Source organism: Muntiacus reevesi, chromosome 14 (assembly GCF_963930625.1).
Source record: "Muntiacus reevesi chromosome 14, mMunRee1.1, whole genome shotgun sequence".
Classification (NCBI taxonomy): Eukaryota; Metazoa; Chordata; class Mammalia; order Artiodactyla; family Cervidae; genus Muntiacus; species Muntiacus reevesi.
This window is the reverse complement of record NC_089262.1, coordinates 67266966-67411144: the sequence shown is the minus strand read 5'-3', so window position 1 is coordinate 67411144 and position 144179 is coordinate 67266966. Positions and strand designations below refer to the sequence as shown.

The window sequence follows — 144179 nt, the reverse complement described above, 5'->3', positions numbered from 1 at the left end:
CTAGAAGTTTCCTTTCTGTCTTCATTTCTATGTTCAAGATTTTCTCTTTGTGGTTTGCTGTTATTTCTATAAAAATGCCTTTCACTTGTCAACACCTTAGCCAAGAAAAGCAAAATATCTACCATGAAAAAACACAGCATGTTGAACCTGGTGTTCCTTTAGACTTGAGACGGTATTCTCAGGGAAACTCTGGAGTTGCCTAAAGAAAGTAAGACCCTTGTCGTGTATTATGGGTAATGCGGGATGGCTCTGGAGACATTGCAGGGGAATCGGGCCTCATCTCGAGTTGATTTGGAGTACACGGAGTGCTTTCGTATTGCATCTCATGTTGAATCTCTAGACTTGTGACAGTCCTCTTGAGGACTATGTGGAATTTCATCTAGGAAGTCAAGGCTCCTTTCATGTTTGATGGGGAACACGGATGTGGTCTGCATGCAATGCAGTGGAATCGGGCCTCATCTTGAGTTGATTTAGGGTACACGGAGCTCTTTTGTGTTGCTGCGGTGACCTCAGGGTCTCTCTAGACTTTTGACCGTGTTCTTGGGGACTCTATGGTGTTCCATTAAGGAAGTCAAGGCTCCTTTCATGTTTTATGTGGAACCCGGAATTGCTCTGCACAAAATGCAGTGGAATCGGGCATTATCTGGTGGAGAGGGGGAAGTCTCATGGTGTTTCTAGAGTTGCGGCGGGAACCTAGGGTATATTCTCGAGTTACGACGGAGATGGCCCTTCAAAACTCATGTTTGTTCAGCGACGTCAGGACTCCTGTCTAGTTGCGAGGGACACCTCGGGATTCTCTTCGAGGCGTGGCAGGGCAATAGGGACCCCTCTCAAAGAGAGGCGGGAGACCCAGGGTCCCTTTCCTGGTGCCACAGGGATACTGGGATTAATATCAATTTTCAAGAGGAGTCAGGCATCATCTCCTTTTAAAGAATTGAACTCCGCGTGCCTCTCGAGGTTTCAAAAGGATGTGAGGCGTCCTGCCATGATGAAGCGGGGAACCAGAGCTTTCTCCATGGTCTCCACAGGGTTTTCAGACATTCCTTCATTTTGGGAGATGAAAGAGGAGCCTACATTTAAGTCACTGCAGGGAAATCCGGCCTTATTTCGAGTCAGGGCATCTCAGTGTCCATTCCACTAGAGGCAGCAAACTCAGGGTCCCTCTCACATACCTAAAGCTGAGTGAAGCCTCCTCTTGAGGTGCTTGTGGAAAGTTGGCATTCCTCTTGAGTCGAAGACAGGGAATCCATTCTGATCTCGAGATGATTTGGGGTATATGGAGCTTTTCTCATGTTGCTGTACTGTCCTTGTTGTTCCTCTGGACTTCGGATGGTCTTTTTGGGAATTCCTTGGAGTTGCCTAAAGGAAGTCAAGCCATTTGTGTTTGATGTGGAATGCGAGATGGCTCTGGAGCCAATGTAGGGGAATCGGGCCTAATCGCAAGTTGATTTAGGGTACACGCAGCTCTTTCGTGTTGCTGCGGTGATCTCAGGGTCCCTCTAGACTTGTGACAGTGTTCTTGGGGACTCTCTGGAGTTCCATCAAGGAAGTCAAGGCTCCTTTAATGTTTGATGGGGAACACGGAATTGCTCTGCAGGCAAAGCAGGGGAATTGGGTCTCATTCCACAGCGAGGAGGAAGTCTCATGGTTTTTCTCAAGTTGCGGTGGGAGCCTATGGTATATTCTCGAGTTACGACGGGGAGAGCCCTTCAAAACTTGTGTTTGTTCAGCGATGTCAAGACTCCTGTCTAGTTGCGAGGGACACCTCGGGATTTCCTTGAGGTTTGGCAGGGCAAAAGGGACGCCTCTCGATGTGAAGCTGGAGGCCGAGTGTCCCGTTTCAGTTGCCACAGGGATATTGGGATTAATATTAATTTTCAAGATGAGACAGGCATCATCTCCTTTAGAAGCATTGAACTCCGTCTTTCTCTCGAGTTGTCAAAGGGATGTGAGGCCTCCTGTCGAGGTGATGCGAGGATCTAGGGCTCTCCTTAGGGTCTCCACAGGGGATTCAAACATCCCTTCATCGTGTGAGATGAAAGACGAGCCTGCATTCAAGTCACTGCAGGAAAATCTGGCCTTATTTCGAGTCAGGGCATCTAGGTGTCCGTTCCACTTGAGGCAGCAAACTCAGGGTCCCTCTCACATACTTATAGCTGAGAGAAGCCTCCTCTTGAGGTGCTTGTGGAAAGTTGGCATTCCTCTTGAGTCGAAGCCAGGGAATCAGCTCTCATCTCAAGTTGATTTGGGGTACACGGAGCTTTTTCATGTTGCTGTGATGACCTCAGGGTCCCTCTAGACTTGTGAGAGTGTTCTTGGGGACTCTATGGAGTTCCATCAAGGAAGTCAACCCTCCTTTCGTGTTTGATGGGGAACACGGAATTGCTCTGCACACAGTGTAGGGGAATCTGGCCTCATCTAGTGGCGAGTGGGATGTCTCATGTTTTTTCTCAATTTTCAGTGGAAACCTGAGGTATATTCATGAGTTATGATGGGGATGGCCCTTCAAAACTCGTGTTTGTTCAGCGACATCAAGAATCCTGTCTAGTAGCAAGAGACAACTCAGGATTCTCCTTGAGGCGTGGCAGAGCAATAGGGACGCCTCTCAAGGGGAGGCAAGAGACCCAGGGTCCCTTTCCAGTTGCCACAGTGATTTGGGGATTCCTATCAATATTCAAGACGAGACAAGCATCATCTCCTTTTGAAGCATTGAAGTCTGCGTTCCTCTCGAGTTGTCAAAGGGATGTGAGGCTTCCTGTAATGATGAGGAGGGGAACTAGGGCTTTCTGGAGGGTCTCCACAGGGCATTCAGACATACCTTCATCTTGTGAGATGAAAGACGAGTCTGCATATAAGTCACTGCAGGGAAATCTGGCCTTATTTCGTGTCAGATCGTCTCGGTGTCCATTCCACTTGAGGCAGCAAACTCAGGGTCCCTCTCACATACCTATAGCTGAGAGAAACCTCCTCTTGAGGTGCATGTGGAAAGTTGGCATTCCTCTTGAATCGACGCCAGGGAAATCTGCTCTCATCTCGAGGTGATTTGGGGTACATGGAGCTTGTCTCAAGTTGCTGTGCTGAACTTGGTGTTCCTCTAGACTGGGGACGGTGTTGTCATGGCATCTCTGGAGTTGCCTAAAGGAAGTCAAATCACTTGTCGTTTTTGATGGGGAATGCGGGATGGCTCTGGTGTCAATGCAGGAGATTCGGGACTCATCTCGAGTTGATTTGGGGTACACAGAGCTATTTCGTGTTGCTGCTGTGACGTCAGGGTCCCTCTAGACTATCGACAGTATTCTTGGGGACTGTCTGGAGTTCCATCAAGGAAATCAAGGCTCCTTTCAAGTTTGATGGGGAGCACGGAATGGCTCTGCATGCAATGCAGGGGAATCGGTCCTCATCTCGTGGCGAGGGGGAAGTCTCATGGTTTTTCTCGAGTTGCATTGGGAACCTGGGGTATATTCTCGAGTTACAATGGAGATGGCCCTTCATAACGCGTGTTTGTTCTGTGACGTCAGTACTCCTGTCTAGTTGCCAGTGACACCTCGGATTCTCCTTGAGGCTTGGCTGGGAAATTGCTAAGCCTCTCGACTTAAGGCAGGAGAACCAGGGTCCCTTTCCAGTTGCCACAGGGATATTGGGGTTCCTATCAATTTTCAAGAGGAGTCAGGCATCGTCTCCTTTTAAAGCATTGAAGTCCACGTTCCTTTCGAGTTGTAAATGGGATGTGAGGACGCCTGTCGAGATGAGGCAGGAAATGAAGGCTTTCTCTAGGATATTCACAGGGCATTCAGACATCCCTTCATCTTGTGAGATGAAAGACGAGCCTGCATTCGATTGACTGCAGGAAATCCGGCCTTATTTCGAGTCAGGTCATCTCAATGTCCATTCTACTTGAGGCAGCATACTCAGGGTCCCTCTCACATACCTATAGCTAAGAGATGCCGACTCTTCAGGTGCTTGTGGAAAGTTGGCATTCCTCTTGAGTGGAAGCCAGGGAATCTGCTCTGATCTTGAGAAGATTTGGTGTACATGGTGCTATTCTCGAGTTGCTGTGCTGAACTTGTGTTCCTCTAGACTTGGGACCGTGTTCTCGGGGAATCTCTGGAGTTGTCTAACAGAAGTCAAGTCACTTGTCATGTTTGACAGGGAACACGGGATGGCTCTGGAGCCAATGTAGGGGAATCGGGCCTCATCTCAAGTTGATTTGTGTTACACGGAGCTCTTTTGTTCCGCTGTGGTGACCTTAGGTTCCCTCTAGGCTTATGACAGTGTTCTTGGGGACTCTCTGGAGTTCCGTCAAGGAAGTCAAGGCTCCTGTCGTGTTTGATGTGGAAAACGGAATTTCTCTGCACGCAATTCAGGGGAATTGGACCTCATCTCGTGGCTAGGGGGAAGTCTCATGGTTTTTCTCGAGTTGCGTCGGGAACCTGGGGTATATTCTCGAGTTACGACGGAGAAGGCCCTTCAAAGCGCATGTTTGTTCTGTGACATCAGAACTCCTGTCTAGTTGTGAGTCACACCTCGGATTCTCCTCCCGGCTTGGCAGGGCAACAGCAATGCCTCTTGAGGTGAGGCAGGAGACCCTGCGTCCCTTTCTAGTTACCACAGAGATATTGGGATTCTTATCAATTTTCAAGAGGACTTAGGCATCCTCTCTTTTTGAAGCATCGAGCTCCCCGTTCCTTTCAAGTTGTCAAAGGGATGTGAGGACTCCTGTATAGATGAGGCAGGAAACTAGGGCTTTCTCTAGGGTATCCACAGGGCACTCAGAGATCCCTTCATCTTGTGAGATGAATGACGAGCCTGCATTCAATTGACTGCAGGAAAATCCGGCCTTATTTCGAGTCAGGGCATCTCGGTGTCCATTCTACTTGAGGCAGCAAACTCAGGGTCCCTCTCACATACCTATAGCTGAGAAAAGCCTCCTTTTGAGGTGCTTGTGGAAAGTTGGCAATCCCCTTGAGTGGAAGCTAGGGAATCTTCTCTCATCTCGAGAAGATATGGCGTACATGCAGCTTATCTCGAGTTGCTGTGCTGAACTTGTGTTCCTCTAGACTTGGGACCGTGTTCTCGGGGAATCTCTGGAGTTGTCTAAAGGAAGTCAAGCCACTTGTGTTTGATGGTGAACACCAGAAGGCTCTGGAGCCAATACAGGGGAATCGGGCCTCATCTCGAGTAGATATGGGGCACACGGAGCTATTTCATGCTACTGCGGTGACCTCAGGGTCCCTCTAGACTTGTGACAGTGTTCTTGGGGGCTCTTTGGAATTCCATCAAGGAAGTCAAGACTCCTATCATGTTTGATGTGGAACACGGAATTGCTCTGCATGCAATGCAGAGGAATTGGGCCTCATCTCGCAGTGAGGGGGAAGTCTAATGGGTTTTCTCGAGTTGCGGCGGGAACCTGGGGTATATTCTCGAGTTTTGACAGGGAAGGACCTTCAAAACCCCTGTTTGTTCAGCAACGTCAGGACTCCTGTCTAGTTGCGAGGGACACCTCAGGATTCTCCTCGAGGCTTGGCAGGGCAATAGGGACTCCTCTCGAGGTGAGGCAGGAGACCCAGTGTCCCTGTCCAGTTTCCACAGGGATATTGAGATTCCTATCAATTATCAAGACGAGTCAGGCATCATCTCCTTTTGAAGCATTGAACTCCGTCTTCCTCTTGAGTTGTCAAAGGGATCTGAGGCCTCCTGTCGAGATGAGGCAGGGAACGACGCCTTTCTCCAGCGTATCAACAGGGGATTCATACTTTCCGTCATCTTGTGAGATGAAAGACAAGCCTGCATTCAAGTCAGTGCAGGGAAATTTGGCCTTATTTCGAGTCAGGGCATCTCGGTGTCCATTCCACTTGAGGCAGCATCCTCTGGGTCCCGTTCACATACCTATAGCTGAGAGACCCCTTGAGGTGCTTGTGGAAAGTTGGCATTCCTCTTGAGTCGAAGCCAGGGAATCACCTCTCATCTCGAGATGATTCGTGGTACACGGAGGTTTTCTTGAGTTGCTGTGCTGAAATTGGTGTTCCTCTAGACTTGGGACGGTGTTCTTGGGGAATCTCTGGAGCTGCCTAAAGGAAGTGAAGCCACTTGTCGTGTTGATGGGGAGCATGGGATGGCTCTGGAGCCAATGCAGGGGAATGGGGCCTCGTCTCAAGTTGCTTTGGGATACACGGAGTTCTTTCGTGCTGCAGCGGTGAAATAAGGGTCCCTCTAGATTTGTGACAGTGTTCTTGGGGACTCTCTGAAGTTCCACCAAGGAAGTCAAGGCTCCTATCATGTTCGATGTGGAACACGCAATTGCTCTGCACACAATGCAGGGGAATCAGGCCTCATCTCGCAGCAAGGGGGAATTCTCATGGTTTTTCTCGAGTTTCGGTGGAAACCTGTATATTCTCGAGTTACAATGGGGATGGCCCTTCATAACTCGTGTTTGTTCAGCAACGTCAGGACTCCTCTCTAGTTGCGAAGGACACCTCACACTCTCCATGAGGCTTTGCAGAGCAATAGGGACACCTCTCGAGGTGAGATGGTAGACCCAGGGTCACTTTCCAGTTGCCACAGGGATATTGGAAGTCCTATCAATTTTCAAGATGAGTCAGAAATCATCTCCTTTTGAAGCAATGAACTCTGCGTTCCTCTCGAGTTTTCCAATGGATGTGAGGCCTCCTGTCCAGATGAGTCAGGGAACTAGGGCTGTCTCTCGGGTCTCCACAGGGGATTCAGACATCCCTTCAACTTGTGAGATGAAATACAAATGTGCATTCAAGTCACTGCAGGGAAATCCAGCCTTTTTCTGAGTCAGGGCATCTCGGTGTCCATTCCAATTGAGGCAGTAAAGTCATGGTCCCTCTCACATACTTGTAGCTGAGAGACATCTCCTCTTGTGGTGCTTGTGGAAAGTTGGCATTTCTCTTGAATCGAAGCCGGGTAATCAGCTCTCATCTCGAGATGATTTTTGTTACCTGGAGATTTTCTCGAGTTGCTGTGCTGAACTTGGTGTTCCTCTAGACTTGGGACGGTGTTCTCAGGGAATCTCTGGAGTTTCCTAAAGGAAATCAAGCCTCTTATCATATTTGATGGTTAATGCGGGATGGCTCTGGACACAACGCAGGGGGAATGGGCCTCATCTCGAGTTGATTCGGGGTACACAGAGCTCTTTCGAGCTGTAACGATGTCCTCTGGGTCCCTCTAGACTTGTGACAGTGTTCTTGGGGACTCTCTGGAGTTCCATCAAGGAAAACAAGGCTCCTTTCTTGCTTGATGTGGAACACCGAGTTGCCCTGCACGCAATGCCAGGGAATTGGGCGTCATCTCATGGCCATGGGTAAGTCTCATGGTTTTCCTCATGTTGCGTCAGGAACCTGGGGTATATTCTCGAGTTATGGTGGGGAAGGACCTTCAGTACTCGTGTTTGTTCAAGGAAGTCAGGACTCCTGTCTGTCTAGTTGCGAGGGACACCTAGGGATTCTCCTCGAGGCTTGTCAGGGCCAAAGGAACGCCTCTAGGTGTGAGGGGGACACCCAGGTTCCCTTTCCAGTTGTCACAGCGATATTGGGATCCTTATCAATTTTCAAGAGGAATCAGGCATCGTCTCCTTTTGAAGCATTGAACTCCTCGTGCCTCTCGAGTTATCAAAGGGATGTGAGGCATCCTGTCCAGATTAGGCGGGAAATTAAGGTTTTCTCTTTGGTCTTCAAAGGGGATTCAGACATCCCTTCATCTTGTGAGATGAACGATGAGCCTGGATTCAAGTCACTGCAGGACAATCCAGCATTATTTTGAGTCAGGGCATCTCGGCGTCCATTCCAATTGAGGCAGCAAATTCAGGATCCCACTCACATACCTATACCTGACAGAAGCCTCCTCTTGAAGTGTTTGTGGAAAGTTGGCATTCCTCTTGATTCGAAGCCAGGGAATCAGCTCTCATCTCGAGATGATTTGGGGTACATGGAGCTTTTTTCTAATTTAAAAAAACAAAACTCAAAAGAGCCACAGACCACAGTCTATCATTCAGAAACTGAAAATATGCCAATTGTCAAATCAAGGTAGGGAGTAACAGGGAACCACTTGGCTCTTGTGAGAGGAAGTGAAGCCACATTTTCACAGCTGAGACACAGGTGTTGATGCTGATGTTGCAAGTGTTTTCAGTCGGCAGGGCACTCCACTCTTATTTTCTGTCACTTTACCCTAGAGTCACTACCCCCATCTCTTTCTCAGTCAAGCTAACACATGGAGCTTCTAGAGCTGTCTATCATAACCATGATCACAAAATTGCTAACTGACTGCTGAATCCCCTTCACCCAGAAAATATAAGCCTGTCCCCAACTAGTTCTAATCAGAATATAACAAACAAACAAAAACAGAAAAATACATGTTTTTCAAATGAAATTCAACCTTGAGTCTTTTGGAAAAGGAAAGAACCCACTTCTATGAGTCACGTCTCTTCGAGGGGTCAGAAATAAAAAGGCTGTGGCCTTAGCTCTGCAAAGGTCTAGACTTCCAGCCTCCTGCCCTGTTCACTTCAACCTTACTCATCATCTCCGTGGTTGGCTCCTGCAGGTGTGAAAGCTGTGGAGCTGTTTTCCACGCTGAATGCAAAGGGAAGTCTGTCCCCTGCCTGTGATGTGTCCGCCGAGAACTGCAGATGAAGCAGAAGTCTTTCTGGCGGAGGCTGAACATGGACGAGAGCCTGGAGGAGGCTTGCAACATGTTTGACCTGTCCTACCAGAACACCTAACTCAGCAGGAGTCCGAGGCCAGGTGGTGACCTCTCAACAATCCATCAGCCCCAGTGGCTTCCAATCTAGACAGTTAGACCCCTCCAGGAGAAGTTAACGTCTCATCCTTAGCTAGATATATATATATTCATAAATGTACATGCACACATACCTATACGTCCTGTTCAGTGTAAGTCGTTGTCTTAAAGGTTCATGGAGTTTTGTGGCTCACGAAGTTACCAATAGCGGGATTACACTTAGTCATGAATTTCAGCTGCTTTGCCCCCAAGCCAAACGTGGTTTACACACAAGGCTTTATAGTTCAGGCATTGTGGGGCTCTCAGGAGCCATTTATTACCCAGGACATAGGAGAAAGCATCTTCTCCAGGAGAGTGCTTTGAGTTATTTTTGTGCTGTTTATTTTTAGCCTTCACAGAGGATGAGATAACTGAGGCAAGAACCCATCATCAAGTTTCATAAGAAAAGCTTCAAAACACAGCAGTGACTCCTGGATCCTTCCAGGAGTCCATGTCCCGGCTCTCACCTCCGTGTCTTCACAAAGGCTGGGATCCCTAAGCTGAATTAAACAGCTCGGAAATCAGGAGCATGAGCTCCCTCTGACAGAAAGCGTGTGTCCCTAATTTATCAGGGGAGCTAGATAAATTGTTCTGAAGTTAATCTCAGAAAGCATTTTTCCTGACAAGAGACCTCAGTAACCTACATGTTGTCCGTCTGTTTCCTGGTACGAATCCCAACACCCGCCCAGAGACGTGACCGTATTTGCCAGGCTGAAACATGGCTCTGAAGAGTAGTCTTTTAGGAGTTCCATGGGTGACAGGATGATTTTTTTTTTTTAATGGCGCTGACTGGAGGAAATTGCTTAGGATTGTTAAATACATCAGTTTGTAGACCAGGAGGTCGGGTGTAGAGTACACACATTCCAAGAGAGGATCTGCAGTTTTCTTTTCACAGAATCCTGTGTGGGTAGTTTCCACCTATTCATTACACTTTGTTTATTTTTATTGTTCTTCATTGCCCTTTCACTCTGATCTTTCATTTGTCAATGTCACCACGCCTGCTTTCATACTTTCTTAATTGTTTTGAAAAATCAGAGCACCTTGGAATTTCACAGTGCCAACTTTAGACTATGAACAAAATACCAAACTGACAAATATAATTAAGGCATTAAATCTAATATTATTTAAATATATATATATACACACATGCATCATTGCCACCATGAAGTGAGGTGCAAAGTGCTAAGCTAATAGGGAATAAAAGTGAGAATGAGTTGCTTAGGCACTTGGCCGGGTGATATTCTTCCTCTGCATCATCCTTTTGGTGCAGTGGCCATGGTGACTAAGATGGCAGATAGCTTGGCACCGGAAAGCATGGCTCCCACTCCTTCCACCTTAACTCTTTCCAGAACCAAAAACTAAGCTTATATTTAAGCAATTCTCAGTAGGTTATATGAGAAGATTCTTACCTTTCCTCTGAGCAGATGCCTTCAAAGCCTCCATGGTTTAGTAGCTACACTCCTAGCAGGACCTAGAGAACCAGTGTTTGCACAGCCCATGGGCACAGTTAACCCCACTGCTCCTTTCCCCACACCTGGCTCCCTCTGATCCTAGCTCACGATGCTTCTGTCCATTTGGAGATGTGTCATTTCAGACTCACTTCTGTGCAGACTGTTGGGTACGAGCACTTCACCTCTCAACCCACACCCATTCCTTTGGCCCCAGACCACACATTTCAACGTTAATAGCTCAGCACCACTCATGCATTTATCCTCTGATTATACAGTAGCTGTAGCCAAAGCATGAAAACTTATTAAAAGGCCAGGGCCCCATTCATGAGATGCCTTACGGTGCCTTTTACTCTTAGAAAAACAAGTTGACTCCCTCTCCCCACCCCACCCCACTCTATAGAAACTGTTACACGCAAAAGAAAAGGGTGGAAGGTCTCAAACAAGTGCTTGGCCAACAGGCAAACAAATTTGGTCATCTCCCCTTTACTCTTCCCCTTCGTGAAACACAGTATTTGTATATTCCAGCCTCAGAAAAGATAACAAAACGTGATCTTTCACAAGAGAATTACAGACCTGCTTATTATAAAACAGATGTGCTCCAATGGCAAAGTGCCTTCTCCCTCCGCCCCCAGCTCCCTGTCCCTGTAGCTTACCTCTGCCTTTGCTGTAATTAATGCATCTGTGACTCTGACTGTCAGCAGGGCCATCCCCAGCACACTGCAGTTGGAGACCCTGAGGACAGGGCCACTTCCCCCCTTCCAGCATGTTGGCTGCATATACAGAATTTCCTGTCCTGTCTCACAGGCCCCAGGGTCAGACCCACTGAGAGTCAGCGTGACACTCTGGGTCTGTGCTCCCGAGGTCTTGGCTTTTACCAAGGTTGTTTCGAGGCCCAGCAGAATCGTAGCAGTCCCTGTGAACTTCTAAGGAGACCTTTCCACCCACATTGTTTGTTACTTGTTTTCAAAAGGGGGAAAAAAAATAGTAAATGTGCTCTCACCATCAGCTACCAGAGCTGGAAGCATACCCCAGCAGCCGGTTTCCCTCCTCTTTGTGAAGCCCTGACAGCCTGGCTGGTGCCAGCCGCAGGCCTGCATGACACACTCAGCCACCAACCCCCAAACCTGAATGGACAGGGTAGAGCCGGCTTAGCAGTTGGGTCTGCCACGAAAATTCAAAATTGCTGTTTTCAACCCAGGATTCCTTAGCACACACCTGAACGCCCTTAGTTTTCGACCCTAACAAATTACTTGGTGCACTGTAGGTAATTGTTCCACTGCTTAGGAACTGTCAAAACGAAAGCAGATCTGTGGATTACCACCTCCTTAAGACCTAAGCTAATACCTGCTCTCCCTCGTGGTCCATTTTTCATCCCATATTAAATATCTCGTACATAAAGCCCAGGAGAAAATGGCCCATTAATCTCCTAGAGCTGGCAGCCAACTCTGGGGAACTTCTTTTCTCTTGAAAGGCCCCTTTCCTGGTGTATCACTAGAGGAAACCCCTCCTCACCGTGCCAGAAACTCAACTGTGGGACAGTACAAGCCTGGTGAAATGCTGGCATCTCACCCTGCAGTATAAAAGTCAGTTCCCAAAATAGACCTCAGTTTGCACCACGGCAGGAAGACCGCAAAGTGCTTAAAAAGTAGACAACTGGGATGGGAGTCGTGTTCTTTCCAGGGTGGCTCTTTCTCCAAGTTGAAAGCTCTGTATGTGAAAACCACGTAAAAAACTCCCGTCTTGCCCTTTTCCTCATTGCCTTTTCAGGGGCCTGTATTATGGTTGTCTTCACGATCATTGTGCTTAAGAGTAGTCTCTCCAGGAGCTTTAATATTTGATGAGCTGAGAAGGCAATCACTTTCGGATTCTTCCAGCCTAGGCCTCCACCAAGAAGGGAATATCGCGAGGACTTGGGATTTGTGGTTTCCAGCCAACCCAGCGGTGTCCTTTGGACCCCTGCTGAGGGACTGTGCCTGGCTTCCTTCCGGCTGCTGTTCACAGCGGTGTGGCTGCTGCCGGCCACCTCTGCTAGGCTGGAGTGAGCCCCCTTGCACAGGGTCCGGCCTGTTTTAGTCTCTGCATCTGTACACCCTGCACACCGACACTGGATGGTTTCTTCCCATGCCTTCTCGAAAAGGCATGACTTCCAGACCTGTGGCTTTGTCTCTACCCATGAGCCAGAAAGGGCCACACATAAATCACTGTGTCAGGGTAGGACTTGGGTGAAGCTGCACTGAGCACTTTCTGCAAAGAGAGGTGTGATCTGAGGAAGCCAGGATCCACTCGACTCCTAATTTAGGGTTACACCAATGCTGCTGTTGCTCTTTGGGAGCAGTGTTCCTCACCTCCACTGACCGGCTGTTCTTGACTGAAGTAACTAGACTGTGAAGGAAATCTTCAGGTCCTAATTCTAATACTGCCTGGAGTCAACACAAAGTGATTTTCCTTTTTATTTTTGTACTTCTCCCGGTAAAGAGAGGTAAGTGCAGTTCCCTCCGCCTCCTTATTGCTTGAATTTCCTGCCTCACTACTTTTCTTCCTCTAAGATAACGTGAGAAAAGTAGAGAGTTGGGGCAAAACTGAAAGAAGTGAATGTGCCCTCATTGGCCTGAACTGAGTCGTTGGAACCACTCTCTGTTTTCTTTTCCCTGGTCCTTGCCAACACCTGGGCATTAAGGACAGCTCCAAGTGTTGTGTCCTCTGCACCGTTCTTCCAATCCTCAATCTAGTAGAACTCACTGCCCTACTTCACTACTTGAACCCCGTGACAGGTGAACAAGCCCTGCTCAGCTCATCTAAACAGACAAATGTGATTTCTATCATGAGGGACAGTGTTTCAACAGTGAAGTACCAGTACCCCAAGCCAGTGTCAGAAGTCCTTGACAGAAGTCAGAAGAAAATGTGGAACACCGTCTCAAGCACACCAACAGCCGTCAGGGCTTTTATTTTAAATGGGCTCCAAGGGATCATGCGATAGAGCCCTTTCCTCCTGCAGGGGCCTCCAAGGTGATGGAAGGCACTGTTTACCCTGAGTGAAAAGACAGCTGCTGATTTGTTTGGATTTTCCCTGTAGAGAGAGATGCCATCTTGTTAGGAAGGCTTGCAATGAAGCCACTTGTTACCCAGGTAGAAGATTCAGGCGCTTATGGCAACTCTTTGCACAGTAAGATACCCTCCAGGCCGCTGAGCTGCAGACCAGCCTCTCTTCCCTTCCCTTGACCTTCCTTGCCGCAGTCCTAAGCCCAGATTCAGGCCTGGTAAACTGACTGATGGACCTCTGGGGCTTGTGGCTCCTCACATTGACCATCGTATTCATGTCTTTTTCCCCGTAGGAGTGCCTTACAGTACTGCCTCGTGCTTCTAGTCTAGCCTAGCAGACCCACTTGAAGCCTGCAGGGTCCTTTGCCTCAATATGGATCACCTTTGCTTCTTCCCTGCTGGCTGCTCTCAACACAGGCACATTTGGAGCCCACATATTCCATGCACATGTCAGACCTTTCACCTTCATTTAACCTGGTGCCTTAACCTCATGAGTACAAGGGTTCCTGCTGGAAACACACTGTCAGAGCAGACTAGTGGAAACACTCCTTGGTGCCATTGACACTTAACCAGGAATCACAAAAGAGACGATCACATAATATTTTGAATCTGTTTTATGCTGTTTCTCAAATTACTCCTTTTGTTTTCTTGCTTGCTTTTCATGAACCAAACTCAGGGGAATGTCATGATGTCACCAAGGCCAATGGGTAGAGAAATTAGACTGGTTATTCAGATTCGAATCTGTAAAGTCAGTGAACTTAGCCTTTTTCAGGTGAAAAAAATTACACACACACAAGGGTTTTCTTTTCCTTTAGTGTATAAAAGGTTTCTTTTATTTTGCCACCTGTCTTCCAAGTGGGAAGTGAGAGGCCTCTTGGATGGATTGTGGTGAAGGCAATTCTACATGGCGTGGGCAGTCCACCAAACATTAGGCTTTCACCACCAGAGGCTTAGGTTCTGATTTTGGTCACCTCTCAGGATCCTATTGTGAATAGCCTATCCTAGAACATTCAAGGAGGAAAAAAAAAATCTATCTTTAGAGGACAGTAAAAGGAGAGGAAATGTGTAGGTTGCAAATGAAGAGTATCGAACGTGGGGTGTGGAAGTCTTTGCGCAACTTGTTCTTAACACTCCTGGGACAGATAAATGTCATCTTCCCTTATTTTTGTTCATGCTGTACAGAACTGTCTAAAACTTGGGACTTGGGCTATTACTCTGTCACTCTGTGTTGAGCTATTTGTAATATCTACTGTAACTTATATATGCATTGTTTCTGTTTTCTGGATTTTATCACCTTTTGTTTGTGCATAAGTTATCCATAGTTTTGTTTACATCATTTTTTAAAATATCAATAACTGTAATAATAAAAAAAAAGAAACTGTGTTGTGGACAAGACCCCTAGATTTTATGGTCATCTGTCATATAATTTAAGTACACCAGTTCCTGATGTATAAAGTTATCTCTCTCTCAATAAACAATGCAGAAAGTACTTTCTCTTCTCATAACAACTCCATTCAAATGCTGTTTTTGTGGGGGTGGTGAAAGCCCAAGATGAGCGCTGGATGTTAATTCAAAGTCAAGATTTAAACTTTATTGAAAGTGAGCTACTGGGATCTTAAAATAGTTCTTAAGATTTTTACTTTTTTTTTTTTAACTGTAGTTGATTTACAATGTCAGTTTCAGGTGTACATCAAAATGATTCAGATATATAGATATGTAAAATAGCTCTTAATGTTAATCTTATAGACTTCATTTTTTTCCTAATTTCTTCAACCTCAATATTCTCATCAGCCCTCCCTATGCTTATGAAAAATATAGTGAAACTTTGAAAAAATTGCAAATGTGGTGGTCTAGGCCTCATTTGCCAAAACAGACCATGATTTCTTTCTGATTTGAGACAGACCTGCTCCAACTCCCACACAGAGCATCTATCCCAGCTCTTCCCCAAGTTTTCATCACCACTGCACTCTCCAAATTAGAGGAGCAAGTGCCAGATGGTAGGCCATTAGACAAGGCCACTGGTCATTCCTGAAGACCATGAAGACCGTGCTTTGAAAGCAAAGAGCGAAAGTAGAGGGGACTTGTCTCTGTGAGGACAGCAGCCCTCTGGGAGCCGAGAGGTGATGGAAAATACCTACACGACCTTCCCCAAGGCTGGCCCTCATGGTCCCAAAAAAGACCATGGGCACGACTATCCACTCGGAACCTTTCAAAAGCACCATTGAAATTCACCTACTCAAAAACATTGAAGAGAGCAGAAAAGGTGCTTCTGGTTAAACATTTACCACAGGTGGACTCTGAGCCTCACTCTCTAGGACACACCTAAACAAGTTCATGCTCAGCTGCCCCTCCTCCACCCCCAGGAAAGCGATGAGCTCATGCCCATTCCGTCCAAGGAACAACTGGACCTCATCTTCACAAGCAACCTGCCACAATCCACAATAAAAAGAAACAAGTTAATGTTTCACTGAACCAAACTAGACACAGCACAGTCAGAGCCCCGATTTCTGTGATTTACAGGACGGGTTAGCCTTCCCCCAATGGCAGCAAACCTGAGTGACTGGATAACTGCAGGGAGTTTTCACATTATCACGAGTCATTTCCAAAGGGTGGAAAGAGACACCATTCTGTTCCTCTCTCCCCACCCTCAGGAGATGTGATCAGAATCTCCCTGAATCATTTCCAGTCCTGTCCTTTGATGAAGCTACTAGATGATGACTTTATTCGGTGGTTCCCACAGAAGTCACACAAAAATGCAAGCAAAACTCAGGATCCCAGCACAGACAACTGAATCTGAATCTTTCTGGATGGGGCCTGAGTATTTGTATTTTTTTGAAAGTTCCCTGGGTGATCCCTGTGTGTCCTGAAAGTTAAAACCCACTAGACTGAATGAAACAAGTTTCCCTGAAATAGCCAAATGCTTGGGATATTGGTAGTCCACAGTGGGAAGGATGTCAAAGGTATGTAGAGGGACTGAGCAGTCTTAGTTGCCCTCCAGCTCACAGCTGTTGTCTCCCTTCCTCCCAGCAGACACAGAACAGATACAGTACTTTGGAACCTGCTGCTCATAGATTGCCATTGTTTTCATAAAACCTGAACTTTATACCCCCTTCATTTTCTTCCGGGGTGTGGTTAGTGTCTATTTATCCAGTCTATACCATTGCCAGGCAGCCAGGCGAATAGAAGTCATGGCCACAGGTGACTAAGCTGGCCTACAAAGACAGTCCTGTACCCTTCCTTTCGTTTTTTCATTCCTCCTCATTATGCTGCAATTGTCCTCGAATGTATGCATGTGACAGTCTGCTCCCAGGTCAGGCCCACCCGACAAACATGAAACTTATCACTCCAGACAGTGGCGTTTAAATGGAAAATCACTAGGTTCTTCTTGCCCAGAAAGGCCTGAGAGATTCGGAACAACCTGAGCCATGTCTAGATTTGCCTTGGCTTCGTGGGAAAACTATAGACCTTAAATAAACCACAATCATTCTGAATCCAGGCATCTATTGAACTGACAATCTTCAAGCTCTCCTGCCAGCTGCAGGTGAATGGAAACTTAGTTCTTCTCCTCGCCTCCTTTTATGAAGTCAGTAACTTTGATGATGACAAATATTCCTCATTGATGGAGCACGTGTACAATGCTCCATTCCCACAGTGCTTACCAGAGAGGGAACCTCCACAGCAAAGACTTTACTGAGAATCGTTGTAGAAAGACAGTGTTTCCAAAGGGCAGGTATGCAAGTAGAAATGAACCTGGGACTCATTCTAAAGTAGCATCCCTAAAAATTACATTATTGAGTTGAATGGGGCCAGTTTGGGGGGGGGGGGTGTTTATAGTTGATTTTTGTTACTGTATTGGATTCTGATTGGAGTAGAGGATTCCTTCCCCAAGAGAAAAATGGCCCCTGGTATATAATACTCAGGAAGCCCAAGGCAAAACCCACACAGCAGATTAATTTATCCTCCCTTGTTTGCATCTATTCCTTCGTAGCTTGGACAGAAAGGTCCAGCAGGAAGAACAAACTATTCCCACAGCTGAGCATACAGAAATTCTGATTTATGTGCAATGATTTACAATTTACCTGGACAATCAGGAGATTCATAATAACCACCTCGCCCCTCACTCTATCTCATATTCCTCCATTAAGAGTTATTGATTTTAAGCCAATCAGTTCAAGTTCATGGGTTCATACAGTATTTCAGATCCTGCCATACAATCTCAGGCAGCTGTTGGTCTGGGGGAAATTCCTCCAACTTTTATCCAATCCCTTCCAGACAGCCTGATATGAGAATCACTTTCCATGGCTTCTGTGCTCTCCTAGGATGGTCTGTTGTTCTGAAGCTGAAGAGCTGCTATTAGCACCATCATTTTTTCAAATGAACATTGAGCTAAATTATCTCAAATGTATAAAAGGAACATCTCTCACTGTGTTATGATGGAAAATTACCTTCCAGAATACAAGACTATACAAAGCACATATTAATTTGGGGCCCAAGGACATCCAAATTGCCTTAGCTTCTGCACTGTATTGTGATGGCACACTCTTAATAACGCCAGGTTCTAAGGAGACCGCAAGGTGCATGCTGCTAGGAAAATAAACCAGAATCTTTCTCCATTAGGATCACTGCACGCATACTCAAGCCAAGCTGGAGGTATTTTGCTCTGAGATTCAAGACTTTTGCAGAGGAAATAAATTCCAATTGCACAGGCAGGGAAGTGAATGTGAATTCTAAACTGGGTCAAGCTCCCCAGATGGCTTTCTCACTGCTGCCCAGGAGTGAGGCCACCAAGGAAGCAGCCACTGCAGCCCCAGTGCCCAGAGGAGATGTCTAATGACAGACATCTCAGGAAATACTTCCTGCTCATGCAAGTTCAATTCCACACCAAGGGGAAGGGGGACAGGGGAGGCCCGGCACTGGCTGATGGAGTTTGCCAAGCGCCAATACTTGTGGCAAATGTATATCAAAATCAACATGTGGTCCAACAACCAGCAAGTCCTGGGAACTGGCTCTGCCCAAATCAGCCCCAAACCTGTGCCCCCGGAACCCCAACAGTCAGCTCATATGCAGCCCACCATGGGGATATCTGGAGATAAAAATAAGCTCTTTTAAAAATAAAAATTATTCGATGTTTGCCTTGTTTGTTCCACCTACTCTTGTTTTTCTTCTTCTTTTTTTGAGATAGTATCACAGAGCCAATCTCAGACATAATATTTCATGCTGATGTGCTTTAGCACACATCTACAAAAGATTTTTATTTTTCTTCTACCCAGTCACAAAGCCATTACACACTGAACAAAAATAGTAATAATTTCTTGTTATCATCTGCTGCTCAATCCCAAATCAAATTTATCTCATGGTCCCCCAAATACCCTGTTTTGTTTTGTTTGTTCTGACAGTAAAGATTTTACAACTTAAGGTGCTCCTCCTGAAGGCTTGCCACACTGTAACGGGCTATGGCTCCATTCCAGCTTCCCTTTCTCCTTCTTTTGGGAGCAGGGGTCCCAGTCTCTTTGGAGGACAGTAGCCCCTGGCCCATTCATGCCAGCCCATGCAGCCAGCAGACAAGAACACACAAGAGTGAGCACTGCCAAGGTTTATCATCCTTGACCTCCCCATTCAGAAAGCTGCACCAAAGCTGGAGGAAAAGTTGTCTTTGATTGAGAAAAGGGGGCACTTCAGGAGTCTGCTGTACCCGCGACATGGCGATAGTGACTTACCAATGGATGCTGAATACCTGACTAATTGAAAGGACTAGCTCAAGAAACAGGGTTGGTTCCTAGAGAACTGAGTGGAGACAGAAACCTTTATTTGCAGGGAGGCATTTTCCCCCAGTGCAGAGGGTCCTATCTGTTCCCTGGCACCATGTTGGGACCCAAGGCACTAGCTCCTGAGCCAACACGCTGAGGGTCCCCAGGGGTGAGTTCCTCAACTTCTTACCCATCCGCTGAGATGCCCTCACCGAAAGGACTTTAAAATTAAAATCCACTTTATTCAATTCTTCCACTGGAGGGGCATTTCACTTTAAAGTATACAATATTCATGACATAAAATTAAGAGGCACAAAAATTGCTGAGAAAAGTACTCTCCAAGACAGTCTTCCCAAATAAAAGACTCTATTAGATATTTGCTAAAGCACATCGTTGTTTGCAGTGTTGTTAGTTGGGCATATCACTGATCATCTTATTTTTTAAATCAGATATAAATCACTGTTTGATTAAGAATGTTTTTTAAACTAGGAAAGAATCTAAGATTATTTCTCATTATGGTCAAAGCTATGACAAACCTAGACAGCATATTAAAAAGCAGAGAAATCACTTTGCCAGCAAAGGTCCATATAGTCAAAGCTATGGTTTTTCCAGTGGTCATGTATGGGTGTGAGAATAGGACCATAAAGAAGGGGGAGCACCAAAGAATTGATGTTTTTGAACTGTGGGACTGGAGAAGGCTCTTGAGAGTCCCTTGGACAGCAAGGAGATCAAACCAGTCAATCCTAAAGGAAATCAAATCTAAATATTCATTGGAAAAACTGAAGCTGAGGCTGCAATACTTTGACCATCTGATGCAAAGAGCTGACTCTTTGGAAAAGACCCTGATGCTGGTAAAGATTGAAGGCAGGAGGAGAAGGGGACAACAGAGGATGAGATGGTTGGATGGCATCATTGATTCACTGAGCATGAGTTTGAGCAAACTTCAGGAGATGGTGAAGGATAGGGAAGCCAGGTGTGCTGCAAGCCATGGGGTCACAAAGGGCCAGACACAACTTAATGACTGAACAACAATGGTCAAAACTTTTCACCCTTAATTTCTCCTTAATAAAACTTCTGATCTCAGGCCACAAAAACAACCAACAACAATTACAAAACCAGAGATAATGGTAGGGATGGAATCCCTGATGCAATGTGAACATTATGCAGGAACTAGAGCAGCCCTTCTCAAACTGTGGTCCCCAGACCAGCTTCACAACATCCGCTGGGGAATGTATTAGAAGTGCACGTTCTCAGTTCATTCGTGACTGAGGTACATGGGGACAGAAGGGGAGGTCTGTATTTTAACAATGTCCCCCACAGGGGATTCTGATGTAGCCTGAAGTCTGAGACCCTCAAGGACACAAAGAATGTCTGCTAGTCCTAGAGCCCTCCCTGCTGCCCTCTTTAGTCAACAAACCTTTTGCAGGCCTCCCATATGTCAAGTGTTCTGTTAGATCCTGGAGCTACTGGAGCACAGCCTCCCTGCCTCCTCACCCCCAAGCCGAAATGTACACAGTGTGAATGGAGAGAGATGCTCACTGAGGCCAAGAGGGCAGTGTCCACCAGTGCTGTTACTGCAACTGTTAGATTCCTGGCTCCTCAGCTATGATGTTCCGTGACCTCCGGCAAGTCGTTATCTCCTTCTCTCTGGGGATAATAATAGGCATCAGGTTATGGGGCTGTGGTGAGAGTTCAGTGAATAATGCAGACAGGGCATTCAGCATTGGACCTCACACACAGAGAGGAGAGGCATCCAAGGTATAGGGGAAGAGCGTGGAAAGCATATGGGTCCATATCACCAGGCCAGGAAAGTTTCTGGGAGTGGGTCCTTTAGAAGCTGGTCTGGGGAGGTGGCTCATTCTGTGTAAAGCTGGGCTGTGAGCTGGAACCCAGTGGCTCTGAGGCTCTTGCTGGCTCCAGGGGCTGGGGTTCTGTGATTTGGGGGGCATCTCCAGCAGGCCCTGTGGACTCAACAGTACTATCTGGTTTTCATTCTGTTCTTGTCTACCATTTTGCCCAGCTCCCCCTTCCTGGCCAGTTTAAAAGTCAGAATCACCTTCTGCAGTTCCTGGAGTTTCTGAACATCTTACCCAGGTGGCTCAGTGGTAAAGAATCAGCCTGCAATGCAGGAGACTCAGGTTCGATCCTGGGTCAGGAAGATTCCGCTGGAGAAGGAAACGGCAACCCACTCCAATATTCTTGCCTTGGAAATCCCATGGACAGAGGACCCTGGCGGGCTATAGTCCATGGGGTCACAACAGAGTCAGAAACGACTAACTGACTAAACAACAACAGCAAATCTACCACTATCCAATAAATGAAGCCTTCTCCCTTGCTGGCTTCCCCTTCTTGAGAAATGTGGGTGAATCGAGGACTTCATCACTCACCAACCTCAGCACTTGCCTCTCAACTATCCTGTGCTGGTGATCCTCCTAAAACCTTTTCTCACCAACCTCCCCCACTTTTGCATCAGTTTGCAGAAACACAGAAATGTTGGATGTGCAGGTAGACTGATTCCAATTTCCCTTCCCAAGGGGTGCTTCTGCATGATGCTCACCATGCCTCACCTTGGCTCCCTTCCATCCCTTATCCCCCTGAAGTGGGTCAAGGACCCTGAAGTTGTTTGCAGCATAGTCTGTACTTTTTTTTTTTTCAAAATAATTCTTTTCTCCTTTGTTTTTATTTTTAATTGAGAAGGTCAGCACAAACGCCAGCACTGCGCCACCTCTGTGGGTCTATTCCCCCTCTCCATCAGGAAACTGGGCCTCTCGTCCCTTTATTTCAGTGACCAGCTGATTGGAACAGAGCGGCCCCCCTCTTCCTCCCCAACCCCACAATTGTCACCGCCAATTAGTGCATTGTTGGGGCACACAATGGTGTTACTGTAGCCAGTGGAATGGGCGGCCTTTGTGCTTCTCCAGCCGGCCGTGGGGGCAGTCAAGTTTCATTTAGAGACTTAAAACACAACACCAGAAGAAAAATGCTATCAGAAAAGCAAAAAGGAAAAACAGAGAAAAAAAAAAACAGGAGGAAAGAGAAAGAAGGAAACGGGGGGGAAGATGATGATAAAGATGAAGATGAAGGGGAAGAAGGCAGGCCATAATCAAATGTTGAAAAGGAGAAGAAAAAAAATCTGCTAATCAGGGGTTAGCCCCATCTCATGAAAAGACCCAAGTGGTCTCTACACACAGAAGCCCCCCTCAGAACACAAAAAAGGGCTCAGGCTTAACAGTAATTAGTGGTCTGATTGTGCTTGGAACACTGTGTGTCTTTAGAGGATTTTCCCAACTTTTCTATTTTATTTTTTTCCAGTCTTCTCAAATCTAGAAGGGGGGGGTGGGACGGGGAAGGTGGGGCCTGGGGAAGGAAGGGGCCACACTTGCTCCCAGCAATCTGGGTTTGGGGGGAATTCAGTTTTTCTCTTTGACAGGTAAATTGGATTTCATTCTCTACAGCTTGTAGCTAATTACAGAGGTTATTTCTCTGGAAGAACGTGACATATGGGTGAGTTTGGGAGTCACTGTTTTGTTTGTTTCAAGTGCCCTTCCAGCAGCCTGGCCCTTTTTGCAGCCTGGAAGATGCCCCCAGAGGCCCAGCCCTTTAATCCAGAGCCACAGGTTGTGGACTTTGTCTCTCAGCTAAACTTTTGTGTCCAAGAGATCTCCGTCCTGCTTGTAAAGATGAATATCCCAGTTGAGACACGAGACTAGCCTGAAAAACCAGCCTTCGCTCCTGAGCCGGTAGGCACCTGGAACGTTCGTCAGAGGCTCTCAGGCTGGAAACACAGCTCACCCGGTCTTCACTCCTCTGGTCCTCATGGATCCCTCCCCAAACCGATGTGTTCCCTGCTTGTTAGAGCTCTGGGTACAAATGATGCTCTCTGAACCCCAGAAGCCTTCAGCCACCCTGCCCTTAGACTGGTCTCTCTCCTCCCACCTGCCCCACCACACCCTTCAGTATCCGGCATGTGCCAAGATGCACCACGTCAGACTGGCCACCAAACAAGAATATTCCTATGTTGTTTGTAAGATTTTTCTTGGAACCACCCAACGCTGTGCAGCCCAATTCATGCACTTGTGCCAACTTCACTCTGCGACGGGGGGGGGGGGTGGGGGGGGTGGGGGGGTGGTTTATTTCCCTTCAGATGGACTAAACATGCCTCCCCTTTCCCTCTGTCTGAGTCAGACCAGACTCCCAATGTTTGATTGTTTGGGTGGCTTTTTGTTTATTTGTTGTTTTAAATAAACTAATTAATGGAGACATCCATTCCATGCAAGGTTTACGTAAAGTCACACTCACTTGAGAAACAGTTTCCCCACACTTTACCCAGGACTGGCTCACCGTTGGTGCCTCCTCTGTTTGGTTTTCCTGTCTGTCAAGTAGAAGCCAGAGAGGGGTTGGGGGTGGGCCCCCAGCCACATGAAGACCACAGTTCTAATCCACAGCCTGCCCATGACCGCTGGATGTTCATGTGCAAAAGGAGGGCCCCTGCTCTCACCTTCAGGCATTGTCATGAGGATGAGAAGAGACAGTCTATGAAAGGAGAGGAGCCCAGGCACACACCGCCTGGCAGTGAATACACACCAGCTTCCTTCCGTGTTGTCTGCAGTCCGGAGGCCACTGGAGGGGCTCATTTTTCATTCCCTCCACGCTGGGCCATGTGGCTGCACCGCTTGCTCTTTGCTGGGGATGGACGCCCTGTCCACACTGGCTCCCTCACCCCCACCTCCAACCCCACGGAAAAAGAACAAGACCTGATTCCCTCAGGAAAGAAAGAGTGAAACCCTCTGATAATGGCCCCTGGAATATCACAAACACCCCAAGTCATAAAATGCAAATCCCAAGGAGGCCGTAAGGAAACAATGCTGACTGAGCTTCTACTAAAGGCGGGGTGTCTGGGACTGGAGTGGAGAGGGGGGCGGGTGCATTGGTTCTCCCCAGAGCTGGGGCAAGGGAATGTCCACTTCATGTGGCAAACAGGGGAGTGGGGCCCAAAAGGGGGCTTGGTGAGCGACTTGGTGTATGACACCAGCACTTCCCACTTTCCTCCATCCTCAGCCTTTGGCTCCGGGAGCACCCACGGAAACCCAAAGCCTGGGAGCCTGCAAAGAAAGAGGGACACAGGGTCACAGCGGAAGACGGCCTGGCCGGGACCACAGCGAACGAGGCTTCAAGCCTGAGGTCCTGTTAGCAAGTTCACTGAATCTCATCTCCTGTCTGTCCACTGTTACTTCTCCCATCCTCGCCCTCTCTCTCCCCAGTCCATTTCAGTGGCTTCTTAACCAGCCTTCCTGCCAAGCCCTTCAGTACTCAAGCCTGATCTTGCCCCAGCCCCACTTAAAAGTCTCTTAAGGCTCTCAGCTGCCTTGAGGACACAGTCCAAACACCACAGGCTGACCCAGCAGTCCTTGACGGTATAGTCCTGTCTTTCCCTTTAACTTCCTTTCCTGCCATCAGCATGGCCTCCTGGGCTCCTGAGCTGTGCTTCTGCATGGGGCCCCATTATGGATTTAATGCTCAGCTGTTGCTGTCTTGAAATTCTGAAGAATTTTTGAACGAGAGCCCTGCATTTGCCTTTTGCACCTTGCATGTCCTATGCTATGCTCAGTCATGTCCGACTCTTTGCAGCTTCATGGACTGTAGCCCGCCAAGCTCTTCTGTCCATCAGATTTTCTAGACAAGGATACTGGAATGGGTTGCCACTTCCTTCTCCAGGGAATCTTCCTGACCCAGGTTTCAAACCCACATCTTGTGTGTCCTGCATTGGCAGGCGGATTCTTTACCAATGAGCCACCTGGGAAGCCTTCATTTTACACAGGAGCCACAAAATGTGGTGACCGGGCCTGCTTCTCTCCTTTCTCCCCCTTCACATTGCTCTGCCAGCTAACTTCTTACAGTTCTCTAGGTTTGTGCGGTTCCTTCTGTTTGAAACATTCTCCTTACCTATTTGCCAAGCTTTCTATCACCCATCAAATTTTGCTTGTGTGTCCCCTACTCTGCAAGTCGTCCTGCATTCCCCTGTCTGAAGATTGTAGTGACTCTTTGTGATTGTTCACTTTTCAGCTTATCACAGCTTAGTCTGATTTATTTCCTGCTTCAACTAACAGGTTAGGCGTGTGAATATGACAGATCTGGTGTCTTGCACAAGTACCAAGATTTATAATGCTCGTTTGAGTGACATTGAATCAAGTACTATATTTAAGAAATAAATGTTTATTGAAAGTATCATTTTCACTCCAATGACCACACCTATGCTCTGCATACACCTTGATTTTGACCCTTATATCCTCACTCTAGCCTCACTTGGGTCCCTCAGAAACTGTGCACTTAAACCACTGCTTGGGACCAGTAAAGTGGCCTCTGTAAGTGGTATGCCTTTGAGTGATGCCGTCCAATAGAACATTCTAAAGTGACAGAAATGTTTGGTCAGAAGCCACCAGTCACACAGGCTACTGAGCATGTAAAACATCATAGCTAATGCAACTAAAATAAGTTTTAAAACTTATTTTGTGTATTTAGCTGCACTGGGTCTTAGTTGTGGCATGTGTGGTCTTCTACTTACAGATGTGGGATCTAGTTGCCCAACTGGGGATCACACCCAGGCCCCTTGCATTGGGAGTGCAGAGTCTTAGCCACTTGACCACCACTGAGAGTCTGAATGATGAATTTTATTTCTCTTGAACTCATTTAAAAGTTGATAGCCACATTGAGCTCCCACATTGGGCAGCACAAACCCTTCATGATGTTACTGATTGATGCTCATCATGGCCAGGGAGTAAGTCTGCTCACAAACCTTGCTGCTTCAGAAAGACCTCTGTGCAAATCACAAGCTTTTGAGCACCTCCTGAGGACAAAGATTTTCAATGACAGGGGAACCAGTCTTTCCTGGTTTCCTTAAGTGAAACCAGCAACCTCTCTCCACACACAGACTGCTGATGACCACAGTTTGGGGCCCCCTGTTATAGACACATCTGGTCTCACCTGGGAAGTGAGAACAAAGAGCCTTCCACACCTGAGAGGGAAGTAACAGATGGAGTCAGGTATTTTGGTTGCCAAGGGCAATAAGACTAGTCTTCGTTCCTTCCTTCCCCAGTTGTCAAAGGCTCCTATTCACACTAATTATGACTCTTCATTGGGCCTTGAGTTCTGGGTACACCACCAGTGGAGGGTCTTCTGGGTGTTGGGTTGTTAAAGACTTTTAGTGAAGCAATGAGAGGAGAGGATTCCATTATCAGGGTGCACTGTTTCTTACAGTGAGAACTTCTATAACCAAAACAGGTATCAGTAGATCACCTGGGGACAGGTTCAAAGGTGAGAGCAGCTGGGTGAGTAGAACTCACAACAAAACTATGTGGCTGAGATTCAGGATGGCACCGGCAGATCACATGACAGAAGAGTGAGCTTCTTGGCTCTTTTGTGTTTAAAAATGATCTACAAACTTGCAGCAAAGAGAAAGTCCCTATAGGATTTGGATCATAGTTCCAAATGCTATTTTAAGTTATAATCACAAAGCGGGGCTGGAGGATGGGTGAAATAGATGAAGGGGATTAAGAGGTACAAACTACCAGTCACAAAATAAGTAAGTCACAGGGACACAATGTACAGCACAGGAAATACAGTCAGTAATATTGTGTAATTTACAATTGTGTAATATTTTATAATTTATAAAAATATTGAACTGTAATTTACAGTTGTGTAATATTTTATAATTTACAAAAATATTGAATCACTGTTGCATACCTGAAACCTCAACTACAAGATCAAACCAGCCATTCCTAAAGGAAATCAACTCTGAATATTTATTAGAAGGAAGCTGAAGCCCCAATACTTTGACCACGTGATGTGAAGAGCCAACTCACTGGGAAAGTCCCTGATGTTGGGAAAGATTGAGGGCAAAAGGAGAAGGAGCAGCAGAGGATGAGATGGTTGGATAGCATCACTGATTCAGTGGACACAAATCTGAGCAAACTCCAGGAGAGAATGAAGGAGAGAGGAGTCTGGCATGCTACTGTCCATGGAGTCACAAAGAGTCAGCAACTGAACAACAACAATACCTGAAATGAACATGTCAATTATACTTCAATTTAAAAAAATATCATCAAAAGGATAGATTATGGGAATTCCCTAGTTGTCCAGTCTTTAAGACTCCATGTTTTCACTGCTGAAGGTCCGCGTTTAACCTCTGGTGAGAGAATAAAGATCCCACAAACAGCATGGCATGACCAAAAATTAATAATAATTATTGATAAATATTTTAGAAAAAGGATAGATTAACTTTCAGGTCTCCAAATAAAATACGGGTCCTTCCCCGCATCTTCACTGCGACCACCTCCACCACCACCATCTCAGGGTTCCCTTGGGGTACTCTCTATTTTCACAGACCCTAGAATAGACATTTCTGGAGAATTAGCTACAGCTAAACCTGGTAAGTTTGAAGTGAAGTTTGAAGTGAAAGTCGCTTGGTCGTGTCCAACTCTTTGCAACCCCATGGACTCATCCATGGAATTCTCCAGGCCAGAATACTGGAGTGGGTAGCCAATCCCTTCTCTAGGAGATCTTCCCAACCCAGGGATTAAATTCAGGTCTCCTGCCTTGCAGGCGGATTGTTTACCAGCTGAGCCACAAGGGAAACCTGGGAAGTTAGATCAAATCAGTCAATCCTGAAGGAAATTAACCCTGAATATTCATTGGAAGGACTGATGCTGAAGCTGAAGTTCCAGTACTTTGGCCACTTGAGGCGAAGAGTTGACTCGTTGGGGAAAAAAAAAAAAAAAAAAAACCTGAATCTTGGAAAGATTGAAGCCAAAGGAGAAGGGGACGACAGAGGATGAGACGGTTAGAAAGCAACACTAACTCCATAGACATGAGTTTGAGCAAACTCTGGGAGCTAGTGAAGGACAAGGAAGCCTGGTGTGCTGCAGTCCATGGGGTAGCAAAGAGTCAGAGGTGACTTAACTGCAGTCCATGGGGTCACAAAGACTCAGAGACGACTTAGCAACTGGACAAAAACAAACCTGGGAAGTCAGGATGAGAACTGGGAAAATAATAGCTGATACTGTGGGGCTTTTCCCCTAAAGCTCTGATTGCATTTAAGAACAGATACACAACTTTCCTCCCAGTAATATAAAATTCAATTTGAAGCATTCTCCACATCTTTCTTCTCTCTGAGAACAGTTGTTCATGCTAATTATTCTCAGCTGACTGTATGGTTACAGAGGCTCTGAAATGGTTCACTGAAAATATACTTTATCAGTCACTATTTGGCTCTAGAGCTGTATTTAAAGGGAGCTGTATACAAAGAAAAAAAAAAAATAACGCAGGTCTCTGATCCCAGAGGAATCACTGTTTGTCTGCTTGTGTGACAAGGAACAAAGTTAAGAGACCAATACAAGAATAAATTCAAGTCTGTGTTAAGTTATGGGCTGAAAGCTCCCAGTATGGTCAGAATTGGGAAATGCAGAGATCTCTGGGGGCTACAGTCAGGAGGCAGCATCCTCCAGGAGATAAGCAGAGCCATTCCCAAGGGATGTTAAGCTGGAGCCTTCATGCTGGCTTTAGGAATCTCCTCCAGCCCCTGGATTTGGCAGGGCCTCAGGGAAGAAGTCCCAGGAGGAGGAGGGGCTCTACCAGTTAAGCTGTAAACCACAGAGGGTTAAGGACATGCAGTCACTCCAACCTGCATCCCCGCATCCAATCTGGGACACCCAACAAAACCATGATTCCTCTCCTGCCCCCCTTCCAGGGCAATACACTGCAAAGCCACCCTCTGGCCACGGTGCTTCTCAATAATTCGGATCCAGTGTTAGAGGACCATGAACACAGGGTAGGGTAACTGTCAGGAAGATTTCAGGGCCTGCCACTGAAGGGACATGGATGAATTCCCAGCTCTGCTCTTTACCATGAGCTGTGTGATCTCCAGCAAGTAACTTCACCATCCTGAGCCCTTCCCATCTGTCAAAAATGGGGTGATGAAGTTTTCCTTGCAGGATTATGATGAAGACCAGGCATGATTAAGAACCACCGGGAGGTGGGAGAGAGGCTCAAGAGGGAGGGGACGTAGGTACACTGATGGCTGATGTTTGACAGAAACCAGCACAATACTCTAAAGCAATTATCCTTCAATTAAAAACAAATTTTAAAAATTAATTAAAGATTAATAAAAATTAAGTTTGAAAAAAAAAAGAACCACTGTTCCTTTTCTACTCTTTATTCTAGTCTGTGAGTTATTTGATCATGAACTAGCCTCATTTTGACAAAACTCATGGCAATACAGTTTTCCTGGAGTGCGTTTCAAATAGCAGAAACTTGATTTACTATTTCAGAGGCACTAGGCTTTTTTTTCTGAGACTGGTCAACAAGGTTAAACTCAGGGAAAACTGTGCTGTGATGTATCAGTAAGAATTTAGTTCAGTTTCTGGATTTGAGTGATCATAGTCACGGGCTGTTCAAAAGTATATCATTTTATCATTTGGTAAATATTTATGGAACACCTACGATGAAGTAGGCCCTGTGCTGCATACAGATGGCTGCCTGTCTCCTTTTATTTTTATAACAATAAAAACTCTTATCAATAACTGTTCCTTAAATAATCAAAGAGATAAGGACAAAGTCTTGGATCCAAATAATGTGGAAACATGTTTAAATGTGTCTAAGTTGCCATATATACAACAGATAAAGATGATCCGGATTACATAACTATTGTTTAAAGTCCCACTAAAAATCAAACCAGAGAATGGGCAATTCACAGAAAAGAGAACCTAAACTGCCAATAAACATATAAAGTACCCAGTGGAAGGTTGTGGAGTATTTAAAAAGAGTGAGTTAACATAACTTTATCATATGATCCAGCAATCCCACTTCTGGTTATTTTCCCAAAAGAATTTAAAGCAGGGACTCAAATATCTGCACCCCCACGTTCATGGCAGCATTATTCCCAAAAGCGAAAAGGTACAACCACCCAAGTGTCCATTAACAGATGGATAGGTAAACAAATGCACATACATACGATGGACTATATTATTCAGATTTCGAAAAGAAGGAAACTCTATTACATGCTACAACTCGGATGAACCTCAAAGACACGATTCGAAGTGCAATAAGTTGGACAAAGAGACAAATACTGCATAATTCCACTTATATGAGCCACGTAGAGTAGTCAGATTCACACAGGCAGTAAGTAGAATAGGGGCTGCCAGGGGCTGAAGAGGAAGGAATGTTGAGCTGGTGTTTCACAGGTACAGAGTTTAGTGGAAAACGAAGAGTTCTGGAGATGGACAGTGGTAATAATTGTACAACAATGTTAGTGGACTTAATGTCACTGAACTGTAAATCTAAAAATGGTTAAAATGGTAAATTTTATGTTATAGATATTTAATCACAATCTTAAAAGCATTTCTAAATTTGAATTCCAAAGTAACTAGTTTTTTAATCTTTAATTAGCTTTACTGGATATTCTTGCTCCCCCTCCCATCACTGAACTTCCTCAGTGAGTGGTTACTGTTAAAAATGCAAGGGGGTGGGGGGAACAAGTACAAGGTAAACAAAGAAAGAAGTCTAAGATAAATCATTTTGTGAAAAAGGGTGATTGCAAGATTGATGTGTAAAATATTGTCCCATGTATATTAAGGAAATGAAACATATCATATGTGCAAAAGCATAAAGAAGTGTCTCCTAGGAAATACCCAATACTGGTCTCAAAGATTACCTCTGAGGAGGAGATGGGGAGATAAAAGAGTACTCCTGATTTATCTTTATTGTTGAATAATTAAAAATAGATCCACAGTTTCCCAGTTCCTGAGAGGAAGGCTGGGGTCTCCTGCCCAGAGGACTTGGCAAGAGAGGCCTCAGATTGTCCCATCTGACTTTGATAGCATCCTACAAAGTGAAAAACAGGCTACTGCATGCCAGGAGACCACGATGGCAAATATCATGAACCATTGTCTACAAAGACTGAAGCATACCTGTGACGTCACCACTTTCAGTTTTCAGTGTGGAAAATACTCTCACCATGGCTCTACCTGGGTGGTAACAGCTCAGCTTTGAGCCAGAAATATAGGAACATAAATACACATTTTATTGGTATGAGGTAAGCAACCTTACTTAACCTCTTCAAGCATCAGTTTTCTCACCTGTAAAATGGTTATAACAAAAATATAGATTTGGGAAGGAGGTGAGGATTACAAAGCATCTGGTATATACCAAGCACCCAATAAGTACCATTGATATAAAATAATGAGTTCTCATTTCTCTAAAAGAATATTTAGAGTTCAGTTTAGTACAGTTGTTCAGTCATGTCCGACTCTTTGCGACCTCATGGACTGCAGCACGCCAGGGCTCCCTGTCCATCACCAACTCCCAGAGTTTATTCAAACTCATGTCCATCGAGTTGGTGATGTCATCCAACCATCTCATCTTTTGTCATCCCCTTCTCCTCTTGCCTTCAATCTTTCCCAGCATCAGGGTCTTTTCAAATGAGTCAGCTCTTTGCATCAGGAGGTCAAAGTAATGGAGTTTCAGCTTCAACATCAGTGCTTTCAATGAACATTCAGGACTGATTTCCTTTAAGATGAATGGGTTGGATCTCCTTGCAGTCTAAGGAACTCTCAAGAGTTTTCTCCAACACCACAGTTCAAAGGCATCAATTCTTCGGCATTCAGCTTTTTTTATAGTCCAAATCTCACATCCATACATGACTACTGGGGAAACCATAGCGTTGACTAGATGGACCTTTGTTGGCAAAGTAATGTCTCTGCTTCTTAATATGCTGTCTAGGTTGGTCATAACTTTCTTTCCAAGGAGCAGCCATCTTTTAGTTTCATGGCCACAGTCACCATCTGCAGTGATTTGGGGGTCCCCAAAAATAAAGTTAGCCACTGTTTCCCCATCTATTTGCCATGAAGTGATGAGACCAGATGTCATGATCTTAGTTTTCTGAATGGTGAGCTTTAAGCCAACTTTTTCCACTCTCCTCGTTCACCTTCATCAAGAGGTTCTTTAGTTCTTCTTCACTTTCTGCCATGAGGGTGGTGTCATCTGCATATCTGAGGTTATTGATATTTCTCCTGGCCGTCTTGACTCCAGCTTGTGCTTCTTCCAGCCCAGTGTTTCTCATGATGTACTTTGTATATAAGTTAAATAAGCAGGGTGACAATATACAGCGTTGACGTGCTCCTTTTCCTATTTGGAACCAGTCTGTTGTTCCATGTCCAGTTGTAGTTGTTGCTTCCTGACCTGCACATAGGTTTCTCAAGAGGCAGGTCAGGTGGTCTGGTATTCCTATCTCTTTCAAAATTTTCCACAGTTTATTGTGATCCACACAGTCAAAGGCTTTGGTATAGTCAATAAACCAGAAATAGATGTTTTTCTGGAACTCTCTTGCCTTTTTCAATGATCCAGTGGATGCTGGCAATTTGATCTGTGGTTCCTCTGCCTTTTCTAAAACCAACTTGAACATCTGGAAGTTCACAGTTCATGTATTGTTAAATTTAAAGTTTTGACCTCTCAAAACCCAAAGTCAAAGCTATTTCTCTCCCTTTCCCAGTAGCTGGCATTAGAAGTGTTAGTCTCCTAGTCTTATCTGACTCTTTGCAACTCCATGTGGTACAGCCTGCCAGGCTCACATGTCCATGGAATTCTCCAGACAAGAATACTCGAGTGAGTTGCCATTCCCTTCTCCAGGATCTTTCCAACCCAGGGGCCAAACCCAGTGTCCTGCACTACAGGCAGATTTTCTACTGTATGAGCCAGCAGGGAAGTCACATTTGGAAGACAATCAATAAATATAACCCTGTGCTTCACCCACAGGACCTTTGGTTCACAAACCTCAGTGGGCATCCAAATGACCTGAGGAGCTTGCTAAAAATACAGATTCCCAGGGGTTATTCCCTGGCAGTGCAGTGGTTATGACTCTATGCTTTCAATGCCAAGGGTGAAGGTTCAATTCTTTTTTTTTTTTTTTAGTTAATTTATTTAATTGCAGGCTAACTACTTTAAATTTTGTAGTGGTTTTTGCCATGCATCGACAAGAACCTGCCATGGGTGTACATGTATCCCCAATCCTGAACCCCCCTCCCACCTCCCTCCCCATCCCATCCCTAAGGGTCATCCCAGTGCACCAGCCCTGAGTGCCCTGTCTCAGACATCGAACCTGGACTGGCGATCTATTTCACATATGATAATATACATGTTAGGGTGAAGGTTCAATTCTTGATCAGAGAACAAAGATGCTATAAACCTTGCAGCCAAAAGAAAGAAAATAAACCTGAAAAACAAAACCAGATTCCCAGAGCCCATACTTAGGAACTGTGATCCAGTTGTGACCCCAGAATCTGCAATTTACCTACAGTGATGCATGAAACAAAGGTAAGAAACCCTGTTCTTGAAAACGGTGGGGCAGAGTTCTTCACCAGAATGTTCTTTTCCCTACTCTGTCCTCCCCTCCTTCGCTATAAGAAAGTGAGCACTTCCTTTCTTCTCCCTTCTCCAGAGTTTTAGGAAGTACAATTTCTAGAAAAGATACCTTTGCTATTTCTTCACAAAGTCTCAACAGGACAGTTTCTAAAAGAAAAGGAAGAGGAGGGAAGGGGAGTGGGGAAAGAAGGGAGGAAAAAAGACAGTTTCTTGGAGATGGAGTGGGAGGAGGAAGCAGAGGATTTCCAACTTTTGATATTTAAACCAAAAAGACTAAAAATCCTTACATATCCCATGTAATGGGGCAGACAGACCCTTTCTATCCTCTGGGATAAAATTCAGAGTTTTCCAGTTGGGATAATAGGGGAAATGAGAGATACAGGAAAAAGAAAAAAAAAAAAAAAAAAACAGGCTGGAGGAAGAGAGGGCAGGATAGTGGGGGTCGGGGGTTTGTTTTTAATATAATTTATTTAATTATAGCTTATATATTTGTTTAATATTTATTTGGCTACTCTGGGTCTTCACTGCTACGTGGATTTTTCTCTAGCTACTCCCTAGTTGCAGGGAAACTGAGGACCACAGGATGCAGCCAAATAGCTGGGATGTGAATTCAGGCCAAGGCAAAAGTTCCCCTTTTCAGTATCTTTTAAACAAAAAAAAAAAAAAATAAGTAAAAATAAAAACTCACCTAATGCTTTTTTTTTTTTCGGTTTCCTGCCGCTCGGCAAACACCAACTAATGAATTCATCTGCCCAGGACAGCCCCTCCAGAGGGAGGTAAACAGTTCCAGGCTCTTAGACCCTATCTGCTAAGTAAACCAGAACTACAGTGGGCTCGGAGTTAAGCAGCTTGTGTGGCGAGAGGCTGCATAAAGTTAATTAATTGTGTCGCTGCTGTAGCTGATAAAGCAGGTCTAGTGGGTGGCTATTTTGCAGTCACACAGCTCTAGGTGAAAGTTGAAAATTAACGTAGCTGCTTCAGCAGGAGCCTTGAGGTTCCAGAGTCAACCCCTATTAACATAGGGCTTCAAATGAAGGGGCAGTTTGATTAGAGAAACACAAGGAGTTGGGGTCGGGGGTTGGTGGGGAGGAGAAAGAGGGCCCATTAAAGTCGGTAGCTTAGGCAGCTGCTAACCTGGAGTTTTAATCCAAAAGACAAGAGAGACTTGTGCAGCTACGAGGCCTGGATTCTTCCAGGAGAACCCATTTCTCTCCTTCTTCATCAGCAGCCACCCGGCTGTGACCGACCCTCCTTCATCCAATATACTTGACTAGTTCTAAACCTTGTTATTATAGAACATTTCAGGCATACATGTAACCCCACCCCATCCCTCCACTTCAGCCTCAACAGCTATGCACTCATGGAGGGTCTTGTTTCATCTAAGCCAGTGGTTCTCAAACATGAGTGGGCATCAGAGTCACCTGAGGAGCTTGTTAAACCACAGATTGCTGGGCTCTCCTCTCAGGATTTCTAATCCAGTAGCCTGGGGTAGGACCTCAGAGTTAGGATTTTCCAAGTTCCCAGGTGTTGTTGATGCTACTGTTCAGGCAAGCACATCTTGAGAACCATTTATCTCTATACCCTGTCACTTTTTCCTCCAGTATTATTATTATTGAAGCCAATCTCAGACAATGTATCATTTCATCAGAAATATTCAGCGCTCTAAAAGATAATGGTATTCTCATACCTAAAAAGTAATGAAAACTCAAAAAAAAAAAAAGTAATGAAAACTCATTAATGTCATTAGATATCTAGTAAGAACTCAAATCTCCAAATACCCCATAAATGTCATAAATTATTTTTTAGTTTGCTTACTTTAATCAGAATCCAAGTAAGATGTGTGTCTCATGGTCATGTGATAAGTCTTTAAGTCTCTTTTAATCTTTAACCGTTAACATTCCTTGAACTCTTTTATTCCTTGCAATTAACTTGTTAAGGGACCTCTTTTATTTTTTAAGAGGTAGAAGAACATAGTGGTAAACTGTCTCTGGAATCTTGGCTCCACCACAAGCCTTGTGACCTTGACCAAGTTAGTCAAACCTCTGTCAGCACAGGGGTACTGGTAAATGTTTAACAACCAGTCTGGGCACGGGGCAGGGGGTAGGGGCATGGGCAGAGTTCAAGCCCTAATTTGTACACTGGCCAATTTTTATGGTATAACTGCCTCCACCATGGTAGATGCAAGCCACCAACGTGATGTTGCAAAATGGAAAGCTGGGATGAGACTGTGAAGTTACACATTATTACACAATATTTCCTTCGTATGGGTACAACAGATGTATACCACCTCCAGAGCACAGATGATAGTGAAAAGTAATAAAATAATTAGGAAGTGATAAATTTGAATAGCTATTACCTTTGTTTATAATATAATTTAATTATAGTTTATGTGTTTAATTGTTTAATATTTTGGCTACGCTGGGTCTTCATTGCTGCATGAGTTTTTCTCTAGCTACTCCCTAATTGCAGTGCATGGGCTTCTCACTGTGGTGGCTTCTGTCGTTGCGGAGCACAGGCTCTAGGGCACGCAGGCTTCAGTGGTTGTGGCCCATGGACACAGTAGCTATGGCCCCCAGGGTCTAGAGCACAGGTTCAACAGTTGTGGCCCACGGGCTTCATTGCTCCACAGCATGTGGGATCTTCCTGGCCCAGGGATCAAACGTGTGTCTCCTGCATTAGCAGCAGGATTCTTCACCACTGAGGCACCAGGGCAGCCCCATATATTTAACAGTTGTGTGTAACTGCTAGCTTGCCAAACTCCTTAAAGTTTACCGGTCAGTGCTGGTTCCTGCACACAGCTGTCTCTAAGTCTTGTCTCTCTTACCTGTGAAATGGCAGACATAATAGCAATGAGGCTTAGCGGTGAGGATGGAAGGAGATGGTCCATTTGAGCAAACAATACAGATTCGGAGCATGCACCTGGTCTGGTGGACATCAAATAGAGAATTACTCGCCCTGGCTGGCAGGGAAAGCAGTGATGTTGGGGCTTGTGATCACTAGATACAGTTTTCAGAATTCTCAGCCACCGAGACTCCAGGAATTGGCCCTTGGGCCTGTCTTGGTCACCACACAAATTCCAACTGCCCGAAAGAAATGCACTTTCAGCAAGCTGATTCAGGCTTGCTCCACCCTCCACTTTACACAGAGGCCACTCAAACTGTTTGATAAAGTCAAGACCCTTCTTTTGAGATAGATCAGGTTACCATCAAGGTGATTCTTGCTTCTAATGGTCTGCAAACAGGTTCTCAACTGCTAACCCCTCCAGCCTCTGGGGACACTGGGCCAAGCTGATGAGAAGAGTCAACAAAAGCACCAGAGCCTCAAGGGTTGAGAGAAGCTAAAAGAAAGAGGCTGGAGTTAGGAGGGCCCATTTCTAGTTAACGAATTGAAGCTCAATTCCAAGCTGAGTGCCCAACATCCACAGTAGTTCCCCAAACAGCCTGTGGCCCCCTCCTGGAGGTCTGAGATTCTCAGGAGGCCCAGAGTTTAAGTCGGGGGCAGGAGATTTCATAGGCACACCAATCATTTTCCACAGAATAAGTAAATAAAAGATGCAGGATGGAGTGGCACTAAATCTTCCAGTTGCTAGGCCACCACTTCCCATCTGTGAGTGTGACCTTGGACAAGTTACTGAACCTCTCTGAGCCTCCATTTCCTCATCTATACAATGATTTCCACTCTGTGAGACTGTGGGATGAACAGAAGACAATGTGTACACAGCACTTAGGAAAACACCTGGCACATAACAAGTACACAATAAATAGTGGCTGCTAGGGACTTCCCTGGTGGTCCAGTGGTTAAGACCACGCTTCCAGTGCAAGCGGCATGGGTTCAGTTCTTAGTGGGGATCCCACCTGCCATGAGATGTGGTCAAAAAGAAAAATAGTAGCTGCTAATAATTATTTAATGCTTGTAGATTCTGTCATAATTAATAAAACACTAATCTCTTTAGAGATACATTTAATTTAAAGTAGCTTTTAATTTCCATGTACTGTTTCATTCAAAAGATATTCAAGGTATTATAGGGAAGGTCTTTGGGGTGTTTTGACTTTAAGAAAGTGTCCTTATTCCTGGGGAACCACTGATCTAGCCTCTAGGAGAGCAGCACTTTCTCTATGCACCTCAGGAGGTCTCGAACCCACAAAAAGTGACAATGTTTTTTGCACAGCTGACATGGGAAGAAAAAAAAAGCCATAGGGATCAAACAGCATGATCTTAGCTATCAAGAAGACAGAGGCTGGGATGAGGTGGAATGGAAAGGTGTACCACTCTTAAGAGAAAAACTGATTAGAAAACATATCATCAGAGTGTTCTTTTTCCCCTTAGTGGTGCCCACAAAATCTTTCTAAGCACTTTCACGTGGAAAGAATATTTAACATGAAAATAGGAATTTGCTGACACTCAGAAATGTCCATCTCTATCTTGGTGTTCAAGGCACAAAATGCCTTCCTTTGGTTCTAAACATTGCCATGACGCAGGGTACAGCCCTGTGAATAGGGTGAGCCCATTTATGTGGAAGTGTATGCCTAGAAAGAGTCCATGGAAGGTTACTGCCTGAAACAGCAAACAGTGGTTAGCTCAGAGGTGCAAAATTCGGATATAAGAATAGCTTTTTCTTACTTCATTACTTCAGGATAAAGTCTTGTGACAATCATGAACTACGTTTTCTACTTTTTAAATTTAGATATAACTTACAACGTAAAAGTGTACAGATACACAGACTGTTCTAACAAATGCATATACCCATGGAATCCACAGCTGCATCGAGATATTGAACACTTTTAACACCCCCAAAAGTTCCCTCATGCCCCATCCCAGTTAATCCTTTTCTTCTCTACCCCTTCTAGCCCCCTATTCTTCCAGCCTCTGCAAGCAAACACTACTCTGATTTCTAGTTTTACCTGACCTAGAACTTCATATAAACAGAACCATACAGAATGAACTCTTGTATCTGAGTTCTTCCACTCATCATAATGTCTGAGATTCATTATTCATACTGATACATTTGTGGTCAAATTTATCAGTAGTTGATTCCTCCTTGCCTAGAAAACACCATGAACAGAAAAGCCTGGCGAGTTATAATCCATGGGGTCACAAGGGGTTGGACACAACTTAGCGACTAAACCACATTGTATTGGTGAGTAATATTCCGTGACATAAACCACAGTTTATGTAGCCATCTGGCAATGGATACCTGTGTTGTATTTAGTTTTTTATTATTTTGAATAAAGATGCAAAAAAAAAAATTTATGTCCAAGCCGTTTTGAAGGCATATGTTTTCTCTCTCTTAGGCAAATGTCTAGGAGTGGGATTGCTGGATTCAAGTTGACTGTTTTATGCATTCCTACTCAGGGCCTCACGAGCCACTGTCAGGATGAAATGGAGGCAAAGAGAGTTGGGGAGAAAAAAGTAAATCTGGAATGAGGAGGATGTGGCATTGTAAGGCAGAAGATAGCATAGAGGGTGACTTGGGAGGCCTCTGATTTCAGCCCCAAACTGGCTCTTCGTCTTTGGGGAAATCAGTAACTCAGGGGGACTTCCCTGGTGGCCCAGTCATTAAGACTCTGAGCTTCCACTCTAGGGGGTGCAGTTTTGATCCTTGGTCTGGGAACAAAGATTCCACATGCTGCAGTCGAGCTTAAAAAACAAAAGCAATTACTCACGGTCCTGGGTTTCTCATCTGGAAAAGAGGAGCAAAAATGCTAGAGATGGAAGGTAGGAGCAGACCTTTTCAGGTAGACACACCAAGAATGCAGCAAGGATGGGGTCATTATCAGACCTCTTGCCCTTTGAGGTGGGAAAACATGGTCAGCATCCCCACTGGTGAGCATCCATGAGGAATAGGTATTGTTCATCACGACTTTCTGTATGTGGCTAGGGGAGAAAGAAGGAAGGATGAGTCTAGCTCTGCGCAGTCTCCGGCTCACAGTTTACCAGGACCAATTTCCTGTCTTCTGAAACTCTTTTTCCTTCCTCCACAACCCAGCAGAGCAGGGTATCCAAACACAGATTTCACAGACCAATATCTAAATTCTCTGGTGGGATGAGCTTGGTGCTGATGGGAGTGGTGTGCTATGTGGACGATCGAGGAAGGTATGGGGAATGCCCTTTAGTGCTTGTCCAGGGGAGCAGTGCCGGTGAGCCTTTAGCCCTGGACCGGGGGCAGGCAATGAGAGGATCCCAGGGGGTCATTGATCACTATCTACCAGGCCCTGTGGTTACTCCTGGGTTTGGTTTTCCCTGCTGCACTTAGATCTCCTAGATGTCTGGAGAGCTGTGTTTGCACTTCGTATCTCCACAAGTTCCCTGGAAATAGTGAGGGTCCTTTGAGTTGTGGCTTTTTGTTCTGTTTTGTTTTCTTGGTCCGACCACAGCACGGGGGCTTCCCAGGGGCATCAGCCATAAAGAACCTGCCTGCCAATGCAGGAGACGCTGGAGACACAGGTTCGATTCCTGGATTAAGAAGATCCCTTGTAGAAGGAAATGGCAACCCACTCCAGTATTCTTGCCTGGAAAATTCCATGGACAATGGTGCCCGGTGGGCTAAAGTCCATAGGGTCACAAAGAATTGGACACAACTGAGTGACTGAGCAGGCACACACACAACATGCAGGATCTTAGTTCCCTGACCAGGGATCAAACCCACACCCCCTGGACTGGAAGTGTGGAATTTTAACCACTGGACTGCCAGGAAAGTCCCTCCTTGGACTACTGAATAAATGAACAAACTATCCTTTTTGTGACTTCAAGTTGGGAAGAAAAGAAGCTGAAACAACATTTTTAAGGTCATTCAGGTTGTTTGTCCCCCTGAGTGACCAAGCACTGGGATCATTCTTTGCTGAGCTCTAGATTTTCCTGCTGCTCATTCCAATACAAGTCTCAAAATTCTAAGTCCCTTCCCTGAAAATTTTCCCTTTGTTTACAGGCAGGAATAGTTCCCCTCTGTGTTCCTGCCTCTGGCAAGATCTTAAACATCATCAGGGCAGAAAATTACACAAAGTAAATAGAACTTGGGGCAGTGGGGTGGGAAGAAGAGAGGTGGATGTGAGCCTTAGGATTTTACAGGTTCCCACACCTGGCCCAGGCTGTGGCTCTGGTCACAGTAATTTCTCCTGGATCTCTTAGCTCTTATTTTGTCAAAATGACTTACCCTCGCTTTCCCCTCCTCCCTCCTGAAGGCTTGGCCTTGGGAGGGAGATGGTTTGGCACCTATAAGAAAGGCAGGAGCAGGAGAGAAGGCAAGGGCCTGATGCTAACGCCCACTGCAACTCCTGCACAAAGGCTGAGGCCCCTCTGATGACAGCCCCCAGGGAGCAATGGACTTAGACGTGGACTTAGATTTTCGTTTCAAAAAAAAAAAAAAAAAAAAAAATCAGCAGAGCTTGGAAAGTAAACTCAGGTTCTTTGGATTGCAGTCCTGGTCACTGCTAACCAGGGTAGCCTGGACAGGCCACTTCAAGTCCAGGGGCCGCAGGGAGCCTTCCTTCAGACACCCAGGGAGAGCAGCAAGATAAAACTGACAGAGAAAAGAGACACAGAAGTACAGAACAGACTTTTGAACTCTGTGGGAGAAGGTGAGGGTAGGATGTGACTGGATATCTGCATGGGGACAACTCCATGCTAAGGAATGAGAATGAATGGATGGGGTGAACTGCCTCTGCATGGCCACCTTGGGGAAGAAAAAGAATATTGTCCCAGTGAGCAATGCAGCAAGAACCATTCAAGTGAATCTCAAGAAATCTGAAATCTCTCCCCAATCCTTTTGCTCCATGAAAGTGAAAGTCTTAATTGTTCAGTCATGTCCAACTCTTTGTGACCCCATGGACTGTAAACTACTAGGTTCCTCTGTCCATGGAATTCTCCAGGCAAGAATACTGGATTGGGTTGCCATGCCCTCCTCCAGAGGATGATCCCAACCCAGGGACTGAACCTGAGTCTCCTGCGTTGCAGGTAGATTCTTTACAGTCTGAGCCACCAGCGAAGCCCCTTTTTCTCTGTGTAGAAGGAAAAAGCTGTTACCATGTGGTTTTACTGAAAGCATTCAGTCTCACTCAGCCTAGACTCATTTTGCTTATTTTCTGGTCTCCTTAACATTTCTTCAACAGCTGTGATTCTTAGAACTTCATGGACTCAAACCCACTCCTTAAACTCTGCATCCGGTTGGTTTTGTTGTTGTTGTTTGTTTTTTGGCCACACATACAGCATGCAGGGTCTTACTTCCCCAACCAATGATTGAACCCATGCCCCCACATTGGGAGCATGACATCTTAACCACTGGACCACCAGGGGAATCCCTCTGCCTTCTGTTTTGTCTTATTGAATTTTCACTTTCCAACCCCAGGTGGGGGAAAGCCTTCTCATCTCTGATTTTAAAATTTATTAGAGAATTTCTACTATTGAAGATGTACCATGCATTGGGAGAACAGATTGCTTTCATTGTTGGATTAACAAACTCTATCAGTAGCAACAAGTAGCATGACAAGGTCCTACTCATCAGAAACCTCTTTGCAATGTTAAAAACAAAACAACAAAACCCCTGAGGTCTTTGTAATTCATGGAGGATAAAGATTTAGACAAAACTTCAGGTAACAAGTAGGAGAATAACAGCAGTGAAAGTAATTAAATAATATATAGCTAGTGTTTAGAAGAACTTTTTGAAAATATTCTAAAGAAGAATCCTCCCACACTTTCCTTAATAAGACACCTCATGTATGATTACTCATGTCTCCTTCCTTATCATCAGCATTATATGCAAGAACTTTTTAAAAATTTACAACGATTTCCATTTTGTGGGTGCCTAGACACAGAGAACTGAGTTGAGGTTAATTCTTTCTCTGGTCAACCAGAAGGCCTTGGGTGTGCCGTGATGGAGAGCAGTCACTAGCTAAAATCCACTGCTCTCCATCACGGCACACCCAAGGCCTTCTGGTTGACCAGAGAAAGAATTAACCTCAACTCAGTTCTCTGTGTCTAGGCACCCACAAAATGGAAATCGTTGTACTTGGGGAAGAACAAGAGGACAAGATGAGATGAAAAGGAAGTATGTTTAAAATGGATAAAAGGAGGTACGTTTTTCCCACTATACACAAGTGACCTGGGGAACTCACTGCAGCAGGATATTAAGATCAATGGTGAAGATTTGTGTTTTAAAAGATTAGGCATTTCACATGCATATCATCAACAGCCACACACAATAGGATGAAAGTAAGATGGATGAAAGTTCTCAAGCTTCAGTGCAGAAGCTGATCACCAACTGGGTTAGGTGAAAAGAAAAAAGTTATCTACTCAAGTAAGATTTCACACAAGGGCAGAATTGGGGGGATTCCAGGCATCGCTGCCAAGTAACACCACTCCAAAATAGTGGTGTAAAACAACAGGCATTTTATTATGTGCCTGGATACTGTGGGTCAGGAATTTGCAGAGGGCACAGTAGGGATGGATGATATCTGTGGCCTCAGTTGGGAAGATTTGAACAGCTGGGGGTGACTTGAGGCTGGAGGCTGGAATCATCTGGAAGCTTCTTTACTCATATATCAGACACCTAACCTGGAATGACTTGAAAGCTCACTCGACTGGGACTGTCAACTGGAGCCACATCTTATGCAGGTGTCAAGTGGGTGTCCCAATCAAAGGCACTTCCAAAAACCAGGTGCCCCTAGGGAACCAGGTAGAAGCTACATGGCCTTTTATTACCTATCTGTGAAAACCCCATTGCATTACTTCCAACATAGTCTGTAAGTCAAAGCCATCACAAGTCCATTGAGATTCAAAAGGAGGAGACTTAGGACCTTTTACATCCCTCCCTTATGGGGAACTGCAGAAAAATATGTAGGATGGGAGACGTTTTTGCAGTCATCTTTAGAAAATGCAGTCTCCCAAGGAATGATTGGGTGATATGAGGTTGCAAGAACACAAAATCTAGTGGGAAAAACTGACGTATAAAGAGATAATCACAGCACAATAAAATAAATATCAAAGTAGTTATTTCCCCTCTTTTATAAGACTCCTTTTTTTTTTTTTCTTTTTTGGTCCCTTTTATAAGAGTCATCACATTTAAATTTTTTCATTCATTTTCTGTCTTCCACTAGATTGGAATCTCCATGCATTTAGTTCCCTACCATAACCCCTGTACCTAAAACATTACCAAGCAACAAATAGGTGCTCAATAAATATTTGTTGAAAGAGTAAGTGCTGTAATAGAGAAGCAGTAGAAGGACTGAGGAAGTAAAGGCAACAACAAAGAACTCAGCTTGATGGAAATGGCATTTAAGTGGGTCTTGAATGCTTTTGAAGGATAGATACAATTTTTCTGGTAAAAGGAGAGGAATAAATTTTTGTCTTTAAATCTCCTCCAGAGTCTTCCATTAGCCCAGTTTAAGTGGGCAGATCCTCATCCTAAATATACAGATTTCATATAGTAGTTACAATGTTCTTGGTTGAAAGAGAAGGGAAAGAGGAACTCAGATGGATTAAGAAATAAGTAGTGTATTGTGTCACATAACAAGAAGTCTGGAGGCCTGCGGTCCAGGCAGCCTCAATGCCATCCTTCCTCATGGGGTCAGCTTGGTACTTTCACGGCTGCAAGCTGGCACCTACAGTGGTAGACATCACAGGCAGACAAAACAATACCCAGCAGGGGAGAAGACTGTTTCTTCTTTGGAATAAATCTTTCCCTTAATCCCCTGACAGATTACCTCACACTGGCCCCCATGGCATGCTTTATTGGCCACAATTGTGTCCCATGCACACATGTCACCCAAATACTGATAAGAAAAAGGGGAGCAACATGAGCAAATGGACTAGTCACACGTTACTCCTAGGGGTGTGCTGGAAGTTCCTGCTTATCCTAAAACACAGGGCTGTTCAGTAAAGGGTGGACACCCCAAAAGAACGAAACAAACCATTGGGGTTTAGTTAGAAGAAGAAAAGAGAGGTGACTCTTTAGCATATAATCAACCGTACATGGAAGTTCCCAAAACTTTCGCCTTGGAGAAGGTTAAGGTTTTGTTTTCTTTGTAGACAGATATTATCTAACGTTTCTATTTATTCTTTTTCATGCTTTTTGCTCCTTTCCTTTCTCCTTCCGTATAAGTAACTAGTTGAATAAATCAAGTGCTGTATCAAAAGGAAAGAGTGTTATGTGTAGAGTGTATATATAAGTGGAATTAGTCAAAAATACGTTGATTATACATGAGTGCACTTTCAGGTAAAAACCTTGATTCAGATGCTTCTGATGGCCTAGCCATGCCCAGCTGCTCACCACTTATATCATACACTTTCATGGCCTTGTGCCTTTTATTTGTACCAATTTTTCTGTCTAGGAAGTCCTTCCAGTTGCCTCACCTGTAGTAGATACTGGGGATTGCCTTTCTAGCCTCCATTCTGCTGCTAAGTCCCTTCAGTCGTGTCTGACTCTGTGCGACTCCATAAATGTCAGCCCACCAGGCTCCCCCATCCCTGGGGTTCTCCAGACAAGAACACTGGAGTGGGTAGCCTCCATTCTATCCTTCTAGCAATTTACTTAAAGAGATTGGGAATTGCGAAACTACTTCTTGCAGACTCCCTTGCAGCTAGGATCTGGCTCTGAAGTAAGTTCAGTCAATGAGGTACACTTGTGGGAGATTTGGAGACAGATGCAAGAAGAAGGTATCATTCTGCTGCTGGTGCTGCTGGCAAGCAAGGTTTCAGCAATAATCCTAAGAGGCATTTAATGCTGTTGGACTCCATGTCCTGTTTTGGGGTCTAGTCACCAGTTTCATGGGTGTGAAGAGCTGTTGCTGCAGAAGCACCATCCCGACTTCTGGAACACAGCTACTGTGGTGGGCCCTTGAACTCAATAGCCCAGGAGTAGCCCCCTGACTTCTGGCCCCCAGCCCATCAATTTTGTAAGCCTCTGCTTGATTCTCAGTATTAAATCTTTCTCTATTTGAAATACCTAGAGTGCTTTCTGTTTCCTGTGCTAAACCCTGACTCATAGATCACCTAATTCACGTTTAGCCTGCTAGACACCAGATTGGGCCAGATGCCCCCTCTGTCCTCCTTCCATGCTCTTCCTGCTGAGCCATGCCTCTTCACCTTTGTACCCCAACACCAGTGCTTGGCTCACAGCACGTGCAGTGTCAATATTTACTGAACTGAAACTTCCTCTGCCAAGATACTAGGAAGGTCCTGAAATCTAGACAAAGGTTTAGATTATGCCCATCTCATGCCTGTTCTGCAAAGTCCAAAGGACAAGTTCATTCTAGACTACAACTGCAATTCTAGAGGAATCCAGAGCCCTCAGCAATTCCATACTTTAGCCCACTACACAAGAAGTCACACCAGAATTGAAGATCCAACCTGGTGCCCAGGAAAGGGATGATAAGGAGCAAGGGAAGCTGCTTATCTCAAGAACTATGATCTGGTGGTTCTCAGGACCTTCTACTGCTGGGCCTACAACAAGGCCTGCAATTAGCGGCATAGGCTTTGGAGTGAGCAAAACCCAAGTTGGAAGGTATGTGTCCCTGTGTAGCAAGTTATTAACCTGTCTGGACCTCAGATTCTTCATCTATAAAATGAGGTTGATAATATCAACCTCACAGGATTCTTGGAGTAGAAGAGATTATATATGTAAAGTGCTTAGCAAAGTGTGTGAAACATTGGAAATGTCCAGTACCCATCCATCAGTGGCTTTTATTATGGTCACCACTGTTCTTGACTGTGCCATCACTATAAAATTCTGTTACATATTTTTTTACTTTGCATACATATATTTTCCTTCAGCCCAAACAGACACACACACAATCAGACTAGAATACGCTTTTCTATATCCTCTCCCGAGATGTTCCATTTTGTATTCTGTTGTGATTAACCCTTTTTTGCAGAAGATCCATTTAGGCACAAGACTGGGGCTGTGCTGAGAAAAAACAAAAACCATTTGTGTCAGTGGTTCTCAACCCTACCTGAAGTTCAGGATCACTTGAGAGTTAGAACACAACAAAAATAAACAAAACAAAAGCAAGAAACAACGTGTGGGTCCCTCAGCCAGAGACTCTGATTCAATAGGGCCCAAGCATCAGTATTTCTTAAGGCTCCCTACGTGCTTGTAATGCACCTGAGAGCCACTGCTCAGTGGGGAAAAGATTAGTACATCTATTGCCTCTGGGAAAGAGGAAAGCAGCTCTTACTTTTCTATAATCTCCACTACAGTGGCAGAGGGAAGAGGACTAAAGATTATAGTTACATGATTCCACTTACAATGTGAACAAGGCATTCTTATTATGAACTTGGATAAATGACTCATGTTAATCCTTTGGTTAGTGTCATGGTTTCTCCTTTAGAGGTGTCTCATGAGAAGAGGAGTGATTAAAAATGCTCTAGGACATGAAAAAAACTAGTCTGGAAATACCCAGTTGGCTTATAGGTATTTGTTCTGTGCCAGCTCTGTGCAAGCTTGCACACTTTTGGGCTGATTGCTGATGTCAGGTGAATGTACTTTGTACTTTGATCCAGAGCAAGTGAAATGATCCCTGCTTTGGCATAAAATCTAGCTAATATCTAAATACTAGAGACAGTTGGTGACAGCTGGAAGTGTGCTTGGACATAAAGTACAAGCCTACCTCATTTTACTGTGCTTCGCAAATATTGCTTTTCTTACAAACTGAAGGTTTGTGAAAACCCTGAGTTGTCAGATGATTACTAGTATTATTTAGAGAGAAAATATTTTTTAATTAAGGTATGTGCATTTTTTAAACATAATGCTATTGCACACTTAAGAGACTGGAGAATAGTATAAACATCAGTTTAGACACTATTGGAAAAGCAAAGAATTTGTGTGATTCAGTTTATTGTGATATTTGTTTTATTGCAGTAGTCTGGAATCAAACCCATAAAATCTCTGAGGTATGCCTATACATCTAAAAACTGCAACTTTTTTTTCCCATTTTTAAAGTGACACAAAAAAGAAAATAAAGAAGAGTACTGTGCTAATTCACTTCAGTCATGTCTGACTCTTTGTGGCTCTGTGAGCCTGCTAGGCTCCTCTGTCCATGGGATTCTCTAGGCAAGAATACTGGAGTGGGTTGCCATGCCCTCCTCCAGGGGATCTTCCAGACCCAGGGATCGAACCCACGTCTCTTATGTCTCCTGCATTGGCAGGTGGGTTCTTTACCACTAGCACCACCTGGGAAGCCCAAAGAAGAGTGGAGAAACAGAAAAATACAATAAAGCCAGTAGAAACTAATAATAGAATTACATAGCGTTCGTTACAAGGTGCAAGGCATGGTTCTAACCCTTTACTACGTAAATGCATTTACTCCTCTCTACAGCTCTACAAGGTAAATAACTATCTGTGACTCCACTTTACAGATGAAGAAAGAGGATCTGGTGCTGTTAGGCGACTTGTCCAAGGTGGCACAGCTAGTAGAGGGAGAGCCACGGTCTGGAAGCTTGTTGCATTCACAGCGCTTGGTCAACCTCAGAGACAGCGCATAATATAAGCTTTATTCACGAATTCAATACCACTTGCTAAAGTTAAAAAAGTTACTCTCAGTTGCCATTCACTCATCCATTTATTTCACAAATATTTATGGAAGGCATCTATGGGCAGCATACTGTTCCACACTGGGTTATCAAGATATTGAAGAGTAACAGAGGCTAATCGTCCAGTCATCCCTATAGCACTAAACTCTCAAGTGTCTCCCCAGAATAATTACACAGTTATAATCAACAAAAGTCTTAAGATTAGAAATGCAGTAACTATTCCCTGAATACAAAATCCAGCACTGATAACTTCAAAACTTTTGGAGTGTTACTAGATGGAATGTTTAGCTTACTAGATGGAATGTTTAGCATGACCCTCCGTATTTTCATCAATTAATAAGTACACCTGGGACAATAATTTAAGTTGAATCTCATAAATTTCACTTTGGAGTAACATGCTTAATATAGCAGTAGTGTCTTCAACTCAGAAATTTGATGCTTTTGGATGGATGGATAGATGAATGGATGGTTAGATGGAAGACAGATAAGTGAATTAATAGGTGAAAAGGCATAGCAATGTTCTAGTTGCTTAAAAATTGCATCTTTAAAAATAAAGATGTGTTTTCCAGTTTTGTTAAACAGTAACTATTACTCAGGAGAAAAATCAAGATTTCTGCCCTTTCCATGGACTAAATATGTAATTTCAAGCAAGTCATTATGGTGCCAATTCTATCAGATTGTTGTGAGGATTAAATGAGCTAACTGAAATGAATTATGTAGCACATAACTCATGTTAAACAGCATATTTTAAACTGCCTTTAAAGTGAGGTAATATAGATGAAAAAGCAAAAATTCAAATGACATGAAAAGCTATACAATGCAAAATAACTTTCTTTTGGCCAAATTTTCCCACTGTTATTACTATTATAATACTATTATTAGAGATCTCCAAGCAAAAATAACACCCTGTTGACTGAAAAGGGAAAAGCTTACAGACCAGGAGATAACATCCTTTGAGTCAGAACCAAGTGAAATAACACATGTATTCTGGCTAAATTCCAGCATGAGTGATTAACATTCTCCAACTTCAAATAATTTTTATCATTAGCCAGCACTTGTCCATCCCCAATAATACACACTTTGCATAAAGGCCACAGAACGAGGCAGCCTCTCTTGGCATGTTCACAATCTGTGCATACTTTCCACTGAGGGTTTCCCTCTCTTTTAGATTGCTATTCCATAGCTGAAAACTCCCACTGCTTTCACCCCTGGGATGTTTGCCGACACTGACTGCCAAGTAGTTCCCCAAAACAAACAAACAAACAAAATATATAAGCACAGGTACAATCACAGGGAATGAATATAAGTAGTATACATTTTAAACATATTTATTAATAGTTTTGATGTTTGTGAAGCGATTGATATTTAACTTTGAGGCTGGAATTAACACACATATTCTTCATTACAAGTCTTGTTGATAAGCAGGGAGGAGAGGACTGTTCTGCAATTTAGTTTCCCAGTCTATGTAAGTGGGATACAGGACACAAGAATGACAATAGCCGCGGTGTGTCTCGGTCCTTTAGTCCAGTCCTAAGTATTTTGAGAACTCAGGCCCTCCTGCCCTTTTTTCAACCTTCTTCCCAGTAGAAGGAAGGGGCTGGGGAAAGGGAAACAATTCAAACCCTCTTTGTAAGCGTGTGAATGAATTTCAAGAATGCCAAACACCTCAGTCTTCCAGCCTAATTAGAACACGTAGAAAAGAGGCATTTTCAGGACATTTAAAACTTGCAGCATAACAACCCATCTGGAGAGCGCCACAGTGCGTCCCAGTGGTTGGGGCTCCCAGCAGGTCTTCCCGTGGGCTCCCGCTGCTCCGTGTGCCCCGGATCCCTGGCGGCCAGCGGTGTAGGCCTCGGGAGCGACCGGGGCTGGCGGGGTAGGGGTAGGGGGTACAGCCCCGTGCATTACACCGCCGGAGCCAGTGTTGCTTTTCTCTGCAGGCAGCTTCGGAACTGCCTGGATTTTTAACCCGATAAACTGATAAAGGACTAGCATGTTTGGAGTCTTCCAAAGACGGAAAGAAAATCACTTTCTTGTTGCAACAGTAAGATTTTGTTACGAAATGCAAAAGTAAAGGTTAAAGCCTGGGAGATAACCAGTAGAATATGAGGCGGGGGGGGGGGGGGGGAGGGGAAAGAGGTGGTAGAAATTGTGGATGTCGCGGCCCAACTATCTCGATTCGAATCCCGGGTTTCTCGATTGGAATCCCGGGTTTCCCATTTGAGCGCCTACTCTGCGCCAGGCGCTCGGAATACCGTGCTGAACAAGATTATCTACGTTGTGGTTTTCTTGGGGGGCATTAACATTAGCTCGGTTGCCTTGGTCAAGTTTCTAAACTGTTTCTTCACCTGTAAGGAGTGTCTGATTCATAGAATTATTTTAAAGATCTGAGACATCCTGTATTAAGATGTGAATGACGAACGCGCTGTCCGACACAGTTAGGACTTGGTAAGTGTTTGTTCCTCTCTAAATCTGAGCTCACCGGGTGTGAGGGTGGCTGCAGAGTGGAGACAGGTGCCACGGTTAAGAGTGATTCTTTGAGCAGTCTTTTAAACAAGCGCTGGACTGTAAGGATACTTAACTGCTGAGAAGAGATCTGGTAGGTGCCCTGGAAGCAAGCGTTCATAAGCTAGAACATTACGGGAAAGTGAGCCCCGCATAAGCGGGAATCAGCAGAGAACTCTGGAGGGACTTCTAGGGTTTCCCGCTCAGGGTCTCAAGAAGGCGTGATTAGCATTCGCCCCGCCCCCCCCGCCCCCCCATAGCTTCCCGGCCGGCGATTGGCCAGCGCTCCTCGGCTACCCGCTCAGGGCTGGACCCGAGGGCTCCTGGGGCGAGGCCGAACTGGTGGGGCAGTGGGCGGGGATGCACGGAGAGTGTGGCGGGGCGGCCCACCAACCGAGCCCCAGCGCGAAGGGGCGGGGCCAGGGCGGAGTCTCCCGGCGGGCATTAGAAGCAGGTGACCCGGGCGGGGTGGGAGAGGCCAGTCCGCCCGCGACCGTGACTCTGCTGTGGCCACCGCTGCCGCCGCCGCGTGCAGTTCAATACCGGGCGGAGGTGGGCGAAAGGGTGTTAGAGTGCGGGGGAGGAGCCGAGCCCGGCGCGTCCAGGGAGCACCGCCACCGCCCCCAGGAGTCCGCTTGGAGCGCGGAGCCCCCTGCAGGGGAGGAGGCCAGCGGCAGGCGGGCTGGACGCGGCGGCAGGCGCGCACCGTGCAGTTCCGGCAGGGCCAGCGCTGGCTGCTCGCGGTGCTGTGAGGCGGCGGGATCCGCCAGTCGCCTTCCTCTCGCCCATCCTCTCGCCCAGGTGCAGCCAGGCGCACTCGCCCCTCTGTCCAGCTCTCGGACCCTGGTGGAACACACGGCCTGTCCCCGCCCTGCCCCCGCCCGGATCAGGCGGGGAACCCCGGAGGAGGAGAGGGCGAGTGACCGGTCTGCGGCGACCTCGTTCAGGGGGCGACCCCCTCTCTGAGACGCCCCCACCTGCTGCCATGTGCTGCTGCCTCGGATACCCAGCCTCTCGCCAAACTTGCCCGATGCCAGTCCGTCTCTGAGAAACGGGGAGTGTCCCAGAGACGGGGGACCCAGGCTGGCTACGGACTATCTGCTTCTCTCCGGATTCTAGGAGGTGAGAGCCCCCGCCTTCCCCTTCTCCTCATTCTTTTCCCTATCCCTCAGCCCTTTTCCTGGGGGGCTGAGCGCTATAACCTCGGCAGGCCCAGGGAAAAGGGAGGAAGGGTGAGGGACGGGGAGTCTGTAGTTGTGTTCCAGGAGGTGAAGGGGAGGGAAGGGAGAGAGGTTAACTTAGAGATTTGGAGACCGCTTGCGGGATTGTACCATTGACGCCCCTCTAATTGGGAGTGGTTGCCATTTTTCTTCTTCCCCACTTTTTTTTTTTTTTTAAAGAGTACTTTCCCCAGAATCGGAGCCTAACCGTCCCTCTCCAGCCCTGTCCAGCGAAGAGCTGAGCGCTCCCTGCGGAGGTAGCGTCCTCTCGAAACAGTTGGTCTTTGGACGGATTTCTTGAAAAAGAAACCAACAGGTTGCCAGCCCCGGCGCCACACAAGTCCGCGGAGAGGGAAGCTCCGATCCCGGTTTCCTCCTGCCTGAGCTGGCCCCAAGCGGGCTGCGGGAGACGCGGGGAGGGAGGGGGCTATGGCTCGGCCTGACCCGTCCGCGCCGCTTTTGCTGCTGCTGCTGCTCTTCCTGGCGCAGCTGGTGGGCCGGGCGGCCACCGCCTCCAAGGCCCCAGCGTGCCAGGAGATCACAGTGCCCATGTGCCACGGCATCGGCTACAACCTGATGCACATGCCCAACCAGTTCAACCACGACACGCAGGACGAGGCGGGCCTGGAGGTGCACCAGTTTTGGCCGCTGGTGGAGATCTACTGCTCTCCGGACCTGCGTTTTTCCTGTGCTCCATGTACACGCCCATCTGCCTGCCAGACTACCACAAGCCGCTGCCGCCCTGCCGCTCGATGTGGGAGCCGCCAAGGCCAGCTGCTCGCCACTCATGCGCCAGTACGGCTTTGCCTGACCAGAACTCATGAGCTGCGACCGCCTCCCAGTGCTGGGTCGCGACGCCGAGGTCCTGTGCATGGATTACAACCGCAGCGAGGCCACCACGGCTCCCCCCAGGCCCTTCCCGGTCAAGCCCACCCTCTCCAACCTGCCGGGGTCGCCGGCCTCAGGGAGCGACTGCGCCGCCGGGGGCCGTCGGTGTTCATGTGCAGCGAGCCCTTCGTGCCCATTCTGAAGGAGTCACACCCTCTTTACAATAAGGTGCGGACGGGCCAGGTACCCAACTGCGCGGCGCTCTGCTACCAGCCGTCCTTCAGCGCCGAGGAGCGCACGTTCGCCACCTTCTGGGTCGGCCTGTGGTCTGTGCTGTGCTTCATCTCCACCTCCACCACAGCGACCACCTTCCTCATAGACATGGAACGCTTCCGCTACCCGGAGGGCCCCATCATTTTCCTGTCAGCCTGCTACCTTTCCGTGTCGCGGGGCTTCCTGGTGCGCCTGGTGGTGGGCCATGCCAGCCTCTCCTGCAGCTGCGAGCACAGCCACATTCACTACGAGACAACGGGGCCTGCGCTGTGCACTGTCGTCTTCCTGCTGGTCTACTTCTTTGGCATGGCCAGCTCCATCTGGTGGGTCATCCTGTCACTCACCTGGTTCTTGGCGGCCGGCATGAAGTGGGGCAACAAGGCCATCGCGGGCTACGCGCAGTACTTCCACCTGGCCGCGTGGCTCATCCCCAGCATTAAGTCCATCACCGCGCTGGCCCTGAGCTCCGTGGATGGGGACCCGGTGGCCGGCATCTGCTACGTGGGGAACCAGAACCTGAACTTGCTGCGCGGCTTCGTGCTGGGCCCGCTGGTGCTCTACCTGCTGGTGGGGACGCTCTTCCTCCTGGCGGGCTTCGTGTCGCTCTTCCGCATCCGCAGCGTCATCAAGCAGGGCGGCGGCAAGACGGACAAGCTGGAGAAGCTCATGATCTGCATCGGGATCTTCACGCTGCTCTACACGGTGCCGGCCAGCGTCGTGGTGGCCTGCTGCCTGTACGAACAGCACTATCGCGAGAGCTGGGAGGCCGAGCTCACGTGCGCGTGCCCGGCCCGGACTCCGGCCAGCAGTGCGCCAAGCCCGAGTGCTGGGTGCTCATGCTCAAGTATTTTATGTGCCTCGTGGTGGGCATCACATCGGGCATCTGGATTTGGTCCGGCAAGACTGTGGAGTCGTGGCGACGCTTCACCAGCCGCTGCTGCTGCCGTCCGCGGCGGGGCCACAAGAGTGGCGGCGCCACGGCCGCGGCCGCCTACCACAAGCAGGTGTCCCTGCCGCACGTGTAGGAGGAGGCGGCCAAGGGACCAGGAGCTGGGCGGGAGTTGAGGGAGCTAGGTTGTTTTCCTTTGGTAGCTTTGCCAAGGTCACTTCCGTTTTACCTTAATGGTGCTGACGCCCCCTCTTGGGGCAACTTGGAGAGGAGGGGCAGGGGCTGTTTCCAGGGGGCACCTGTCCCAGGACTTCTCAGAGGGGCTCAGCTGACGTCTGCTCTATCTTCCTGCCTTTTTGAGGGGAACCATGTTTTTAATTTATATGTCGTTTTCTTAATTTTTAACTTTGTTGCATTTTGGCAACAAAATTTACCTTTGCTTTGGGGGGGTTACAATCCTGAGGTTGGCATTATAATGAAGGCCCACTTGGTTCAGGGTTCTGTGAACTGTGTGGTCTCAATTTGGAAAATGTATTTCCTATACTTGTGTCTTTAAAAATAATGTGAACAGTGAAAGTTTAGGTTGCTGTGAGCAGGAAGTTTCCCGTGGGCTTCTCCAGCTTACTTCTCCTTCCACTGCTTAAAGTGTCCCAGATGCTTTAAGATGAGCTGCTTGGCCCTTTCCCTAACTTTGGGGACACCCTAAGTCATACTGAGGAGGGGGAGCATAATGGGTTTACGCCTCCGGAAAGTGACAAGGTTAGGAAGTGTTGAGAGTTTCTGTGTGTGTCCTAGCTTTGTTTAGCAAGCTTGAGTTTCTTTTCTGTAGTCCTTGTAATCATTCTCATTCTTAATGGTGCAAGCTTTGCTTGAATGACTTAGAGGTAGCATTGTAAGTGTCCAGAATAAATGTTTGGAATAGTGCTAACCTAAGGGATGGCGATTGGTTGAACTTCAATTCCAGACTGTTAAGATGGCAGCTTTGTGCTGGAGGAGTGGGTGGTTCTTAATAGACTCTAGTGATCTTACTTAAAAAAAAAAACAAAAAAAAAACTTGTGTTATATTTTGGTAAAAATGAGCCCACTTCCTTCTTCTGAAAGTACTTAGTGATAGAGCTGAAGGGGTCTCCTTTTTACATTTAAGTACTAAACTGGATATACCTCCTGTAATTAACTAAATTTCCAACACTTCTCTTATCTGCTCCTCCCCCATCCCACCTCCTTTATCATGTTAAACAGTCCTTTTGCTTTTCTTATTCCTCCTCTCCTGGAGAGCTGTGATTAGAAACCACACCCAACCTTGAATGAGGTGCTTGAAAGGGAGGCTGGCTACCTGTGAACAAATATTGGCAGCAATGAGGGAAAATGACTGTCCCTGGACATTGGACTAGATTACAGCCAGATATTTCAAAAGCAGCGAGACACTGCTCTCTGCAGCCTCTGACAACAAATGAGACCCATAACACACTTGCTTAAGCTTTTGAAACGTGAATCAGTGTAGCAAAAGAAAGCCGTTTTCCCCACCCCACCTCAATATATTTTTCTTTTCCTCCTCTTCTGAGAAAGCCTATATATTGGTGAGCACACCCTCACACACTTTACTGTTAGAGAATTCTGTTTGCTTTTCTAATCTGTTGAACCATTCCCTCATTCATATATGAAAGCCTGCGTATTGTTGAATACACACGTACACACACTACACACACACACTTTACTATTAAAAATGCTGTTGCTTTTCTAATCTGTTTAACCATTCATTCAAGAAGAGTGTGAGGCTATAGTTGGGGAAGGGAGTGACAGTGCATTTTCCGGTAAAATACTGGGGACTAAATTTAAGAAGCTAAAATGGCAAATGCAATTAAAATTTGGGAAGGCCTCTCTAGAAAAATGACAAGTATAACGATTTGCACTTCATTTATACCAAAGTTGGAAAAGTAAGATTTAAGCCCAGGTCAGCTTTTACTTTATGGATATTAAGTAAACAAGTGTGTATTTTCCACAATGGATTTAATAACTATGCTGATGGAAAGAAGCATGATGTTAATAGTTTTCATGAACTTTCAAAGGCTGTTCATGTTTATAAAAATGCACTGCTCTTAAACACTCATCTAAATCAAAATTAAATTTCAGTATATTTGACAAAACATGGTACACTGAGCTACAGAACTTTCTGCCCATCTAATTCATCTGCTTTTTTTGCAGCTGCTTAGAACCTTGAAATAGATCCCCTGCCTGAGGGCCAGTTCCTCTCCTGTTTTTCAAATGAGGACCTTTTCTGATCACCTTGACCTCTTCCCAGAAAGTACAGAGATTATTCTGCTGCCTTCAGTCATTGTGTCTAATTTGGGTTGTTCCTTTTCCTTTTATTTTTGTGGAAGAGTGCAAAGATGATGCAGAATTTATCTAAAAGTTGTGAGAGGATGTGGTTGAAGTGATTTAATTCTTACTTTTAAAACAATTATTTTTTTATTTCGGCAACATACCAAACCTAAAAAGAACAACCAATTTACTGTAAAAACAATTTAAGACAGTTAAGAGAAAGGATACTAAGGCAAACAGCAGTAATAGAGGTAATGCACTGGAGGTTTTTTAGGTTCATCCCAGTTCTTAGCGTTGCCTGTTTTCAGTCTCTCTCTCTCTCACCCCTGCTCTCCCTTCCCTCAAAGATTAAGCCCACCTGCTTCCTGAATTCTTGCATCAACCACCCCTCCCCCTACCCAGGCAGAGAAACCCATCTATTTATGCTCACCCCCTGTTTCCATCTCATACTCAGTTCTCTCCTGATTTTTATTTTCATTAGGCAGACCATCCATACTCATGAAAGCAATGATAAAATGAAAGGTTGTGAGGTAGCTTACCAGCTTCTTTACAGCCAGCTCTGATTTTAGTGAGGATTTAAGGCCCCGTTTAGTCTCATGCACAGCTTTGGGCTGTCCCTTTCGTGGTTCAGTTTTAAGCAATGTCTCTCAGCATAGATAGGAGGGTGAAGATTTAGAAGGAACTAACATGCGACCTATCAGTGAATCAGCTGACAAGAACCTTAGGAAGTCTTTTTACTATGTATTATTAACCTCACATTCTGAAGCTGCCTAAATTGACTGGAAGAAAGTTCTCTTGGTGCCTTATTGGTTTATCCTTGCAAACCTATGTCATACTTTCTTGCCGTCGCTTCCAACAATGGGCCCATGTGTGTGTTGTGTGCCACTGTGCGCATGTACAGGCTTAAATAATGTGCCAGCAGCCCTGTTTCCAAGTTGGTATTCATTAGGCCCTTTCCTCCTGGGCTAGGGCTGCACTAATCCTGACACCGGCTGCCAGGAGAAAACCTCATGGATCCCACACCGAACATTAGTAACAGCATCCGTGACCTGCCGTCTCAAGTACAGAATGGGAACCCCAGAGCTAGGAGACATAGTTGTATATTTTAATGAACTGCCACCCCTGCTAAGGAAGCTTCTTTCACTTTTGTGCTCTACAGAAAGACCAAGGGGGGTAGGACGGACAAAGCTTTGAATCACTGCTTTCTAACACCAAATGGGGCCAACAGGACAGAGAACATCACAAATCTTGGCAAGTGTGAGGTACAGTGGAAGAGAATTGCCTGCTCCCTCTGCGTGCCCTTTCTTGCCTCCAAAGTCCAATCAAGTGATCCTGGGAACGAAATCTGCCTGGGTTGAGGAGGGTGGTTCTGAAAGAAAAAGCTACCAAGACATGAAAGCAGGGTGAAGGGTAGGCAGGATGAAAGTAACTAAGTAACCCGACTCAGAACTCTGAAAAGCTTCTGGCAGCTTGATGACAACTACAGGATTTATTTCAGCCAGGATAATGTCTGTGGTACATCATTTGAAGACAATATTACTTCATGTTGTTAAAAACTGTATGTATAGTATGTATGTGTTGTGGGTGTATATAAATAATTTATATATATGGGAGATTTAGTGATTTTGATACGGGTTTGGTGCAGGTGAATTTATTACTGAGCCAAATGAGGCACATACCGAGTCAGTAGTTTGAGCCCAGGGCATTCACTACTTTTTCTGATTTCCACATATGTGTATTGCCTGTCCCATGAGGTATTGTCGATGTCATGTCAAATCCAGAACTCATAAAGCAATGCCAGTGGTATTTTATTTGTAGACAATCAACTCAAATCTATAAATTATTACTGGCATATGATTATAATATTGAATCTCTTAATACTAACAAAAGGAAATCCAGATCGTCTTGATAAGAAGTTTTTTGTTTTGTTCCTGGAAGTCAGTAGAACAGCAGTTGTATGTGGTTATGTTAGTTTCAAGGTACTTAATTTGCTGACACTATTTCAGATAAAAAATCTGTATGTATTATATTTGTGGGAAGCTAAAATAATGGTTTGAGGTTTTTATCAAATATGGAGAGTAGTTATTTATGAAAAACCAAGAAATGTCTGTTTTTGTTTCTTTGTTCCCAATTAATATAGATAAATTTTAAAGTGCATTAAAGCAATGGTAAAGTAAGTAAAAAGATGCTACACAAGTATTTTTCTCTTCATGCTTTTACAAAGAGAGACACTGCTTTCTAAGTGATTCCCTGGAGTAGGAAATGGCAAACCACTCCAGTATTCTTGCCTGAAAAATTCCAAGGACAGAGGAGCCTGGTGGGCTACAGTCCACAGCATCTCACAGAGTTGGACATGAATAGCATGGGCTGGCTGAAGGCGCTATGTGGATTCTAACTTAATTATCAGATTTCTCAGATATGAGTGGCAACCTTTTTATTGATAATGAAATTAAGCAAACTCCAATCACAGAAGCAGAACTAATGAAAACATGTTTTACTTGAATATACTTCTTAGGTTTCTCCTGCCAATCCTGTGATTGTTTTATGATTCACTTGAAGAAGGGAAATACACAAGAACAGAGGCACTGCCTGACATTGTGTTGTTTCGTCAGCTCTGTCTAGACTGCTGAAGCAATTTGGATGGAAGCGGTGCTGTTCTGTGTGTGTGCTTCCCAGTCATGAACTCCCCAAACTTGATCATTCAATTTACAACTTGGTATTAAGGCCTTCCAGGTGGCTCAGACAGTTAATTATGTGCCTGCAATGCTGGAGACCTGGGTTCAATCCCTGGGTCTGGAAGATCCCCTGGAAAAGGAAATGGCAACCTACTCCAGTATTCTTGCCTGGAGAATTCCATGGACAGAGGAGCCTGGCGGGCTATAGTCCATGGGGTCACAAAGAGTTGGACATGACTGAGCAACTAACACCTTCACTTTCATTAAGGTCTAAACACCAGTCAAGGAGCCCAGATAAGGAGATATATATTCTCCCTCTATATTTGTGGAGAACTGGTTCCAGGAACTTTCCCTCCTGCAAATACCAAAATCCACAGATGCTCAAGTCCTTTATGTAAAATGGTGCAATATTTCCATATGACCTACACACAGTCCTTCCGTCTTCCCCCTGCATCCTCCCATATACTTTAAATCATGCCTAGATTACTTCTAATATCTAATACAAATCCTCAGTAAGGAGTCGTTTTAAGTATAATGCAAATGGTTGGTGGTATGCAGCAAATTAAAGTTTTGTTTTTCGGAACTTTCTTAAATTTTTTCCCCAAGTACTTCCAACCCATGGTGATTGAATCCACTGATCAGAACCTGTGGATACAGAGGACCTAGTGTAAGTTGATTTAAAGTTGCCACTTCCCTGACAATATGGACAGATGCTTAGCAAGCCTGAGAGAATGTAGTGTCAAAGTAAGATGAGCATTGTTAGATTGGTACACATTAGGGCATTTGAGAGAATAGAAAATACAGCAGTTGAGCTGGATCCTGGTAGAAGAGCCACTGTGCCTTCCCCATACAGGTCTCCATAGTTGACACATCTTCCTGATGCTTTCTCATTGCTTATTCCCCACCAGTAGGAAAGGGGCCTGTTAGACTTGGGTGGCTAGAGAAATAGGTCATAATGCATTGTTAGTGGTTTAGTTGCACAGCTCTTTAGTTGGTCACATCCAACAGAAGGAGAGGCAGTATAATTGTTCTATGCATAGATTTGGGAGCTAGACTGACTAGGGACTCAAATTCCAGCTCCATCAATCATGGGCTGCTTGATCCTCGACAGATTGTTTAACCTTTTAGTACTCTCATCTTAGTACTTTCTCATCTATGAAAGGGCGATAATGATAGTATTTATATTTTAGAGTTGAGAGGATCTGAAGGATTAAACCAGGTTGAGGTAAGTATCAATAAAATGAGGAGGAAGCAGCCATTCAGGCATGGGATGGGAGAGAATTGAAAGACTAGTTTTCAAGTTTGTGTCTGTGTAAGAATCACTGGGGGTTCCTATTAGAAATGTAGATTTCCTGGCTTCACTCCAGGAACTGAGATTCGTTTAGTCTAGGGTCCAGGAAGTGGTTCTTTTTGTTTTGTTTGCTTGTTTAAACTTTTAGAATTACTTTAGGTTTACACAGAAGTTGCAAAAATGTATACATCTTGCCCTAATATTAACATATTATCATAGCACTTTTGTTAAACTGAAGTCAAGATTATCATATTACTATTAACTCCAGTCTTCATTTGGATCTCACCAGATTTTCTACTACTGTTTCTTTATCTGTTCCAGGATTCCACTCATTTCTTACAGGTTTTCAGCCCATGAGAAGCAGATGGTCTAGGGACCACATCTTGTGAGATACTGGGACACGTAAAGGACCAAACAAGGTCAAACTGCCCTATCCTCATGTTGGGAAGATGAATGCAATTTTGAAGCAGAAGGGAATAAACCGGTGAGGCTCTGGAGGGGATGGGGGTGGATATAGCAGTTTGATTTTAAGCCTTGGGATGGAATTGCCTCCGTTGGATGACAGGGGTTACCTTAAGAGTGAGGCATCTGTTCCTAACACCAGGTGAAACAAGTTGTGGAGTCTGGAACGTGGGGTTGCTGCTTAGCCTGAGGTGATACGTCTAGAATTGTGGGCAGGTCAGGGGACTGAGTGCAGCAGATGGGGAACAAGCACCTTGAGGAGGGCCCAAGTAGTTGATTAAAGGGGATCACAGGGACCAGTTAGCCTGTGAGCCATATAAATCCTGTACTTCCTGGAACCTGCTAAGGCTTTGAAAGTGGATCACAGTAGTAACCAGCATCAAGCACTGCCACATTTGGCACTAGCAGAAAGTTAGAGGGTGAAGCTGAGATGATCCTCTTGAGAGAGGCCAGTGGGAGGTGACCAAACACTGAACCTTTGCCCTTGGAAGAGTCAGTTCTCACAGGGAGGAAATACAAGGCCACCGTCTGGGGAGCCAGAAGTAAAGGTTGGAAATGAGAATGCTAGGATGAAGGAATAGATGTTTTAAGAAAAAGTAAGGAGAACAATCTGAGTAGATATGGACACATTCTTGAGTACCTTAGGTTCTGAGGCTGTCACTGAATTTTTCTAATATTCAAATTACTAGCTCCCTTCACATTTACCTGGGCCTTTTTTAAAGAATGTTAACCACCTTTGATTTGACTCTGGATTCCTCTTAATTTCTATTTCACTTTCCTAGTTCTTTCTGCATCCTAGAGTTCCCTAAACCACAAAATGGTATTCTTAAAATTTGTTTCACATTAAGTAAATTGTTCTCTCATCTGCCAAACCCATTTAAAATAGACTAAATTGCCTCAGAAACCAGACTGCACCTGTGTACGAGAGACCAGACTTTGCTGAAGGGCTCCTGGATTTTATTTTTGCTGGCAGTATCAGGCTAGCCAGGGTGGTAAGTGGCCAACGGTTGAGATCTTAGGTGATCTAATCCTTGGTAGATGCTAGGGATAATCAACAGATTCTGCACAGAAACTAGCGCTTGCCTGAGAGAGGCTCTGCCAGCCATCAGGTGCTTTACCTAGTAGCTCTGAACTCACAGACCACAGCTTCTGGGCGAGGAACAGTCCTAGTCACTCTACACGTGGTTAGAAGGCTTGTGTGATCAAAGAGTCCAGGTAACCTACATGCTGTATGGAAACACTTCCCAAACATTGCATAACCTGAAATATAGAGTGAATGATTTTCCAGTAAATACTGACTTCATCAGCACTTTTAAAAAATCAAGTAATGGTATATCTTATAAAATGGGAAAACTAACAAATGAAACATGAGTTGTTATAAAACCAGGATTTAGCAATGTTGAATTTCAATAATGGGCATACAGGGTACTTTAGATGTGATAGAATAGGATCAGGAGAATCTGATACAGAATGGAAAAAACTTCTCAGAAACACTGGGCCCTAAGTTGTCTTAGGGTGAACCACGTGAATTTAATGTAGAAAAATGACAATTTCATTTGGTTCAAACATAGATTTGAAACCTTTGTCTTGTCCTTATAAAGTTCAGTTCACAGTATTCTAGTTAAAATTGCACCGTCAGTATATTCCAAAAACCAAAAATGAAAATAAATTTGAGTTGAGGTATTCTTTTATAGTCTTAGTACTTTAGGGAATAAACTCTTCCTAGGTATAAAATCTCAACACTACCCTATGGCCCCTACTAGGAACTAGTTTTCATGCCCTATAGTACTTATGAGAACCTTTAAGTTTTCCATTTATCAAAATGGCTGTAATTGTCTCTAGAATTAACACTGAAAGAGCAATTTTTAGTGATTCTAACTTGTCTTCAAGCTACAGTCGTGTCCAAGCAGTGTTCCTACCCCCACTTTTTTTTAACCTTTGACCACTCAAGATGTGACAGCATTTCTGCTTAGTAACTGGCATATTATTACATGGTACAAGCTATCTTAGTGATTTGTCATAGTTTTTCTCTCCTTCTGCACTAATTCAGATTATTTCTCCTAATCAACAACTTACCAAGAACAAAGTTAAAAGATCTGAACTTAGGTAGTGAATTAAGGTGGATGAAGACACAACAATACTATCAGGAGTGATGGAATATTGTGCGAGTGCAGTGACTAGGGTCTTAAAGAAACCTTATGGTGATCTGGTATATTACATGGCTTGCTTAGCAGTCACCCTCTTTATAACAACCGCAGTTCTACCTCCTCTTCTTCCACTTTCTTTCCTGTTCAGTGGCTTGAAATCCTCAGTAACTCACGTTCTGATTCACCAGTACTTCTGTAACTCTTTCCTGTGTTTTACCTTTTATCTTCCAATGTGCTTTTTTCCCCTGTTGGTACAATAACACACAATTCCAAAGTGCCATCGAATGCACTATGCCACTGAGCGCCACAGCCAGTGATTTTAAGTGTACTAAATTATCTTCTGGTTGAAAATAACATAAGCCAAAGAAATAAATGCCTCTTAACTAAAGGCAAAGGTCAAAGCAACTTTTGAATGCGTAGTCGGAAAATGTTTTCAGGCCTGCCTATCAGAGCGGATTGAGAACATTTGCACTAAGCAGAGCCGTGATGTTATGTGAGCAGTGAGAAGGTGCACAACAGCCACGTATTTTAATTAAAATAGAGTTTATTAGCTTTTCTTTTAATATAAACATGAGGAAGAAAAACCACACAAGTTGGAGCATTCTTTTCAAAATAAAACTGCAATCGATACTTGAATCTCCAAGCTCCATAAACAATATTTTTTGAGGTGGTAGACTGTAATATTTTATATCCATTATTTATCATTTATGTCTCTGTCCTTTAAAAATGATGGAACCTGTGGCACTCAATATAATGTGAAGCCTTGCTATAAAGAGAGGAAATATTTCTGGCCCAGAAATGCTTTGTTTACAGGCAAAGTTCCTAGGATTATGTTTGAGAAGGTAGGAGAAAGATTTTACATAGTTGAGAACACTTTTTTTTTTTTTTTAAATGTTTCAAGTTTAGGTGACATCATTACCAATTTCCTAAGAGACTGATTACTGGACCTTCCTGTCTTTTAGTGGGCTTCCTGGTGGCTAAGTGGTACCCTGTGTTTTAAAAGCCTGAGGTAAGGGTTCCTAAGATTTATCTTTCCTCAAGTAACAACTTCAAGTGACACACCTACAGCCAGGTTAACACGCAGAACAGAAAAGCTGTTTCATGTCGCTTACTTTCCTGTCACCACTACTAGGGTCCCGTTCCTTTCAGTTTATTACTGAGAACTAATGCTATTGTTCGTAATTCCTTTACCAAACCTAGAAAAAAGAAACTTCCATGCTCAAGCAGATCAACAGCCCAGTCAGGCAAAGGACTATTTTAAAAAGAGGAGGCCAGGTCTATAAAGATCCAAGATATCCTCCTGAAGTCTTTGTGCAATTTGAAGCTGTGATACTTGTAGAAATATAAATGCTACAAACTTAAAAAAACATCACCTAAGAGTTTACTTGAATTTCTTCTAAACTCATTTAGTTTTGTAAATTTTAAACATTAAGCTCTTAATTTTAATCTTTTGTTTCAGACTATTGTTTGCCATCTTCAAGAGGGACTGAAACAAAAAATTCAAATTAAAAGCTTAACATCCAAGATTTACAAAACTAAATGAGTTTAGAAGAAATTCAAGTAGACTTTCAAGTGATATTTTGCGTCTGTAGCATTTATACTTCTCCGGCAGTGTCCTGGAGTGTCCAAGCACACTGTATTAAACCTTAAAATTGCACCAAGACTTTTGGGACACTTTCTATTTCACTATCTGCTTATTCCTGGACTAACAGGTTGGCTGGAATTACGAAAATATCCTTTAATACAAGTATTTAACAAAGAGGAAAATCATCAGAAAATGAGAAGCACCATTGGAGTTAACAAGAAACGCAGCGCGGACCCAAGAGAAGTAGGTAACAGCATGCTTTCTCTGCTTATGATCCCAAACATGCTAACATGCTAGTAAGTAGTGCTTGCAAAAGACTGAATGACAGGTGTTATTCAGCAGGTTTTTGGTTTACACTGATTGCCAAAAATGACTAGCAGCTTCAATGAAATAGGGAGGAAGAATCCTTCAAAACCTAACAATGCTACAACAGGCTGTTCCTAAGTGGCTTTATGAGTTGTTAGGAGTCCCATGTTTGAATGGTAATACTGCATTGATTCTAAAGGAATATGCAGCAATATGGGTGAGAAAAATAGGAAAAAGTAAAAGTTATATAGTGTCTTTAAAGTCTAAAAATTTAAACTATTAAAAAAAACCTCACATAGTTGACAGTTATCGGCCCACACAGTAAGCAAATATCTGTGGGTGGGTTGGGAGCTTTTAGCTTTGGAGTGGTTTTTGTAACTCTGTTTACATTAAAAAGGACAGAAGAGTGTGCTGCCTTGACAAGGTCCAGTTTTTTCCTATGACCATAACCTTTGCTGTCTGCAAGTCTCTTGAATTTAGTGTCTTTCTTCTAGGTGAAAATACTAACTTTGCTGGTTTCTGAGCAGGAGAGGTGGTATTTCTCCAGTCCTTGTTACGAGGGGTTCATGATGTTACAACCCCTCACCTCTCTCTGTTTATGAGAGGATGGCATTGGAGCGCTGAATACCAATGAAATTATCAGCGCTGAAAGACCTTCTCACAGCAACTCTGCTGTATTCATCTTCACACAGTCTGGAGATGGCCTAAAAAAGTCAATCAGATAGAACATAAGTATAATTGGGGGGAAAAAGTTCCAACCGTAAAGAAAGCAGCATTGATAAGCCACACATCTGCATTCATTTAGGTTGACAGTTGCTGCTACTTTGGATAGCTCATATCTACACTGCTGATTCCCGAAGATAATATTCTCCAAGGGCTATGATGAGATTGCTGGGGCAGGGAGGAACATATTTAAAAACTGGGTTCCCAAAATAGGCCCCATCTAACAGCAATATGATGTTAACTACATACTAGATCCTTAAGCATAATGAACACACCTGAGCAAAATCAGTGTTTACCCAGCTATTCAACCTCTATTCAGTCTTCATTATTTACTTCGCACTAAGAGCATTTTAATGAGGCAGGTGTGTGCTGAAGGCAAGAAAGGCCTAGTGATGAAGCACTACAAGGTGCTATTTCACATGCATGTAAACTATCGTAGAAAAATGTCTTATTTCTAAAGTACCAAGGTACTGGAAAAAGTGTCAACTTTATATGTATTCATTTCAGTTGTAAATTTTGCTGTATACCCACCAGAAATCACAAATTACTTCAAATTACTCTTCAAATCACTACTACAAATTACTTCATCCCATGTATGTTACCACTTCCATTAAAAACCCACCTACTTTCTACATCCAGTTTCTGAACCCACATTATAATTTCCAAGTATAGGTCTCACAGGTTAGCCCCTGATGCTTCTGGTCTAATAAACTCATGGGGCTGAACTGTGATACACACAAACACACACTACAAGCTCAGGCAGTTAAGAGTGGTAAGTAATTATCAGTGTACATATGATTAGGGATACAATTATAAGAAATTATTCCTGTATGGTTAAATGTAAGTGTGGAGATTCAAATGGAAAACCATTAAAAACAATTAAATCTGATTTAAAATATTCTGAATTATGGTTACATAAGAGATATCTGTAATTTTTTTAAAAAAAATAATGTGAGATCTCTGTCTAACCCATAAAAGACACAGGGAATAAGATGCCAATGGGTTAATAAGCTCTTCAAACTGTTAGTCACTGCGTAGTGTAAGTCAGCCACAGATGCTGGCTTTGGTGGCTGACAAAACCCAGTTAGTGAATCCCCAGTCTTACCTCTAGGCTCTGTGCTCTTTCTTTGCTAAGAGGAGCAATTAGAAAACTCAGGTTTTTGTCATCTGCTAAGAAGCAAAGGTCAAAGTAGTATTTGGCATAAACACTGGCGGGAACATGAATATTAAACTGAAGGAGCTCCAGAAAGTGCCTGTGCATCTCATTCCTGGGGGAGGAGAAGACAAACCAACACAGGACAATTTTAGTCAGCTGGGCTACCTTCAGAAGCCCATTCTGTGCCACAACAGCTCTAAACACAGTTTGGAAACAAACAATGGCTCCCCAGCTGGATTAACACACTAATGTTCAAACAAGGTACAGCTCTTTGTGGTTCTTCCTGCGTCCTGGCATTTGGAGTTTGGGACAAGGTGGGGCGGTTACGGCCCTCTTATGCACCCATGCTGCTGACTCGGGAGCTCATTCTTCAGAGTTCCATTAGTGCAGCTGGCATTCATGCTCCACGCTCACTCACAAGGCCCCGCTATAGTCATCAGATGAAAGGAATGATGTATGCTGTTTATTAGCTCTGGAGAACTTGCAGACATTTTCACCGATAACAGGAAGGGGCTTATTGAAGTAGAGACACACCAAGAAAAGGAGTAGGCACATCACCGCGGCACAAATGGGGTCATGGAGAGCCACTGCTATTATCTCTGAGGGGAGAAGACTCTTGAGGCAACAAGGATTCATCTCAGATAAATAAATAAATAAGCTACACTCGATGTGAAAGGGAATCCCCTCCCCCCGCTCCAGTGCAGGGGACTGTGGCAAAGGGCAGAATGCAAGTTTCTGTTCCTCTTAACCCCAGTAGGACCAGAAGGTGTTCCTGGGACAGGATGGGATACACTTTTTAAGATATGGGAGGCAGTAGGATTAAGGGGAGACGTCTTGGCTAGACTAAATGCACCTGAGCAATGATCCCGATGGAGCAGTTCCCCCTGTGCTCTGTCCGCCGGCCCTGACTAGGACAGAAGGCGCACAGGCACGCAGGGGGCGAATTCAATGAAGTGGGAAAGTAGGGTCCTGGGGGCAGATCTTTCCTGTGGGACCATACACAGTCATTTGCTTGTCTAATGTTTAAGTAAATAAAATCAGAGTAAGTCTTACCACTTTCACAGCAATCATTTTAAAGAGTTAATTATATACAAATGATAAATACCCAGACAAATGAAAGTGACTTATTTTTCAAAATATTTGCTTCCTGGTTTTAAACTGTTAATCTTTTATCCATTGGTAAGTCATCAAATGTTTGATGTTCTCCTGCGTGGAGAGCAGAGTGTGAGCAGAAATGAGGTTTCTCATTTGTTGAACGTTAAACCTAACTGAACCTACCTCCAAAATTAATTTCCTGTTCATATGGCCATAAGTCTATAGAAATATAAATCAGAAAATGTTTTGATAATCAGCTAATCAGGACTTAATTTACTACAGGAATAAATGCACTTCACTATCCCTTTTATATTCTCTTCCACTAATATATTTTAATTGTGTGGAAATACAGTACTTCATAGGATTAACATGTCTATTAACAGAGCTTTACTTACTGAAGAAAAAAGCATTAGGACTACAGAATATGCTTCTGCGTTGTTTTTTTTTTTTTTTTTTTTAAATGACTAGATGACTGAAGAGCATGCCATTTATAGGGGCAGCAAATTTTCTGAACAGCAGCTGCTCAATATATTCAAACAAGATACATGGATGTTAGAAAACTTTTAAGGAAAAGCTGATAGATGCCAATTTTTCAATGTAGACTCAAAATGAGACCATTACAAATAGCTGCCAACAGCAGGGGGATGAGACAAATGTGACTTGAACACTTGGCTGTAATGCTTTCCAGTTTCCAAAGATCATAAGCAAAAGCAACCTATTACGAACATAGCTCCTGGTGATTCTGTTGTACACAGAAAAGCGCTGTTTACAATTAGCTTCTTCCTGTAGCTAGACACTGCCATCAGTGCTATTGGGCTCACATCTATGAACATCCACACACCTTCCCCTGCATGTTCTCTGATGCTGTAACTGGACCCAGAGCCCCCGTCAGCTTAGTTGCAGGTTCTGAGAAAATTTCAGCTGCCATCATGGCAGACCTGGTGTTTATGATTACACATTTTCCTTCCTTCAAGGAACCAGTTTAAAGATGGATGATAGTGGTGCTCAATGTCACCTTAGTTTCTACAAATTCTAAAAGTACTTCTACTTATCTCGAATTATCTGCCGTAACACTAAGGTGGCTACCAGCAATATCACCATGACACTTTTTATCATCAAAGTGGACATTTTCACCAAAAGCCACTTTGACAGCTACCAACAATCACTGGTCCCTTCTCTTAGTCACAAGCTTCTTTGCTTCAGTTGTAAATATGCACTTTGGTAAATCTGAATTAAGAGTCAGGGGCAAAGGTAACAAAAACAAACTCTTGCCACTGCCTGCCATGACCTCTGCTGTTCACTATAATAAAGAGGTACCCCTTTACGTTTTCCTAAATGCCACCCACAAGGACATTTTTGCTGTCAAGTGAACACTTCTAGAGTCTGCTGCAAATACCTCTCTGGTTCCTGCTGCCTCCCACCCTCGGGGCCCTTCCCTGCAGCCAGACAGCAAGCCTGATGTTTCATGCCCATGGGAGCATGCCATCTGTGAGGAACCCCCCAAGTTAACTCGAGGCCCCACCAAGTACCGCTGTGGTTGCTGAGTGCCCCGGGTGAGGCCCCACTGACACTTCCCGGGCTACCTGAGACAAAGGAGTTTCCTAACTCAGAAGACCTACTTCTAAACAGGGGGAACACTCCTGACAGTGGAGGAGACAGAACACAGAGATCTAAAACCTTTCTATTTGGTCATCTGTACATCATGGTTTCTGTAACAACAGAACCTTAGAGACAACCTCAGATTACAAAAGAAGAAAAGACCTGCAAAAACAAACATACAATGTGTGACTCAAGTTGAAGTTATAACCTCAGTAGTCTGGAGGTGCTAAGACCTCAGCAGTGACCACTTAACTTCCAAGGCCAGACATGTGTCTCTTAAAAACAGACTGGACCTGGTAGACAGCTTTAAGAAAGACGTGAAGTTATTTACTGCACCATGCTGTTCTGGTAGTGAGCTTGTAAAATGGTAAAAACCACCAGAAAAGTAATTTCAATTTATCAAGCAGAATATTACAACAGTAACACACCAAGATTTAACTAATGAATGATGGGAAATACAAATGGTTATACTACAGCTAGACAGAAAGAAGTCTAATTTTATATTTATACCTAATTCAGCTCTCTGCGCAATGTAACCTTTCTTAAAATGTAACATTTCTTAAGCTGTAAACTTTATGGGAGCAAATAAGGTATTGGAAAATGGTTAGACAGTTCACCGTAACCTTACAAACTCACATGTCCTCAACTGTAATGTCCTTTAGGATCTGGCAGTAGTCCACATTCCAAACAGCCTGATCGTCCCAAACCTTGGAGGCAAGAAGAATGGCTCCCAAAACAATTCTTTTCCAGTTAGTGGGGCAAATGTCGATCTCAGCATAAGTTAAAAGCCTTTCTAAGTAAACCTGCAAAAGTAGAGGACTGACCTTTGGTTTTAGTTCAGTTTAAGGGCTGTGATAGAATTGTTAGGAATGATAGGTTTCATCTGTTTTTAACATGTCTTTTATTCTTTGGTTCTACAGAGACTTCTGCTCGGCCAGCCAAGGCCAAAGGCCAGGTCACAGTTGTAAGGCAAATATTTCTGTCAGTCTGGTATTTCTACTCTGCCCATGTGAATTTCCAACCCAATTTTGGTCGCAGGAATGAAAGGACATCTCAGCATTCTAAAGACAGGCATTGTGTTATTACCTTTCCACTTGTAAAAGGCAGCACGTATAGCCCAGCATCGATTCAAATGTTCAGTAAATGTTTGAGTGCCTACCGTGTGCAATGTACCTACCATACTGGTGGTGGGTACGTGGCAATTTTACATAAAGCTTGAGTATGTAAAACTCTGGTAAGACTGAGCAGTTCTTTATCTTCTCTTCAGAGGGTGAATTTGAAGATAATAACTGGTGGTCAAGAGAGCCTCCCAGTGGCTGCTGCGTGGCAGAGCAGGACAGGCAGCACAAAGCAGCTGTGCTTTACACTTGGTCAGCCTTCTTAGGGAAGATTCGTGCACAGAAAGAGCTTTTTGTTCACATCTCCGTTATTTCATAACTCATTTGTCTTACATATTCTGCAACTTAGTCAATTTGTTTGGTTCTAAGGTGGTTAAGAGCTGCCGGTGTCTGAATCCCTGGGGCTCCTCTAAATCTGCCAGGTAGTCTGTGGGATGACTTCATGGCTTCTTTTATATGTGTCAAATGGCTATTCTATAACGAACCAGACCAAGTTAACAGCTGAGTAAAGATTAAAGACATAAGTTGTGATGGTGCTACCTCTGCAGAAGAAAATATATGCCATTTGACAAAAAGAAAAATGTCCCGTTATCAGACTGACAGCTCCGATCTGCCAAAACTCTCCAAACTCAACTGTGTTTCAAACACGGTTACTGAGATTATATACCCTTAGTGAACTTCTGCCCCCCACTCCCCAGAGAACTCCGCGTGCGCCTGTACTCTCTAAGAACGAGTCTCCCACAGGGTCCGCCCCTCTACTGTATTATGGCACTGATAGAGGCAGTTCAACCTTAGGGGCAGTCCCTCAGCTTCCTCTCAGCTTCACTAAAGGCAAACCTGGTCTCATTTACACCACTTGCCCTCCTGTCTCAGTGGAAGGGACATCTCTTTCTTTTCCCTGAAGCTAACTCTTCTATGAATGAAGTCAGTCCCACCTCTCATTTCTGCACAACACTGTTCCCACAATTTATCTCTTCTTGAACAACCCCCCTTCTCTGTCAGAGATTTTCTCCAATGTTCTCTTACATGTTCTCAGCCCATCTGTCACCACCCCTTAGAACACTTCCTTCAGGAAATGTTCCAACACTGGCTCCTCATGACCCATCCTCTCCTTAGCCCATTTAGTCTGCCCCTGGCCGCCACTGCCCCGCTGAAATTACTGAGGCGTGGTCACTGCTGCCTTCATGACAAACAGCCAGCACTCTTCATCGCAGCGCCCCACTCCCCAGGCCTGCCCTCAGAGCTGAGAGAGACTGCCACACGCCTGGCTGCTGGGACCAAAGACCTCCGCTTGAGTTATCGCACTGCCGTCTGCTGGGAATTCTTATCTCCACTTTCACTGGTCACCTGCCGGCTCTGCTCTTCTGTCCGTCACTTCTGGCTTCTATCACTGCCACTGCCTCCTAACTTCTCTGCTTCCACTGACCGCCAACCACCGTCTGTTCTCCCCAGAGCAGCCAGGAGAGCCTCTCAGATTAAGTGCGCTTCACGGGCCTGCTCAACATCTGCCAGGGCTCTCCCATCAAACAGGTCACTTCTGTGGCCTGCTAGTTACGAGGCCCCGTGTGAGAGGCCATCGTCCTTCTGTGACCTCATCGCCTGTGCCTTCCCGCATTCCCTACGCTGATCACAGGGGCACCTTGCTGATCCCTCAGCACAGAACCCGTTCCTGTCTGTGCCTTGTGCTCTGCCCACTGCCTGCGCTACCAGGCCCCTCATCTTCCTCAGTCCAGCCAGGTCCTGGTTCAGATCTCACCTCTGTAAGGAGGCTCTTCCTGGTCTTTCTAGCGTGCATGCGTTAAGTCGCTCAGTCGTGTCTGACTCTGTGACCCCATGGACCCGTCTGGCTCCTCTGTCCATGGGGAATTCTCCAGGCAAGAATACTGCAGTGGGTTGCCACTCCCTTCTCCAGGGGATCTTCCCAAACCAGGGATGGAACCCAAGTCTCCTGCACTGCAGGCAGACTGCTTCCTGTCTGAGCCACCAGGGAAGCCCCTCTAATCTCTCCATCCCTTTACCTTGCTTTCTCTTTCTAGCTTTCACTACTACTTCAAGCAGTCACCTTTTTAAAATACTCATTTTAAAAAGTCTTACACTCTGTGGTACACCCGATACTTACACACACTGTAAATGAGCCATACTCCATAAAAACTAGAGAAAAACAAAACCCTTATGTCTGCTATGCTCACCTCAGAAAGGCAAGAACTCTCCTCTGTGCCCAGCACTTAGAACCGTGACACAGGCAGGCATCTGGTGCCTGTCTATGCCCTAAGGAGCTCCTTGGCAGCACTCGGCACGTGCGCCGTGCTCTCCTTCCTCAAGCTCTCCTGGCAGCTCTTCTGAGTCTCTGCTGGGTTTCCTCCCACTCCAGCCACTCCTCTGGGGACGTGTCCTCTAAGTGCTGATGGTCCCCACAGATCTATCTTCTCCTCAACTTGTATTTAACGTACTTTCTCTGCATTTGAACAGCTACACGTAATTCCCTGCCTCTTGCTCAGCTTTAGGCTCCAATCCCATACAGTCAAATGACTGCTAGACACTGTCGCTCTGCTGTCTCACAGGTCCATCGGGCTTAACTTGTCTACAAAGAAAGGCCCCTCTTCCAACCCACACACTCTCTCCTGCCTGCATTTCCCAGCTCTGCACGTGCCAGCGCCACTCCTGCCTCTCTCAAGCACATGCTAACTAAGCACCGTAGCTGGCTTGCAGCTCCAAGAAAAGGCCTGCGTCTGACCCGGGGCCCACTGAGGGGAGCCTCCTCTCCCACACTCTGCCTGCAGAGGCGCGGGCAGCGGTGGACGCAGGCCCTCCCTTCAGACCATGCAGCTGACTTTTTCCTATAGATCTGCTACAGGGAGGAGCTGGGCAATCCCCACTAGCTCTCAGCTGAGCATGATGTGTTACTGAAATGATAAAATCTTACCAGAGGAACTCGGTACGGATGACAGAAAGGTCCTCACATAGCTGGAGCTTGGCAGGCTAACCTGAGTAAGCCTTTCCGAGCACTGCTGACACCCCAGGCCTGGGCACCTTCACACGCAGGACCAGAGGACAGTAGAGATGGTTAACACTGCCGTCCAAGGCCAGGCAGGTGAAGGCAGTCGGTCTCAATCAAGACACACATCACAACTGCCTAGGCAACACAGCCTGAGACTCAGAAACACACTGAATCTGCACCTGCCGTGGGCCAGGAAGTGCAGTGACCGCCTCCATCCCACCACCCAGCGCACTTTGCCGGTGTGCACCTGTGTGCACTGTGTGCCCATGCGTCCTGAGGTGTGGAAGGAGAAACCAGACGTCTCTCCTGCTGCCTTTAACATCAACTGCTTTGTGATGAGAAAAGCAATGGCAACATTTTAAATCATGATGATTACTAAAGCTCAAATCTGTATGTTTTAATTCTTTTTGATACATTTCTCTTTAATAAAGTTCTGATGATCATTTCAGGAACCTACTTTCATTTGAAAAACAGGCCCATATCTTCTGTACAAGAAAAAATTTTCTAGAGATGCTTCTATTAAGAGAAAAATATATTACCAAAGTCACTATTGCACATTCAGCAGTCAGCCGGGCGGCACTGAAAAGAGTATGAACAAATCTGTAAATGAATTTGTGTTCAGGATCATGCTTAAAGTACTCCTCCAGAACCCTTTCTCGCTGAAAGAAGAAAAAACACAATGTTAAGTATCCACTGAAGAAAAATACTTAAAAGTACCCTCAAGATAGCAATCTTCACACGTGGGCCCACGTGCTACTTAAAATAATTTTGACTAGGTGACATATCTTGTAGTCTTTTAAATATAAACAATTGGATCCTAAAGTACCATAGTGATTCAATACTCACTACCATTCATTAAAGAAAAATGCAAGCACAACCTCAGAAAATGTATTTTCACCTTCTTCCCCAAAGAATTCTAACCAAATGCAAACTATTTTTAGGCTCAAAGTCCTGCTGATCACTGAACGTCATCATACTTTTCTGCAGTCAACCATGGAAACACCTTTCCACTGTCCTGTAACCAGAGGCTCTAAGAGTGTGCTCTTACACAGCGGTCACCAGTCATGTGTGTCTACTGAGCACCTGAAGAAGTGAGTTTTTAAACCCTGTCATTTTAATTAGTTTAAAATTTAAACAGTTTTTAAATTTTCTCCTTAGAGGCCTTACATATGTGTTAGGAAATGTTTATATTGTGTGATGCTATGGAAAATCATCCTTTAAAAAGCTACATTTTCTGTTACTTGGGTATGTTTACTTACCTGCTCATTCGTCATACAAAGCGTAACTTGGTTCTTATCAGTCACACCCCTGACACAATATGCTTTTGGTAAAATTACTTGACATAATATGGGGTGGGGGAAGAAGACTTAAATGAAGACAATCTTGGCTTTGAGCCGGAGGCAATAATTTTCTTCTAGTAATTAATATCAAAGCAATTCAGCATGAAATAAACACAACTGTAATAAGAGAAAAATACACCTTCAATAAAAGTGACACTTACTGTGAGTGGATGTGATCTCTCATCAAAAATGTCCAAAGATCTGTTGGCATCACTATAAAATAAGAATGTGTATTTTAAAAATTAATTCAGGAGTTACTAGCTTAGTAACATATCTGCTAAAAGTAGAGAGAGGAGTAGAGGAAGCTTAACCTTAATAAAGCAAACAGTTTTACATATTCTCCTGGATTCTGCCCTTAGAAAGGTTTTCTGACCTATTTTATACTCAGCACACCAAGTTGCATGAAATCTCTTCTACAACCAGCCAGAGCTGCCTTTACCCACACAGACCCCTTCTAACAGGCAATGTTCGTAGACCAATACATTTCCACTTCACTAACCTCACAATGGAATATACAAGAACATTTTATAAAGTGGTAGTAGTGGGCAATAAAGTCTTCTAACTTCAATGAATGTAAATATGAGATTCATGATTTTTTCTTGTCTCCACCCCCTTTTGTTCTTCATATTATATTCTTATTGTTTATTTCTTCTGGTCTCTTTCAAATAGTTTGAGTTAAAAATTTTAATTGTCTTTTAAGAGAGACCAGGCTTTTTCTTTTAAATTCCACCACACTTTTCTGCACTGTGCCCATTTAAACAGCAGTTCTGCAAATGTGGTCTATAAGCCTCTGGGAATCTCCCCTGGCCCCTCTTCAGAAATCCTGTAAGTCCAAGAGGTCAAAAGTTTTTTTATAAGAATACCAAGACATCACCTGCCTCTACACTGTTTGACACTTAACTATGATTGTATAAAAGCAAAAGTGGGTAAAATTGCTCATTTCTGAGTGTGAATCAAGGCAGTGGTATGAAACTAAATTAGAAGTCATTCACTTATTCCTGGCCAAATGAATGTAAAAAATCTGCTTCACTTAAGAACATCCATGATGAAAGAGTAAAAATTAAGTGTTCTTAAACCTTTACTCTTCTTCTTCATATTCTGAGTAAGTGGAAAGTATGCATTAAGCATTTGTATGTACTGAAATATGGCTGTGCTAAGGAAGAGCACTTGTAACTTACTGGTAACCAAGTCACTTTTTCCCCACTAGAACATCACATTTAAACCACTTTTTTCATGAAACACCAATTGACAGTCATTTTTTCAAAAATGAACAAAGTGAGCCTGTCACTTCAAAGAAAACTCTAAACTATTTGTTGCCAATGATAAAATTCAAACCATTAAGCTAAAAATATTAGGATTTTTGGAAAATTTGTACCTTTCAGTGTGAGCTTTATTTATGGTGAGCTTGATTTACAAATACTTAAAGATTTTTCCGATAAGACTGGTAGTGATACTAACAAGAGTGAGTTTTTGACACTGTCTGAAGACATGTGAACCAATACTTTGCAAATGACAATGTATAATATTATAAAATCATGTACAGATAAAAAGATCCACTCAGTATACATGACAGATCAATGGGCATTAATTTAACATAGTATCTATCTCAAGTTCACTGATAATGACTTGGAGCTCCATCTTAACTAATTTAATAAACTGGCACATGTGGATTTTGGGGACAGTATCAAAGAATATGTCCAATTATCTCAAGGCTTTAAAAATTCACCTTTTCCCAACTATATGTCTGCATGTAGCTGGATCTTCATATTGCTTCTTCAAAGCAAATGACTGAAGACAATGTTGACATGAGAATCAACTGTCTCCTATTAATGAGATACTATTCTCTCCACTATTTTGTTGTGGAAAATGGTTATTTTTCATTTAAAAAATGACTTATGTTAAACACTGGGGTCCCCAGTCAGATGGTGATCTCATCCCTCAGGAGACAGTTTTCCTGTCCTAATGTGGAGAGAAGCAGATCACCTTACTTGCACCTACAGAGCAGAGGCCGGGGTGCTGCTAAATACTCTGTGACACACAGGGTGGCACCCCCACACCAAAGCCTCATCCAGCTCAAAACTTCAGCAGTGCTAAGGAAAGCCTGTTTTAACATACAGTGGATTTACTTTTTTAAATTTTAAATTTCAGTTTCTAATACAGTAAATATCCATATAAACCACATAAAACTTAAAGAATTAAGAGTCCCAAAATAAAAATAAATGATTCACTTTAATACTGTAATGAAAGCACTCTAACAGTAAAAGCTTACTCTAATACTGTCTATTGTTATTAACACTAAACTTGATACTGTGTAAATTAATTAGCTGGAATAACAAGACAGGTTTTAAAAGAGTTCACCTGTTCTTTAGGTGGTAATATATTGCTGAGATCACACTGTGGAGGAAAAAAAAATATTGTAATAATTGGTTTTTATCACATTAGGCCTGAAGACATTTTAAAGGGTTGGCAGAGAGGTAAGACCAACCAGATGCCCAGTGGGCCCCACACCCCCTAATTCAAAGCAGTACCCATAGGTGGTATCCCCCATGTTTTAGGTTCTTTGGCTTTTAGCAAAATTAGGAGACCCAAAATATAGATGTGCTCTTAGAAGACATGTTTGGGTTGATTATTGTAATATATAAATTATTATATATTTCCCCGGTCATTTGTCCTTCTCTGCACAGAATCTCTCATCCCATACAAGTTACATCATCTATCCACATGGTTAAATTTAAGCCATACAGATTTTGTGTGTGTGGCTTTTTGTTAGGCACTGCATTTCAGTTGATTCAGTTCGGTATTCCCCCTAACACATCTATTTTCCATTATTTCTCTAAAAGTAAGTAATACAAGTGCTCCATATCAAATAAAATGGATTTAAAATCACTTTCACACATAATTATTAGGAAATTTAATAGCAACATTTTACAGTCACAAAACTGAGGATAGGCCTAGTTACCCTGAAATGAGCACTGCTGTGAGGCGGCACAAGGCAGCACAGGGCACTGCTGACGACAGGCATCTCCACACTATTTTACATAAAGTCTAACCAGCCAACAGGTGCCAGACCTCAGGTAGTTCTTACATGACTGCAGCCCTAAGCTACTCACAGATGCTGTGTATTAGGCCATTAAGGAGTTCCCTGGTTAAGGTATTTGCTTCCCTTTGTTCTCAGTATCTAAAATGAAACTCAATAGAGAGAAGGCAAATCTGAACTTTGTAACTGGTCTATAGAATCTTAGCATTTGCAGAAAGGCCTGTAACACTGTTAGCATCAAAGATGGATACTTCTATACTGCTTCAAAGTTTCTTCAAATTGATTTTAAAGTCACAGAATTAAAAGTTACATGATAAAAAGGGCAACTGAACCTAATATGATACTTAACCCATTTTACAAATAAGAGAATCAAGGCTTAAAATTGACTTACTCAAGGTTCTACCAATTATCAGAAGTAGTTCTCTTTCTCCTACCCTCAAAGCAGAGAGTGGTTCCCAAGGTCAGCTGCACACTGGATTACCCGGGACGCTTTAAACACTGCCTGGCTTCTGCTTCAAAATGTTCTGATTTAACTGCATTAGGTACAACCTGGGCAACAGGACTGTATTTAAAGCTCCCCAGGTGACTGCAACGTGCAGCCAAGTCTAGGAATGAATGAGATCAGAATCTCTCAGGATGCTTTTGTCTATGAAATCACGCCTCACACATCATTCCTCAGCTTGTCAAAAGGGGTGTGTGTGTGAGAGAAAGAGACACAGGGACAGAGAGGCAGACAGACCCACAGACTGTGTCTTGAGGGCAGGGAGGAAAGGTGGAATTCATGTATGTGTTCAGAGACATACATCTTGAAAAAGTTGCATAAGTGATTCTAATAAGGCTCACCTACCCCAAATGAAAACTAATCCTATCGTATTTTTCAAAATCATTCCTAAAAGCCAATTTGCCCTATTAATTTCTCAGTAAACCTTTATTTCATCAATAATGAATGTGAATGGTCATTTTTAAAACTTAATGAGAAAAAAATTTACTGTATTTCCAAACACTAAGACTAGGTTGAGAATAAAAAGCATGAAACCTACTTGTCTGAGCAAGGTTAATCTTTAAAACTACTTCTGAATTATATACTGGAACATCAGGCTCTTTTGAATTCAAAAGAAGCTGTGAGTCTAGCCACAGTGAGAGTAGTTTTTAACCCACAGATTTAGAGTCTTGGCTGAATAAAAACATTCAGTGATTACGAGAGAAGTGCCAAAACTCAGGACTTTAAAGAGCAATGGGGCTCAGTTTTTGTTGAAATACGATTTGACCGAAACTAATATTATAAGAAAGTTACATTACTATGATTGTGAACTGGTTGTTTTTAATTAAAGTTAGAAGTTACTGATCATTTGAATAGCTAAAAAATAAAAAGCCTTGCACATTAAAAATTAAATTAAATTTATAAGCTAATTATATTTTTAAGACAGAAAAGTAAAATTAATGATAAGGATACTAATATTTTCAAGTAGCATTTCCCAAACTGTTCTGGAAAGTCAACATTCATATGCTAAGAAGACATTAGTTAATGTTCCATGGACAACCCCAAGGGAGGTAGGAAGGTCTGCATCCTGTTTGGTTTTTAATTCTCTCTCTTAAATAAACGAACATTCCCATGATTAGGGTGTTTTGAACTGTGCATCTCCAATTGTGGACTATGAGGGGCTTCCAGAAGTTGAGGAATAGTTTTCGTCATCGTAACACTGTTCGTGTCTTCTTAAGTATAAGCCTGGCCACAGCCTTGTTTCTGAAATTTCATCTCTTTTTTTGTTCTCTGCTTTGATTGATACAGCGTGTTAGAGATACACATATATAAACAAAAATTTTAAAAAAAACAAAAACAAAATTAAATGTGTCTATTAAGTTAAAATCTCAGTTGAACAAATTTCATCTATGGAGAAATTAAGCTTGAGAGTATGCCCTTTAAAACGGTTTTGATATATTTTCCCCCTCTTTGGGGGAGAGGAAGGAGAAGTAAAATTTCCTACAGAAATATTGCAGGAAAAAAATGCACGGTGGGATAAATCTGACCAAGTCCAGTTAAATTTAACTGCAGATTCACTTCGGTGCCAGTAGGGGACAAGCTGTTCCTTCTTCTAATGGTAGCTTCCAAACTAGTATACATAGTTGTAGGACTCTCCCAACTCATAAAGAAATAATTTTTTTCTAGAAACACACAATAAACAGGTACCTCTGTTTCTCATTATGTTCAACATTGTCTTAATAACAATAGAAATGAATCAAATGAGGTTTACATTTTTCCTGGGATTTCTCACTTGCTGACTTTCCCCTCTATCATATACTCTATGATTAACATGGAAACTGAAGACTCATATTGAGAGGTCCTTGAAACCAACATAGAGTGGACACCAGTTTCTTAACCTGATCACTGAAAAGGACAAACCAAACGAATGAAATTATGTATGGCGAGGATGCTTTCAGCATGAAGGGGGTCTGCCACTCAGCCTTGGCAACCTAGTTGTATTCACCATTTTATTGTGGTTCTAAGATTAGGCTGGCTGACTGTCCTGTCATCTAGAAATATGGTTGGGCATGAGCTATACTTTTTAGTAAGCTGCCCTGGAGATACCTGAAGGGGAAGGGAGGTAGAAGAAAATGTCACAGTAAGTTAAACCTATAAAAGTGTGTTTTTTCCTTGGTTAAAATGTCAAACGATAAAGCATTAAGATTTTCCTTATACTCCATGAACTGCTGAGTGTTGCATCACGTGCAGCTCCATGGGAAACCTCTGTACTCTAACTTCCACAGGCAAGATCTGAGAAATGTGGTATAAACTGCTGCTCTTGAAAAAGGACCCACATATGAACCTGGCAAGCACCTATTATAAATTGCCTCATGGCAAAGAGACACATTTTGATATTGCAAATTTTCTCCTCCACAGAATGAAGACACAGATTGTGTCTCTTTGTTGTTGGTGGTGGTGGTGGTTTTTTTCCCTAAGAAAGTGAAGTCACTCAGTCGTGTCCAACTCTTTGCAACCCCATGGACTGTAGCCTACCAGGATTCTCCATCTATGGGATTTTCCAGGCAAGAATACTGGAGTGGGTTGCCACTGCCTGTTCTCCAGGGGATCTTCCCAACCCAGGGATTGAACCCGGGTCTCCCACATTGTAGGCAGATGCTTTAATGTCTGAACCAGTTGGGAAGTCCTCTTTTTTTTTTCCTATATGACTGTCAAATTATTCAAGTGTTATTTGTTGAAAATGCTTTCCTTCTCCCATTAAATTGCTTTTGGCAACTTTGTAAATGGTCAAATGACTGTGTAAGTGTTCGTCTAAAGTTGGGCTCTCTATTCTATTCCATTGATTTATTTGTCTATCCCTGCACCAGCTACCCACTCCAGTATTCTTGCCTGGAAAATCCCATGGACAGAGGAGCCTGGTGGGCTACAGTTCATGAGGTCAAAGAGAGCTGGACACGACTGAGCAACTAACACTTCCACTTTCATACCAGCCCCACTGTGTGCTTATTATTGTAGCTTTGTAGCAAGTCTTAAAGTCAGGTATCCTAAGTCCTTTTTGTTCATTTTTAAGATTTCTTTGGATGTTCTAAGTCCTTTGCATAGCCATATAAATTTTAGAATCAGTTTGTCAACTTCTACAAAAAAACCTCACAGGATTGTGTTTGAGATTACGTTGAATCAATAGATCAAATTGGAAGAATTAACATCTTAATATTATTGAGTCTTCCAACCTATAAGTGGCTAGCCATTCCCTCTCCAGGGGATCTTGCCGACCCAGGAATGGAACCTGAGTCTCCTTCATTGCAGGCAGATTCTTTACCATCTGAGCCACCAGGACTCCCAAGAACAGTACACCTTCCATTTATTTAGGTCATCTGTCAGCAAAATTGTGTAGTTTTCATTATAAAAATCATACCCTAAATTTTAAAATTTATTCCTAAGTATTTTCTGATCTGAGCTATTATAAATAATTTGTTAAAATTTCAAATTTTAGTTGTTTCTTGTATACATAAATGCAGTTTATTTTTCTGGGTATTGACTTTATATTCTGTGATCTTGCTAAATTCACTTTATTTGTTCTTTTGTTGTCATGTATATTCTTTACAGTATTCTATATAAATAGCCATCTGTGGTGAGAGAGTTTTACATCATCCTTTCTGATCTTTAGACATCTTTTTTAAATTTTCCTTCTCTTATTACACCAACTAGGATCTCCAATAAAATACTGAATTAGAAATGGTGGGTATGGACACTTCTGCCACCTTCTGATCTTGGGGAAAGAGTCTATATTTCATTATTAAGTATAATGTTTGATGTAAGAGTCTGTGTGTGTGTGTGAATGCCCGTCACATTGAGGACCTCAGGCTTTGCTTTGCCCTTGCTGAGCCACAGATACATTCTGTTTAGTTCTCTTAGCATCAGAGGGGCTTCTGGGGGTTTGCCTCTTGTGGGTATTGTTCATGGGTCAGTCAGAGTTTGGGGAAGAAATTATAGACACAATTTGACTCTCCCCTCTGTGGTTTTCTCTTTTCCTGGATATATCCCTTCAATTTCCAGCTTCTGTAGTAGCCCCAAACTTTGTCCTTTAATTCCTTAAGCAAAGAAGACCACAGATTTTTATCCAAATTCTGCCTAGGAAAACCTCCCAAACAGGAAACTCTTCCAATGACATTTCTTTCAGATGTCCATTCTCTTCCAAATCTGTTTCAAGTAACACTCCAGTGCTTTCAGAGAGTCATGTTTTTTAAAAATGTTTAAAAATTTTATGTTTCATTTACAGTTATTACAAAATGTTGGCTTTATTTTCTGTATGGTACAATACATCTTTGATAGTTCTTTTTTAATATATTTTTCCAGGGTCTATAGTTGTTTTCCCTGAAAAATTTGGTCCAATATAAACAACTTCAACATTATTAGACATGGAACCTAATGTTGAAATAACGTGATCAGAATACTCTTATAGAGAATGTGGAATTTAAACAAAGATTTGAAAAAAGAGAAGGATTTAGCCAAATTGACAGTTTTCTGGTAAAGTCTCCAGGCAGACTAAGAAGCGATAAGCAAGCTAGGAGACGCCTGATATGTTGGAGGGCTAGCAAGAAGAGCAGGGTTTTGAGGAGAGTGGTGTGATCAGACATGCATTTCAAAAATAAAACCTCTGCTATTTTGAGAACGGATTATATGGATGCAAATATAGAAACAGTTAGCTAGAGAATTAGCTGTTACAAGAATTCACAGGAGAAATAATGGCTTCTCGAAACAGAGTAGACACGGTGAGACCAGTGAAGTGCTATATGTGATGTGAAGGAAGAACCAATAGATTTTTCAGTTGATTAGATATTCCGTGTGAAAGAAAGTGTTCAGAATGACTTCAGATTTTTCTAGCAAGTAAGCATGATTTCTGTATAACACAGAAGGATGGAATTGCCATCAACTGAGAAAGCTATGAGTAAATCAGTTTGATACCATTCAGGTATGACATAAATCAAATCCCTTATGATTATACAGTGGAAGTGAGAAATAGATTAAAGGGATCAGATTCGATACACTGTGCCTGAAGAACTATGGATGGAGGTTTCTGACATTGTATAGGAGACAGGGATCAAGACCATCCCCAAGAAAAAGAAATGCAAAAAGGCAAGATGGTTGTCTGAGGAGGCCTTACAAATAGCTGTGAAAGAAGAGAAGCGAAAAGCAAAGGAGAAAAGGAAAGATATACCCATTTGAATGCAGAGTTCTAAAGAATAGCAAGAAGAGATAAGAAAGTCTTCCTCAGTGATCAGTGCAAAGAAATAGAGGAAAACAATAGAATGGAAATGACTAGAGATCTCTTGAAGAAATTAGAGATACCAAGGGAACATTTCATGCAAAGATGGGCACCATAAAGGATAGAAATTGTATGGAACTAACAGAAGCAGAAGATATTAAGAAGAGGTGGCAAGAATACACAGAAGAACTATACAAAAGAGATCTTAATGACCCAGATAATCAGGTGGTGTGATCACTCACCTAGAGCCAGACATCCTGGAATGCTAAGTCAAGTGAGCCTTAGGAAGCATCACTATGAACAAAGCTAGTGGAGGTGATGGAACTCCAGTTGAGCTATTTCAAATCCTGAAAGATGACGCTGTGAAAGTGCTGCACTCCATATGCCAGCAAATTTGGAAAACTCAGCAGTGGCCACAGGACTGAAGAAGGTCAGCTTTCATTCCAATCCCAAAGATAGGCAATGCCAAAGAATGTTCAAACTACCACACAATTCCACTCACCTCACAGGCTACCAAAATAATGCTCAAAATTCTCCAAGCCAGGCTTCAACAGTCCATGAACCTTGAACTTCCAGATGTTCAAGCTGGATTTAGAAAAGGCAGTGGAACCAGAGATCAAATGGCCAACATTCGTTGGATCACTGAAAAAGCAAGAGAATTCCAGAAAAGCATCTACTTTGACTTTATTAACTATGCCAAAGCCTTTGACTGTGTGGATCACAACAAACTGTGGAAAATTCTAAAAGAGACGGGAATACCAGACCACCTGACCTGCCTCCTGAGAAATCTGTATACAGGTCAAGAAGCAACAGTTAGAATTGGACACGGAACAAGAGACAGGTTGCAAATCGGGAAAGGAGTACATCAAGGCTGTATTTTGTCACCCTGCTTATTTAACTTATATGCAGAGTACATCTTGTAAAATGCCGGGTTGGATGAAGCACAAGCTGGAATTAAGATTGCCGGGAGAAATATCAATAACCTCAGATATGCAGATGACACTACTCTTATGGCAGAAAGCAAAGAACTAAAGAGCCTAAGATGAAAGTGAAAGAGGAGAGTGAAAAAGTTGGCTTAAAATTCAACCTTCAGAAAGCTAAGATCATGGCATCTGGTTCCATCACTTCATGGGAAATAAGATGGGGAAACAATGGAAACAGTGACAGACTTTATTTTCTTGGGTTCCAAAATCACTGCAGATGGTGGCTGTAGCCATGAAATTAAAAGATGCTTGCTCCTTGGAAGAAAAGTTATGACCAAACTGCACAGCATATTAAAAAACAGAGACATTACTTTGCCAACAGAAGTCCATCTAGTCCAAGCTATGGTTTTTCCAGTAGTCATGTACGGATGTGAGAGTTGGTCTATAAAGAAAGTTGAGCGCTCAAGAATTGATGCTTTTGAGCCATGGTGTTGGAGAAGACTCTTGAGAGTCCCTTGGATTGCAAGGAGATCCAACCAGTCCATCTGAAAGGAAGTCAATCCTGAATATTCATTGGAAGGACTGATGCTGAAGCTGAAACTCCAATATGTGGCCACCTGATGCGAAGAACTGACTCATTGGAAAAGACCCTGATGCTGAGAAAGATTGAAAGCAGGAGAAGGGGACAACAGAGGATGAGATGGTTGGATGGCATCACCAGCTCATGGATATGAGTTTGCGTAAACTCCTGGAGTTGGTGATGGACAGGGAGGCCTGGTGTGCTGCAGTCCATAGGGTCACAAAGAGTCAGACACGACTGAGTGACTAAGTCCTAACTAAGTTAGACAAAGTCCTAACTAAGAGAGATATTTAAATAACTAACATGATCGTCTAACTAAACTAATGAGGTAAGTGCTTTTGATATTATATTTCTTTGGAGACCAGAGGAGAAAAAAGTCTCATTTCATTTTGTGATGAGGAAGTAGGTAGTAACAGATCAGTATGTTGAAGAATACATAGGATGTGAAAGAATAGAGAGTAATAAATTACTAATGGAAGAATAATCCTGCCCAGGAATACAGATATGCAAACCTTCATGCTGAGGGCTTGGCAATGGGACACAGATTGGTATGACCTGAGGTAAAGATGTGTGATAATGATGGTAGGAAAAGGGATGGAGTATACGGAGGGAGGAAAACATAGGACAAAAGACCTAATCGAGCTAAAGAATATATTTACTGTACTAATGAGCTTATCCTTATCCAACAGGCATTGCGAAAGTGGAAAAAAAGTACTTTTAAACAGTAAGGTGAAAATCCTTGGATGGAAAATAAGCCAGTAATTTGTTTGTTTTCTTTTTGTTGTTGTTTTTTGTCCATAGGCAGTTAAACATATTATAAATAAATCACAGAAATATATATTCAGTGTTGTAGTTCTAAAGCATGGTCTACAAGGACATTCCTTGAGCTGTTCTATTGTGCTATTATGAATTTAATTAAAAACTTTTCTCCTGGCATGATTTAATGATTTTTCATATTATTAAATAGATGGGAAAAACACATACAAAGTGAATAGTGCCAGTTTTCCCATTCATTTGTATAGGATATTCACTGGTTGGTTGTTTGCCAGTGTATTCTATGAATCAAAAATGTTTTATAACAATTAGGAAAAAAATTAGTGCAACTGAAACTTGTGATTGTTTCTTTTCAAGTCACGGGCCACAGGGATGAGACATCAGGGGACTTTCAGTAGCAGCCATTCAAAATCATGAAATATATTTATTTCTATTACTCATTTAACAAAAGGTAGTATTTGCTGTAAACTGTTTGATGCTTTTGTGAGTATGTTAAGAAACATGTTAGTTGCTCAGTCATGTCTGACTCTGCAACCCCATGGACTATAACCCACCAGAATCCTCTGTCCATGGGATTCTCTGGGCAGGAAGACTGGAGTGACTTGCCATTTCCTTCTCCAGGGCATCTTCCTGACCCAGGGATTGAACCTGGATCTCCTGCGTTGCAGGCAGATTCTTTACTGTCTGAGCCTCCAGGAATATGTTAGTTAATTCAAGAGTACTGTTGTCTGTGGAGGTCTAGAAGAAACAAAGCAAAGAGGAACTAAAGAGCCTGTTGATGAAGGTGAAAGAGGAGAGTGAAAAAGCTGGCATAAAATTCAGCATTCAGAAAACTAAGATCATGGCACCTGGTCCCATTACTTCATGGGAAATAAGATGGGGAAACAATGGAAACACTGACAGACTTTATTTTCTTGGGCTCCAAAATCACTGCAGATGGTGACTGTAGCCTTGAAATTAAAAGATGCTTGCTCCTTGGAAGAAAAGCAATGGAAAACCTAGACAGCACATTAAAAAGCAGAGACACTACTTTGCCAACAAAGGTCCATATAGTAAAAGCTATGGTTCTTTCAATAGTCACATATGGTTGTGAGAGCTGGACCATAAAGAAGGCTGAGCGCTGAAAAATTGATGCTTTTAAACTGTGGTGTTGGAGAAGACTCTTGAGAGTCCCTTGGACTGCAAGGATATTATACCAGTTAATCCTAAAGGAAGTCAGTCCTAAATATTCATTGGAAGGACTGATGCAGAAACCGAAACTCCAGTACTTTGGCCCCCTGATTCAAAGAGCCGACTTAGAAAATATCCGATGCTGGGAAGATTGAGGGCAGGAGGAGAAGAGGACAACAGAGGATGAGATGGTTGGATGGCATCACCAACTCAATGGACATAGGTTTGAGCAGGCTCCAGGAGTTGGTGATGGACAGGGAAGCCTAATGTGCTAGAGTCCATGGAGTCACAGTCTCCTGACTGAATGACTGAACAACAAGAAGAAGAAGAAACACTGCCTTCCTTGGGATATTTTAGAATTATCAAATGTCTTGATTAGAAGGGATAGGGACCCTTTCTCCTATTAATTTATGACCGTTATTTAAGATGATTTATATTTATGATTTGTATCTAACACAGAAAGAAAAGCTTGTTTTAGTGCGAAGAGATGGGGATTTGATTTCTGGACTTTCCTCTCAGTAGTAGTTTGAGAGTGGCTAAGTCTCAAAATTTTGAGCTTCATCTTTAAAATGAGGATAATATCTTTTCTACCTTCATTCCTGGTAAGTATGAAGACCAAAGAGGAAATCTGTATAATGGCAACATGAACATTAGAAAGCATTGTTTGAATATGAGATATATTAACTCATATTATTTTCATATACTGTAGATTACATAATAAAAGTTACATCTTACCTGGTAAAGGGTGTAGGTGAGATTTAATTTACTGCTGAGATCATGTAGACTTACATAAAACTCCATGGATTTTTTTCATTTTGATTTTTATGATCTTAACATTTTTTAATCTACTCACATAGGCTTTTCCCTTTAGATTAAATAATAACCACACTAAAAATCAGTTTTCATGTGTTCTTTACATCACACCTTTTATATGTCCACATACCTGTCTTTTAAACAAATTTAATTAAGACAGAATTGTTCAGAAATGATGATCTGAGTTAAAAGTTTAAGAAGCACATGAGAGAACAGGTCTGTAATTGCAAGTTTCTAGTCCTTGTCCCCAAATTTTCAAATGCTTACATTTTTCCTGAGTATTTCAGCTACTGTGTGAGGTGTATTATTCACTACAACATGTAATTTTTAGTGAATAAAGCAGCACAGACCAGTAGATGGCCAAATTCAGTATAGTTCAGACTTACTTGGTAAGAGGATGGCTCTCAAAATCTACGAAGAGCCTTTGTTGAGTTCTTTCTGTCATGTATACATTTGTTGTTGTTGTAGTTTAGTTGCTAAGTTGTGTTTGACTCTGTGGCCGCGTGGACTGTAGCCCACCAGGCTCCTCTGTCCAGGGGATTTCCCAGGCAAGAATACTGGAGTGAGCTACCATTTCCTTCTCCAGGGGATCTTCCCCACCCAGGGATCAAATCCATGTCTCTTGTATTGGCAGGTGGATTCTTTACCGCTGAGCCCCCAGTGAAGCCCCCATTCATATATTATTGGCCCACATATACTGTAGTCAATTGAATTTGGAAATAAACGAATTTAAGTCATAGCTCATAAATTTGCAGTCTGTTCATCACCTTTATGCTGAGAGCAGCACCCTAGGTCCAGGTCTTAGGGCTCTGACTCCATGAACCAGCAGGGCGACAAGAGTAATATTACAAATCACATAGGCGTGTTTTATGTTAGGATCAGAAAAACCTGACTTTCTGAAAGTTTCTGTGCTTTTACACAGTCTCATGGCAACACTCAGCTGAATGTCCAGGATGCACCAAGTGTTAGAGCTGGAAGGACTGCCATCATTGCTGCAACTGATAACAACATTGCCAGTCAGTTCAGTTCAGTTCAGTTGCTCAGTCGTGTCCGACTCTTTGTGACCCCATGAACTGCAGCACGCCAGGCCTCCCTGTTCATCACCAACTCCTGGAGTTTACCCAGACACATGTCCATCGAGTCAGTGATGCCATCCAGCCATCTCATCCTCTGTCGTCCCCTTCTCCTCCTGCCCCCAATCCCTCCCAGCATCAGGATCTTTTCCAATGAGTCAACTCTTCGCATGAGGTGGCCAAAGTATTGGAGTTTCAGCTTCAGCATCAGTCCTTCCAGTGAACACCCAGGACTGATCTGCTTTAGGATGGACTGGTTGGATCTCCTTGCAGTCCAAGGGCCAGAGAGGTTGCTAAGTTAACGGGTTGCAATACTCGGTCTTAGAGCACCTCTTCAGTCTCTCAGCCCAGTGCTCTTCCTTATATCTTAGTCTCTCATGGTCATGTCCTTTTTTGTTTCATTATATAGTTAGATACGCATAACTGTAATTTAATAGATACTACCAAGAGATTGTATATCTATAAGAGACAGTGTATGTACCCACCCCAAAATGCTCATTTTTTAAAACCGTTTTTCATAAAATCTGAATTAAATGAAATATCATATAGGAGAAGGGTCTTATAAAACACTGCCAATTGCCAGCTAGGTAAGCTTGCCCCACAAGCACAGTCAAGGTTGTGAGCTGTGTTTAACACCCTGCTTTCTTGCATTGAGCTGGTTGTCATGTGCTGTCGATGCCATCTGGATGCATCATAAGTGTGTGGTGATTTTGCAATAAACACACAGTAACTATAATGTAACCCAGAAGCAGAATGACTGTAAAAAAAAAAATAAATAAATAAGGTCAACTTTTTTAAAATGAAATCTATCCTTACTTGAAATTTCAAGTTGAGAAATTCAAATATATTATTGATACCTGACATTAGTGATTGAACATGAAAAATTAAATAAAGAAAAGAGGTCATTTCCTAAAGAGGTCAGTATGGACACACACATGCATACAGACACACATGTTCACTTGGAGAGCCACCTTGCTAGGTTGGCAGGGCTCCATGAATGACAGCCTGTGAGGGCAGCAGATGATAAGGTTCATCTGTACTTTGCTCTCTTCATCATCCTGTCTCCAGAGTTTTTGTCTTCAGGCTTCCCTTTTCTTTTTAGGCAAACCATCAGCTAATGACCAAATTCCAACAGAACATGTGAAGTTTGAATTATTTTTAGAAAGAGCATGATTTTTCCTTTCAATTTGTCTGTAAAGACACACTTTTAACTTAAGGAAGTTCTTGCATGACCCTGCTTTTTTGGCCAGAATGACCAATCCAATATATCAGTTCATTCGCTCAGTCGTGTCCGACTCTTTGTGACCCCATGAATTGCAGCACGCCAGGCCTCCCTGTCCATCACCAACTCCTGGAGTCTACCCAAACCCATGTCCATTGAGTCAGTGATGCCATCCAGCCATCTCATCCTGTCGTCCCCTTCTCCTTCTGCCCCCAGTCCTTCTCAGCATTAGGTCTTTTCCAATGAGTCAACACTTCACCTGAGGTGGCCAAAGTATTGGAGTTTCAGCTTCAGCATCAGTCCTTCCAATGAACACCCAGGACTGATCTCCTTTAGGATGGACTGGTTGGAGCTTCTTGCAGTCCAGGGGACTCTCAACAGTGTTCTCCAACACCACAGTTCAAAAGCATCAATTCTTTGGCGCTCAGCTTTCTTCACAGTCCAACTCTCACATCCATACATGACTACTGGAAAAACCATAGCCTTGACTAGACAGACCTTTGTTGGCAAAGTAATGTCTCTCCTTTTAAATATGCTATCTAGGTTGGTCATAACTTTCCTTCCAAGGAGTAATCCAATATATAAAATATTTCTAATATGAAAATATCTCTATTTTATTATATGCATGTATTATTAGCTAAGATTCCTAGATTATACTGAAAAGGCCAGTGCAGGTAAGTATTTGACAAAGATACTGGAAGTAAAATTGGATTAGGGGTCAGACATCTAAAAATATATCTATCTCAGGGTTAAGTTTCTTCATCTATACAGCAAAGGCATTGGGTTAGAATTTCTTTTGTTTCTAGACATTCGTTGCTTTATCTCCTTCATTGGCCATAGTAATGTTAACCTAACTCCTCTTTCTCATCCTCTTTAAAACACAAGTGAGGGATAACGACTTGAATTATCCAGGGAACTATTTAGATCTGAAATATAGTGAAGGCTAGCAAACACATCCCAAGACGCCTTCTGGCTCTGAGAATGAATGGCTGAGTATAAAACATGGATGATGAAGGACAGAGATATGCTCCCAACAGTCAAAACAATGCTCACTAAGAAAACTGCACTACAAGGAATTTAATCTTAAAACTAAATATTAGTGATGTTATTATATTTTTCTCCCAAGAAGGAAGAGGAGGAAAAGAAGGACAGAAGGAAAGAAAGAAGGAAGGTAGGAAGGAAAGGAGTCAGGCAGAAGGAAGGAAATATGTGAGTGTCATTAAACTCTTTTCCATCAGAGGAAAGATTAATGTAATGATTAATAATAATCATCAGGGCTTCCCTGATGCTCTAGTGGTTAAGAATCTGCCTGCCAATGCAGGGGACACGGGTTCAAACCTTGGTCTAGGAAGATCCCACGTGCCGTGAAGCAACTAGGCCCATGTGCCACAACTACTGAGCTAGGGCTCTACAGCCTGTGAGCTGCAACTGCTGAACCCATGAGCTGCAACTACTGAAGCCTGCAAGCCTAGAATCCGTGCTCCACAAGAGAAACCACTGCAATGAGAAGCCTGTGCAACACAATGAAGAGTAGCCCCTGCTCACGGCAACTAGAGAAAAGTCTGTGAAGCAACAAAGATCCACCACAGCCAAAATAAATAATCTTAAAAAAAATTATAAAAAGTAATGCCCCAATCAAATAGAAAATCTCTCTTTCAACTATCAAAACATGCAAAGTTGAACCTCTGTTTTTCTTCACTCGTCAAAAAAGATGCAGTTTATTACCTTTAAAGTCCACATCTCCAACAAGTTTTGTCTTTCCTGTGATTGGGTCATGGATATAGTTGATACTAACGTCGATTACAGTGGCACCTTCCTTAACCATATCAGATGTGATCAACTTTGGGATACCTAGAAGGAAAACAGAGTTGTAAAACACTGGAAAATACTTAAACTCTGTCCTTGAGAATAACAAGGATTTATACATCTGGTATTTTTGTTGTCATGGAAAGGTAGCACATGAGGGTATTGCTGGGTGAAATTCTGCTCAGGTTTACCCTTTCACCTTAGAGACTGCTTACAGACTTCAAATGGACCCAGCTTGAGCAGCCTCCTTTGTATCTCATGTACTATAAATATAATGGGGGAGATTATGGAGATAAAACAGGCTTCTGTTGAGGGTGAGTGCAGTGGAGTGAAAACAACTTGGAAAATGGAGGCAGAGACAAGGAAGTGAGGGAGGGAAGGAGGATAAAAAAGACAAAAAGTGAAATGGTACTATTCATATTTCTCAGGGTTGTGGTAAACTGTAAAGTGATGTGCACAAAGTAGTATCTTATCATTTCCAAACATGAAAGACTATCCTGCGTTGATTTTTTCTTGGTTTCTTTGATCATCACATCTGTATATAACTTGGAATGGTAAGAAACAGTACATTCTACTTAGTGTTTCTCCATTTGAATTTGAAAGATAGCTCTACAGAAATGTGATGTCACCATCTATTTTTTGTAACACTTTTCAAATTTTATTTCAGATGCAACAGTGCCAGCTAACAACGGCTAGTGCTCCCTTTTTTTTTTTTGCTATGAGTTAACAAATCATCCCTAAACTCAGTGTCTTAAACCAACAACTTATTTTTATTTTCCACAGTTGTGTGAGTTGACTGAGCTCAGCTGGATGGATCTTCCTGGGGGTCTTTCACATAAATGGAGTCAGTTAGCAGCTGCAGTTGGAGGCATCTCAACCTGTGACATTGCTGGTTGTCCGAGGTGCATTCACAGGCCTGCAGTTGAGCTCGTCTGGGGATGCTGATTGGAGCACATAGATGTGGCCTCTCCACGCAGCTCGGACTTCTCACAGCCCCGCAGCTGGCTTCCAGGAGTGCGTGTTCCAAGCGGCAGGAAATAGAAGGTACCCATAGCTTGAGGATGGAACCTGGAAACTAGCACAGTGTTGTTTCTGTCATATTCTATTGGTCAGCCAGTGACAGAATCCACTTAGACTGAAAAGGAGGGGTAGAGATGCAACTTCCCAATGGGAGGAGAATCAAAGAATTTGTGTCCATCTTTATTCCATCAGAATGCCTCTGGATGACACTGTGTCTGGAATGTGATTTACTCATTTTCACACTACATCCCTTAACCAGAATAGGGTAATCTGTTTTGCATCATCAGAGGCTTTCTTCTATCATCTGAATATCCAGATGCTTTAAATGTCATCTTGTGACATATGATTTTTAGTGGTAGTAAGAATTAAAAGGCTAAAAAGACAGTGCCAAGATAGATGCAGCTAGCTGACAAGGTTCCTCAGCCACACCAACGATACAACAAAGATGGTTATCAATGCTTGAGAGATATTTTTTCTCTTGCTTTCCTATCCTGTCCCAGAGAACTTCTCCCTTTTTATCAGTTCTAGCATAGATATCAAGTAATGCTCCAAATGAAGTCATAAAATCCTGTATATTCTTGGCAGTCATTAGAAAAAGAAACCATAAGTGATATGACAGCAAGAAATATTTTTAAAATTAAAATGACAATGAAGTAGTTATTAAAATCCAGCTACTATGATTTTGGGAAAGATCCAGATCTCCCTCTCAATTAGGACCATTCAATTCACTATCTCAATGAATATCAATTGGCAGTGGTCAAATACACAGTTTTCCAAAGCGAGGGAAATGTGAGCTTGATTTTAATTCTCAGGAAAATTACAAAATGGAAAACCACTGAATGCATGCTTTTTTTTTTTTTTTTTTGATGATGATGATGTTACATATGTCCATTGCAGAAAATGTCAAAAGTATCTAAAAGTTTAAGCTGAAAACAAAAATCACTATAATCTTGCCATCCAAAGATAATAAATGTATTTTTATTGTATTTGTTTCTAGGATTTCGAAATGCTTCTTCATTAGGCATAAAGCCTATAAAAGGATATATAATTTTGTTTGTATTGTGCCTCATTGTTTATCTTTGAATTAAAATTAAACTGTAAGCATTTTCCTATTTCATCAGTTATTTAAAATTTAAAAACCACACGAAATAAGTTATTATGTAAATTACCATAGTAAGTTATTCATTCCTGCAGTCTTTTCAATACTTTGCTATCATAAATAATGCAGTGATGATCATTTGTGCTCAGGAAACTATGATGATTTCTTATCTGCAGCAGCAAGTTTGACAGTTTTTCACTGAACCCTTATGATGGGATTCAGTGAAACATGATGGAAAAACATGGGTTGAATAAAAGCTCTCAATGGTAGTCATGACTGGTTAAATAATACATTCTGAAACAGCTTATCAATAAGGTCTTCCATGAAAAGTATCTTTCAGTGCCATTTTCAAATTTTGTGAGAACTTGGAAGAACACATTGGCATCACAATAGTTATTTTACCTTTGTCCTCCTCCAGGTCTTTTCCACCCTTCTCTGCTCTACTTTATGGCAGGGATGGGACTGATTCTTATAGAGGTCTTGTGTGTTTCCTCTCTCTCTTGGAACCCTGTCACAGCCATGAGAACAAACACAAGCCTCCCTGCTGGCAGATCCAAATCCTGTGGAAGAGAGCTGAGTTGTTTCAGGGAAGCCATCCTAGACCAGTCATCTAGCCAACCACCAGCTGAAGGCAGATGTTTGAACAAGCCAAGTCATGGTCAGAATATCTGAGCTAAGGTCACCATAATTGACTAGCTGAACCATGCTCATGAGAAATTTATTTTAAAGGGTGGTTGTTTAAATTGACTGAGTTTGGGGGTGTTTGGTTGTTTTTTAATACAGCAAAAGTTGCATAATACATATTAGCAAATGACACAAAATTGGACAGAATAGCTAGTAGGTAGCTACTTTGGAATAGTGGACTATCAATAGCCATAGAATTTGAAAGAGGTTCTGTTTATCTGATCAGCTGGGTGTACTTGATTAAAAATTCACTAAAAACTCTTAGGTTGTTCCAAGACAAATAATGTCCAGATTCAGGGATGTAATGCTTTCCACTATATTTTCAGCAGAGTTTCTCTGAAAATGTTGGTTGTATTCTGGAGGCTGATCTCGAGAAGAATGATGAGAATGGATCTGGAAATCATGTCATATGGAACAAGTGCTATCAAACTAGTTGGTTCAACTGTTTACCCATCAGGTTGTGACAAGAAGAAAAAGTTTATGCCACAATGTAAATCAACTATATCAGTAAACATGCTTTTAAATTCAGCTAGCTTTAGTTTTTCATAGAAACAATTTTTCAATGATGATAGCAAATATGTTGATTTCTTTTTTTAAATTTTGGCAGTGCTGGGTCTTCTTGCAGTGTGCAGACACTGTGTTGTACCACGTGGGCTATGTGTTGCAGCATATGCTGCAACTAGTTGTCCCGTGACATGTAGGATCTTAGTTCCCTGACCAGGGATTGAACTCTTGTCCTCTGTATTGGCAGGCAGATTCTTAACCACTGGACCATGAGGGAAGTCCCAGCATGCTGATTTATATTCTGCCACAGTTCTTTATGTTGATGTGGATCTATAACTTACAGTTTCCAAAGGGTAAGGAACAGCCATGGGTTAGTATTGGTCCATACATTGAATATCTCTGAAACAGAGGAATGGTTGAATAAACTCAAGTTGCCTTTCTTAGGGGGGAAAAAAAACACCTAAAAAACTAAAAATAATCAAAACCCAATAATTGTGTCTTCAGTGTGTTAAACTGTATAGGGAGTTGATTTACTTTATATATTTCCAGAAGGAAGAATGAAGGGACAAGGAAGGGAATAAATTTTAGCTCAATACAGAGAATATTTTAAGAATAATAAGCCACAAAGAGAAATACTGTCCTTATTCCCCATTAGAAATGTTCACAATAGGGCAAAGATGAGATTGAATTGGGGAAGTTAATGATGCTTTCAAATTTTATGATTTAAAGATTCTCTTTTGTCTAATTAAAATAATTTTTTTTCTTTCTTCTCTCAAGTAATTCATTTCTGAACCCTTGCAGACTTCTGACCCTGTCATTCTGCTAAACAAAAGAAAGAAATAATACAAATTGTACTTAACAGTTGAAATGATAACAAATAGGCATATATGATACCTACTTCAGATATGTTAAATGAGCTGTCCACTGACATTGTTGTCTTGTAGAAACAAATGACTGGAAGTGAAGTTGTTCATTAATTGTACCTTAAAAGACACTGAAAAGAAATTTCTTAATTGGGTTCCCCAAATAAACAAATGCAATATATTTAAATTAAATTATTATCATTTGATAAAGTGACATATTAAAAACTAAACATTTGGAAAAGACTTTCAGTTTAGTTCAGTTCAGTCACTCAGTCATGTCTGACTCTTTGCGACCCCATGGACTGATTTTAGATGTTAGTCTAAAAAAAAAGACTTTAGATACTAGTAGAATGTGAAGTCAGAAAAATTTTTTATTTGTTTTTTTGTTAAAGCTGAAAATGAACAGTAGTTTCAAGTGAACATTTCCTATGAGCTTTTTCTTTTTGATGTGATAGTTCCATAGAAACCTATCCTTAATTCTTATATAATTTGAAGACTCAAGCATTATATGTGAGAACCAAAACCATTCACATCCACATAACTTACTCTATACATTAACATAACTTTATTATTTCATTGTTTTTATCAATACAACTTTATTGCTCTAGGGAACTCTTGCTCAGAAAGATAAAAGTTTTAAGCAATTTTACTGTCTCAAGAACACATCAAAAGACTTATTTTAATTAACATCAAACTGTTTGACATCTCAACAGAGAGTATCAAAATTTTCAAGACTCTTGGAAATCCTTTAAATCCTCTCCTTGTTGTGTCTTCAATCCTAAACTTTTATATTATGATCTTTACCTAATCCTACCGAAAATTTCTGATTAAGAGACTTGCCTTAAACAAACTTCATGTTTAATCTCTTGCAACCCCATGGACTGTAGCCCACCAGGCTCTTCTATCCATGGGATTCTTGAGGCAAGCATTCTGGAATGGGTTGCCATTTCCATCTCCAGGGGATCTTTCCCACCCAAGGATCAAACACACATCTCCTGCATTGCAGGCAGATTCTTTACTATCTGAACCACCAGGGAAACCCCCAAAAACAAACTTCAACATCTCCTAAATATTCCAACTTTGCTTCTACACCCTAAGATGTTATTGAGGTAAGTAGCTCACTGGGGCTGGGGGGGGGGGGGGGGGGCGGGGATTCCTGATTTGTGGAATTTGGTGATTTCTGTGGTATAAGTATTCCTATCATGGCTGACTTCAAGTTACCAAGGTGATCCTTCTCAGGCTAACAGGAGTTAGGTTCAGCACACCACTGCCTCTAAGGGACTATCAAGATAGTGTTCTCCCATGCTTCTCTAACCTAAACTCAGATTTGTCTTATTGATGGACTGTTTGGATGCCATCTGGGGGAAACCAATGTTCAACAATACTGGGGATCTGTAAAAATCTAATCAAGAACTTCTCTTGGCCATGGTCCAGGACCTCAAGTTGGAACCATGGTTGCCTCTTTGGCCCTTTGAGCCTCTTGCTGGTACAGGAAGCTGTTGGCCTCTGTGAGTGGGATGATGAGGTAAGTCTTGCATTGAGTCCCAACTCTGATTTCTTTTCTTTAAAGGTCCCCAAATGCTGAGTTTATTTTGTCTTCTTTAAATAAGAAACTCATTTTAGGAATCCTTTGATTATATGTTCAGTTAAATAACTTTTATCTTTGGTGGAAGTCAGTGCTATTACTTACAACACAATTTGTCTCTATCGCTGTCATCTTTTGTTGTATATTTACAAAGGAAGAGTTCACAGCGAGGGGATGTGGGTAAGGTAGATAAATCCATTACTCAAACTGACCCTGAGGACTGAAAAGTTCAGAAAGTGTCTTTTGAATTTTGGAAAATCCTGTGGATGTTTTGCCTCAGCTCACTTGTTTCCCTGACTAAGATGGTAAAAAATCTGCCTGCAGTGCAGGAGACCTGGGTTTGATCCCTGAGTCAGGAATATCCTCTTGAGAAGGGAATGGCTACCCACTCCAGTGTTCTTGTCTGGAGAATTCCATAGACAGAGGAGCCTGGCAGGCTTACAGCCCATTGGTCCACAAAGGGTTGGATACAACTGAAGTGATTTAGCACTAGCACAGCATCCCAAATATCCAATGTTCTGCTTTTTTTTTTTTTTTTTTTTTTTATGTTTCTGAGGGAATATCTAAGGCATTTAGATTCCAAAATTGTTCCCTTAAAATGTCTTCGCCAAGGCAAACAAAAAGTGAAAAACTAAAAATGGTCTCTTTTAGAGTCTTCCAAGTCTTAGTACAAATCAAATAGCTCTTTTATTATTTATCTTCCCCCAACTTAAGTTTCTCTACTTCCTTTGACTTCTTCCTTTTACCTCCTAACTGTCTAGAAAAATCTCCAAAGTGCAATTACTTCATAAAATTAACCACCCCTCCCCTCACCATCAGAAACAGGGAAAATTGCATTGTTTTAAGGTCTGGTCTCATACTGAGCCAAAAAGCCAAGTGATAAAATTTGCAGAGGAATTAGAAATAGTTTTAGGAATCAATAATCCAGTAACCCCAAGTGTATATCAAATAGTACATATGTGTTCTGTTATGAAAGAGTCGAATGGAAAGATAGGATTCAAAGACCCCAATTTGCATAAGAAATCAGAAGAATTTAGAAAAGTTGTGTATATTAGACAAGGTCTTTTGGAAACTCTCCCCTCCTGTGAGCACAGATTGAATGCTGATCCCGTCTTATAAGCAAAGAAAGGAACCATCCATTGGAGAATTCAGAGACAAGTTCTTTAATACCTTTAGACAGTTTTCATAAGTAACTCCTGCTGCAAATGTAATGAGCTTTCTACTAACTTTTTGCCAATACCTTTAAGCCTGAAACAGAAAGTTTAATACACTAGAAACATTTAGAATTTAAACATCTATAATTTAAAACATTCTAGAAAAACTAGAATGGAATAATAGACTCATTGCCAGACATTCAGCACTTCACTGAGCATTTTTAAAAGAATATGAGAACAAAGGGAATAAGACTCAGATAAAACAATTAGACATTCCCTATGAGGAGGAAGAGGAGGAGGAAAAGGAATCAAATGCCCAATCTCTTATTTTATCCTTGAAAATTCACAAGGAGAATGTCCTCATAATGTTAGAAGGCAACCTTTTGCTTGATCTGGGCACTACTTTATTAGTCTTAAACTGCTATTTAATTCAACATCTCCCTTGGAGAGATGGTTGTGGGTGTTTAAGAATACACAAGCGTTCCACATGTCCTGGCTGAGAGCAGAGGTGCAGTCTCGGCTCCTCAGTGACCCCACACTTGTGAATTTGACAGGGACAGATGTATGCTCAAAGTGGAATCATCAACAAATTAAGTGATTTCTTGACAGTCTCTTTCCTGAAAAGTCTGAGGACTTCCTATTTGTAATGAGGTTGCAACTAATTGGCATATTAACTTAGACTTACTGTGTCTAAATCAAGTCCAAATTGAAGATCTCAAAGAAATGCTAGAGTTTTTGTTGGTAACACTTCTATAAAACTGGCGGCATTAATAGGACTGAACCTCTAGCTAAACCTCTATCTAGTGAGAAAAGTACATTTGTTGAGACGTTCTTAAGTTTCAGTGAGTTTCACCTGGGGAGCTTGTTAGACTGCCTGTGTCCTGAGTCAGCAGGCCAGATATGGCCCAGGACTCTGCATTTAACACTTCTCCAGGTGACTCTGGTACATAATATTCTCTTAAAGCACTAGCTAAAGACAGACCAAAACTAACAGAAAATGGACTGGTTCTTAAAACTCCTGTCCTTCTAGGTAAAAACACCAATGAGTTGAGGATGTAGAATCATTCAGAATCTTAGATGCATAAAGAGAATATTCATTCCCCAGTTCCCTGTAGTAGCAACCTCAAATTCTGTTTTATCCTTGTGCCTCCTGAGAGAATATATTTAGTTTAGACCTGTATTTTGTTTCCTTCAGTGTCCTTTCTTTAGTGTTAATTATAATTGACTATTATGATTTCTTTTAGATCATAATAATCAATACTTATTGGCCTTCTTCTGGAAATATCAACAATATACATATCTGGGCTATTGTTATACCTAGGAGTTTACTAAGTCATCCTCATACTTTTTCAGAATCCTCTATCAGGACCTAAAGAATCTGAAATTTTCCTGTAATTATATTCTTATCATTCAAAGGAAGATTTGCAGAAGAACATATATTTTAGAAGATGTGAATCAGACACTGAATTTTAAGTTTCTAAAAATTCAAAATACTTTTAGGCTATGCTGGCCTATCAGCAGATGTATTCCTCAAGTAAATATGTAATAAGAAACATTACAAGTACAATAAAATAGCTGTTAGATTTTATATAAATATTTGTTATTGCAAACTCCCTCCTTTATAGTTAGCAATTTTCAAAACTCTCATATCAGTTCTTTAAATTCCTAATAAAACATATCAACTCTATATTCTAAGATATTCAGTTACATGAAATTTCATTGTTGCACACTTATAATATCATCAACATTTCCAGCTTTAACCCTGCAGAGCAAAAACAGTCTCGAGAAAGAACACAGCTGGAAGAATCACCCTACCTGATTTCAGGCCACACCACAAAGCTACAGTAATCAAAACAGCCTGGTATTGACACAGAAACAGACACACGGATCAATGAACAGATTAGAGAGCCCAGAAATAAACCCATGCCCTTATGGTCTATTAATCTATAGCAAAGGAGGCAAGGGTATATAACGGAGAAAAGACAGTCTTCTCAATAAATGGTGCTGGTAAAACTGGACAGCTACACATAAGAGAATGAAATCAGAACATTCTCTAACACCATATATCACAATAAACTCAAAATGAATTAAAGACTTCAGTAAAAACAACAACAACAGCTTATTAAAGACCTAAATTTAAGACCAAAAACCATAAAACTCCTAGAGGAAAACGTAGGCAGAACACTCTGACATAAATTGTAGCAATATTTTTTGGATCTGTCTTCTAAAGCAAAGTAAATAAAAGCAAAAATAAAAAGCAACCTAATTAAACCCAAAATATTTTGCACAGTAAAGGAAACCATTGACTAAAAAAAAAACCTACTCAATGGAAGAAAATATTTACAAATGATATCACTGACAAGGAGTTAATATCCAACATACATTAAAAAGCTCATATTAATACAACTCAACATAAAAAAAAACAATTAAAAAGTGGGCAGAAAATATGAATATACATTTTTCCAAAGGGACATGAAGATAGTAGACAACAGGCACATGAAAAGATGCTCAACATCACTAAATGTTAAGGAAATGCAAATCGAAACTACAGTGAGATATCACCTCACACCAGTCAGAATGGCTATCATAAAATGAACACAGATAATAAATTATTGGCAAGGATGTGTAGAAAAGGGAATTTTGTACATTGTTTGTGGGAATGTAATTGATGCAACCACTGGGGAAACAGAATGGAAGTTTTAAAAAAAATTAAAAATAGAACCAGCAATTATACTCCTGCGTATATATCTGAAAAAGACAAAAACACCAGTTTGAAAGGATAACACACCCCAATGTTTATACCAAAATTATTTACAATTGTCAAGATATGGAAGCAACATAAGTGTCTACCAACAGGTGAATGGATAAAGAAGATGTGATACATACACACACACACACACACACACACACACACACACACACCCACAGGAATAATCCTCGGCCATTAAAAAGAATGAAATTTTGTCATTTGTAGTAATATGGATGGATTTGGAGGGTATTATGCTAAGTGAGATACTTCAAAAGGGTAAGACAAATACTGTATGATACTGCATTTTTGTGTGAAATCTAAAAATACAACAAACTTGTGAATACAACAAAAAGAAAGCAGAAATAAATATAGAGAACAAACTAGTGGTTACCAGTGAGGAGAAGGAAGGGGGAGGGACAATATAGGGGTAGGAGAGTAAGAGGTACAAACTGTCATGTAGAAAATAAGCTATAGGGATATATTGTACAGCAGAGAGAAAATAACCAATATTTTATAATAACAATAAATGGGTGTAACCTTTAAAAATAAATTAATTTTTAAAAAATTCTAAAAGACAGAAATATAGATCAATGGAACAGAATAGAAAGCCCAGAGATAAATCCACATACCTATGGACACCTTATCTTCAACAAAGGAGGCAAGAATATACAATGGAAAAAAGACAGTCTCTTTAACAAGTGGTGCTGGGAAAACTGGTCAACCACTTGTAAAAGAATGAAACTAGAACACTTTCTAACACCATACACAAAAATAAACTGAAAATGGATTAAAGATCTAAATGTAAGACCAGAAACTATAAAACTCCTAGAGGAGAACATAGGCAAGACACTCTCGACATAAATCACAGCAAGAGCCTCTATGACCCACCTCCCAGAATATTGGAAATAAAAGCAAAAAGAAACAAATGGGACCTAATGAAACTTAAAAGCTTTTGCACAACAAAGGAAACTATAAGCAAGGTGAAAAGACAGCCTTCAGAATGGGAGAAAATAATAGCAAATGAAGAAACAGACAAAGGATTAATCTCAAAAATATACAAGCAACTCCTGCAGCTCAATTCCAGAAAAATAAATGACCCAATCAAAAAGTGGGCCAAAGATCTAAATAGACATTTCTCCAAAGAAGACATACAGATGGCTAACAAACACATGAAAAGATGCTCAACATCACTCATCATCAGAGAAATGCAAATCAAAACCTCAGTGAGGTCCCATTACATGATGCTCAACATCACTCATCATCAGAGAAATGCAAATCAAAATCTCAATGAGGTCCCATTACATGCCAGTCAGAATGGCTGCTATCCAAAAGTCTACAAGCAATAAATGCTGGAGAGGGTGTGGAGAAAAGGGAACCCTCTTACACTGTTGGTGGGAATGCAAACTAGTACAGCCACTATGGAGAACAGTGTGGAGATTTCTTAAAAAACTGGAAATAGAACTGCCATATGACCCAGCAATCCCACTTCTGGGCATACACACCGAGGAAACCAGATCTGAAAGAGACACGTGCACCCCAATGTTCATTGCAGCACTGCTTATAATAGCCAGGACATGGAAGCAACCTAGATGCCCATCAGCAGACGAATGGATAAGAAAGCTGTGGTACATAACACCATGGAATATTACTCAGCCGTTAAAAAGAATTCATTTGAATCAGTTCTAATGAGATGGATGAAACTGGAGCCCATTATACAGAGTGAAGTAAGCCAGAAAGATAAAGACCAATACAGTATACTAACGCATATATATGGAATTTTGAAAGATGGTAACGATAACCCTATATGCAAAACAGAAAAAGACACACAGATGTACAGAACAGACTTTTAGACTCTGTGGGAGAAGGCGAGGGTGGGATGTTCTGAGAGAATAACTTTGAAACAAGTATACTATCAAGGGTGAAACAGATCACCAGCCCAGGCTGGATGCAGGAGACAAGTGCTCAGGGCTGGTGCACTGGGAAGACCCAGAGGGATGGGGTGGAGAGGGAGGCGGGAGGGGGGATCAGGATGGGGAACACATGTAAATCCATGGCTGATTTATGTCAATGTATGACCAAACCCACTACAATATTGTAAAGTAATTAGCCTCCATCTAATAAAAATAAATGGGGAAAAAAATTAAGGAAATATAAAAAAAATTCTAACTTATAAATAAAATGACATACTAAAGACTGAGAGTAAGAGGATTCAAGCAATAATAGTAATAATTAAAACAAAAAGACAAGAAGATGGAGAGAAGTGCCAACCACAAAATTTTGAAAGCCAAATAGCAGATGGACAACTACTAATTAAGTAAGCAGACCCAAGAAAGCTGAAATCTAAGCCACCTGCAGGAAAAACCCAGAAAGTAGATCAATATGTACTGCAGAATCCCAAAAAAACTTCAAAAGAAAGAAAAGCTCCTTCAACTTGGCCTTTTAACTCTATATCTTTCTCTTCCTTTCAAAACAGCAATAGGATTTCATGGGAGATTGGTATGAGAACAAATTGTGGTGATAAACATGATGCTTTGCTCAGACTCACTTTGCCTTCTGACAACTGAGGCTTGTAACTGGTCCAACCTAGTCAATCTCCCCTCCCTATCCCTCAAAGCTAAGTCCTTAACATTCAACTAACATCCAAGCATTAGTTAGTGCTACCCACTGGAAGATACACATAACCCAACGTGATTGAATCCCAAGCAAACACTTGACTCAGAGTCAGGCTAAGACCCATTCAGTAGTTTGAGAAATAGGGAATTATCCCAAACTGACCTGACCCATAGATAGGCTAGAAAAGAGGAAAAATAAATATGAAAAAACAATAGAAAATTCTGCTTTGGGCACAGGATGATAGTAGAAACTACTAACTATGAAGGGATATCCCTAAAATCCATATACTACAGTAATATAAAGGATATATACTGGTTCCATTATAGTTAACTGGTGTTACATAATCAATATCTTATATAAGATACTTGGTTTATCTCTTTCTGCTGTCAATAATTTAACATTGGACTGTATATCCACCATGTGCTTTTCAAATCTTTCTAGCATACGCTGAAGTTCGTCTCTTTCTCTTGTGACGAGATGGATATCTGAGTCGCAATCACCCTGAAACATAATTCAAGACAGCAGTTATCATTTCAAGACAATATTGTTTCAAGATAATTCAAGACAGAATTATCACCACATGGTTGGCACAAGGATGCTGAAGATGAGACTGACTGAAAGATGCTAACAGACAAAAAGAACACAACTTCCTTTAATGTAATTAAGGAACACAATTATTAATCTATAAGGAGAGCAGGAGAGAGAATGCTGGCAATACTGGGGCAAATTTCCAGACCTTCGAGTTCCCAGCAAGAGACCCAGCTGCCACTGATCCTACTTGATGAGACCCCATCAGATGCTTCAAGTGTCACTCTACCCCAGTTGTGTATACTGCTGTTGTAACTAAAGTATAATCCCCAGACTGGAAGCATACAGTATCTGCGAACATGCAAGGCATGCAAATTTTGAGGTATATCCCAGACCTACTCAATCAGAAACTATGGGGGCAGGGCCCAGTAACTGGTTTATCAAGCCCTCCAAGTGATTCTGATTCATTTGGAGCTGGGAATCACTAGTTCATAGCCCTCTCCATGGGAGGAATCAAGCGGGTATGTGAATACCTGCTCACCTGCTCACCCAGCACAAGTAACTTAACAGCCTAGCACATTCCTCAGTGTTTCCTGAGACTAAATCCAAGATCAATTTCCCAGGCATACCAGCCCCCAACTGTCCCAGCACCAAACCTATGTGAGCTCTATTTTTTCTGCAATCAGATAAATATAAATATTTCTACCAGACGGTGCACATTAGGATATTCACTGAATAAGCAAGTACTTCCAACATTCCTAAAACAAAATTATACCTATTACTTCAGTACAACTTAAAAAAAAACCCATTAACTTCATAGTTATTGTAGAAAATAAATATGGCAAATGTACACTTGGGGTCTATGGCATATTAATGTTCAAGTACTATATGCAGAAGCTCCAGAGATAGTGACAATCTGGTATTTTGCTACATTGGAAAGCATTCTGATCTATGGTATTCAATATCTACTATGTACATACCATGTCCAAAGTACACTTGGTAAATGGTAAATATCCATGAAGTATCCTTCACCTGCCACTTGGAAATAAGTTATCCTCTTGGTTAAGCAAGAAAAGTCCAGGGAAAATGAATGAGATTAGCTATCTGGACACCTTGAAGGACAAAATGCATCTGTATTACAGGATAAAAGCAATTAGGGTGAGGACTTAATTAACATTTAAATAACGATAAAAGAGAACCTATGACGTAACCATATTTAAATAAAAATATTTTTACAGAAAGGAGGTGGTATGCCTAGATTTTAGAAAAGGAGAGCTCAACGAATAAGGATTTGACAGTCTGTTTTTCATTATTATCTAGGTCTCAGCTTAAACGCCACTCTCTGTAAGGAGTCCTTCCAGATTCTCCAATCTAATTTAGATCTCCCTCTATATACTCTCATAGCATTCTGAAAATTTCCTGTATTCTTTCCTCATTAATACTTACTATAAATGAGATTATAAAGTTATTTACACAACTGGGTGTTTAGTGTGTCTTTATCACTAAAATCAGAGATCAAATTGCCAACATCCACTGGGTCATAGGAAGAGCAAGAGAAATAAAAAAAAAAAAAAAGAATCTGCTTCACTGACTGTGCTAAAGCCTTTGACTGTATGGATCATATGGATCACAACAAACTGTGGAAAATTCTTAAAGAGATAGGAGTACCAGACACCTTACCTGTCTACTGAGAAACCTGTATGCAGGTCAGGAAGCAATAGTTAGAACTGGACATGGAACAACGGATTGGTTCAAAATTGGGAAAGGAGTACATCAAGTTTTGTATATTGTCACCCTGCTTATTTAACTTATATGCAGAGTACATCATGCAAAATACCTGGATAGGTGACTCACAAGCTGGAATCAAGACTGCCAGGAGAAATATCAACAACCTCAGATATGCAGATGTTACCATCCTAATGGCAGAAAGTGAAGAGGAACTAAAGAGCCTCTTTATGATGGTGAAAGAGGAAAGTGAAAAAGCTGGCTTAAAACTCAACATTCAATAAACTAAGATCATGGCATCTGGTCCCATCACTTTATAGCAAATAGATGCAGAGAAAGTGGAAAGAGTGACAGATTTTATTTTCTTGGGCTCCAAAATCACTGTGGATGGTGACTGCAGCCATGAAATTAAAAGATGTTTGCTCCTTGGAAGAAAAGCTATGACAGACCTAGACAGAGTACTACAAAGAGAGATATTACTTCTCTGACAAAGGTCTGTATAGTCAAAGCTACAGTTTTCCAGTAGTCATTTACAGATGTGAGAGTTGGACCAAAAAGAGGGCTGAGAGCCCAGGAATCGATGCTTTCAGACTGTGATGCTGGAGAAGACTCTTGAGAATCCCCTGGACAGCAAGGAGATCCAACCACTCAATTCTAAAGGAAATCAACCCTGAATAATCACTGGAAGGACTGATACTGAAGCTGAAGCTCCAATACTTTGGCCACCTGGTGTGAAAAGCAAACTCATTGGAAAAGACCCTGATGCCGGGAAAGACAGGAGGCAGGAGGAGAAGGGGATGACAGAAGACGAGATGGCTGGATGGCATCACTGACTCAACAGACATGAGTTTGAGAAAGCTCAAGAAGATGGTGAAGGACAGGGAAGCCTGGTGTGCTGCAGTCCATGGGGTTGCAGAGAGTCAGACGTGACTTACAGACTGAACCACCACCAACACTAAAACGCAAGTGCCCTCAGAGACACAGGAGGTCCTTCCCACCACACCTTCAGTACTTAGCATGTAATTCTAAAATGAATGAATTCCCCACTTCGCTAAATGTGTCTTGTATGTATGTATGAGTGCTAATAATTCCCTTTTATCACTCCATTTTTCCTAAACACACATGCACACATACACAAACTCATGTACACATACCCACAATGCTAGACTGAGGATAGGAAACAGGTCTTCTTTATCTTGTATCCTGCATGCCACATTCATAGTATGCTCTCAGTACACATCTACTGAATTAAACCTAACTTTCTATCTACACCTGATGTGCTTGGGAGAAGGAAACGGCAACCCACTCCAGTATTCCTGCCTGGAGAATCCCAGGGACGGAGAAGCCTGGTGGGCTGCTGTCTATGGGGTCGCACAGAGTTGGACATGACTGAAGCAACTTAGCAGCAGCAGCAGATGTGCTTTAAACCAGCAAATAATAAAGAAATAAAACATTTACTACGAATTAGATGTTATGTTAGACCCTTATACAATTATGTCATGTAATCTTCATAAGAGGTTGTAGATACATTCCTCACTTTGCAAATCAGGAAGCCATGAGTTAGGTAACTTGTCTAAGCCAGTGTCTGGAGTTGAAGCTTCTAATAAGGTTTCCAACTCCAAAGCATTTCCCATTACACTATACCCAAAACTCACATTTGGAAATCTGGTGAGTACAAGGTCAAAGAGACCAGCGCTGTCCCTACATAGACAACAGAGAACGAAAACCCTATATGCAAAACAGAAAAAGACACACAGATGTACAGAACAGACTTTTAGACTCTGTGGGAGAAGGCGAGGGTGGGATGTCCTGAGAGAAGAGCATTGAAACAAGTATACTATCAAGGGTGAAACAGATCACCAGCCAAGGTTGGATGCATGGGACAAGTGCTCAGGGCTGGTGCACTGGGAAGACCCAGAGAGATGGGGTGGAGAGGGAGGCGGGAGGGGGGATTGGGATGGGAAACACATGTAAATTCATGGCTGATTCACGTCAATGTATGGCAAAAACCACTACAATAATGTAAAGTAATTAGTCTCCAACTAATAAAAATAAATGAAAAAAAAAATTACCGATACAAAAAAATGTCAATATATTTTCTGAGTTGCAGCAATCCCAGGAAACTCTGCCCAACAATTTGCTATAAAAAGCAGGGGTTGAAAACACAGCCTGTACCAAATCGAGCTTGAGACAGGTCTATGCTGTCTGCCAACAACTGTTTCTAAACAAGCTTAAAACACCCAGTTTTAGACTAGAATTTACTCCTTAGTTCACAGCACTCACAACTGTCTTACACTCCACCCATTTCACTCACGTACATCACCCATTATTCCCTACCACGCCTGAAATTTACTACTGGACTCTAAAATGCTACCAAGGTCCCAACTTTCTAAACTTTACAAAATGAATCATGTCAGGTGTCATTAGAACATTTCAAGAAACTAAATAAGATGAAGGGGGGAAGGCCCCTCCTAATTTTACCAGTAACTTACCCATATCTCAACTTGCCTTTCAACCATGAATTCACACCAAGCAAACAAATCCAACATTTAAAAGTACTGAGACACTTACCCACTCAGTTCTACTTAATAAGTTGATTAAACTAATCAACATTTTTGAAGAAGACTGTCCCACACAATGAAGGTGATCAATTCAGTGATTTCTTTTTCTTGATTCCTAAGTATATTTGGAGCTTAAAAAACAACTCAGCACACATAAATTAACTTAACTGTATGTCCCCACCCATTCATTGTGCTCTTAACAGATAACAAAGCACAGTGTTTAAACTAACACTCCAAATCAAATTCAGTCAGGAGCCAATGAAGTTACAAAACAGTCTAATCAGAAAATGTCTCAAAACCATTTGGCAGTAGGCAGATCTTCAAGAAAAAGATGACAGAGTTGGTAAATGCAGCCAAGTCTAAAATCAAATGTCCTGAGTTTTAATGACTGTACTTCCAACTTCTCTAATTTTATCCAGTATGTAGATAATGTGAGGGTCATAGAAGCCTCCAGGAATCCTCTAACTCCAACGTTTAAAAGAAAGAAGAATCTGGACACTGTAAAAGCAGTGCTAAGGGGAAGGTTCATAGCATTACAGGCTTACCTCAAGAAACAAGTCAAATAAACAACCCAACTCTACACATAAAGCAACTAGAGAAGGAAGAAATGAACCCCAGGGTTAGCAGAAGGAAAGAAATCTTAAAAATTAGGGCAGAAATAAATGCAAAAGAAACAAAAGAGACCATAGAAAAAATCAACAAAGCTAAAAGCTGGTTTTTTGAAAAGGTAAACAAAACTGACAAACCGTTAGCCAGACTCATCAAGAAACAAAGGGAGAACCAAATCAACAAAATTAGAAATGAAAATGGAGAGATCACAACAGACAACACTGAAATATGAAGGATCATAAGAGACTACTACCACCAGCTCTATGCCAATAAAATGGACAACTTGGAAGAAATGGACAAATTCTTAGAGAAGTATAACTTTCCAAAATTGAACCAGGAAGAAATAGAAAGTCTTAACAGACCCATCACAAGCACGGAAATCGAAACTGTAATCAGAAATCTTCCAGCAAACAAAAGCCCAGGACCAGATGGCTTCACAGCTGAATTCTACCAAAAATTTAGAGAAGAGCTAACACCTATCTTACTCAAACTCTTCCAGAAAATTGCAGAAGAAGGCAAACTTCCAAACTCATTCTATGAGGCCACCATCACCCTAATTCCAAAACCAGACAAAGATGCCACAAAAAAAGAAAACTACAGGCCAATATCACTGATGAACATAGATGCAAAAATCCTTAACAAAATTCTAGCAAACAGAATCCAACAGCATATTAAAAAGATCATACATCATGACCAAGTGGGCTTTATCCCAGGAATGCAAGGATTCTTTAATATCTCCAAATCAATCAATGTAATACACCACATTAACAAATTGAAAGATAAAAACCACATGATTATCTCAATAGATGCAGAGAAAGCCTTTGACAAAATTCAACATCCATTTATGATAAAAATTCTCCAAAAAGCAGGAATAGAAGGAACATACCTCAACATAATAACACAAGCTATATATGACAAACCCACAGCAAACATTGTCCTCAATGGTGAAAATTGAAAGCATTTCCCTTAAAGTCAGGAACAAGTCAAGGGTGCCCACTCTCACCATTACTATTCAACATAGTTTTGGAAGTGTTGGCCACAGCAATCAGAGCAGAAAAAGAAATAAAAGCAATCCAGATAGGAAAAGAAGAGGTAAAACTCTCACTGTTTGCAGATGACATGATCTTCTACATAGAAAACCCTAAAGATTTTACCAGAAAATTATTAGAGCTAATCAATAAATACAGTAATGTAGCAGGATATAAAATTAACACACAGAAATGCCTTGCATTTCTATACACTACCAATGAGAAAAGAGAAAGAGAAATTAAGAAAACAATACCACTCACCATTGCAACAAAAGGAATTAAATACATAGGAGTATATCTGCCTAAAGAAACAAAAGACCTATATATAGAAAACTATAAAACACTGATGAAAGAAATCAAAGAGGACACAAACAGATGGAGAAATAGACCATGTTCATAAATTGGAAGAATCAGTATTGTGAAAATGAGTATACTACCCAAAGCAATCTATAGATTCAATGCAATCCCTATCAAGCTACCAATGGTATTTTTCACAGAACTAGAACAAATAATTTCACAATTTGTATGGAAATTCAAGAAACCTTGAATAGCCAAAGCAATCTTGAGAAAGAAGAATGGAACTGGAGGAATCAACCTGCCTGACTTCAGGCTCTACTACAAAGCCACAGTCATCAAGACAGTATGGTACTGGCACAAAGACAGAAATACAGATCAATGGAACAGAATAGAAAGCCCAGAGATAAATCCAGGTACCTATGGACACCTTATCTTCGACAAAGGAGGCAAGGGTATACAATGGAAAAAAAGACAACCTCTTTAACAAGTGGTGCTGGGAAAACTGGTCAACCACCTGTAAAAGAATAAAACTAGAACACTTTCTAACACCATACACAAAAATAAACTGAAAATGGATTAAAGATCTAAATGTAAGACCAGAAACTATAAAACTCCTAGAGGAGAACATAGGCAAAACACTCTCTGATACAAATCACAGCAAGATCCTCTATGACCCACCTCCCAGAATATTGGAAATAAAAGCAAAAATAAACAAATGGGACCTAATGAAACTTAAAAGCTTTTGCACAACAAAGGAAACTATAAGCAAAGTGAAAAGACACACTTCAGAATGGGAGAAAATAACAGCAAATGAAGAAACAGACAAAGGATTAATCTCAAAAATATACAAGCAACTCCTGCAACTCAATTCCAGAAAAATAAATGACCCAATCAAAAAATGGGCCAAAGATCTAAACAGACATTTCTCCAAAGAAGACATACAGATGGCTAACAAACATATGAAAAGAGGCTCAACATCACTCATCATCAGAGAAATGCAAATCAAAACCACAATGAGGTACACGCCAGTCAGAATGGCTGCTATCCAAAAGGGGTACACGCCAGTCAGAATGGCTGCTATCCAAAAGTCTACAAGCAATAAATGCTGGAGAGGGTGTGGAGAAAAGGGAACCCTCTTACACTGTTGGTGGGAATGCAAACTAGTACAGCCACTATGGAGAACAGTGTGGAGATTTCTTAAAAAACTGGAAATAGAACTGCCATATGACCCAGCAATCCCACTTATGGGCATACACACTGAGGAAACCAGATCTGAAAGAGACACGTGCACCCCAATGTTCATCGCAGCACTGTTTATAATAGCCAGGACATGGAAGCAACCTAGATGCCCATCAGCAGACGAATGGATAAGGGAGTTGTGGTACATATACACCATGGAATATTACCCAGCCGTTAAAAAGAATTCATCTGAATCAGTTCTAATGAGATGGATGAAACTGGAGCCCGTTATACAGAGTGAAGCAAGCCAGAAAGATAAAGACCATTACAGTATACTAACACATATATATGGAATTTAGAAAGATGGTAATGATAACCCTATATGCAAAACAGAGAGAGAGACACAGATGTACAGAACAGACTTTTGGACTCTGTAGGAGAAGGCGAGGGTAGGATGATCTGAGAGAATAGCATTGAAACATGTATATTATCAAGTGTGAAACAGATCAGCAGTCCAGGTTGGATGCATGAGACAAGTGCTCAGGGCTGGTCAGGAACAAGTGCTGGGATGGGATACTGGGATGACCCAGAGGGATGGGATGGGGAGGGAGGTGGGAGGTGGGATCAGGATGGGGAACACATGTAAATCCATGGCTGATTCATGTCAATGTATGGCAAAAACCACTACAATATTGTAAAGTAATTAGCCTCCAACTAATAAAAATAAATGAAAAAAGAAAGAAAGAAAAATGTAAAGAACCCAAATGATAGTCATAAAATTTTGAAAATAATTAAGACCTAAAATGAGGACATGTTTTTATTCTCATGTTTTTATTCATCATCGTTAACCTTATACATCTTCAGACCATCAAGTTGCAAACATGATTGTAGTGGACAAAGGGGATGATCTGTCCAGTGCTCACTGCCATTTTTTACCCCTTCCTTTTGCACAGTTATCATAGAAGATGCCTGGTCTGTACAATGTGGCCTGCCTTTCTGACTGGTCCAAGAATGGGAATGGCCTGAAGCCACGTAGCCTGCCATGGAGACAAAGCCATTCTACTTAAAGAGAGAAAATGCAGATGATACCAAAAGTAAAGATTAGAAAGAGAGGAAGTGTCCAGCAGCATGAGTTCCTGGATCCAGTTTCTGGAAGCTCAGATGCCCCTGCACTCTTCCCAGATATATAATGAGCTATTCAATCTCCCTTAATTTCCAGGAATCAGTACCTTACACTTTGTTCTTAAGTAGTTTTCCTAATTAATGCAGTGTTCCTAAAGTCACAGACTACAAAATGGTCACAGAAGACTACAAAAATGAAAATTAAGAAAAACTTCCTAAAAATAAGTATGAATAACATTACATTATTACAATAATAAACCAAAAGTTTGCTCATAAAGCTCTTTTTTGCCTTATCAAACACTCTCACAAAGAGATATTACCTTTTCTAGTGTTTTAAATACTGGAATTTTTTCACATGTAGAATGACTTCTAGAGCAAGATCTTCGCTGTATTATATGTTGGAGTTTTTTTAGTTCTTTCTTATAAAAATCTCATTCATCTTCTATACCTTTCAGAAACGTATCTAAACGAGAAGGTGACTTGTCTCGTCGTTTTATTCCATGTTCTAGTCTCATCCTCTCAATTTCCACAGTAAGTTCTCTTTCTGCAAATTAAAGTCATAAAATCTTAAAACAATGTTGCATATAAAATGTATAATCAGCCAAATAAACTATAATTTTTACAATGAAAGCTACTAAAAATCATTAGCTGTTTTGCATATCACCTACAACTGCCAAATATCAAAGAGGTAAATGCTGAAAGGAAAAGATTTAAAAAAAATTATATTAAAAGTTTAAATAAAATCCAATAAGTCAAGTCCTGCTTTTGTCATATACAAGTCTGGGTACTATTCAGTACTACACAGTGAACAATAAATTATCACATGGTACTTACTCTCTGATGACCTGAAAATGCACTAAAAGAAAATTTACCTGTTCAAACTGGTTATAATATGCGTGACTTTAACATGAAGCTTAAATTTAACATAGTATACACAGAATAACTAGTCTTTCCTCACACAAGCACAATTATTAACTTTTACCATAGAAATGACATTTTCAGGAGTCAAAAGTAGCCTGTGCATGCATGCATGCTAAGTCACTTCAGTTGTGTCTGACTCTAGGCGACCCCATGGACTGTATGTAGCCCACCAGGCTCCTCTGTCCACGGCAAGAATCCTGGAGTGGGTAGCCATGCCCTCCTCCAGGGGATCTTACCAACCCAGGGATGGAACCCCCATCATTCATGTCTCCTGCACTGGCAGGCAGGTACTTCACCTCTAGGACCACCTGGGAAGCCAAAAGTTGCCTAATATTGGCAATTTTGTATAGTTCAATCTAATTTAACTGATGTTCTTTACAATTCAAAGTCATGAAGTGATTTTCAAGACATATTCCAAGTCACTTACCATCTTCTTTCATTCATTTGACAGATAATTATTGAGAATTTACTGTAGGTCCAGCATGAGCTAAGAATACAGTATGAAAAACATGTCCAAGGTCAAATAATTATTCTAACTGTAGCAGGACAAGAGTCACAAAAGAACAGTGTGCAATACAATCCAGAGGATGAACAGCAGAATTTATTCTGAGTGACCAGAGAGGTTAAGAAAGTAAGAGAGCTGAAGGAATGGGCAAATGCCTTAAATGGTAAGTCAAACTGATGAATGAAAAGTGTCCACTGTATTTGGCACAATGGAGGTGACTGGTGACCTTAACGAGAGCAGTTGTACTGGTGAAGTAGAGGACAGAAGCAAACTGGAGTGGACTGAGGTGCTAAATGAAGAAGGAAATGGCAAACCACCCCAGTATTCTTGCCTGGAGAACTCTGTGGACAGAGGAGCCTGGTGGGCTGCCGTCTATGGGGTCACACAGAGTCAGACACTACTGAAGCAACTTAGCAGCAGCAGCAGCAGAGGTGCTAAAGGATAGAAGGTGATCAAGCAGAAAAGCAGGGATGAATGACTTTTCAAGATGTAAAAGCTATAATGAGGAGGAAAGAGTAGCTGGATAGGGATGGGTCACAGTTTTTGCTTTAGAATGGGAAAAGGGAAAAGCATGTTTGAATACCAATGGGGAAAAAACAGTACAAAAGCTAATGTTATCAAAAAGAGATAATATGTAGCATTTTAAAGTGAGAGAGAATGGGACCTAGAGAACAGATGGAGGCAGTGGCCCATCATAAAAGCCAAATGGCTCCACTCTAACAGGGAAGATAAGGATGGACAGGTTCAAGATCTGGGGACAGGAAACATGGAATGCCTCCCTGATGGCTTCTGTTCTTTTAGGAAAACTGGAGGTAAGATCATCTACTCAGAATGGGTTTACTGAGAATGAAAAACACTTGAGTATGTTCCCGCAGGATGGGAGATCAAGCAGTAAGGAATATAGAGTAAGATCTCCATACCTCACTGAAGGGGGCGCTGTGGTTCGGGGCCATGTAACTTCCAGTGCTATAGCTACCGTCCGGGGCACACGCTTGCTCCTAGGAAGAAAAGTTATGACCAACCTAGACAGCATATTAAAAGCAGAGACATTACTTTGACAACAGAGGTCCATTTAGTCAAAACTATGGCTTTTCCAGTAGTTATGTATGGGTGTGAGAGTTGGACTAAAAAGAAAGCTGAGTGCCAGAGAATTGATGCTTTTGAGCTGTGGTGTTGGAGAAGACCCTTGAGAGTCCCTTGGACTGCAAGGAGATCCAACCAGTCCATCCTAAAGGAGATCAGTCCTGGGTGTTCATTGGAAGGACTGATGCTGAAGCTGAAACTCCAGTACTTTGGCCACCTGATGTGAAGAGCTGACTAATTGGAAAAGCCCCTGATGCTGGGAAAGATTGAAGGCGGGAGAAGAAGGGGACGACAGAGGATGAGATGGCTGGATGGCACCACTGACTCAATGGACATGAGTCTGAGTAAACTCTGGGAGCTGGAGTGGATAGGGAGGCCTGGTGTGCTGCAGTCCATGGGGTCGCAAAGAGTCGGCTACGACTGAGTGACTGAACTGAACTCAACTGGGGCACAGGCAAGCAGCGCTTAGCTGCTCACGTGTGAATGTTTTAGCTGATCCACGGCTGGATTTTGGGTAGGAGGATGCATTCAAAACACAAAGAAACAAGGGAGTTTCAGGTATCTGAGAGATTATGCTGAAATGGCAAGATAGACATAGCATGAAAGGAAGTAAAATTGCTAACTTTCATATGTAGGCCTAAGCACTTTAATAATATATGAACTCATTTAATCCTCATGACAACCTTTTGGGTTAGGTGCCATCTTAACCACAGAGACAGGGAAACTGAAGTAACATTAAAGAACATGCTCAAGTCAAACAGCTGGTTAAGCAGACAAGGGGTCAGATAGATTAGCCCCACGGATGCTGAAGAGCCTAGGATACAGCAGCTTCTTAAAATAGCACACTGGCTTTCCTTCACTTCCTCAGACACATGGAGTTTGATGGCACCAGGATTCTGCACTTGTCATCCCCCCTGCCTGGAAGATTGCCCCAGATTGTCATAAGGCTTGGTGTCCAGCACTAAGCCCTTTGATCAGATGATCTCTAGCATACCCTCCCATTTTATCTAATACCCTGATCATCTGAGATTAATTCCTTCACTTATGTGCTACCAGTTTTTCTCCCTAACTATATTAAAGCCTCCACAAGAGCAGTGGGCCTGTGTATCTTGTTTACCTTTATACATCCCAGCACTACAGGCTCATAACCATTTGTCAAATGAATGAATGAATGAATTCTTACAAGTTCCTTAAACCAATTCATTTAGGATAAGGTACCTGGTAGAAAGTTAGCCTATTTCAAGTATGTTAAGTGTGTGCATGTGTGTGTGTGTGTGCCTGAAGGTGATAAAACTGCATTTACTTAAAAAGATTCTGTACTTCAACTTCCCACTATTTCATAATGGTCTTCCCCATAGTCTTAATTCTATTATCCTGTGTCTCAAAGAAAGATAAATTTTCATTGGAAAATATTCAGCTGGGGTTCCCTGTACCAACTAGTCAGAATATAAAAGGTTCCTGTAAGGTCCTTGAGGGAGAGAGATTTTCTACTGTATCTCAGTGCCTAGTCTGGTTTCTGATACATCGCAAACATGCAACAAATATTTATTGAATGAATGAATGAAAAAGAAACACCATCTACTACTAAAAATAAAACATTAAGAGGAAATCACACTTTTTAAGTTATTAACATTTTATATTTTACCTGTAACTGCAAAACTTTCAATTTTTTTGTTAAGTCTTTGCTTTTCTTGTTCAAGCTGATGAACAACAGTTTCCAGGTCTGATTTTTTAAGGAGTTCATCATTCAGCCTCTCCTGTTCTTTATGACATAAGCTTAATTCCTGAAAATTTTAACACTAAAATTAAGATTTCTAATATGTGTAACTCTATGGCTGATTCATATCAATGTATGACAAAACTCACTGAAAAATTAAAAAAATTAAAAAATTTAAAAAAAAAATTAAGATTTCTAGAAACTGTACAAAACATGAAAGCACACTTATTTAAGAGTAATTCACATACACACACTTTTAGTCAGTCAAATATATACCATTTCAATTAAAGTTAATTCTCAATTGAGGCTAAAAGCATCATAAAACCCAAACTCAACAGTGCTCCCTTCTAAAGTAGTAGAATTATTGGATTTTATTTTCTTTTAATTTGTTTAGCATATTGTCTTTCAAAAAAGTGAATATGACTTGCTCAATAAAAAATTTTAAGGCGTTTTTGTGTTTAAAGAAAAGTGAAAATAGACAGTGCTCTAAGACCACCACGGGTATACGTAAGCGCAGACGGTGCTCCGAGATCACCACGGGTTTACATAAGCGAAGACGGTGCTCTGAGACCACCACAGGTATACGTTAAGTGCAGACGGTGCTCTGAGACCACCACAGGTATACGTTAAGTGCAGACGGTGCTCTGAGACCACCACAGGTATACGTTAAGTGCAGATGGTGCTCTGAGACCACCACAGGTATACGTTAAGTGCAGACGGTGCTCTGAGACCACCACAGGTATACGTTAAGTGCAGACGGTGCTCTGAGACCACCACAGGTATACGTTAAGTGCAGATGGTGCTCTGAGACCACCACGGGTATATGTAAGTGAAGACGGTGCTCTGAGACCACCACGGGTATACGTTAAGTGCAGATGGTGCTCTGAGACCACCACGGGTATATGTAAGTGAAGACGGTGCTCTGAGACCACCACGGGTATACATAAGCACGGGGTTATTCTCAGTTTCACCTACACAATGGGGGTAAGACCAGCACCTGGACACCGAGGAGTCATCTATGATGACTCATCTACAGGTCCACCTATGGGTGATTCTATGAGTGTGAAACACTCTGTACAGTGTCTAACACACGGCAAGTACTTAATACATGTTAGCTAATAATACTGTTAGCCTTTATCTTAAAAATACATAAAATGTAATACCAATGGAAAAAATAAGAAAGGTCAGAAAGTAGCTACATCTTGCTGTCAGGCAACAATATTGAAACTTGGTCACAGTTCTGAGACAATATTATAAATCACATACAACTGCAAACAGTGTGCATTACAAACAGCAGTGAACAAACAGCAAAATTCCCTGTCCTCATGGAGCTTACACTATAGTGAAAACATCATCAAAACATCTACTTTACATTTCCTGACTTCATGGGACACTTTTACGTATCTATGAAACTCAAAAGTGGACAACAACTAGCAGGTTTAGCTAATTATTCAGTGTTCAGCTGAACTGACTACCTGATAAAGTAGTTGGATAAAACAGAAAGGCATTGTGATACACTGTTCATAATGAACATAACATAGTGAAAAACCAGTTAAGTATCTGAACACCTACTATGAGCCAGTGTATCACAAAAGGCTTCGATTTTTAATTTGCCTCATGACTGCCACAGAGTATTACTACTAGACTGTAAAAAGAGTGTAGTAATGAGAGAACTTGGAAGGTAGTATTAGTCTTTGTTTCCAACATTAATGGAGACTCATCCAATTTAGCAGGCTATTAAAAAAGTCTCAATTATCTATCAGGTGACCACCTAGGAATTTCTACTTGTACACAAGACATTCTTTCTGCCGGTTCTAGGCTATAAGATTATATCTAAGTTAGGTTACATCCAGGTTTATGCTGGGATGATTACTAGTTGTCTCATTTGAAGACCACCAGAATGAACAATATGACTAGTAAGATGGTTTGTACTTCCAAGCAAAATAATTAAAAGAAAACTGAGTTCTTTTTAATAAAGGTCAACAATTTTATCAAGTAATTATCAGTTTTTACATTTAATATTAGTAAAATGACGAGTCATGAAGTCATTTAAGTAATATAAAATTCCTAACAGGCTTTCCAAATTTGAGTGTAACTTGCTACCTATTATATATGAGATTAAAGAAGTATACAAATATACATTCTGACTGAAATAAGTCAGAGAAAGACAAGTATCATATGGTATCACTTATATATGGAATCTAAAAAATGGGTACAAATGAATTTATCTACAAAACAGATGTACAGTTACAGATGCAGCAAACAAACCCACGGTGAGCCGGAGGTAAGCAGGGAGAGGGCGTAAAGTGGGACTGGGCACGACACATGCACACTGATGTGTGTAAACCAGGAAGCTAGTGAGGACCCCTGTATATACACACTGCTGTACGTAAACCAGGAAGTGAGTGAGGACCCCCTGTATGTACACACTGCTGTATGTAAACCAGGAAGTTAGTGAGGACCCCTGTATGTGCACACTGCTGTATGTAAACCAGGAAGTTAGTGAGGACCCCCTGTATGTGCACACTGCTGTATGTAAACCAGGAAGTTAATGAGGACCCCCTGTATGTGCACACTGCTGTATATAAACCAGGAAGTTAGTGAGGACCCCCTGTATGTGCACACTGCTGTATATAAACCAGGAAGTTAATGAGGACCCCCTGTATGTACACACTGCTGTATGTAAACCAGGAAGTTAGTGAGGACCCCCTGTATGTGCACACTGCTGTATGTAAACCAGGAAGTTAGTGAGGACCCCCTGTATGTGCACACTGCTGTATGTAAACCAGGAAGTTAATGAGGACCCCCTGTATGTACACACTGCTGTATGTAAACCAGGAAGTTAGTGAGGACCCCTGTATGTACACACTGCTGTATATAAACCAGGAAGTTAATGAGGACCCCCTGTATGTGCACACTGCTGTATGTAAACCAGGAAGTTAGTGAGGACCCCCTGTATGTGCACACTGCTGTATATAAACCAGGAAGTGAGTGAGGACCCCCTGTATGTGCACACTGCTGTATATAAACCAGGAAGTGAGTGAGGACCCCCTGTATGTGCACACTGCTGTATATAAACCAGGAAGTTAATGAGGACCCCCTGTATGTACACACTGCTGTATGTAAACCAGGAAGTTAGTGAGGACCCCTGTATGTGCACACTGCTGTATGTAAACCAGGAAGTTAGTGAGGACCCCCTGTATGTGCACACTGCTGTATGTAAACCAGGAAGTTAATGAGGACCCCCTGTATGTACACACTGCTGTATGTAAACCAGGAAGTTAGTGAGGACCCCTGTATGTACACACTGCTGTATATAAACCAGGAAGTTAATGAGGACCCCCTGTATGTGCACACTGCTGTATATAAACCAGGAAGCTAGTGAGGACCCCTGTATATACACACTGCTGTACGTAAACCAGGAAGTGAGTGAGGACCCCCTGTATGTACACACTGCTGTATGTAAACCAGGAAGTTAGTGAGGATCCCTGTATGTGCACACTGCTGTATGTAAACCAGGAAGTTAATGAGGACCCCCTGTATGTGCACACTGCTGTATATAAACCAGGAAGTGAGTGAGGACCCCCTGTATGTGCACACTGCTGTATATAAACCAGGAAGTTAGTGAGGACCCCTGTATGTGCACACTGCTGTATGTAAACCAGGAAGTTAGTGAGGACCCCCTGTATGTACACACTGCTGTATGTAAACCAGGAAGTTAGTGAGGACCCCTGTATGTGCACACTGCTGTATGTAAACCAGGAAGTTAGTGAGGACCCCCTGTATGTGCACACTGCTGTATGTAAACCAGGGAGTTAATGAGGACCCCCTGTATGTGCACACTGCTGTATGTAAACCAGGAAGTTAATGAGGACCCCTGTATGTGCACACTGCTGTATGTAAACCAGGAAGTTAATGAGGACCCCCTGTATGTGCACACTGCTGTATATAAACCAGGAAGTTAATGAGGACCCCCTGTATGTGCACACTGCTGTATGTAAACCAGGAAGTTAATGAGGACCCCTGTATGTACACACTGCTGTATGTAAACCAGGAAGTTAGTGAGGACCCCTGTATGTACACACTGCTGTATGTAAAACAGGAAGTTAACAAGGACCCCCTGTATATACACACTGCTATATGTAAAATAGGAAATTAACAAGGACCCCCTGTATAGCTCAAGGAACTCTACTGAATACTCTTGTAATGGCCTCTATACATAAAAGAATCTGTAAAAAAGAGTGAATATATGTATATTATAACTGACTCACTTTGCTGTGTATCTAAAACTAACACAACATTGTAAATCAACTCTATTCCAATAAACTTTTTTTAATTTCTAGAAATATAAATAATATAAATATAAAATAATAATATAAAAATAATATAAAAAACCAAATATATAATACAATGGGATATTACTGGCCATAAAAAAGAAGTAATGATACATGCTATGATATGCATGAACATTGAAAACAATGGGTTAAGTGTAAATCACACATAAAAGGTTTACATATTGTATAATTTCATTTACATAGAATATCTAGAATAGGCAAATTATAGATTACAGAGACAGAAAGCAGATTAGCAACTGTCAGAGGTTGAGCAGAGGAAAACGAGGATTGACTGCTAATGGGTACGAGGTTTCTTTCTGGAGTGATTAAAATGTCCTGGAATTAGTAGTGATGGCTGTACTACTTTGTATCTATACCAAAACCGCTGTACACTTAAAACAGTAAATATGATAGGTAAATTATATTTAGCAAAAAAATGTAAAATAAAACATAAAATTTTTAATGAAAATTCTAGCAATTCAATACAAAACCTACTCACCAGTTGAAGTTTTCCCATTGTTTCTTCAAGATTCCACATTTCAGAAAGGTTTTTTTTAATCTCTTTCTAGGAATGAAAAGCTTATTAGGTACATACCTAAAAGTCAAGAATACTTAATGCTAGGTGACAGTGAAGATGAGGCCAAGTCATTTTTGAGTAATTCATGTTCCCTGCCATCAGTGAGAGCCAAAGCTTCAGCCAGCTCTAGGCCTCAGTTTCCATGAAGAGGACGCAAAGTTTAGCTTTCTCTTTAATTTCTGGTATCCTGAATGCTTATAGGGACCTATTTGTAACACGTGCAACAAGAGAGCCACTTGAAAATCTTCTGTCTGTGTACTTGTAGGACTTTCCTCAAGCCTTGATGTTTAGAATTCCTCTTACGGCCCTGTCATTTCCTGACTTTCCTACCCTATTTGCTTTTCCACCACCCACTACTATCAACCTGGGCTTGTGCTCAGTGCTCAGCTGTGTCCAACTCTTGGCTACCCCGAGGACTGCAGCCCACCATGCTCCTCTGTCCATTGAATTCTCCAGGCAAGAATACTGAAGAGGGCTGCCATGCCCTCATCCAGGAGACGATCAACCTGGATCCTCTAAATGGCAACTAAGAGTGCTGAATGCCAAGGTTAAAATATTATGACCTAACAGGAATCTTTTACTCAGCCAAGTTGTCATTCTCAACTACTGCCCATGTGACATGTGAAACTGTTCAGTATGTTGTGCACACATGAGAGAATATGCAAAGAAAGTAGAAAAGGAGAGCAATGAGATAACAGAAATACTGCAAAGAAACCAAAGTCACAAAAGCAAAATTAAAACTGTACTAATCGAGACTTCCCTGGTGGTTCAATGGCTAAGACTCCATGCTCCCAACACAGGGGGCCCAGGTTTGATCCCTGGTCAGGGAACTTGATCCCACGTGCCAACTAAGACTGGTAAAATAAACAATTTTTTAAAATTGCACTAATTATGTTTTCTTCATTTTCAAGGTTGTTTTGGCTATTCTGGGTCCCTTGAGATCCATATGAATTTTTGGATTTTTTCCTATTTTTGTAAAAAAAACTATCCCTGGGATTTGGAGAGGGATCACACTGAATCTGCAGATTATTTTGGGTAGTGGGGACATTCAAACAATAAAGTCTTCCAATCCATGAACATAGGATATCTTTCCATTTATTTCTGTCTCTAAATTCTTTCAGCAGTGTTCTATAGTTTTCAGTATATAAGTCTTTTGCCTCCTTGGTTAAGTTTATCCCTAAGATCTTCATTCTTTTTGACGCTACTATAAACAGGATTATTTTCTTAATTTTCTTTTTGGATTTTAATATAGAAATGCATCCAGATTCCTATGCAATGATTTTGTATCCTGCAAGTTTGCTGAATTTATTAGTTCTTTTTTTTTTATTGGCATCTTTAGGGTTTTCTGTACATAATATCATCTCATCTGGAAACAAAATTTTACTTCTTTATTTCCAATTTGAATGCCTTTTACTTCTTTTTCTTGCCTAATTCCTCTGGTCAAGACTTCCAGTACTATGTTGAACAGAAGTAGAGAGAATGGACATCCTAGTCTTGTTTCTCATCTTAGAGGGAAAGGTTTCAGTATTTCACCACTGGGTATGATGTTAGCTGTGGGCTTTTCACATATGGCCTTTATTGACGCAGTTTCTTTCTATTCTACTAATTAATGGAGATGACACTGTATAAGATTAATTCATTTTAGTTTGATGTAAAGTAGTGACCTTAAAACTATCAATAGGTTATACTCATACTTGGGATAATATAAAGATTATCCAAGTATTATGCAAAACTATCATATACATACAGTTTTACAAAATCAATATCTGGATTCCTAATTTGCAAATATCCTTCTTAAAAATTATCTACCTGAAAACCTGTGGTCTAGGTATCATGTGAATTCTTCTTTCTCATCTACCCTCCCACAATTGCCTTTTGCCCACTTTTCAAAAGAAAAGCAAGCTTCTAATTTCATACTATATCTCTACATATAAAAAACTTCTGAAGTACCAGACAACACCTGAAATGTTGGGGCTGGTCAAAGCCTTTTATTAAGATGCTATTTTCTCCCATTATATCTTACTAAAAGATGTCTTTTCAGTACAATTTTACTTTTTTAGCTGATAAGTACCAACATTTGTGCTACATCTGTCACTTTGATCCATTGACTACTAATAATTATAATGATAACACTTTTTACAGGAAAATGCTAACATTCTGAACCTTACAATCACAGGACATTTTTAAATTAAAAAAATTTCAATTCATGTGTGTTTTTAATTGCACAGACATTTGATAGTTATCATAAAAAGATATTCAAGCATAAAATATGTTACAATAAGATACAATTTTGTGGGGATTTCAAGAAGGGTCATTTGGATTCTACTGGCTATATTTATAAGAACAATATGACAACTTTAAGAGATCAATGTTTACAACTGATTAGAAATTACATCCTTTGCATCTATTTAAAGATGAAAAATGTTAGCTACCAACTTAAAAATGTACAAGGACATATACAGTTTCAAAAAATACCTTTAAAGGGTTCATGAGCACATAATGACCTAGAGGACAAACTTCAGAAGCCTGCTCATAATGCAGAGAAAGGACAGATGAAAATCTTGAGTGAAAAGAGGAAGGAATCTGGAGAATTGCCATAAGAATAGATGTGCTTCAGAAAGACGCGTGAACAACTGGAGAAAGTGCCAACATTTAGAGCATGTAAATAACACTTTAAAAAAGCTTGAATTACAAAACAAACCAAAAGACCTGGATGGGATATCAAAAGAACTCAAGCTCACTCCACTCCAGGAGAATTAACGAGCGCCCCCACAGCTGAGACGTACCTTTGCTTCCTCAAGTTCTTTGTCGGCAGTCTTGAGCACTTCTTCTTTATGTCTTTCCAACTGCTGTGCTAACTGGTCTATTTCAGTTAATTCCTGGCAGAGTTTTTCATTTTTGTTACTTAAATTAACAACTTCAGATGTTACTGTTTCCTTGGTTTCCATAAGCTCTTGTATATGCTTTTCCAGGTCTTTATTAGCTTGCTGAAGAAAGTCAACCTAAATGGAATTTCTAATTCATAAATCAATAAATCGGAAAATTATCAAATACTGAACTTTCAAAATACTTCAAAACACTGTGTTTTTTAAAATACTGAAACTTAAAACTCCAGCTATTCTACATTTTCAAATTTATAGTTTTGATTTGTAAAACTGCTGATGAGTGGTTTTGTAAAAATATATATATGTCTTCAGTTTTCAAGCATGGAAGGAAAGGATAAGTAAGAAATTTGTGTGAGCCTTTTCCCAATATAGAGTTCTAAATATATGACAAGATTACCACTATGATGATATTAGTCTGGAGTGCGGTCCCATACAGTAGCCACTAGCATCTGCATATGGCTGCTGAGCACTTAAAATGTGGCTAGTCCAGAGGTGTGCTATAAATACAAAGAGGAGTCCAAAGACTTAGTACAAAAAAATAGTACAATATGCCAAAGATATCTGACAACACCAACTACATGTTGAAATGATAACATTTTGGATATATGTAAGTAGATACACTATTAAAATTAATTTCACTTGTTTTTACTTTTTTTAATCAGACTACTAGGAAATTTTAAATGACATATGTGGCTCATACCCTATTTCTACTGAACAGCACTGCTCAAGAGCTATGCTAATATTTGGGACTTAATCTACTCTGGCTGCAGTCCAGGCAGCAGTGATATCTATATTTCTAAAGATCCTATGGAAACAACCTAATGTCCTTGACAGGTGAATGGATAAAGATGATGTAGTGTGTGTGTGTGTGTGTGTGTGTGTGTGTGTGTGTGTGCGCACAAGAGTATTATTCAGCCATAAAAAGAAGGGAATAAAGCCATTTACAGACACATGGGCAAACCTAGAGATTATCACACTAAATGAAGTCAGAAAGAAGACAAATACCAGGTGATATCCCTTATGTGTGGAATAAAAAAATACAAATGAACTTACTTACAAAGCAGAAACAGACTCGAAGACACAGAAAACAAATTTATGGGTACCAAAGGGGAGAGGGGATTGGGGAGGGATAAATTAGGAGTCTGGGATCAGCAGATACAAACTGTTGTATATAAAATACACAAGGTCCTACCATATAGCACAGGGAACTATATTCAATAACATGTAATAAAACATAATGGAAGGACTTCCCTAGTGGTCCAGTAGTTAGGAATCCCAGCTGCCAAAGCAGGGGACACTAGCGCAACCCTCATCCAGAAACTAGGATCCCGCAGGCCACGGGGCAACTAAGCCTGAAAAATGCAACTCCCGAGCCCGCCCGCTGCAACTGCTAAAGACTGGGCCCTGGAGCTCAAGCTTGGCAAGAAGAGAAGCCGCCTCCGCAAGACGCCTGTGCGCTGCCTACAGTCGCCCCGGCCGTGGGAACCAAAGCCCACGTGCAGCACAGGAGCCCCAGTGCAGTTAAAAACGAAGAGCCACAACGGAAAAGAATATGAAAAACAACACTGATACAATACGGATAACTGAGTCACTTGCTGCACGCCAGAGAGTAACACACAGTGACTCAGCTGTGCTTCAGTTAAAAAAAATTTCTAAAGGCCATTTGTCATGTTTCAAGAAATCTCTTGTTCTTTCACTCTTAGGTCAAACGCATGGCAAGGCAAACTACTACATAGTTAAATAAAAACTATGTTTACTTTTTATATTTATTTTTAAAAATAATATTTGTAATATTATAAAAGAAATAAAAATTTTGAAAATGGAGAAAATCATAAAGAAGACTATCTCACCACACAAAGATAAACCTTTATTAGTGTATTTTGGCGTAGTTCTAGTGTTTTCTCTCTCTGAAAGTACATATACAATTTTTAAAGCAAATTGAGGATTACTTTTTACCTGTAGTTTATTCTCTTCTTTTAAACACCTAATACTGTGGTATTATCAATTCCTACACCTCATTAAATATAAAAACAGGATTTTTCAACAGCTGTACCCAATTTTGGATACTCTGACTCTATGTAATTTTTTCTGCTGTAGATAATACCCAAATAAAAAACCCTTCCACCTTTACAAACCCAAAGACTGTTAAAAACACTTACAACTTTATACGCTCAGTGAAATAATCATAAAAGTCGTTACCTGAATATTAAAATGAGCAATAAGCTTTTCATTGGCTTTATTTCTAGTCTCCAGAGAAAGGATATCAGAGGAGCGACCCCCATCCAATGCAATCGACAGTCGTTCTATCTCTCGTTCTCTAAGTTCAATCTGAAAACATAAAGTTGTGCTATCATTTTTAAAGATATGGTTTTGAACTGAAATGATTAACACTGCACAAATGTTTATTTGAATATACTTCCATTTTTCTTATGTCCCACAATGTACACAAAAGATTAGCATTCATATATGTTACTGACACATAAATGGTATTATGAGATCCATTTAAGCAGAGCAAAAATATACACAGAAAATCTCAACCTAAGAATTGTCAACACAGGTTTCATATGTATTTTTATTGAAGAGATTCTTTCTAATTTTATGTTTTGTTTTTTCCCTCCTCTAAGATTAGGCAATGTTTATACAAAAAGAAACTAAGTCCCGGAACTGAGTTTGAACTACTTCAGTGCCTGGTGAAATAAATGGGAGATAAACAAATGAATATAAAACAAAAAGGAAAGTGATTTGCTATTGAAACTCATTATTAAAAAGGATATAAGGCCGGAATGAATTTGCTTTACTATCTATTATGTAGAAAAAAACAGACATACAATCAAAAACATCCCTACCAACCATGAATTCACATGCAAGAATCTACAAAAACACACACACTTTCAAACTTTGGTTTTCAAAAAAAAAATTGAAAACAAAAACCAAGTATTCAATTTAACAAACAATTATTGAGCATAGTTCTAAATATACAAATATGAATAAAACATGATCCCTTACTTTCAGGAACACACAGCTTTACAGGAAAAGCAATAAAGTAAACCAATAATTGCTTTAATATGTTGTTCAATGATACAATAATAGAAATAGGTATATAGTACCAAAATAGTCAAGGGAACAAATAAGTCCAAAAAAGTTATAAAATATGCCAGGCAGAGAAGAAAGGAGGGATATTCTAGGCAGTGACAAAGAAGCACAGGCAACACGCTATGTTTAAAGGAGCAGAAGTGACTCAGTGTGACTGAATTACAACACGCAAGGGGAATTAACAGTTGGAGATGAGGCCAAAGAATTAGGCAGGAACTAATTATGATAAGCTCTGTATACTTCACTAGGGAGAAATATTACTCAGGACTAAAGGGTGAATGTGATAAGAATAGGGCCAGAAGCAAGGAGACCTACTGTAGGAACATATGAGAGATGATTAGAGCCTAAGAAACAGTGGGACAGGACAGAACAGAATATGTAAGTTTAAGAACTGATAGAACTCGGCAAGTGGTATGTGACAGGCAGAGAATGAGACGTATAAAGACTCCAGAATGCTGGCTTGGGTGGATGCTGAAGCTTCCAACCAAAGTTGAGCATATAGAAGGAGAAACGAATGTGAGACAGAAGCTGAAAGTTCAGCACTAGGCATATGTGAACACACAGCCTTCATCCAAATGGAAATGCCAGTGTCAAGCTGGGCATATCAGAACAGAACTCAGCAGAGAAGTGTCAGCCTGAGAGGCTGGGGAGTCACCAATATTCAGGTAATAAACTAAGAGAGTAGATGAGACTATCTGAGAAAACATGGAGAGGAGAAGTCAAAGAATCCTGGGGTTTGGTGATATTTTAGGGAGGAGGCAGACAAAAGAGCAAAGACGATATTATAAGAGGCTAAAAAAAAAAAGGCAAGAAAAGGAAAACAAAAAGAAAATGAAGCCACAGAAGAGTTTCAAAGAGAAATGATCAATAATGTCAAATACTGCAGAGTGAGTCAGGAAAATGAAGACTTAAAGTATCCTTCCGGATGCGGCAACTAATGTCAATGGTAACAGTAACTAGACCAACTTATACAGTGGGGGACAGAGGCCAACAGAAGGTTAAGAAGTGAACAGGAAGTGAAGAAGTAGAGAAAGAAGAATAAGACACCCTTTAGACTGGCTCAGACGGTAAAGCATCTGTCTGCAATGCAGGAGACCCGGGTTCGATCCCTGGGTTGGGAAGATCCCCTGGAGAAGGAAATGGCAGCCCACTCCAGTATTCTTGCCTGGAAAATCCCAAGGACCGCGGAGCCTGGTAGGCTACCATCCGTGGGGTCGCAAAGAGTCAGACACGATGGGGTCACAAAGAGTCGGACATGACTGAGCAACTTCACTTTCACTTTCAGAGAAGTAGGCATGAGGGAGAAGAAGGCCTTAGTTAGCAAGAGGGGAAAGGTAATTAAAAGATTTTTTAAGGGGTATTAGTGATGATGATAAAAGCATCTCCTCACAGTACTGAAAAAATGTATACTCATTAAAATGGCCATATAAGTTTGCTAAAGAATAACTGATTAAAGCAATATCCTAAGGAGAAGAGAGGGAATGGGGCCAAGCACACAAAACAGGAAGAATACCATCCTACCCATTAAGTCTTAAGGAGAACCTGTGAATATTGCTCATTTTAAAGGCAGAGATAGGAAAATGAAAAAGAAGATGATGTCCTAAGAAGGAGGGTGTTACAGGCCATGGAAAGAGCTTGAAGAGAACAGTAAAATCTGGAATATATGCTGAGAACAGAACAAACTCCCACCAAAAAAAAAAAAAAACTGATAGAGCAGACTCAATCAAGACTGATAACCACATGAAATTGGTGATTTCAATCAGAACGGTCAGGCTATTTTCTTCAAACGCCTCAGCCACCTCATGGAGACAATAAAGACTGATCAGTTTATGTTCATAAAGTACTTAGAAAAAAAATGTGATGAAAGAATGACTGAATATAAATTGAAAAATATCAATTAATATTCATCTCATATGCATATTTGATATGTTCAACATCTCTCCATAAAGTAAGTTTTTTGGATGACATTACTACAATTCCTTTTAACTCCATCTATCCAAGTGATCTTCAAAGTACTTTATAAACTTAACACTTATACCAATACACAGGTTATATCTATACTGGTATGTGCAGATTTCTTTACTCCAAAAAAACGTAGTTATGTGCAGAATATGAAAAACGTGCTACCTGATTTAAACTTCAGTAAGCATATTAAGAAAGAAAGCCTATAATTACCCAAATCAGAATTTATCCAAGACACAAAAAGAAAGTATAAAAGAACAAAGGTTGTTCAAAGTTTTCATGTAACCCCGAGTCTATTCACTCCCTTGCTTCTTTAGAAAACCATCTTATGGGGCACCAGTGCTTATAGAGAAAGTTTTCACGTAACCCCAAGTCTGTTCACTCCCTTGCTTCTTTACAGAGCACCAGTGCTTTTAGAGAAAACATTCAACAAGCATGGCCACTTGGAAGAGTAACTTTCAAAGACATACTCAAAATGATAAAATCTACAGAAAGGGTAAAACAAGTTTTTAAAAAGACTATCATAAAGCATAATACACTTCAATAAAATATCTCTTGAGATGGAAACAGTTAATATGGTCATAATATTTGGGGAGATATATGACTCACCTTAAAAAAAAAACAAACTACTACTCACCTCAATGCATAGTGCAGGGAATGAACTGAAGGCTCTGAAGCCATCTAAGCCATTCCATCTATTAATTCTATTAACGAATTTACTAAAAAGAAAAGCTGTATTAAAAACTCAGGTATCAGAAATATTAAACATAACCCAATTCTATTTACAGTCACAGCGCACTCACCTCAATCCCAACTAGATAAATAAAAAATCCTACCTGCTTGTTATAATCTCAGTCCACTTTCCATCACTGCTAACTTCTCTTGTAACTGGCACACTTCCTGTTGAAGTTCTTGAATTCTGAAACATATTTATAAGTAATTTCAATATATTTTTGATAAGAAATACAAAATTACAAAAGTGAAATTAGATGCCTTCTTTTAAAAACCCTGAACTTTTTGTTTCTCAGTGAGGTAGGAGGTGCTGGGCCAAAGGGTTCCCAGGCCACAGCACAGAGTACATTATCTTAGAGATTTAATTTTATAAGAACAGATACAAAACTGAGTGGTAAATAATCTGAAACTCAGAATCATTATGTCTCCTACTGCATTTTGAGTCTTAAGACAAATTCTTCTGGGTACTGTTGCCAATTCTTAGGTTCAGGGAACTAAGCATCAAATCTAAAACTCACAATACTATTAAGTGAAATAAGGGACTAAATGTTTTCTGACCCCACATGACCCTGTATTTTCTAACAAATTATCTTGCAATCTTAGAGAGAAGAAAAATACTAAGAAATACCAATTTTCCAGGTACCTACAGCAAAAAAAAACCTACTCTTTCCTGGAACTTGTTAATTCCCAGAAAATCAAGATTTGTCTAAATCATCTGAATTGTATGAATGCCTAAATGTACTGTACTACATCAAACTTTGCCAAGCATTAACAAAACAGGACATAATCATTTTCATACTGGAAAAATAAAGCCTGAAGCCAGGTTTAATTTTGAGAGAGATTTTCCATAGGGTCGGCACAGCACCACTGAACACTGCGTGTACCTGCTGCTAGTACTACCAGAGCCAACACCGCCCACTAACCTAGGAGCAGGAGCGCAGCACGCACGCGACCGCACCCACACACGCATGAGTGACTGAACACAGTGCATGTGCAAAGTGAAACAAGTAAGATAATCAAGAGACTGATGCTACCTACCATGGCTTGACAGAAAAGAAGAATGCTAAGGCAAAGAAAGAGACAGAAAAGATACACATGTTGTTGTTCAGTTACTAAGCTGTGTCCAACTCTGCGACCCCATGGACTGCAGCATCCCAGGCCTCACTGTTCCTCACCATCTCCCAGAATTTGCCCAAGTTCATGTCCATTGAATCGAATACATATGGAGCCGTCTAAAACTCGGTAAATAATACTAACATATTGTCTAAGTCCTAATTTATAAGTACCAGAAAAACACAAAATATTTCATGGGTAAAGTCAAGTAAGTGTATAAATACAGGTACATAATATTGTGTGAGAATAACTGAGCTGAAGACCCTAATTAGTCCCCCAACCAATGTCCTTTTTTTAAATTGCTACAGACATTAATAATAAAGTAGAAAACTCTCTCATATTGTCTACATGATCTACAAGTAAAAAGCCGGCTGCACTAGCCATTCCCACTAGTGTGTTCTGCACCTAAACCGCGTCTGCAGCCGAGACCTGAGAGGCTGTCACTCGCGCTCTCCTGCTCCTCTGCACCTTCTAACATGTTCTTAATGGCATTCTGTGTATTTCCCCTTGTCTCACCTTCTTACCGGGTTGTAAGTTTCTCAAAAGTTGCATCTTTACAGCCCGAGAACACTTACATAGCCTTTTCCAAAGAGTTTATTGAAATTATAATTAAAATAGAATTTACACCTGATTCCAAGTTAAGGAAACACCAACATACAGAGCTAGAGAATCATGAAGCAAGACTTTCACAGCCAGTTACAAGTCTACTCATGCTACTGGCATTTGAGAAAAATCTCAACTAACAGAGAATCTGTGGAAGATTTACTTGGGTGATAAAGCTGAATGTCAAAGCAACTCTACTGAAATAGGCTCTAGGTGGCACTAAACTGTTTCAAAGCAAATATGGACAGAAACCTCAGATATATGATTTACTTGAAATCAAATTTCAAAACAAGTGAAAACCTTCAATATTCAGAATATATTCAGAAAGCATTTACTGGATGCTTATGCAAAGTTCTATGCTACACACCAGAGATAGGCTAGTTAAGAAGACAAAACCGTACTATCAAGAAACTTAGGGCTAACCAAGTGATGAGGTAACTAAAGCCAACAGAGGATTCTTTAATGCACCTGTCATCAGCCACGTGCAGGAGGTCTGCGATGTAAGGGCCATCCGGCTGAGGAACCGGATATGAACTGATTTCAGAGGGAGGGACTGGTTCATCAATCTGCATGCGCTGGCGCCTGAAAGCAATATTTCTTTTCTTGCCACCTAAAAAAAAAAGCAAATGTGTATTTCAAAAAACTGAAAACAAAACACTGTCTTAGAATTAAATAGTTCAGAAGGCTAGCCTTTTTGTTATAAACTATGTCTCTGGGTCTTATTACATAAGAGCCAGGTCAAATGTTTTCTCCCTTACATATAAATACCTACCTGATCTTTAACTGAACAACTCATTTCTGCAAACCTCAACAACACATGGTTAGAAAGCAACCTTTATTTTCTGCATGCTTGGTATATATGCCCAGATTTAATCTGTCCCTTCATGAGATGGGGACCAAACTCTGGCAAGATTAAAAGTTGAGTGTGCCTTGTGGTACATAACAGAGCCCAAGAAGTCATCGCCAGCAGAAAACTGTCAAATGAGAAGCTTCAAGGCAATGATAACTAAAATAAACATGTTTATTAAGCAAGGCCAAAGGAGAAGATAACTGAAACTTTAAGAATCAAAATCAGTATATAGCAGAATATGTATCCTGAATTAATGGGGAATTTTCTTAATTATCCTTAAAACCAGCAGGAGTAATTTCTTTTAATGGCTAGATATATCCCATGTTGGTCCAAACCACAAGGATAATTCAGCTTTTCCAGTACCTGGTCAAGATTAGACACGTACTTGAAAAACTAACTGAACCTCACAAAGAACAAACACAACCCATAACTCTGTCTTCCTCAGAATCCTAACAAGTTTTCTATACTCCTACCCTCTTGTTTTGAGGATGAAGAAACCAGGTCAAGAGTATTTAGGTGACCTGCTTGTAGTTACACACCTGAACATGCAAACCACTTTCTTCTTCCCTCATCTCCTGGTTTTCCTCCTCGGCTGGTCCTTCTCAGTTTCTCTCAGAGACCCTCTTCTTCCATCTGTGCCTTAAAAGACAATTTCCTAGGGTCTGTCTTTGGTTCTCCTCTCTTTCCAATCTACATAATCTCACTAGTAACTCCTACCACAGTCAAAGCTTCAGTTCTCAGGATATTCCAATGATTTCCAAATGTGACTCTCCATCTAGGACCATATTTCTGAGGACAGATCTACATATTCCACTGCATACTAGGAGTTTCAATGTGAATGTCCTGTGGATACAACATATTCAACAAACCCTTTGTAGACGGTGGACTTCTGTTCTGTTTTCCATATTCCCTATCTTAAGAAATAGTACCAGGACATCCTTGGTGGTCTTGTGGTTAACACTAGGGGCGCAGGTTTGATCCCTGGTTAAGGAACTAACATCCCACATGCCCCATGGTGCAGCCAAAAAAAAAAAAGAGAAAGAAATAGTATTAATATCCTCATTCATCCACTCATTCACTTCAAACAGAAATTTGGAAATTCCTCTACATCCCAAGTTTACTAAATTTATCCATCCCTAAATTTTAGAGATTACACCTCTAAATCACCCTTGATTTAGGCCCACTCTTTTCTCAGAAAATCTAATTATCCTCCTTTTTTAGTTTTCTTAATCTTTTAGTTTCTTCTGAGATGTTCCCCCACATTTCGGCATCTCTTCTGCCCTTGGCTCAGGGTCCTCGCTCTCCCAGCTTATTTTCTGCCACGGATTCCTCCCTGATCCTGGCCTCCCAGTTTGCAATTCTTCAGTTCTTAGAGTCTCCTCTTCACTCAGCTCCAGGCACAGAGTAACATGATTAAGCCTGGACTGTGTTACCAGACAGAACTGAGCCAGCTTCCAGATCTTCAGCTCTCTTCTGAGGCAGCCTTCATTCTGACCAAATTACTGCTGGTCCTCGCCGTGTTCTTTAATCCCTCAGTCTCTACCAAGTCTCATAATTCAGCACCTCCCTTCCCCTCATTTACTTCCGTGACCTTAATCTCATGGTTCAGACACCTCCATGGTCTGGTTACTACTACTGGGGGTTCTTCCATCAACTTTGAGCCTGGACAACCACTAACGCTGCATATGCCCCATCATTTCTTTTTCCTTCTCTGATAACTACTGAGCATTAGGCTAAGAAGACTAAAATAAACTAAGAAATAACAAAGTATATCATTTTCAAAGTCTTTAGAGTATGAATTATTTTTATAATTAATAATGATGGTGATAATAATAGAAAAAAGAATTCAAATTAATAATGAAAGAAAACCCTAGGCACTGAGGATAGACTCCTTACACCTAAGAAGTTTACTGTTATATAAGTTTCTAAGCACATGTATAGAATATAAGCTGGGTCTCCAGAAATCAATTTTAAAGGTTCTGTGACTATCCAAATACATTTTTTCAAATACTAAAGTCTAAAGCATGAATACCCAAAGTCCCATTTCAGTCAACAGTTTTAACATCTTTAAAAGATTAGATGTATATAATTTGTTTTGAGAGGGAACAGATTCACCTGGAGTTTGAACTACAGCTTGCAAACTCTTTTCTTGAAGCTGTTGAATTTTTCCATTCTTAGCTTTACTTTCTTTCTCCATAAGTTTGAGTTTATGAATATATTGATTATTTAGAAATTTCAGATCAGCTGTTTCATGTGCGCACTTTTTCAATGTGGTTTTCAACTCTTAAAATGAAAAAGATTTAAAGAGCATTTTATACATCAAGAAGTTCTCCCATTTCATAAAACAAAATAATCACAATAATTTGAAAGGCTCCACCTGATTCTTATATGCTTTGTTAGAAGGTTGTAACTTTTCTACCACGATTAACAAAACTGCAAACAAGTCACTAAGCACAAAAAGGAATTATATTTTTCTTCTGTGATGAGACTAATATGAGCTTTTGATCCAGTAAATTGGATATGAAGCTAAGGGATTATCAATTCATGCCAAGCATTAGCCAGGGCTTTCTACTAAATACAAGAAGATTTTATAATAAGTTAGCCACATAATTTACCCTTTGCCTAGTACCTCTGAAATCATTCTATCTTCCAGGTCAAAAACAGGGTATAAAAGAATCAGAACAATAGACACACAACTTTTTCTCAGAAACACAGAAGTTGTTACAAGGAAATTTTTCTTCAGTACCAGCATTTAATATTTTCTACAGCAACTTCTGGGCTTCCCAGATGCCACAGTTGGTAAAGAATCTGCCTGCCAATGCAGGAGACACAAGAGATGCGGGTTCAATCCCTGGGTTGGGAAGATCCCCTGGTGAAGTAAAAGGCAACCCACTCCAGTATTCTTGCCTGGAAAATTCCATGGACAGAGGAGATTGGTGGGTTACAGTTCACAGGTTCACAAAGAGTCAAACACAACTGAGCGCACACCACAACCATTACAGCAATTTTAATTCTAAAAATGTAATCCACATTCAGTGAAGATGAATATAGTTGTGGAATGCAAATTTATTTTTCTTGTGGAAATTCTTCAACACACCCTACAATATTTCAGGAACTATCAGTAGGAAGACTATCACATTTTCTAATCAATAGTTTCAAAGGTAGAGTAGGATTTCCCACATATAAAATGAAAAGGGCAAAAATTTCAAAAGTCACAAAAATTTACCTTTAATATGTTGACCTGATTGTTCTCTCAGTTTCATTAATTCCAGGTATAATTCATTATTTTCTTTACTCAACCTTGCATTTTCAAGTTTATAAGGTTCCAATACAAAATCAAAATTGGCACTCTCTTTTTCAGCTTTCACAGCAGATAATTTTGATTTCCGAAGACTTTCTGTTGTATGAACTAGATCACCAACATTAAAGAATGGAAAATGCAAATACAAGGAAACATTCTATTAACTTTTAATAACTAAAAGCAGACTTCTAAAAGGACTTAAATGTTAATACTAACATGCTATCAAATCGAAAATCAAACATACAAAAACAAACACTAGAGGTCTTTCAAGGTACTAAGAAGGTCTCAAAACTTTCCTGTCGTAATTAAGTTATAAAACATATACATATAGGCAGAACCATCTTTAAACCTGATCTCACTCACCCCCCATGTCTAATTAGTCACCTGATCCTGTGGAATCTGTGAATCTTACTTGGTCATTTAACATTTACTGAATGCCTGCTACATGTTAAGTGTCAGGGATGCAACAAACACGGATCAGTTACCTACCTCTAAGAACACAGATGAACAGAATATTCACTACATCAACATTTACTGGGCAGGGAACATGGTAAGGAACCCACTGACATGGAGCTTATATCCTACTAACAATTTGTCAAAAGTTACGGTACTATGTGATAAACTCAATAAATATTTCAGTGCCGACCTTGTGTTCAGCCTGTCCTAGGTATGGCGGTGAAACAGTCAGTCTCTAGTTTCTTGGAAGTCTGCATTCTAATGGGAAGGTAAAACAAATTTCCAACAACAATAACAGCTAAGGTAACGTGCAGTATATGTGACAGAGAGCTGCAGGCCATATAGCTAACTGAGCGTAAAGACAAAGCAGGAAGGAGAGGAGAAAGAGACTTTACAGGCAGACAGAACAGCACATGGAGAGACCAAGGGCGAGAGCGAACATGTTTTCAGGAGCTCAGGTGGTTGGTGCAGGGAAGATGAAGGGAATGTAAAATCACTGGGGAAAATGTGTGTCAGTTTCTTGGAAAGTTAAACATACTCCCACCCTATAATTCTGAATTGCTGACCTAGAACTAGATCATGAAGGATTCTGGAGGCCATACTAGAGACCACAAAGTATCTTTCATCCACTCTCTTCTTTTCATCATTATCACTTATAGTCCTACTGCAAAAACTTCCTAGACCATTTCTCTGCTCTAATTAGTCTCAAATCACAGTAATAAGATTCATGTGGAAAAGAATAAAAATCACAAAGAATCTTTCAGCTAAATTAACATGTTCACAGCTAAAGTCATGATCAACCACCTTAGATCGGCATTATAAATGCGTAGCAATTAGAGACCAGTGACTAACATAATATCATGTCAACTGCATTTCAATAAAATAAAAACCAGTGAATAAAGCAGCTACAGAACTCCTAACTAGATCAGAAAATCACATTAAAAACTGTATTTTACTCACAGACAAAACCCTCAGAAACATTTACTCTAAACAGTATAGACTGCACGGTGACCCTGGAGTTTTGCGACGTGGAGAAGAGAGAAGCTTCAGACGATTTAAGGACTTTAAAAGTCTACCCATTTCTGTACTAAAGCACAAAGCTCAACAAGAAACTAGATAAAGGGGATTCAGGGTCACACAAGTTTGCAGTAGTGTTCCCATCTTTACCTGAAAAGTTTCTCCACCAAAGGTAAACAGTCCACTGTCAAAGTCTGGCGGTATCCCAACGGATCCAATCTTTTCCTAATATTAAGATACTTTCTTTCTGCAGCTGTAGTCATCTTGTGTTCCAAACTAGGTTTATTCACTTCCAAAAATTAAAATCCTATAAGAAAAGAGTGAAACATCATTCTATTATCAGTTATTATTATTGTTTAATGTTTTAAAAAAGGATTCTTTTATTATGAAGCAATTATTTTTTTTTATTTCTTTTCAGGCAGACAGCTCTCTAGAATATTTAGATTTATTTAAATCCAATGCTAAAGATATCCATGTTGCTGCATTAAAATAAATATCCCCTCATAAACTTAATACACAGAAGTTAAAACAATAAAACCTCTAGACAAAAGAAAGAAGAATATTTTTTCAAACCTGAGACAGGCAGAGAATACTTAGAGAAGCCTCTTTTAAGTTTTTCTTTTAAATATAAAAGAGAAACTTGATAAATTGGATTTCTTCAAATTAAAAATGTCTGCTTATCAAAATATATCCTTTTATTTGACAAAACAAAAACTTAGAAGAGTAGGAGAAACATATGCATAATATCTAACAAAGGATTTGTATACAAAATACAGAAAGAACCCTTACAATTCAATAATAAAGATAACCCAATAAGAAATGCAAGGCTAAGATTTGCAAAAGATATTTAAATGAGAATAATCATATGAAAAGATGCTTAACACCACTAGACATCAGAGAAATACAAATTAAAACCACAATGAAATATAATTTTGTTCATACTAGAATGGCTAAAATTGAAGGTACAATACTAAATGTCTTCAAGGACTTGGAGTAACAGGAATTTTCATATTGCTACCGGAGTGTGAAATCACTGTGGAAAAAGTTTGTGGGAGGGAGGCTCAAGAGGGACAGGATATATAAGTCCTCATAACTGAGTCACGCTGTAGTACAGCAAAGCCAACACAACTCGTAAAGCAATTATCCCCCAATTAAAAATAAATTAAAAAGTGTGGCAGTTTCTCATAAATTTAAACATACTTCTAGCCTATGACTGTGTAATTCTACTCCAAGGTACTTACTCAAGAACATGAAAATAAACATCTATAAAGAGACTCTACAAGAATATTTGAAGCATCTTTATTCATGATAGCTTCAAACTGGAAACAACCTATACAGAAGAAGGATAAGGACACTATACTTAAACAATGTAATATCACTCAAGAATAAAACAGAACTGGTACCTGTCAACAGTATGGATGAATTTAAAAACATCTGAGCAATAGAAGCCATGATTATATGAAGTTCAAAACAGGCAAAATTAAACCATGTACATAGAAATCATAACAGCTGTCACCTAGGGTGATGGGGGTAGTTGGAGCCTGACTGGAAGGGCATGAGGGAGTTTTCTCAGGTAATGAAAATATTGTGGCAATGGGGACAGACATCACACCAATGTATACATTTATCAAAGCTTTTCAAATAGCATATGTAAAGTTTACTGAGATTAAAAAAGAAAGACCCCAACATGTAAGTAACTCTGGACATCTTTTTATCCTTGTCTTTTTAAATATCTATGAATATATCATCTATCAAACTGCCCTAAAATGGAGTTATCCAAAGATCACTTCTTTAAAAAAAACATGCTCTCTTTTCTAACCTTTGCCAGGTAAATGTGGTCCTAGTACTCAATATTTTTGTTTTACATCTGTATTGCTTTTCACAATTTATATAAAACATGCATGGATATGGATATATGCAAAATTGGATCCTCACAACTACTATGAGGGAAAAAGGGTCAAGGACACCCTCCACATTCAAAGATGAGGAAAGGCTGCCTAGAGACAGGAACTTTTTCTAAATCACAAGGTCACCAAGCAGGTGGGCAGTCAGGTCTCCTGAGTCCTGACCCAGCGCTCAGGTTTCTGCATTATGCCGCCTCAACGTACTAGATGACTCCTAAGTGAGTACTACTCCTTGATAACTTACTAGGTGACTCCTAAGTGAGGACTACTCCTTGATAACTTACTAGGTGACTCCTAAGTGAGTACTACTCCTTGATAACTTACTAGGTGACTCCTAAGTGAGTACTACTCCTTGATAACTTACTAGATGACTCCTAAGTGAGTACTACTACTTGATAACTTACTAGGTGACTCCTAAGTGAGTACTACTCCTTGATAACTTACTAGGTGACTCCTAAGTGAGTACTACTCCTTGATAACTTACTAGATGACTCCTAAGTGAGTACTACTACTTGATAACTTACTAGGTGACTCCTAAGTGAGGACAACTCCTTGATAACTTACTAGGTGACTCCTAAGTGAGTACTACTCCTTGATAACTTACTAGGTGACTCCTAAGTGAGTACTACTCCTTGATAACTTACTAGGTGACTCCTAAGTGAGGACTACTCCTTGATAACTTACTAGGTGACTCCTAAGTGAGTATTACTACTTGATAACTTACTAGGTGACTCCTAAGTGAGGACTACTCCTTGATAACTTACTAGGTGACTCCTAAGTGAGGACTACTCCTTGATAACTTACTAGGTGACTCCTAAGTGAGTACTACTCCTTGATAACTTACTAGATGACTCCTAAGTGAGTACTACTACTTGATAACTTACTAGATGACTCCTAAGTGAGGACAACTCCTTGATAACTTACTAGGTGACTCCTAAGTGAGTACTACTCCTTGATAACTTACTAGGTGACTCCTAAGTGAGTACTACTCCTTGATAACTTACTAGGTGACTCCTAAGTGAGGACTACTCCTTGATAACTTACTAGGTGACTCCTAAGTGAGTATTACTACTTGATAACTTACTAGGTGACTCCTAAGTGAGGACTACTCCTTGATAACTTACTAGGTGACTCCTAAGTGAGTACTACTCCTTGATAACTTACTAGGTGACTCCTAAGTGAGTATTACTACTTGATAACTTACTAGGTGACTCCTAAGTGAGGACTACTCCTTGATAACTTACTAGGTGACTCCTAAGTGAGTACTACTCCTTGATAACTTACTAGATGACTCCTAAGTGAGGACTACTCCTTGATAACTCCTTCCTACAAATCTCTCCCTCTCCACATTCTCGTTAGCCTTTTCTCTGAATGACGTCCCCATTCTATGCTAGGTTCTTTGTAGGTTCCTTCCACAAGAGGGACCTGACTGATGCAGGTGTTCTAGAAAAAGTCCTGAAGAAGTCAGAAGTGCACCTGTCAGAACAAGAACCAGCAGGGCCTCACAATTCAAACATGCCTCCTTTTCGTCTGGTATCAACTTTGGTTACCCAGAAAGAATACATCCTCACATCCTTCTGAGAGACAGTATGAGTAAGTACTAAAAAAGAAAAATCATCAACACATACGACAGATGAAAAAGATTAAAATCCTCTCAGGAAGGACAAAAACACATTAGGCTTTCCCCACCCAAGCATGGGCTGCTGTCCTTCACCACCAACACAACGCGCCCGTCTACATCATCCGAACACTGCGGCCATACTGAAAGTTTTCCAGCAGAACAACACAAAAGGGAAGGTTGGGAGGTCCTCCACGCGTACGTGTTTGGAACCAGCCACTTCCTTAACTTTAGGGAGCTCACGTCTGAAAGCCGGTGCATCTTATTTTTACAAAAGTATCCTGTGCATGTGTGTGTATAATCTCCTGTGTATATAATAAATATGCACAAGGGCTAGAAAACCAAAACACCCCAAACCATCATTAACTAGGTTATCTCGCGAATCCTCCCTCACTGAACTAAAAACAGTAGAGAGTGGAAGAGGGGATGTTTACTAAGGTGCCGGACAAAGGTTAATAAATGACTCGTCCTAGGCTTTGGGGCACTTTTGTTTTACAAAGAGCCTGTATGATTCTTATACGAAAGGGTGTTTTAACTTTCAAATCAACCCATCAGTCGGTAGGAGGCGGATCTGCTGGAACCGCACAGACGCGCGGCGAGCGGGGCCGGAGGAACCGGGAGCCCTGGCAACCCCAGGCCGACCTCCGGGCCGCAGTTCCGCGGTCGGGCGCTGAAGGGAAGGGGGTGTCCGCGGCGAGGCGACAGGGCTCCGCGCCCCGCCCGCCCGGGGCCCGCTTCCTCCCGAGGCCGCGCGGCCTCTCTCCCGGCAGCTGCCGGGCCCGGCCCGCGGGGACGGCCCTGGAGGCGGAGGCGCCGCCCTGCCCAGCCCTCCCGCCCCGCGCCGCGCTCAGCCGCAGCCCCGGCCGCCGCTCCCTCCGCCTGCGGTCGCATCTCCCCTCGCGCCTCGCCTCCCTCGCTGGCTCCTTCCGCCCAGACACCGGCTCCAGCGCTGGGACAGTTTGAAAATGGCGCGGAGAGACGATCAGGGCCGGCGCGGAGGAGGTGCCGCGGTTGCCTCGGTAACGGGAGCGGCCGACGTTTCGCCGCGCGCAGCGGGGACGCGCCCGACCGGGATGGCGGCGCTGGGCCCCGGTGCCCGGAAACGCAACGGCCCGCACGGCGCGAGGCCGCGGCGCCCCCTGGCGGCCGGCGAGCCCCTAACCTCAGCGGCTGCCGGCGGTAGGAGTCCTCCAAGTCGATCGCGCGCCTTGCTTGACCTTCTCGGCGCGGGGTCAAAATCCCGCCCAGCCCTGGTCCCTGCCGCGGATTAGCCTGCCTTCACCCGTTCGGGGGACGCCTTCGCCTGATCTCCAACGACAGGCGCAATTGCAACTTTCCGTGTCAGCCCCCTAACACAGTTAACTGTTGCTCCCACACCCATGCCCAGATGTGTAGACCCTTATAAAATACTCAGTCCGCTATGATGATATAACATCATGATGTTTTGATCCCGTGAGTTACAACTCATCCCGTCAAAACGTAATTATTTGTTTGTATGTCTCTCCCTGCCGTCCCCAGTTGTGAATTCCTGAAGTCAGAGATTATTTTACTCAGTTATGTTTCTCTGGCACTAACCGCAATAAACATTTGTGAATGGAATTAAATCCAAATCAACTCGGTTTAGAGAGTTTGTTCATAAACCGAAAACACATGGTCAAATTGTAGAATTCTATTTCTTGCGTGAAAACTTCTAGATGATCAGAGACGAGCTCATTTTCTCCTTTCTGATTACTGCTCTGGCAAGTAGGACTTTCATTCTGAAAAGGTATTGTCTTTGCATGTTACCTGACTGCTTTGTGGGTTGTGAATACTTTGTACCCATTCGTGTATTGTTTTAACCGTTTCCGTTGTGTCTTGTCTGCCTTCCGGCTGCTTTAAAAGTTGTTTTGTGGCATTTCTAAGAGGAAGTGAGTTAGGTTCTGTAGATGGCTTTTGTAGTCTTGAAGATGTACCTTTAAATACATTTTTTTTTTCCTGAACAACAAATATTTTTTTTTAAATCACACCAAAATGACTATGCAGTGGCCATCCAGTCCAGATAACTCTGTCCCAAATGCATAGCCGTTAGAAAATGTAAGAATCAAAGTCAAAGAAATTTTAAAAGGTAAGTGGGATACTGAAGTTATAGGCCAGTTTTGCTCCAGGTAACATGGAAGACCAGAGCAAGTTCACTGTTGGACTGAGGTCAGGGTCCCCGGTGCACACCCAAAGTTGTTGCTGTTTGCCACCCAGGTCCTAGGCTTTAGGGGAGCAGCAGGGCTAGGGAAGCAGAAGAAAGTAGAAACTGAGCTTGCTCTGGGCTCTCCCCAAATCACCAGGGGACGGGAGTCCTGAATTGGGGGTCAATCCTGGTAGGCCTACCCTCAAAATTGATAATTAGGAGGAGGTAGAGCTAGATGGGACCTGAATTGCAGGCAGATTCTTTGCCATCTGAGCCACCAGGGAAGCCCATGAATACTGGAGTGGGCAGCCTATCCCTTCTCTGGGGAAACTTCCTGACCCAGGAATCCAGAGGGAGTCAGTCTCCTGCATTGCAGGTGGATTCTTTACCAGCT

General features: G+C 41.8%; 2 protein-coding genes, 1 long non-coding RNA gene and 1 pseudogene across 3 annotated transcripts; 1 reads left to right on the top strand and 3 right to left on the bottom strand.

Moving 5' to 3' along the window:
• Positions 1-52113: 52113 nt before the first annotated feature.
• On the top strand, positions 52114-70361 carry LOC136146315 (frizzled-5-like; annotated as a pseudogene).
• On the bottom strand, positions 63095-85293 carry LOC136146437 (cyclin-Y-like protein 1). The gene is made up of 7 exons (XM_065905312.1): positions 85288-85293; positions 80012-80112; positions 74650-74701; positions 73688-73807; positions 69669-69835; positions 66288-66450; positions 63095-65163 (listed from the first exon to the last, which is right to left on the bottom strand). Exons 1-7 carry the CDS (start codon positions 85291-85293, stop codon positions 65056-65058), a joined length of 717 nt encoding a protein of 238 aa, XP_065761384.1. The 3' UTR covers positions 63095-65055.
• A 3966-nt stretch (positions 85294-89259) lies between these two features.
• Positions 89260-92879, bottom strand: LOC136146599 (uncharacterized). Its single transcript, XR_010659024.1, has 3 exons — positions 92512-92879; positions 91553-91678; positions 89260-89362 (listed from the first exon to the last, which is right to left on the bottom strand). It is a non-coding gene; the product is annotated as an uncharacterized lncRNA (long non-coding RNA).
• Positions 92880-104231: 11352 nt separating this feature from the next.
• LOC136146436 (centrosomal protein of 135 kDa-like) lies at positions 104232-141885 on the bottom strand. Its single transcript, XM_065905310.1, is given in 12 exon segments — positions 104232-104405; positions 113274-113497; positions 117108-117246; positions 122013-122078; positions 124877-125092; positions 127175-127303; positions 130867-130882; positions 130884-130949; positions 132947-133088; positions 135444-135611; positions 136555-136737; positions 141696-141885. Coding segments are annotated over 12 exon segments (1704 nt in total). The 3' UTR covers positions 104232-104240.
• Positions 141886-144179: the final 2294 nt, after the last annotated feature.

What these genes read in the sequence shown, in the direction of transcription:
- LOC136146437 (XM_065905312.1), bottom strand. An exon ending in CTTAGAACCACAATAAAATG is followed by an intron (nt 74,702 to 80,011) that starts GTGAATACAACT and finishes CTTATTTTATAG; the next exon opens with TGATGCCAACAGATCTTTGG. An exon ending in AAAGAGCACAGAGCCTAGAG is followed by an intron (nt 65,164 to 66,287) that starts GTAAGACTGGGG and finishes TGACTTTTTTAG; the next exon opens with GCCATCTCCAGACTGTGTGA.